Source organism: Triticum urartu, chromosome 6A (assembly GCF_056163025.1).
Source record: "Triticum urartu cultivar PI428250 chromosome 6A, HENAU_Tu73, whole genome shotgun sequence".
NCBI lineage: Eukaryota > Viridiplantae > Streptophyta > Magnoliopsida > Poales > Poaceae > Triticum > Triticum urartu.
This window is the reverse complement of record NC_141878.1, coordinates 227,742,760-227,886,938: the sequence shown is the minus strand read 5'-3', so window position 1 is coordinate 227,886,938 and position 144,179 is coordinate 227,742,760.

Here is a 144,179-nt window from a genome sequence, read left to right as displayed (position 1 = left end):
ACGGATTGCAATCAATACCAAGAACAATAAAATCTATGGGCACATAATTCCTATTTGCAAGAATCAGAACATCATTAATTCTTCCCATAGGCTTTTTCATAGTAGAATCTGGCAAGTGAAAATTGAAAGAACATGATACAATATCGGTACGACCAAGCACATCAAATAAAGATTTCGGAATTGTAGAAACTCTAGCACCCAAGTCACAAAAAGCAATCACTCATAATTTTTAATCTTGACTTTGTTAGTAGGTTCCCACTCATCATGCAATTTCCTAGGAATTGAAACTTCTAATTCCAACTTTTCTTCTAAAGTTTTCATCATAGCATCAACAATTTGTTCATAAGCATGGGGTCAATTTATCATGGATTGCAACAAAGAAATACTATCAATCAAAGAGCAACTATCATAATTAAAGTCTTTGTAATACAAAAGAGTGGGCACATCACTAGCTAAATTTTGACCTCTTCAAACCCACTTTTATCAATTTTCTCAACAATATTTTCACCCTCCGAAATAGCGGGACGCCTTCTAACTAAAGTTGACTCTTTGCCAGTCCCTTTTTCATAAACCTTAACTTTATTAAACAAGGAATCAATAGAAGGAACACCAATCACTTTAAGATCATCATTTTTATCCTCTAGTGAGATTGGTTTAGCGGCCATTTGATTTACTAGAGTAGCATGTGCATCGTATATTTTTCCTAGAAAACTTTTAGCAAAATCATACTTAGATTGGAGATTGCAAACTTCTCTACTAATATCATCAAGTTGTTTTGTTATAGCATTAAGCAAAATGGAGTGTTCCTTAAGTTCTTCGGTAAAATACCTATTATGCTCAAATTGTGTAGTCATATATTCCTTAGTACTTTTATCAATTTCAAGCAAAATATTGGGGTAAGGAACTTCATAATATTTTCTTTGAGGCATCACGACTACGCAAACAAGATTGCACTCAAAAACAGATCCGGCAAGAAAACGGTGAATGAAAAAGAGGGGCGAATAAAACGACAAATTTTTGTGAAGTGGGGGAGTGGGAAACGAGAGGCAAATGGAAAATAATGTAAATTGCGAGGAGATGAGATTTGTGATTAGGAACCTGGTATATGTTGAAGATCCTCCTGGCAAAGGTGCCAGAAATTCCTTTTGATGTCGCTTGAAGCTACGTCGGTATTTCCCCAAAGAGGAAGTGATGATGCAGCACAACGGCGGTAGATATTTTCCTCAGATATGAAACCAAGGTTATCGAACCAGTAGGAGAACCAAGCAACACAATGTAAACATGACCTGCACACAAATAACAAATACTCGCAATCCGACGTGTAAAAGAGGATGTCAACCCCTTTCGGGTAACGGCGCCAGAAATTGGCAAACATACGTGAGAGAGTTGTAAATATTGATAGATCGAACGCCAAATGAAATAAATAAGAATAAAATGCGGAAAGGCGTTTTTCTATTTTTGGTTTAATATATCTCAAAATAAAAGCAAAGGAAAAATAGATCGCAAAGGCAAATAATATGAGAAAGATACCCGGGGCGGTAGGTTTCACTAGTGGCTTCTCACGAGAAAAATAGCAAACAGTGGGTAAACAAATTACTATTGGGTAATTGATAGAACTTCAAATAATGATGACGATATCCAGGCAATGATCATTATATAGGCATCACATCCAAGATTAGTAACCGACTCTTGCCTGCATCTACTACTATTACCCCACACATCGACCACTATCCAACATGCATCTAGTGTATTAAGTTCATGGAGAAACAAAGTAATGCAATAAGAATGATGACATGATGTAGACAAGACCTATCTATTTAGAGATAGACCACATCATTTTATCCTTAGTAGCAATGATACATACGTGCCGGTTCCCTTTCTGTCACTGGGATCAACCACCGTAAGATCGAACCCACTACAAAGCACCTCTTCCCATTGCAAGATAAATAGATCAAGTGGGCCAAACAAAACCAAAATATCAGAGAAGAAATACGAGGCTATAAGCAATAATGCATATAAGAGATCAAAGAAACTCAAATAACTTCCATGGATATAAAAAGATAGATCTGAACATAAACTCAAAGTTCATTAGATCCCAACAAACACACTGCAAAAAGAGTTACATCATATGGATCTCCAGGAGACCATTATATTTAGAATCAAACGAGAGAGGGGAAGCCATGTAGCTACTAACTATGGACCCGAAGGTCTAAAAATAAGTACTCACGCATCATCGTAGAGGCACAAATGGAACTGGTAAACCCCTCCGTGATGGTGTCTAGATTTGATCTGGTGGTTCTGGACTCTACGGCGGCTGGAATTTATTTTCGTCGACTCCCCTAGGGTTTTTGGAATATTGGGGTATTTATAGAGCAAAGATGTGGTCCCGACGGCACCCGAGGTGGGCACAACCCACCAGGGCGCGCTTGGGCCTCCAGGCGCGCCTTGATGGGTTGTGCTCCCCTCGGAGCACCCACCCAGGCGCTGCCTTGGCCCATTAGGTGTCTTCTGGTCCATGAAAAATCCCCGTAAAGTTTCCTTTCATTTGGAATCCATTTGGTATTGATTTCCTGCAATGTAAAAAACAAGAAGAAAACAATAACTGACATTTGGCACTATGTCAATAGGTTAGTACCAAAAAATCATATAAAATGACTATAAAGTGATTATAAAACGTCCAAGATTGATAATATAACAACATGAAACAATCAGAAATTATAGATACGTTGGAGACGTATCAGCGGCCACCAAGAACCAAGGCGGCCCAGCGACTTGCAACTCCTTGCATAGAAGGAAGGGGAAAGTTTGCGAAAGTATATGCAGAGGTTTAGCCTGGTGCATAGGAACATTCCAGATGTCCACCCAGCAGCTGTAATTGCCGTGTTCCAGTCAAACGTGCCCAAGAGGAGGATACATTCCAAGATGAACATCTGGTTTCCCAAGATTGTGAATGATCTATACACCTTGGCGGATAAATGCACATGTACAGAGGAAGGGAGGCAACTCCCTGGGAAGAGGACGGCATCAGAGTTCATTCAGAGGATGACGACCATCGGTGCAACAAACCCTAGGTTTGTTGCCCAGACTATGCACAGGCACAGAAACAAGAATACAACACCAACCCAAGTCAAAGCACAAGGAAGCAAGAGAATCGAATAACCAATAAGCAGATCAAGAAGACTGGGTTCAAGCAGAGAAGCAAGACTCCCCCAGGAGAAAAACCTCCCTTGCCGGGCAGGCGAGCTCGGCAAGGACGGGGCCACCCTCGGAAGAAGACGTCCAAGACCACCCCCGAAAGTGGTGTAGCGCCAGTGTACTTCGTCAGCTCCTTGTTGTAGGGAGCTAGATCGAGGTACTCTGGTCTGCAAAAGTTGATCTTTGGCCTCATTATGGCCTGAAGGAAAGTGCGCCACTACTTCTAAGCCCATGAGATCACGGTTGTCACTCACTTCCCATTGCAAAGGATACTCCGAAATCCTGAGGGTACTGGCAGAATAGTGGAGTGGGCTTTGGAGTTATCCAGCTATGATTTGAAGTTTGAGAGCACGTCAACAATCCAGAGCAGGGCATTAACAGAGTTTATTGTAGAATGGACGCCAACCCTTGATGAGGAAGTGCTAGAGACAGCTATCCCCAGCAAGGACTCGCCCAAGAATGGATTATGTATTTCGATGGTGCCTTTTCCCAGCTAGGTGCAGGGGCTGGTGTGCTTCTTGTCGCCCCCTCCGGGGAGCACTTGAAGTACGTCGTACAAATGCATTTTGCTTAGGAAAAGGCAACCAACAATACAATAGTGTATGAAGGGCTCCCTGCCGGGCTAAGGATTGCAGCGGAATTGGGAATTAAGAAGCTGATCATTCGAGGAGATCCACATCTTGTGGTGAGACAAGTCAGCAAGGATTACGTCGATGAGTGAGGAGATTGGAGGAGAGCTTTGACGGATTGCAAACAGAGCACATACCCCGTGCGGAAAACAGCATAGCTGAACATCTGTCAAAGTGTGCGGTGTAGAAGCTTCCTGTGGAACCAGGGACTTTTGTTCTCCATCTTACTCAACCCTCCGTATACCCAGCAACAATGGCCCGGAAAAGGAGAAAGTTGGACACTGGTAAGCCTCTCCCAGTACAGCCATCTGCTCCCGGCAGAGACCCTACCGGAAACAAATCCTCGCAGCCTACCGGACCGCACCCTCTAGCCGGGCCCGTGGACCCTGCGAACGAGGCATGCACTCCCGCAATAGAGGAGGTGCCGCTAGTCCTCGTTGCCGAGCCCCAGGCTCCAACTTGGGCAAGGTACATTGTCCACTTCCTCCAAACTGGAGAGCTTCCTAGCGACCAAGATGAAGCTGAAAGAGTAGCCCGGAGGGCCAGAATGTACCAATTTTTCGATGAGACTCTGTAGAGAAGGAGGCCTAATAGTGTGAAATTGAAGCGCGTCTGCCGGGAAGAAGGAATGGAACTGCTAGCTGAGATACACAAAGGCATGTGCAGCTCTCACATTGGATAAAGGGCATTAGTTGGGAAAGCATTCCAGCAAGGATTCTATTGGCCCACAGCCCTCCAAGATGTGGTCGAGCTCGTCACCAAATGTGAAGCCTGCTAGTTCCATTCCAAGAAAATCCACCTGCCCGCCCAAGCTCTTCAGACAATCCCTCTATCATGGCCATTTTTGGTCCAGGGCTTGATATCCTTGGCCCCTTCCCCCGAGCAATCGGGGGCTTTGAATTCTTGTTCGTTGCTATCGACAAGTTTACAAAGTGGCCGGAAGTGAAAGCCGTGAGAATGGTGACTGCTCAGTCAGCTATCAAGTTCTTGAAAGAATTGGTGTGTTGTTTTGGAGTTCGGGCAAGGATAATTACCGACAACAACACCAAGTTCACGAGCCGCGCCTTCATGCAATATGTTCATGCCCTCGGATGCAAGATCTCATTTTCCTCTATGGCAAACCCCCGGAGCAATGGACAAGCTGAGAGGGCGAATGCTGAAGTGCTGCGGGGACTCAAGACATGAACATTTGATACGCTGCAGAAGCATGGTAGGTGGTGAATCAAGGAGCTGTAGGTAGTTCTCTGGTCCCTCAGAACGACACCAAACCGAGCTACCGGGCAGACTCCCTTCTCCCTGGTCTATGGGGTAGAAGCAATTATCCCCATGGAACACATTTATGGGTCTCTTCGAGTGCTTGCCTACAATGAAGTAGCGCAAGATCAGCATCGGCGTGACGACGCTGTGCTACTCGAGGAGAACCGTCTTCGGGCTGCTACGCATGTTGCACGCTATTAGCAAGCCCTGCGTCCCTATCACAGCCATAGGGTTCATGCTCGGTGTTTTGAGGAAGGAGACCTTGTCCATAGGCGCATTCAGTCCGCCAAGGGTACAAACAAGTTATCACCAAAGTGGGAAGGCCCTTACCGGGTAGTACGAGTCACCAGACCTAGCGTAGTCTGTCTGGAGATCAAAGATGGAACTCAGTTGCAAAACTCATGGAATATTGAGCATCTCCGCAACTTCTATCCATAAGGCGCGGATGTCGGGCTCTGCCTGGCAGCCACCCTTTTGTACATGCCTTGCCTCAACTGCATGTAACCCCTTGTAAAAAGCCAGGGCAACGACCCTTTGCAAGAGAAAATGAATGAAACGTTGTGGGGGCCCCCGACCAAGTTGCATGCCTGCATGAGCATTCCAAGAGCACTGCATATGCTTTTCATGAGCATATGCATATGCATATAGATAGGATCGCATCCTACATTTATGCTCATCTGCATAAAGATGCAGGTTCCTGCCGTGAACTTGGCTTTGACAAGGAGTTGAGGAGATGGCCCGGTACTGCGATCCCCGGCAAGCCAAACAGGTAAGTTCTACCTCCTGTACATTAATGTTATGTAAGCTATAACTTGTGCATGAAAAAACCTCGCCACTCTTTTGGGTGCTCCCATTCTTGACTTGAACGTTTCTTCAGTCAAAATGGTCGCAGTGGTCTCTGGTCAAAGGCAGCTGGCGGGGGGCTGGTCCCTTTGTATTTTTCCCAGTAGGCACGGTTCTCCGACAGACAAAAGGGTGCCGGGAGGATAAGCCTGCCCGGAAAAACTAGTGTATTTACATTACAGAGGCATCTCGCCTCTGCATGGACATTTACATGCATGAGTTCCCGGCAAGGTTCATCTTTTTAATTAACATGCGGAGTACAAGTACAAGCATTAGAGAACACAAACATGGACTTGAGGGATTACATTATTTGAACAAAAATTTGGCAAGCACCTACAAGTTTAAGATTGAAAAAATATGAGAGCCCCGCTATGCCTTTGCCCTAGTCCATCTCCCTCGGGGTATTATAGGGATGGACTAAGGAAGCAAGAGGCTGGCCCGACTTGGATTCGGCACCTCCCCAGGATCAAGATGACGTCATGCTATGGTTTAGAGGGAGTAACCAGAGGGCAGGAGGGACGGTGGCGCTGAAGGGAGCCCAGACGGGGGTAGCGGAGTCACCGGAAGACGCGAGCCGTCAGAACAGTCACCCCCGTTCTTGGCGCGTCATGGGTTTCCGCTACCTCCCTTACCGCTGTCGTTCGAGGAAATGATCGCGGTAGTCATGCCAGTCACCATGCTCTCCCAGGGACTCCCCAAAAAGAGCATGGTCGTCCCCAACGGCCCTGCTATCGGAAGCCTCCATGCGTCAAGAGGACATGAGTAGGAGCAAAGAGCTCTCCTACACAGCAAGAGAACGACGCCCAGGAGGAGTCGGGTTCGCCTTTGCTAAAGGCGGCTCTCTTCAGTGACTCCTCCCCAGTGCCGCAAAGGGAAGAAAAATGGGGAGCGGACGACTACCGTGCACCATACCCACTACAGACCTCGACGCGGTGTCGCTCGCATCCCCTCCCACTGAAGTCAAGGCTATGGGCGACCCGGCGGCGAGCACGCTGGAGTTGCCACCTCCGGCACTGTCGCCACGCCGCCCAAGTACCCCCTTCAAATCCGAGCAAAGCTCTAGAATGGAGCCCGGGGGCTGGCCCCAGTCTCTTCTCTTTAGCATAACCAACAATAAGCAGGAAGTAGAGGAGGGCGAGCACACGGATGGGTGACTCTGCCCTCCCTTCTCCCCTCCTTTTATAGGCAGGCCGAGGAGGGGATCCGCTCCCTCAATGGGCGACCACCATCCTCCTCCACCAATTCAAGAAGATCGGGCCCTCGCCTTGATGATCTCCTGTGCCACGCGCCTCCGTTACCTACCCCACGCGGTGCATGCCTCATATGTGGCTAAGGTTAAGGGCGTGGTGGGAAGAGTGAATTGGCAGTTTCCACCACGTGCGTTAAAGTCATTCATGGGCCATTACCAGGGCGGCCCCACCACTATTGGCCTGACAGACGAGCGGGGAAATTGGAAACTAGCTTGGCTCCAATATTAATCCAAGATTAATGAAGAAGCAAAGAAGACCTCAAGATACCAGCCTCTTCAGCACCTCCGCCTGTGCACTTATTAGGCCCTACCCCGACGACGCTCGGCAGCACATTCGGGGTAGGCCGGGGGCTTTTGTCGGTGAAACAAACCCTCGGTCTATTACCTATACTGTGCATAGGCGCGGGAACGCAAATATAGCACCAACCAAAGTTAGAGCACACGGAACCACGAGCATCGAAGAACCAATATGCAGATTGATACATCTCCAATGTATCTATATTTTTTGATTGTTCCATGATATTATATTATCCATCTAGGATGTTTTATATGCATTTATATGCTATTTTATATGATTTTTGGGACTAACCTATTAACCTAGAGCCTAGTGCCAGTTTCTATTTTTCCTTGTTTTTGACTTTTACAGAAAAGGAATACCAAATGGAGTCCAATTGACGTGTCAATTTTTGACATTTTTTTATGAACCAAAAGACGCCCCCAGAGTAAAAGAGTTGGGCCAAAAGAGTCCCAGTCCGTCCACGAGGGTGGGGGCGCACCCCCCCAGGCGCACCGCCCTATCTCGTGGACGAATCGGGGATCCCGCTGACTTCTTCCCGACGCCAAAAATTCCTATAAATACTAAAACCTGTAGAAAATAACCTAGATCTGGAGTTCCACTGCCGCAAGCCTCTGTAACCACCAAAAACCAATCGGGACCCTGTTCCGGCACCCTGCCGGAGGGGGATCCATCACCCTTGGCTATCTTCATCATCCCGACGCTCTCCATGATGAGGAGGGAGTAGTTCACCCTCGAGGCTGAGGGTATGTACCAGTAGCTATGTGTTTGATCTCTCTCTCTCTCCCGTGTTCTTGATTTGGCACGATCTTCATGTATCACGAGCTTTGTTATTATAGTTGGATCTTATGATGTTTCTCCCCCTCTATCACCTTGTGATGAATTGAGTTTTACCTTTGAAGTTATCTTATCAGATTTGAGAACACTTGATGTATGTCTTGCATGTTCTTATCTGTGGTGACAATGGGATATTCACGTGATATACTTGATGTATGTTTTGGTAATCAACTTGCGGGTTCCGTGACCTTGTGAACTTATGCATAGGGTTTGGCACACGTTTTCGTCTTGACTCTCCGGAAGAAACTTTGGGGCACTCTTTGAAGTTCTTTGTGCTGGTTGAATAGATGAATCTGAGATTGTGTGATGCATATCGTATAATCATACCCATGGATACTTGAGGTGACATTGGAGTATCTTGGTGACATTAGGGTTTTAGTTTATTTGTGTCTTAAGGTGTTATTCTAGTATGAACTCTAGGATAGATTGAACGGAAAGAATAGCTTCGTGTTATTTTACTACGAACTCTTGTATAGATCGATTAGAAAGGATAACTTTGAGGTGGTTTCGTACCCTACAATAATCTCTTCATTTGTTCTCCGCTATTAGTGACTTTGGAGTGACTCTTTGTTGCAAGTTGAGGGATTGTTATATGATCCAATTATGTTATTATTGTTGACAGAACTTGCACTAGTGAAAGTATAAACCCTAGGCCTTGTTTCAACGCATTGCAATACCATTTTCGCTCACTTTTACCACTTGCTACCTTGCTGTTTTTGTATTTTATATTACAAAAACCTATACCTACCATCCATATTGCACTTGTATCACCATCTCTTCACCGAACTAGTGCACGTATACAATTTACCATTGTATTGGGTGTGTTGGGGACACAAGAGACTGTTTGTTATTTGGTTGCAGGGTTGTTTGAGAGAGACCATCTTCATCCTATGCCTCCCATGGATTGATAAAACTTAGGTCATCCACTTGAGCGAAATTTGCTACTGTCCTACAAACCTCTGCACTTGGAGGCCCAACAACGTCTACAAGAAGAAGGTTGTGTAGTAGACATCAAGCTCTTTTCTGCCGCCGTTGCCAGGGAGGTTAGCGCTTGAACATATATCTTTAGATCTTGTAATCGAATCTTTTTTGTTTCTTGTTTTATCACTAGTTTAGTCTATAAAAGAAAACTACAAAAAATGGAATTAAAGTTATCTCATATGCTTCATCTTTTTAATGTTTTAATAAAAATATGGATTCCGATAATTGTGGAAAAGTGTTAGAAGAACAGTGCATTAAAATGTTTGGCACTAATTCCTTGAATGATGAGCATGATTGCAATGTTGTTATTACGAACTCTTTGAATATCCATAGCACTAATGATGACTGCACTAGTCATGATGAAAATGTCTCTTTTAAGCATGTCAATTTTTATGCCGTGCATAGAGTTTGCAAGTACACACCAAATAGGGAAGATAGAATTTGCAAGAGGCATAAGTATTTAGAAACTAAATGGTTGCAAGAAAGGTTAGATGTTTGTGCTGAAAATTTAATTTTTCCTAGCCACCCTTGTGAACTTTGCAATGAACGTGGTCATTTAAATATCCAATGCAAATTATTCGTGATCGAATCATGTCCAAAAATTGTGATGACTTGATTTCCCTTGCGCATCATAATGAACTTAGTTTGCTTGTGGGTTATGAAGAAATGAAGCGTATAACTAAGGATCTTCCAGAATTTGTCCTTGATAAAGTTCTTGATTTTGATCTAGAGGAAATTTATATGTATTTTGTGGTGAATTGAATTGAAAATACTTATATTGCCAATTACATAAAGACAAGAAAACAAATAGAAGATGAAGAGAATACTAATGAAAGGGAAGAGATTTCCCAAAATCCTCCTATTATTTCTTACGATGAATCAGGTAACGAGGAGGAGCCTTCTATTCAACCTATCTCATTAATAAAGAGTTCCAAAAATAGGATTAAACCCACACTTAATGTGAAGAAGACAAAAGAAAAGACAGAGAAGCAAAGGTAAAAAGGTAGCCCTCCCAAATGATGTTGCTCATATTACTTATTGTGATGATGACAATTTTTATACTATTGGTGCTATCCATACTATTTATGAAGAGAGTGATTATGCTTATGGTATGAAAAGGCCCAAGCTTGGGGATGCTATGTTTGATGAGAATGACATGTTTGAGAATGTATTTGCTGCAATTAATGTTTGCCCCAAGCTTGAGGATGCTATGTTTAATGAAGATGATATTTTCAGTCTCCCATGTTTTTATGAGCAAATTTATTATGATGATAACATGCCTCCTATTTATGATGATTATTGTGATGATACTTATGTTATAAAAAGTAGTGATGATTATATTTACAAAACTTGTCATGATTATGATTACCCTTTTCCTGAACGTTACTCTTTTAGTGTGGAAACAATTTATAGTATTCGAGTTTCTTATGATTCTCCCACTATTCCGAATAAGAAGAATTTTGCTTATGTGGAGAGTAGTAAATTTTCTATGCTTGGGGATCATGAAAATAATGCTTTATGTGATGGTTATATTGTTGAGTTCATTCATTATGCTACTAAAAATTATTATGAGGGAGGAATATATGCTCGTAGGAATTGCAATAATACCAAGCTTCCTCTCTATGTGCTTAAAATCTTGAAGTTATCCTTGTTTTACTTTCCTATGCAAGTTGATTCTTGTTCCCATGAATTGTTTGCTCACAAAGTCACTATGCATACAAAGTGGATTAGACTTAAATGTGCTAGAAATATTCTTCATGATGCTCTCTTTATGTTTCAATTCTTATCTTTTATGTGACCATCATTGGAATCATCATGCCTAGCTAGGGGCGTTAAACGATAGCGCTTGTTGGGAGGCAACCCAACTTTGTTTTTGTTTTTTACTTTTTGTTCCTTTTTAGTAATAAATAATTTATCTAGCCTCTATTATGATTGTGTTTTTATGTTTTAATTAGTGTTTGTGCAAAGTAAAGCCTTTAAGATCTTCTTGGGTAATAGTTGTTTGATTTTGCTCTAAAAAATAGAAAGTTTGCTCTCACGAAAATAATTATCATTTTTACCAGAAAGTGATAAAATACCCATTCCAATTGCAGTACATCAATATAGAAATTTTCCTGGTCGTCCTAATTTTTCAGAATTTTTGGAGTTACAGAAGTATTCGAAACCTCCAGATTGCTACAGACTGTTCTGTTTTTGACAGATTTTGTTTTCTATGTGTTGTTTGCATATTTTGATGAATCTATGAGAAGTATCGGAGGGTTTGAACCATAGATAAGTTGGAATACATTAGATATTACACCAATATGAATTTAGAATGAGTTCACAACGGTACCTAAGTGGTGATTTATTTTCTTATACTAACGGAGCTTACGAGTTTTCTGTTAAGTTTTGTGTTGCGAAGTTTTCAAGTTTTGGGTAAAGATTTGATGGACTACGGAATAAGGAGTGGAAAGAGCCTAATCTTGGGGATGCCCAAGGCACCCCAAGGTAATATTCAAGGACAACCAATATCCTAAGCTTGGGGATGCCCCGGATGGCGTCCCCTCTTTCGTCTTCGTTCATAGGTAACTTTACTTGGAGCTATATTTTTATTCACCACATGATATGTGTTTTGCTTGGAGCGTCATTTTATTTTATTTTGTTTTGCTTGCTGTTTGAATAATATCCCAAGATCTGAAATTCTTAAATGTTAGAGAGTCTTCACATAGTTGCATAATTATTCAAGAACTCTTTGATCTTCACTTATATCTTTTGGAGTAGTTTGTCGTTTGCTCTAGTGCTTCACTTATATCTTTTTAGAGCACTGAGGTGGTTTTATTTTATAGAAATTATTGATCTCTCATGCTTCACTTATATTATTTTTAGAGTCTTTTAGAACAGCATGGTAATTTGTTTTGGTTATGAAATTAGTCCTAATATGATAGGCATCCAACATGGGTATAATAAAAACTTTCATATAAAGTGCATTGAATACTATGAGAAGTTTGATACTTCATGATTGTTTTGAGATATGAAGATGGTGATATTAGAGTCATGCTAGTTGAGTAGTTTTGAATTTGAGAGATACTTGTGTTAAAGTTTGTGATTCCCGTAGCATGCACGTATGGTGAACCGTTATGTGATGAAGTTGGAGCATGATTTATTTTTTGATTGTCTTCCATACGAGTGGTGGTCGGGGACGAGCGATGGTCTTTTCCTACCTATCTATCCCCCTAGGAGCATGCATGTAGTACTTTCTTTCGATAACTAATAGATTTTTGCAATAAGTATGTGAGTTCTTTATGACTAATGTTGAGTCCATAGATTATATGCACTCTCACCCTTCCACCATTGCTAGCTTCTCTAGTACCGCACAACTTTTGCCGGTACCATAAACCCACCATTTACCTTCCTCAAAACAGCCACCATACCTACCTATTATGGCATTTCCATAGCCATTCCGAGATATATTGCCATGCAACTTTCCACCTTTCCATTTATTATGACATGCTACATCATTGTCATATTACTTCGCATGATCATGTAGTTGACATCATATTTATGGCAAAGCCACCATTCATAATATTTCATACATGTCACTCTTGATTCATTGCACATCCTGGTAGACCGCCAGAGGCATTCACATAGAGTCATCTTTTGTTCTAAGTATCGAGTTGTAATTCTTGAGTTGTAAGTAAATAAAAGTGTGATGATCATCATTATTAGAGCATTGTCCTAGTGAGGAAAGGATGATGGAGACTATAATTTCCCCACAAGTCAGGATGAGACTCTGGACGAAAAAAGGGGAGGCCATAAAAAAAGAGAAAAGGCCCGAATAAAAAAATGAGAGAAAAAGAGAGAAGGGGCAATGCTACTATCCTTTTTCCACACTTGTGCTTCAAAGTAGCACCATGATCTTCATGATAGAGAGTCTCTTATTTTGTCACTTTCTAATACTAGTGGGAATATTTCATTATAGAACTTGGCTTGTATATTCCAATGATTGGCTTCCTCAAACTGCCCTAGGTCTTCGTGAGCAAGCGAGTTGGATGCACACCCACTTAGTTTCTTTTTGAGCTTTCATACACTTATAGCTCTAGTGCATCCGTTGCATGGAAATCCCTACTCACTCACATTGATATCTATTGACGGGCATCTCCATAGCCAGTTGATATGCCTAGTTGATGTGAGAGTGTCTTCTCCTTTTTGTCTTCTCCAAAACCACCATTCTATTCCATCTATAGTGTTATGTCCATGGCTCACGCTCATGTATTGCCTGAAGATTGAAAATGTTTCAGAACATCAAAAGTATGAAACAATTGCTTGGCTTGTCATCGGGGTTGTGCATGATTTAAATATTTTGTGTGATGAAGATAGAGCATAGCCTGACTATATGATTTTGTAGGGATAGCTTTCTTTGGCCATGTTATTTTGAGAAGACATGATTACTTTGTTAGTATGCTTGAAGTATTATTACTTTTATGTCAATATTGAACTTTTGTCTTGAATCTTTCGGATCTGAATATTCATGCCACAATAAAGAGAATTACATTGAAAATTATGTTAGGTAGCATTCCACATCAAAAATTCTGTTTTTATCATTTACCTACTCGAGGACGAGCAGGAATTAAGCCTGTGGATGCTTGATAAGTCTCCAACGTTTCTATAATTTTTGATTGTTCCATGCTATTATATTATCCATCTAGGATGTTTTATATGCTATTTTATATGATTTTTGGCACTAACCTATTAACCTAGAGCCCAGTGCCAGTTTTTTTCCTTGTTTTTGAGTTTTACAGAAAAGGAATACCAAACAGAGTCCAATTGATGTGCCAATTTTTGATAAGTTTTTATGGACCAAAAGAAGCCCCCGGAGTAAAAGAGTTGGGCCAAAAGAGTCCCGGGCCATCGATGAGGGTGGGAGGCGCGCCCTACCCCCCGGGCACGCCGCCCTATCTCGTGGACGACTCGAGGATCCCCCTGACTTGTTCCCGATGCCAAAAATTCCTATAAATACTGAAACCTCCAGAAAATAACCTAGATCAGGAGTTCCACCTCTGCAAGCCTCTGTAGCCACCAAAAACAAATCGGGACCCTGTTCCGGCACCCTGCCGGAGGGGGGTCCATCACCGGTGGCCATCTTCATCATCCTGGCACTGTCCATGACGAGGAGGTAGTAGTTCATGCTCGAGGCTGAGGGTATGTACCAGTAGCTATGTGTTTGATCTCTCTCTCTCTCTCTCGTGTTCTTGATTTGGCACGATCTTGATGTATCACGAGCTTTGCTATTATAGTTGGATCTTATGATGTTTCTCCCCCTCTATCTCCTTGTGATGAATTGATTTTCCCCTTTGAAGTTATCTTATCGGACTGAGTCTTTAAGGATTTGAGAACACTTGATGTATGTCTTGCATGGGCTTATCTGTGGTGACAATGGGATATTCACGTGATATACTTGATGTATGTTTTGGTGAACAATTTGCGGGTTCTGTGACTTTGTGAACTTAGGCATAGGGGTTGGCACGCGTTTTCACCCTGACTCTCTGGTAGAAATTTGGGCCACTCTTTGAAGTTCTTTGTGCTGGTTGAATAGATGAATCTGAGATTGTGTGATGCATATCATATAATCATACCCATGGATACTTGAGGTGACATTGGAGTATCTTGGTGACATTAGGGTTTTAGTTTATTTGTGTCTTAAGGTGTTATTCTAGTATGAACTCTAGGATAGACTGAACGGAAAGAATAGCTTCGTGTTATATTACTACAAACTCTTGAATAGATCGATTAGAAAGGATAACTTTTAGGTGGTTTCGTACCCTACAATAATCTCTTCGTTTGTTCTCCGCTATTAGTGACTTTGGAGTGACTCTTTGTTGCATGTTGAGGGATGTTGTATGATCCAATTATGTTATTATTGTTGAGAGAACTTGCACTAGTGAAAGTATAAAACCTAGGCCTTGTTTCAACGCATTGCAATACCATTTTCACTCACTTTTACCACTTGCTACCTTGCTGTTTTTTCATTTTCAGATTACAAAAACCTATATCTTCCATCCATATTGCACTTGTATCACCATCTCTTCGCCAAACTAATGCACCTATACAATTTACCATTGTATTGGGTGTCTTGGGGACACAAGAGACTCTTTGTTATTTGGTTGGAGGGTTGTTTGAGAGAGACCATCTTCATCCTACGCCTCCCACGGATGGATAAACCTTAGGTCATCCACTTGAGGGAAATTTGCTACTGTCCTACAAACCTTTGCACTTGGAGGCTCAACAACGTCTACAAGAAGAAGGTTGTGTAGTAGACATCACACATCAAGAAGACAAAGTTCAAGCCAGAGAAGCAAGACTCCCCCAGGACAAAAACCTCCTTTGCCGGGCAGGCGAGCTCGGCAAGGACGAGGCCACCCCCGGAAGAAGACATCCAAGACATCCCGACAGGCCCTGCCGGGACTCGTGAAGGCAGAACCACCTCACCCAACCACTCTGCCACGACCCATGTCGTCAATAAGTGTGGTGTCAAGCCGCAAAGTGACTGAGTGGCAGCCATTCGCCACATGGAAGCCTCTTTCTACAGGAGATGCCTATAGATGACAATCGTCCTACGACGTGTCAAGAAAGCAAGCGTGGAGTTGGCGAGATAGCCCGGCAAGGCTTGCCGGGCACCCAGTGATGTGACATTAAGTGGTGCATTTAATGCGCCCTGTAAGCCTGCAGAGTTAGGTATGATAGCACTATTTGCTATCTTATCAGTGCATAATGACTACTTTGCCATTATGGTGGCCCCTTAATCTATAAACCCATAGAAACTGTAGAAAGGGTTAGAAGGTTGGATAACTCACACCCCCATACACACGTAGCCACTACCGCCCTTGCCGGGCAAGTGCACTACGTTCCACCACCGCTCTTCCACCATCATTCCACCAAAGCAGGAGTAGGGTTTTACGCCTCACGATGGCCCGAACCTGGGTAAATTGCCTATGTGATCTCTGCCTTGCCGCCCCATGCTGGTCTACTCTTTGTGCAACATGACGTCCCCCTGCCCAACCAGCAGGGGGCCCTCTGGTCTCATAGGTGGCCGTGGTGCCCCACGACAACGACGATGCCACTAACTCCAAGAGGAAGAATAGGAAGCGCAGCAAGAAGCGTAAAGAGAAGTTAGTACTCGCTGTTGAGGGATCTGGCACGCCTAGTTGAAAGTGCGTTATATCGACTAGAGGGGGGGTGAATAGGCGATTTTTATGAAAGTCTTCAAAACGTGAGAGTTATGAAGACAAACAGTGAAGATTATGCCTATTACTATGCAGCGGAAGTTAGATTACACTAGGCCAGCCAAGGTCATGTATTCAATAGAGTGAAAGCGCAATGACAAACAGCTTCAGTGTAATAAGGATCAGGTAGGAAGAAGTTATGAAGCCAAACAGATCATACATTCATGTTGTGAAGACAAAAGATAAAGCAAGCACGCAATGGCTTCACAATGAATAACTGTAAGTAAAAAGGAAGTGTAGATGAAACCAGTGACACGTCGAAGACAATGATTTGTTGGACCAGTTCCAGTTGCTGTGACAACTGTATGTCTGGTTGGAGCGGCTAGGTATTTAAACCGAAGGACACACAGTCCCGGACACCCAGTCAAGGACACTTAGTCCAAGACACCCAGTCCTCACCGTTTTCTCCTTGAGCTAAGGTCACACAGACCTCGCCCAATCACTCTGGTAAGTCTTCAAGGTAGACTCCCAAACCTTCACAGACTTCGTTCACCGGCAATCCACAATTTCTCTTGGATGCTCAGAACGCGACGCCTAACCGTCTGGAGGATGCACAGTCCTCAAGTGTAATAAGTCTTCAGATCACACAGACACGAAGACTTAAGTGATGCCCAATTTACTCTGGCTCTGGGTGGTTAGGGCTTTTCTCCCCACTAGGAATTTTTCTCTCAAAGGCTTCGAGGTGGGTTGCTCTTAAACGACAAAAGCCGTGCACTGAAATCTGAGCAGCCAACCGTTTATGGTTGTGGGGGGTGGACTATTTATAGCCACTTGGCAACCCGAGCTGATCTGTCCGAAATGACCCTGGGTCACTAAGGAACTGACACGTGTACCAACGGTCGAATTTTGAACTCACACGGCAACTTTACTTGGGCTACAAGTAAAGCTGACTTGTCTGACTCTAGACAAGATTTTCTCTCAAAGTCTTCGCTCGAAGACATAGGATTTGAATTAGGCATCACTTCAGTCATTCTGACTGGTTCTCTTGGACCCCACTTAACAGTACGGTGATTCCTATGACACAACATAAATGAAATAAAACTACGAAGGATCTAAGTCTTCTAGTTCCATAAGCTTCATAGGGAGTCTTCTCATGTCATTGTCTTCAATATGAATATCTTCATAAACCACCATTGTCTTCAATGTCTTCGTACATTTTTAGGGGTCATCTCTGGTAATAAAACCGAATCAACGAGGGACTTCTACCTGTGTTTTCCTGCAATTCTCACAAACACGTTAGTCCCTCAACTAGGTTTGTCGTCAATACTCCAAAACCAACTAGGGGTGGCACTAGATGCACTTACAATCTCCCCCTTTTTGGTGATTGATGACAAACTAGTTGAAGTTTTCAACGGGGAACATAATTTGTGAAATAGTAAAGGAATTTGTCTTCATAAGTTGCAAGGGCTCCCCCTAAAGATGTGCATATAAGTAATTTGCCTTTTGAATGCAAATGCACATGGCAGGTTGTACTTGTGGAGATCCACTTCAACTTATGATGACAATCCACTATGCATGTGAAAGTATATGAAGATAATGACATGCATAATGGAAAATGGACGTCTGCAGTAAGAGATGAGTGCGGAATTTATCGTCGCACATGCGGAATTTATCTTCGCATAACGGAGTGACAAACAGGTAGCAGACGGCCATCAAGGCTAAGTGTTACAACTCAAAGAAGCAAATGTAGCAAAAACGGGAGTTGTAAGCACGAAGCAAAATGTAGCAAAAATGGGAGTTGTAAGCACGAAGCAAAATGTAGCAAAATATAAAGGCACCCGCCCAAAGTGACCCGCTTGAAGATTATAAACATCATGCTTCTCCCCCTTTTGTCAGTGATGACCAAAAAGGTTTGAAGACATAGAGTTTTCTACGCATTCCCAGGCGCAGCAGGATCGGTGGAGTTGTTTGGTGGCGGTGCAGATGAGCTTGGTGCAGATTCGACGTGTGTTGAAGCAGGTGGAGATGATGTCGCGTCGTCGTCTTGTTCAATAATCCGGGCAGACACGGTGGCAGCAGAAGAAGAGAATTCTGACTCTTCAAGTGATGGTGTGCTTCGCATCACAACTCTTCTTGGAGGCGTGGAGTCAAATTGGAATCTCTGTCTGAAGCCATCCTCTTGCAGTTCAGCTTCATTGCTCATCATGGTGAGGCCTTTCCAAGTGCGGCGACAGGTCTCGTGTGCGACAAACGCATTCTTGGTTGCCAGATTTCTGATGCGATTGACGTCTTGCATGATGCTTCTCATCTGCCGTTTGAGCCAGTCGTGATGCCTATCTTGCTTTTGGTGAAGAGCCAGAAGAAGCTCTCGGTCATTGAGTGCTCGAGCGCGCTTCTTGGGTCTCTTGGCAGCTGTGCTGTCAGTGGCTTCAGTTGATGCAGGGGCACGTGTGGTGCCAGCCATTGGATACACTCGGGAGAGAGCTTCAACACCTTCAATATTTTGAGTGAAGCTCTGGTGTTCTGCATTTTGAAGACTTAATGGTTGCTTGCCAGGCTCTGGATATATTGCTTCAGCAGATGTGTCCACATCTGGCAAAAATATCCTATGGTTGCGGGCTGAGGGTTGATAGGAGATTGCAGAGTGAAGCTTGATCAGCCTCATAACCCAAGGAGCATAGAACTTTAATCCAAACAGTTCTGAGGCAGACGCTGCAAAGTGACGGATGAAGAGATCCTGTGCATTGAAGCATTTGCCATGAAGAATGCAGAAGATGAGAGTCTTCATTGCACCATCAATTGTTGCATATCGAGAGTGTCCCTTTACAGGCCATAGAGTCCGCCTTATGATGTGATATATTGTTCTGGGCAGGTACTCTAAGTCTTCAACGAAGAACCTAGTTGGATAGGGTGCATTAGGAGGCAGTGGCTTCATTATTGAGAGCATCTGACTCATATCTGGCTCAGGACGCTGAAATATGCTCTCAATTGCTTCAGCATGGAGTTGGCACCCTTCTTCAAAGAATTCGCCAGGAGTAGGAAGGCCGGTAAGCTCAGTTAGGTCGAAAGCATTGGCTTCATGATGGATATTGCCTGTCATCCACTCCAGAATCCATGTCTTCGGATCTCTGTTATAGCCTTTGATATGCAAAGTGGCATAGAACTGGAGCAGAAGCTCTTCGTTCCAGTGCTCTTCATCAGTGATAAATGACAGCAAACCCACTTGCTTGAAGCAATCCAGTGCTTCTTCCAGACCAGGCAGACCAGCAACAGCTTCAACCTCAAGGCGCTTGTGAGGAAAGATGCGGCCTTGGTTGTATAGGATGCATGAATAATAGCTGCGCTGTTGATGGCTCCAGAACCTATCTGATACAATCCGTTCCCTTGAATAAGGGTTCTTGGAGCGGTCGAAAAACGTGTTATCTACCCTGAAGCCGTTGATGTTGAAGGAACCAGGAGCTGATGCAGGACCTGGGAACCTTGGCAGTCATGGGATCGGTTTCTGGACCTGGGGTCTGTACGCAATATGATAGTTGAATTGTGGTCCGGCAGCAGACTCAGGCACAGAATGTTCAGGAGCAGTAGCTTCATTGTCTTCTGAAGCTATTGTTGGGTTGGGCTCCACATTTGCTTCGGCGTTGTTTGTGGCAGCCTCAACATTTGCAGACTCAGGCACGTTCTCCTGGAGAACTGCTTCTTGTTGGTGTGGGGGAGTTGGAGCTTGTGGTATCTCTGCATGCTCTTCGGCTGATGCAGCCGAAATGTCGTCAGCAGCCTGAGCCCTTGGCCCTTTGCGAAGCCTACGGAATGTAGGCGCCAGTGGAGTTGTAGTGGGTTGGGGCTCATCTTCCTCCTGTGGGCGATCTGCCCACGATGCATCTTGTGTGATTGGCGTCAATGGACGACCAATACTGATCAGTTCTCTTGTCTCAAGCTGAGGAAGGGCTGCATCACCTTGCACATTGTCTTGGAGACCAATGTCTTCAGCAGCGTTGGGTTCGTCTGCTGGAATGTCTTCAGCGTTGGGTTCATGCACAGTCAACTGACGATCTGCGTCAGGATAGCGGACGGAGAGGGGTTCAACTGTCAAGGGCTCTGTGGGAGCAGCCCGAGATTTCTTGGTCTTGCGCTTCTTGATGATGGGTTCAGAAGGAGAGGCTTCGGAGTGTTTTCTCTTCTTAGCTTCAGCCTCTGCAGTCCGTGTCTTCTTGAGCTGTGAGGCGGTTGATCGACTCTTTGGCTTCGAGCCAGTCGTTGCAGCGGGGAAGACAATCGGAGCAGTTTCTGACCTTGGCGCTTCAGGTTCAGACACAGCAGCCTTCTTTTTCTTCTTCGCGGCCATCCTGGGGTCAATGCCGGGACGCCCAAGTGCCTTGCGCTTCTCTACCTCACTGTAGGCCTGCACGCAGCGATCAGCCAAAGTCTTCATGCGCTCTCGCGAGCCTTGAGCTTTAGCACATGTCTTCAGAAAGTTCTCTTTCAGCTCGTGCAACATGATCTTGAAGTTTTTCACTTCTTGCACACTGAGCTTGGCCACGTGCTTCTTGAACTGAGCCTTTTCATAATCAATTTTCTGCTTCAGTTCTACAATTCGCTGGGCTATTGCAAGTTCTGAAGCAATTGCACCTTGAAAGGCAACGCTGAGGCCTATGGGCAGCTGCAGATCATCGAAGCTTATGTCTGGTGTGTCAAACCATTCATCAATGAAGCTGTGGATGACGGCGACATCAAACAGAGGCAGATTGTTGAAGATTTCAGCCTCCTCCTTGCTCTTGATGAGATGCTCAAGTGCGTCGTCTCCAAGATCTTCATCACTTGATAGATCAATGTTTTCCCAACGCAGAACGGCAGCAGCTGTGAGCTCTTTGCCTGTGTGTGGCTGAGGCTTCTTGGCTTCTTAGGGCTTGGAGACTCGTGATATGTCTTCAGACTGCACACTGGCTTCAGGAGGTGCAGTTGCCAATGGCTTCGCTCGTGAGATTTTGGGAGAAGCGGCTGGCTTTGAAGCTTTTGGAGCTTTTGGCTTCTTCTGCTTTGGCTTCGGAGCAGCAGGGGCGTCATCTGACTCAGTATCTGCTGGAGGGTCATTCACAGCAGTCCCTTGGACTAGGATGCGAGTGATGAGGCCTGCAAGATTTGCATATGGCCCGATGATATTGGGATCGGCGTCGCGTGTGCCATCTGCCCTTGGTGAGGAGGGACCAGGGTTGAAGTCAAGCCCAAATTTCTTCTTGTTTATCTTCGCTGACTGTTGTGCAAACTGAAAGTTGCGCTTGAAGAGATTATCATCGCGGCACCAGAGAAGTGATGACGGATGTGCTTCAGCTGGCTTTGGTCCTCTCACCATGCATGGATAGAAGCCTTGAGCAATGGCTTTGACTCTGGACCTGGGTACGAGATTTTTGTATAATACGTCTCCCCACGGTCTCTTGATGGCGCACTTCTCCGCATATTCCTGAGTGACGAAGCGGTAGTGGAACCATTGCTCTGCCCAATATCTTCGAATCCATTGGATTCGTATCTTGCGCTGACCATAGCTTTCTTCAGGATTAGTTTTGTACATCTCTGCCAATTCATCAGGCAGATCTTTGGACGTTTCACCACGTCGCTGTCTGCCTCCCTTCCTTGCTGCTGTTTCTGAAGCCATGAATAACTTGGAAGGCTTCAAGATGTTCAAAGGCTTCAAAGGCTTCCTTTTGCAAGAACTGGCTTCAGGAGAGTTGATGTGATGCTGCAAGTACTCTGCAAATGAATGCAGACTATGAGAACCAAAGGATTCTCCCACGGACATGTACCTATGACAGCATTAAGGTGCGAGGGAAGGGGAAGAGGTCATATGCATTCTCAGAAGATTTTGAAGATAAATCGGTTTAGAAGACATAGACCTCATTGTGCGAAGACATTCACCCATAGATAAGAAGTTGGTTCCAGATTTGTACGAACCCATAGATCAGTACAAGTGAGGAATCTAACTACCTTATGAAGCACAAGTGAATATACTAGGCATGTCATGAGATGTAGCGAGATAACTAACTGATGTGAAGAGAAACTCCTTATGGCAGAAAGTGACTGAACTATGGGATCAAAAGAGGCTGTAAAAAGAGGTTTTATTTACCACACTTGGAACTGCTAGACGAAGTGAGAGTTGAGGTCGAGCAGTTCGATCCTTCGTGCCCTAACTTGGCGATGGAAGACACCTACGACGACGGCGGAGAGAGCGATGTCCGCTGTCGGCGTGAAAACGGCGTCGGAGAGGTTGTGGCAGTGAAGCGCTTCGTTGCCGGCGTCGTCGAGTGCTAGCGGTGGCGCTAGGGTTCGTGCGAGGGTGGAAGAAGGAGATAATGACCGCAGTGAATCATATATTTATAGGGATAGAGGCGGCACTGCGCTATTACGCAGGTACCCCTGGCGGTTCGCATTTGAGGCACGCGTGGCCAGTTAGAGGAAGATTGGGATTTGTTCCACGTCCCACGCACGCCTAAATTGTCGGGCGGTCGTTCCTGCTTCTCCGGATCTTATGTGGAGGAATGAGCATTAAAAACGGACTTTTATGGTTGTCACTATGTCTTCAGCTGACAAGGACACAGTGAAGACATTTGTCAGTTTCAACAGAATGCATATGACTTGGAGAGATAGAGTTTGAGATAGAAAGCATAGAGAGGTTAGGGTCCGATCACATTCACTTAGTTCAAAAGATTCAACCAAGAAGACATAGCTATAAGTGAATGCTGTAGAGGACAGAACATCAGTACATATATATCCATATAATCAACGCAGTGAAGATAATCATGAAGACATATTGAGAATGAAGCCAAACCAAATGTGAAGACATTGAGAGGTAACGCCATGAGAGAAACAGTTCAAAATGGAACGTTTGGTGGTGGCGTTACCCACCGTATAGGAAGTATTAGACCCAGACACGGCGCACAATTATCGTGGCGCTCCGAAGTCAAATTCCACATTAATGTATTCACACTTAGAATGTATGTCTTCATTGTTTGAAGATATACGCTACTTCGTGTGTTGCACATCTAAGTCATCAATATGCATAAGTGTTAGGATGTGTGCCTGATCACAGGACATTTGAGGATTCCAAGATATTTAGCTCACACCGTAACTTGCAAAATCTCTTCTCATCCAAGGGCTTGGTGAAGATATCTGCCAATTGCTCTTCAGTGTTGACGTGTATGATATCAATGTCTTCCTTCACAACATGATCTCTGAGAAAGTGATGACGAATTTCAATGTGCTTTGTCTTCGAGTGCTGAACTGGGTTGTTGGCAATCTTGATGGCGCTTTCGTTGTCGCAGTAAAGTGGCACTTGCTTCAGATGAATGCCATAATCCTTGAGTGTTTGCTTCATCCACAGAAGCTGAGCGCAGCAAGATCCAGCAGCAATGTATTCAGATTCAGCAGTGGAGAGAGATACACAGTTCTGCTTCTTTGAAGACCAACATACAAGTGATCGTCCCAGAAAGTGACATGTGCCTGATGTAGACTTGCGATCAACTTTGTCACCAGCATAATCAGCATCCGAAAATCCAACCAAATCAAACTTTGAGCCCTTTGGATACCATAATCCTAGAGTTGGGGTGTGAGCCAAATATCGAAGAATTCACTTCACAGCTAAGTGATGCGACTCCTTTGGTGTCGCTTGAAATCGAGCACACATGCAAACACTAAGCATGATATCTGGCCTAGATGCACATAAATAAAGCAAAGACCCAATCATGGAGCGGTATACCTTTTGATCGAACTCTTTACCATTGTCGTCGGGACCCAGATGATGCTTGGCTGGCATTGGTGTTGTGAAGCCTTTGCAGTCTTGCATACCGAACTTCTTCAGGCACTCTTTAAGATATTTCTCTTGAGATATGAAGATGCCGTTGCGTTGTTGCCGTATTTGAAGACCGAGGAAGAACTTCAGCTCCCCCATCATGGACATCTGATATTTCTCTTGCATCATATATCCAAACTCTTCACTATACTTCTGATTGGTGCAGCCGAAGATAATGTCATCCACATATATTTGGCACACAAACAGTTCACCATCATATGTCTTCGTGAAAAGAGTGGGATCCAGGGAACCAGGTATGAAGCCTTTGCTTTTCAGAAAGTACTTGAGTGTATCATACCAGGCCCTAGGGGCTTGTTTGAGGCCATACAGTGCCTTGTTGAGCTTGTATACCATATCAGGATGTTTTGGATTTTCAAAGCCAGGTGGTTGTGCAACATACACTTCTTCTTCAATCTTGCCATTGAGAAAGGCACTTTTCACATCCATCTGATAGAGAAGTATGTTATGATGATTTGCATAGGCCAGCAGTATGCGTATGGCTTCAAGCCTAGCCACAGGAGCAAATGTTTCATCGAAGTCAATGCCCTCCACTTGAGTATATCCTTGAGCAACGAGACGAGCTTTGTTTCTGACAACTTGACCATGCTCATCTTGCTTGTTGCGGTATATCCATTTGGTGCCTATTATGTTGTGCTTCCGTGGATCAGGACGCTTAACCAGTTCCCATACATTATTCAGCTCAAACTGTTGAAGCTCTTCTTGCATAGCTTGAATCCATTCAGGTTCCATGAAGGCTTCTTCAACTTTCTTGGGTTCTGATATTGAGACGAATGCGAAATGCCCACAGAAGTTTGTTAGCTGAGTTGCCCTTCAACGAGTGAGTGGACCAGGTGCATTGATGTTGTCAAGTATTTTGTCAATTTGTACTTCATTTGCAACACGAGGGTGTGTAGGGCGAAGACTTTGCTCTTGCTGATCTATGTGGTCATTTGAAGGTATATCTTCAGGCTGAGCATTGTCTTCATGTGGATCAGGTGCTGAGATGATAAGTTCTTCTTCAGGATGAGCTTCAGAAGGTACAATCTCTCCATTTCCCATAAGCTTGATTGATTCATTAGCTGGAACTTCATCTAGCACATTTGGCAATTGCTCTCTTTGTGATCCATTGGTTTCATCAAATCGCACATCCACTGTTTCAATCACTTTGTAGTGGAAGAGATTGAAGACTCTGTAGGAGTGCGAATCCTTTCCATATCCAAGCATGAAGCCTTCATGTGCTTCGGAGCAGCAGGGGCGTCATCTGACTCAGTATCTGCTGGAGGGTCATTCACAGCAGTCCCTTGGACTAGGATGCGAGTGATGAGGCCTGCAAGATTGGCATACGGCCCGATGATATTGGGATCGGCGTTGCGTGTGCCATCTGCCCTTGGTGAGGAGGGACCAGGGTTGAAGTCAAGCCCAAATTTCTTCTTGTTTATCTTCGCTGACTGTTGTGCAAACTGAAAGTTGCGCTTGAAGAGATTATCATCGCGGCACCAGAGAAGTGATGACGGATGTGCCTCAGCTGGCTGTGGTCCTCTCACCATGCATGGATAGAAGCCTTGAGCAATGGCTTCGTCTCTGGACCTGGGTACGAGATTTTTGTATAATACATCTCCCCACGGTCTCTTGATGGCGCACTTCTCCGCATATTCCTGAGTGACGAAGCGGTAGTGGAACCATTGCTCTGCCCAATATCTTCGAATCCATTGGATTCGTGTCTTGCGCTGACCATAGCTTTCTTCAGGATCAGTTTTGTACATCTCTGCCAATTCATCAGGCAGATCTTTGGACGTTTCACCACGTCTCTGTCTGCCTCCCTTCCTTGCTGCTGTTTCTGAAGCCATGAATAACTTGGAAGGCTTCAAGATGTTCAAAGGCTTCAAAGGCTTCCTTTTGCAAGAACTGGCTTCAGGCGAGTTGATGTGATGCTGCAAGTACTCTGCAAATGAATGCAGACTATGAGAACCAAAGGATTCTCCCACGAACATGTACCTGTGACAGCATTAAGGTGCGAGGGAAGGGGAAGAGGTCATATGCATTCTCAGAAGATTTTGAAGATAAATCGGTTTAGAAGACATTGACCTCATTTTGCGAAGACATTCACTTATAGATAAGAAGTTGGTTCCAGATTTGTACGAACCCATAGATCAGTACAAGTGAGAAATCTAACTACTTTATGAAGCACAAGTGAATATACTAGGCATGTTATGAGATGCTGCGAGAGATTTAACTGGTGTGAAGAGAAACTTCTTATGGCAGAAAGTGACTGAACTGTAGGATCAAAAGAGGCTGTAAAAAGAGGTTTTATTTACCACACTTGGAACTGCTAGACGAAGTGAGAGTTGAGGCCGAGCAGTTCAATCCTCCGTGCCCTAACTTGGCAACGGAAGACACCTACGGCGACGGCAGAGAGAGCGATGTCCGCTGTCGGCGTGAAAACGGCGTCGGAGAGGTTGCGGCAGTGAAGCGCTTCGTCGCCGGCGTCGTCGAGTGCTAGCGGTGGCGCTAGGGTTCGTGCGAGGGTGGAAGAAGGAGATAATGACCGCAGTGAATCATGTATTTATAGGGATAGAGGCGGCACTGCGCTATTATGCAGGTACCCCTGGCGGTTCGCATTTGAGGCACGCGTGGCCAGTTAGAGGAAGATTGGGATTTGTTCCATGTCCCATGCACGCCTAAATTGTCGGGCGGTCGTTCCTTCTTCTCCGGATCTTATGTGGAGGAATGAGCATTAAAAACGGACTTTTATGGTTGTCACTATGTCTTCAGCTGACAAGGACACAGTGAAGACATTTGACAGTTTCAACAGAATGCATATGACTTGGAGAGATAGAGTTTGAGATAGAAAGCATAGAGAGGTTAGGGTCCGATCACATTCACTTAGTTCAAAAGATTCAACCAAGAAGACATAGCTATAAGTGAATGCTGTAGAGGACAGAACATCAGTACATATATATCCATATAATCAACGCAGTGAAGATAAACATGAAGACATATTGAGAATGAACCAAACCAATTGTGAAGACATTGAGAGGTAACGCCATGAGAGAAACACTCCAAAATGGAACGTTTGGTGGTGGCGTTACCCACCGTATAGGAAGTATTAGACCCAGACACGGCGCACAATTATCGTGGCGCTCCGAAGTCAAATTCCACATTAATGTATTCACACTTAGAATGTATGTCTTCATTGTTTGAAGATATACGCTACTTCGTGTGTTGCACATCTAAGTCATCAATATGCTTAAGTGTTAGGATGTGTGCCTGATCACAGGACATTTGAGGATTCCAAGATATTTAGCTCACACCGTAACTTGCAAAATCTCTTCTCATCCAAGGGCTTTGTGAAGATATCTGCCAATTGCTCTTCAGTGTTGACGTGTATGATATCAATGTCTTCCTTCACAACATGATCTCTGAGAAAGTGATGACGAATTTCAATGTGCTTTGTCTTTGAGTGCTGAATTGGGTTGTTGGCAATCTTGATGGCGCTTTCATTGTCGCAGTAAAGTGGCACTTGCTTCAGATGAATGCCATAATCCTTGAGTGTTTGCTTCATCCACAGAAGCTGAGCGCAGCAAGATCCAGCAGCAATGTATTCAGATTCAGCAGTGGAGAGTGATACACAGTTCTGCTTCTTTGAAGACCAACATACAAGTGATCGTCCCAGAAAGTGACATGTGCCTGATGTAGACTTGCGATCAACTTTGTCACCAGCATAATCAGCATCCGAAAATCCAACTAAATCAAACTCTGAGCCCTTTGGATACCATAATCCTAGAGTTGGGGTGTGAGCCAAATATCGAAGAATTCGCTTCACAGCTAAGTGATGCGACTCCTTTGGTGTCGCTTGAAATCGAGCACACATGCAAACACTAAGCATGATATCTGGCCTAGATGCACATAAATAAAGCAAAGACCCAATCATGGAGCGGTATACCTTTTGATCGAACTCTTTACCATTGTCGTCGGGACCCAGATGATGCTTGGCTGGCATTGGTGTTGTGAAGCCTTTGCAGTCTTGCATACCGAACTTCTTCAGGCACTCTTTAAGATATTTCTCTTGAGATATGAAGATGCCGTTGCGTTGTTGCCGTATTTGAAGACCGAGAAAGAACTTCAGCTCCCCCATCATGGACATCTGATATTGCACTTGCATCATGTATCCAGACTCTTCACTATACTTCTGATTGGTGCAGCCGAAGATAATGTCATCCACATATATTTGGCACACAAACAGTTCACCATCGTATGTCTTCGTGAAAAGAGTGGGTTCCAGGGAACTAGGTATGAATCCTTTGCTTTTCAGAAAGTACTTGAGTGTATCATACCAGGCCCTAGGGGCTTGTTTGAGGCCATACGGTGCCTTGTTGAGCTTGTATACCATATCAGGATGTTTTGGATTTTCAAAGCCAGGTGGTTGTGCAACATACACTTCTTCTTCAATCTTTCCATTGAGAAAGACACTTTTCACATCCATCTGATAGAGAAGTATGTTATGATGATTTGCATAGGCCAGCAGTATGCGTATGGCTTCAAGCCTGCCACAGGAGCAAATGTTTCATCGAAATCAATGCCCTCCACTTGAGTATATCCTTGAGCAACTAGACGAGCTTTGTTTCTGACAACTTGACCATGCTCATCTTGCTTGTTGCGGTATATCCATTTGGTGCCTATTATGTTGTGCTTCCGTGGATCAGGACGCTTAACCAGTTCCCATACATTATTCAGCTCAAACTGTTGAAGCTCTTCTTGCATAGCTTGAATCCATTCAGGTTCCATGAAGGCTTCTTCAACTTTCTTGGGTTCTGGTATTGAGACAAATGCGAAATGCCCACAGAAGTTTGTTAGCTGAGTTGCCCTTCAACGAGTGAGTGGACCAGGTGCATTGATGTTGTCAAGTATTTTGTCAATTTGTACTTCATTTGCAACACGAGGGTGTGTAGGGCGAAGACTTTGCTCTTGCTGATCTATGTGGTCATTTCAAGGTATATCTTCAGGCTGAGCATTGTCTTCATGTGGATCAGGTGCTGAGATGATAAGTTCTTCTTCAGGATGAGCTTCAGAAGGTACAATCTCTCCAGTTCCCATAAGCTTGATTGATTCATTAGCTGGAACTTCATCTAGCACATTTGGCAATTGCTCTCTTTGTGATCCATTGGTTTCATCAAACCGCACATCCACTGTTTCAACCACTTTGTAGTGGAAGAGATTGAAGACTCTGTAGGAGTGCGAATCCTTTCCATATCCAAGCATGAAGCCTTCATGTGCTTTTGGTGCAAACTTTGAGGTGTGGTGTGGGTCCTTGATCCAGCATTTTGCGCCAAATACTCTGAAGTAACTGACATTTGGCTTCTTGCTAGTTAGGAGTTCATAAGATGTCTTGTTCAGAAGCTTGTGAAGATAAACACGATTGATTGTATGGCATGCAGTATCAATGGCTTCAGTCCAGAATTTTCTTGGAGTCTTGTATTCATCTAGCATTGTTCTGGCCATCTCAATGAGTGTTCTGTTCTTGCGTTCAACGACGCCATTCTGCTGTGGCGTGTATGGAGCTGAGAATTCATGTGTGATCCCCAAGGTATCCAGATATGTATCAAGGCCAGTGTTCTTGAATTCAGTGCCATTGTCACTTCTGATGTGCTTTATCTTGGCGCCAAAATTGTTCATAGCTCGATTTGCGAAGCGTCTGAAGACATCCTGCACTTCAGTCTTGTAAAGGATTATGTGCACCCAAGTATATCTAGAATAATCATCAACAATTACGAAGCCATAGAGGCATGCAGAAGTAGTAAAAGTTGAGTAGTGAGTGGGACCGAAAAGATCCATGTGAAGCAGTTCGAAGGGTTGTGTAGTAGTCATGATTGTCTTCGAAGGATGTTTTGCCCTTGTCATCTTCCCTGCTTCACAGGCACCGCATAAATGATCTTTCTTGAACTTGACGCCTTCGATGCCTATGACATGCTTCTTCTTTGCAAGGGTGTAGAGGTTCCTCATGCCAGCATGCCCAAGCCTTCGATGCCAAAGCCAGCATTCTGAAGCTTTTGCAAGAAGACATACTGCAAGTTGTGGTCCTGCTGAGAAATCTACCACGTACAAATCATCTTTCCGATACCCTTCAAACACTAGAGATTTGTCAGATTCCATAAGCACCAGGCAGCGATATTTGCCAAACATTACAATCATATTCAAATCGCAAAGCATTGAGACAGACATTAAGTTGAAGCCAAGGGATTCAACAAGCATGACTTTATCCATGTGTTGATCCCTTGAGATTGCAACTCTACCTAGACCCAATACCTTACTTTTACCAGTGTCAGCAAATGTAATGTGGCTCTTGTCGGATGGACGTAAAGTTGAGTCCATGAGAAGGCTTCTTTTGCCAGTCATGTGATTTGTACACCCACTGTCAATAATCCATTCTGAAGACTTTGAAGTCACTGGTGTCGTACCCTACAGTGCAGTTAGGGGGATAGGCTTCACGAAGGGTATTGTGAAGCATAAACATTTGACGAACTAGTGGATTATGAAAACTTAAATCCAGATTAGGACTAATAGGGAGAGTAGCATGCGATTCAGGAACGAAGTACATAATGATGTCATTTGGGCATTTTATCTTGCGCCCTACAAGATTTTTAAGGTCCCCAGCAATAGCATCAGAAGATTTGGTTTTTCTGCTGGAGACCTTTCCCTGCAAAAGAGAGTTAAGCTTTCTTAACCACCCACATCTTCAAGGGTGGCTTAGAAGCAATAAGTCTAAGTGCAGCATCTGAGAATTTTGGCTTTGAAGCCTTAGCAAACAGTCTAGCAGGTGGACAATAATACTCATAAGAATAAGCAGAATAATTTTTGGTCATATGAACATGACGGTTCGAAGAACCGCTCTCATATTCGTATGCCTGAGTATGGTTTCCCTGCAAAACATTAGCGTTAGTGCGACTCAGGTGAGTCCTCTGTTCATATGAAGCCTTTGGACCGTATGAAGCCTTTGGTCTGAGGTTTGTCTTCTTCAAGTGAGGTGTCATGAAGACATTCACAGGAAGATTTTCTAGACACTTTCTCGGAACCCAGATCTTTTTCATAGGCAGTCCATTCCTGCAGTTAGTACCAATGTACCTGGCAAACACTTCACCATTCTGATTCTTAAACAGTTTATAGTTTGCATCAAAGGATTCATCAATGATAATAGGGTTAGCACAAGTGAAGCCAGATAAATTGGATGGATCTGCTGAAAGTTCCTTTGCAGCAACCCATGTAGTTTTGGGGTACTGCTCAGGTTTCCAGTAAGAGCCATCTGCATTGATTTTCCTCACAAATCCAACACCCTCTTTCCTAGGGTTACGATTCAGGATCTGCTTTTTGAGGACATCACATAATGTCTGATGCCCTTGAAGACTTTTGTACATCCCTATTTCAAGCAATGTCTTCAACCTAGCATTCTCATCAGCAATAGCAGTCGTATCCTCAGCAGAGGGGTTAGTTACCACATCAACATTTGAAGATATTCGAACAGCAGTAGCAGTGGAACATTCAGCAATAGAATTAGCATTATCGCGCTCAATGCATTTAAGACATGGTGGTTCAAATCCTTCCTGAGCGGGACTGATCTGTTCAGAGCAAAGTGACTCATTTTCCTTTTGAAGGTCTTCATGAGCCACCCTCAATTTCTCAAGTTCTTGCTTCCTTTGAAGATAATCATAGGCAAGCTTTTCATGAGTTGTTGAGAGAGTATCATGACGATCTTCAAGTTCCTGATACTTAACGTGAAGGTTTTTTATGTCTTCAATTAAGGATTCAGATCGAGTCATTTCAGCACCCAACAGATCATCGCTTCTGTCTAACAGTTTTTGAATATGTTCCATAGCTTTCTGTTGTTCAGTTGCAATTTTAGCAAGTGTTTTGTAGCTAGGTTTTGAATCACATTCAGAGTCATCGTCACTGGATGTTTCATAGCGAGTAGTGCGTGTGTTTACCTTGGCACCACGGGCCATGAAGCAGTAGGTAGGAGTGGAGTCGCTCTTGTTATTTGTGTCGGTGTCGGTGATGCAATCATTGTCTTCAGTGTTGAAGATGGACTTGGCGACGTATGCTGTAGCCAGACTCGCAATGCCAGAATCAGACTCCTCCTCAGACTCCACCTCTGCCTCCTCAGATGCGGACTCCTCCTCTGAATCCATCTCCTTTCCAACAAACGCACGTGCCTTGCCAGATGAGCTCTTCTTGTGTGATGAAGACTTTGATGAAGACTTGGAAGAAGACTTTGAGAATTTCTTCTTCTTCTTGTCGTCAGAATCATATTCCTTGCTCTTCTTCTTCCTTCTGTTCTCATTGTCCCACTGTGGACACTCAGAGATGAAGTGTCCAGTTTTCTTGCACTTGTGACATGTTTTCTTCTTGTAGTTATGAGCAGGAGCTTCATCATTCCTTGAGCTTGATCGTGAAGATTTCCTGAAGCCTTTCTTCTTAGTGAATTTTTGGAACTTCTTCACTAGCATTGCAAGTTCTCTTCCAATGTCTTCAGGATCATCAGAACTGCAGTCAGATTCTTCTTCAGATGAGGAGACAGCTTTTGCCTTCAAGGCACGAGTTCGCCCATAGTTTGGACCGTAGATATCTCTTTTCTCAGAAAGCTAAAACTCATGTGTGTTGAGCCTCTCAAGTATGTCAGACGGATCGAGTGTCTTGAAATCAGGACGTTCTTGAATCATCAGGGCCAGGATGTCAAACGAACTATCAGGTGATCTCAGCAGCGTCTTGACGATTTCATGTTTGGTGATCTCAGTGGCGCCGAGGGCTTGAAGCTCATTTGTGATGTCAGTGAGCCGGTCAAATGTGTGCTGGACATTCTCATTGTCATTTCGCTTGAAGCGGTTGAAGAGGTTGCGAAGAACACTGATTCTTTGATCTCTCTGGGTTGAGATGCCTTCATTGACCTTGGAGAGCCAGTCCCAGACTAGCTTTGATGTCTTCAAGGCACTCACACGGCCATACTGTCCTTTGGTCAGATGACCACAGATGATATTCTTGGCAGTAGAATCCAGTTGAATGAACTTCTTGACATCAGCAGCAGTGACACCTTCTCCAGCCTTGGGAACGCCGTTTTCGACGACATACCATAGGTCGACGTCAATGGCTTCAAGATGCATGCGCATCTTATTCTTCCAGTAGGGATATTCAGTTCCATCGAAGACGGGGCAAGCAGCGGAGACTTTGATTATCCCTGCAGTCGACATAGCTAAAACTCCAGGTGGTTAAACCGAATCACACAGAACAAGGGAGCACCTCGCTCTGATACCAATTGAAAGTGCATTATATCGACTAGAGGGGGGGTGAATAGGCGATTTTTATGAAAGTCTTCAAAACGTGAGAGTTATGAAGACAAACAGTGAAGATTATGCCTATTACTATGCAGCGGAAGTTAGATTACACTAGGCCAGCCAAGGTCATGTATTCAATAGAGTGAAAGCGCAATGACAAACAGCTTCAGTGTAATAAGGATCAGGTAGGAAGAAGTTATGAAGCCAAACAGATCATACATTCATGTTGTGAAGACAAAAGATAAAGCAAGCACGCAATGGCTTCACAATGAATAACTGTAAGTAAAAAGGAAGTGTAGATGAAACCAGTGACACGTCGAAGACAATGATTTGTTGGACCAGTTCCAGTTGCTGTGACAACTGTACGTCTGGTTGGAGCGGCTAGGTATTTAAACCGAAGGACACACAGTCCCGGACACCCAGTCAAGGACACTTAGTCCAAGACACCCAGTCCTCACCGTTTTCTCCTTGAGCTAAGGTCACACAGACCTCGCCCAATCACTCTGGTAAGTCTTTAAGGTAGAATCCCAAACCTTCACAGACTTCGTTCACCGGCAATCCACAATTTCTCTTGGATGCTCAGAACGCGACGCCTAACCGTCTGGAGGATGCACAGTCCTCAAGTGTAATAAGTCTTCAGATCACACAGACACGAAGACTTAAGTGATGCCCAATTTACTCTGGATCTGGGTGGTTAGGGCTTTTCTCCTCACTAGGAATTTTTCTCTCAAAGGCTTCGAGGTGGGTTGCTCTTAAACGACAAAAGTCGTGCACTGAAATCTGAGCAGCCAACCGTTTATGGTTGTGGGGGGTGGACTATTTATAGCCACTTGGCAACCCGAGCTGATCTGTCCGAAATGACCCTGGGTCACTAAGGAACTGACACGTGTACCAACGGTCGAATTTTGAACTCACACGGCAACTTTACTTGGGCTACAAGTAAAGCTGACTTGTCTGACTCTGGACAAGATTTTCTCTCAAAGTCTTCGCTCGAAGACATAGGATTTGAATTAGGCATCCCTTCAGTCATTCTGACTGGTTCTCTTGGACCCCACTTAACAGTACGGTGAGTCCTATGACACAACATAAATGAAATAAAACTACGAAGGATCTAAGTCTTCGAGTTCCATAAGCTTCATAGGGAGTCTTCTCATGTCATTGTCTTCAATATGAATATCTTCATAAACCACCATTGTCTTCAATGTCTTCGTACATTTTTAGGGGTCATCTCTGGTAATAAAACCGAATCAATGAGGGACTTCTACCTGTGTTTTCCTGCAATTCTCACAAACACGTTAGTCCCTCAACTAGGTTTGTCGTCAATACTCCAAAACCAACTAGGGGTGGCACTAGATGCACTTACACTAGTTCTGGCAAGAAAGCCAAGAACAAAGCCCCCGACAAGGAAGTTTCTGCATGCACTGATTGCTGGGAGGCTATGGCGGCCGAAAAAGCCGGGAAGACCGACGGGCCGTACCACAAGAACCAGCGGACCAAGGGCCATGATCTCCAAGAGTGTCATCAAGTTGAGAAACTTGTTAAAAAGCAAAAAGCTGAGTATGAGAAGCGTGACATGGAGAGAGACCAAGAAGGTGCTGGCGGGAAGGGTCGTGGTGGTAGAGGAGGTCGCCGCGGAAAAACCCCTCAGCAAAATGAGAAACCTGTTAGAGGTCATGGATAGAAAGAAGGCGATGATGAAAGTGATGAAGAGGAAACCAGTGAGCAAGAATTCCAGAAAGCAACTGAGGCCATGTGCATTGACGGAGTGTGATGCCCCGAGACCGATGCGCCAGGCGTCTTCCTGTTTTTCGCCGTCGTTGCTATGTCATTCCTTTGTGTGTTGCTTCTTTGCCATGTCATCATGTGCATTGCAACATCATGTTTTCAAAACTTGCATCCGTCCCGGCCTCCCTATTCCCTCCGTTGTCTGTTTTGAGCCCAGACAGACTTGCACATGCCCGCGGCACCTCCGAAATAGTATTTTATAAGTGGCCAAAAAATGTTCTCGGAATGGGTTGAAAGTTGGCATGCGGTCTTGTTATGTTGTAGGTAGGCCGCCTGCCAAGTTTCATCGCATTCGGAGTCCGTTTGATGCCCCAACGGATAACTATAGCGGCATTATAGTCGGGCAAACCGTCGGACGTTTTTGGTCTCGAAAGACTGCTGTCGGGCCACTCTCTCTCCTCTCTTCTCAGCCCTTTGGCTTCTGCACAGGCCACCTGCAACCCACCTACCCCTCCTCGCGTCCGGGGTCATCCAATCAAGATCTAATGGTCCGGAAACGGACTAGTTCCCCTAACCCTAGACCCCTACCCAGAGTCATTTGCAGCGCCACCTCGGTGAAACTTGAGGGATGGTTATAGTTGTACGGAGTGTTCATCCGGTGTTGCCTTGAGAACGAGATATGTGCAGCTCCTATCGGGATTGTCGGCACATCGGGCGGTCTTGCTGGTCTTGTTTTAGCATTGTCAACATGTCTTGTAACCGGGATTCCGAGACTGACCGGGTCTTCCCGGGAGAAGGAATATCCTTCGTTGACCGTGAGAGCTTGTGATGGGCTAAGTTGGGACACCCGTGCAGGGTATAAACTTTCGAGAGCCGCGCCCGTGGTTATGTGACAGATGGGAATTTGTTAATGTCCAGTTGTAGAGAACTTGACACTTACCTTAATTAAAATGCATCAATTGTGTGTGTAGCCGTGATGGTCTCTTTCCGGCAGAGTCTGGGAAGTGAACACGGTTTTGGGGTTATGTTTGTGCGTAAGTAGTTTCAGGATCACTTCTAGCTTCTCGACCGTTGCGTTCCTTCTCTTCTCGCTATTATTTCCGTATGTTACCCACCATATATGCTTAGTGCTTGCTGCAACTCCACCTCACTACCTTCCCCTACCCATAAGCTTAAATAGTCTTGATCTCGCGGGTGTGAGATTGCTGAGTCCTCGTGACTCACAGATACTTCCAAACAGTTGCAGGTGCCGATGATACCAGTGCAGGTGACGCAACCGAGCTCAAGTGGGAGCTCGAAGAAGATCTTGATCGTCGTTATGTGTCTTTTCCGGTTGATCAGTAGTGGAGCCCAGTTGGGACGATCGGGGATCTAGCATTTGGGAATGTCTTCTTTTATTTTGGTTCCGTAGTCGGACCTTGATTGTACTCTGGATGATGTATGTTTAACTTGTTATTTCTGTGAAGTGGCGATTGTAAGCCAACTCTTTATCCCTTTCTTATTGAGTACATGGGATTGTGTGAAGATTACCCCACTTGCGACTAAACCACCATGCGGTTATGCCTATAAGTCGTGCCTCGACACGTGGGAGATATAGCCGCACCGTGGGCGTTACACGGAGGCGCTTCTTTGCACTCCTCTCAGCACTAGCTCAAACAGTAGGCATGTAAAGTCAATGTCATAGAGCCAGCAGTAGATTCCTCGAAGCCACTCAAATGGTCCCGTGCTCCGATCATCTTTGATGAATAGGATCACCCTAACCGCACCACCGCTGTAGGGTGTTTGACGTTGTTAGTTTCACAAACAATCCGCAACCTCAAAAGTCACAAACATGCTAGTTGACGGCAGGGCAGGTTTGAATCTAATTTCCCCCAAGGTGATTAGCAAACTTCAAATATTAGATGAAGAGCTCAAGATTACTGGCACGTTTCAAGGAATCAACCCCGGTAGGAGTCGTCCTAATGGGAAGATTACGCTACTAGTTATGTTTGGTGGAGAACTAAACTACCGGTCCGAGAGGGTTGTGTTTGATGTGGTCGAGCTTCCCTTATTGTACAATGGGATTCTTGGTTGTCCAGCTCTGGCGAAATTCATGGCGGCATCCCACTATGCCTACAACACTCTGGAAATTCCAAGGCCAATGGGCGTCATTTCCATCATATTAGACAAGAAAGATACATAAGATGTATTGGGATGATGGTACTTCTGCTATGGATAATTCTTATGATGATGCTAGTACCTTGCTTGGTAATGATGATGTGCCACATGGTGAATTTCTTGATAAACAAATTGCTAGAGTAATACAACATGATGTTGTTGAATCTGATGATGAGCATGAAACTGAAACTCTGGAAACACCTACTACAACTAGCCTTCCTAGATGTGAATTGCCTAAGGTACCAGAAGGTTATGTTATGAATGAGGATATAACTAGAGATATTCATGCTTGTAGGGATAGAGATGATCTAGAGAAATTATTATGCAAGTATAAAGAAAAATCTATGAATGATAGAATGAAATATGATCCTAAGTTTGCTACTTCACCTATCTTTATTGATGATAAGGATTATCAATTCTCTGGCGACCTAGAGTAAATTACTTTGGTTGAATTTGATCCTTTCCATGGTAATGAAACTGAAACTGTTGTGGCACATCTTACTAAGTTGAATGACATAGCCACCCTTTTTACTCATGATGAGAAAACTCGCTATTAATTTATTCTCAAATTATTTCCGTTCTCATTAAAGGGTGATGCTAAAGCTTGGTACAATAATCTTGCTCCTGGTTGTGTGCGTAGTCCCCAGGATATGATTTATTAATTCTCTGAAAAATATTTCCCTGCTCATAACAAACAAGCTGCCTTGCAGGAAATATTTAACTTTGTTCAAATTAAAGAAGAGAGTCTCCCACAAGCTTGGGGGAGGCTTTGCCAATTACTTAACGCTTTGCCTGATCATCCTCTTAAGAAAAATGAAATACTTGATATCTTCTATAATGGACTAACCGATGCTTCTAGGTATTTCCTTTATAGTTGTGTTTTGAGGTAACGAACTATTGGTCAAGCTGAATAATTATGGAATAACATATTGAAAAATTATGATGATTGGAATCTTCATGAACAACCGGTTAAACCCACTCTGAAGAATAAGGGTATATTATATTTCAGTCCTGAAGATATGCAAGAGGCAAAGAAATCTTTGAAGGAAAAAGGTATTAAAGCTAAGGATGTTAAAAATTTACCTCCTATTGAAGAAATACATGGGCTTAACACACCACCACCTCCTAAGGTGGTAGAGGTAAATTCTCTTATGAAGTTCAATGATAATGATAATCCTCACAATATGCAACCTAGCCAATGCCTTTATGAGTTTGAAAACTATATTAGAAAACAAGATCACTTCAATGCAAATGTTATGAAACAACTGAAATACAATTCCGATATGATTGCTTGCTTGAGTGACTTGGTATTTAGAATCTCAAATGATGTTAGAGGTGTTGGAAAGCATGCTTCTATGGTTCAAACTCAGTTAGAACAAGTTGCTAAATCACAAAGAGAGTTGCTTGATGAAATGAATAATAATATACATGACTTTGCTGTTAGAGTTGCAACTAGAGGAAGTAAAATGACTCAGGAACCACTTTATCCCGAGGGACACCCAAATAGAATAGAACAGGACTCACAAAGGAATAACACCACTACACCTAGTCCTTCTAGAAAGAAAAAGAAGAAGAAAAATGATAGGACTTTGCATGCCTCTAGTGAACCTGAAGTAGAGAAACCTCCTGATAATGATAATGAAGCTTCTATCTCTGATGTTGAAACTCAGTCTCGTAATGAACATTCACCTAATGATAATGAAAAAAATAATGCTGATGTTCATGAAGACTCTGAACCAAATAATAAAGAACTAGACAATGATGTTGAGATAGAACCACCTGTTGATCTTGATAACCCACAACCTAAGAATAAAAGGTATGATAAAAATGACTTTGTGGCTAGAAAACACGGCAAGGCAAGAGAACCATGGGTTCAAAAACGTATGCCTTTTCCACCTAAGTCAACTAAAAAGAGAGATGATGAAGAATTTGAACGCTTTGCTGAAATGCTGAGGCCAGTCTTTTGCGTACTCGCTTGACTGATATCTTGAAAATGCCTCCTTGTGCAAAGAATATGAAAGACATCATGACTAATAGAAGAAAAATACCAGAAGCTAAAATCTCCACTATGCTTGCTAATTATACTTTTAAGTATGGAGTACCTAAAAACTTGGAGATTCGAGAATACCAACTATACCTTGCTCCATCAAAAAGAATTATCAGAAAACTGCCATACCTATTGGTATCAGTGAGGATGTGCTCGTTGTTGTTGCTAATGTTAGTATTTTGACTGACTTTGTTATACTTGAGATGCCCGAGGACGACAACATGTAGATTATCCTTGATAGACCCTTCTTTAATACTGCAGGGGCTGTTATTGATTGAAATAAAAGCAAAGTCACTTTTCATATCAATGGTAATGAGCATACGGTGCATTTTCCAAAGAAACAATTCCAAGTGAATGGTATTAATGTTATTGAAAAATCTCCGACAATCACTATTGGAGGTTTTCATATACCTTTACGTACTGTGAGAAAGAAATATGAAATGCTAATTGTTGGGGACATGCATATCCCCATTGAGGTAACTTAGTGATTTATGAAAATTCTTCGGTTTCATACTAATTGAACGTGGTTGTTAATAAGACTTGATCAACCTTATTAATGGATCATTTTTGAGTGGTATTAAGTGGATGAATTTAGTAAGCACTACCTTCTATCCCTACTTTTTGTTTTCTATTTTTATTAGTTAAATAAAATAAAATGCCATGTTTTGTCTGTTTTCCGATTTTCCCATGCAATAAAAAATGACCCAAAAATAAAATTTCTTAGAATGCCGTGAAAATTTAATATGATTTTTTGTGAATATTACTGAATTTCTGGTGCAAATAAATCAGAGGGAGGTGCACCAGGTGGGCACAACCCACCTGGGCATGCCCTGCTGGGTTGTGGCCCCCACTTGGCCCCCCTCACTTATCTGTTTAGACCACATCATCACCTACCTCCAGAAAAAAATTCCCCATAGCTCTCTCTCTGTCTCTAGTGTTCTTGCTCTCAAGCCCGCGGATTTCAATCTCTTTACTCGAAGCTCTGTTTTCGAAACTATTTTGGGGGATTATTGCTTGGTATGTAACTCCATCGTTTGTCCAGCTAGTTTTTGTTTTAGTGGTTTATATTTTGAATAATTAGCTACTCTTGGTTCTGCTCTTGACGAGCTTGCATGTTGAATTCTTAGAGTTCTAAGTAGTTTGAATGCTTTCTATGGCCTCTATGTATCCCTATGAGTAGTTGTTATCAATCTTATAAAGTTTTGTTGATAAATTTTTGGTGACACAAAATTTTTCAGAAAATTGTACGCAAACATGATGAACATATCTGGAAGGAGTTCTTCGAGGAGATCCTCGGGGGCATCTTCTAATGATAGCTCCGCTCGTCCGTCTTATATCAAACCAAGTGAAAATTCCATTCGAGATGCAACCACCAAAACATGCTTATGGCCTTGGGATGATTATATGATGCGTGTGGGCATTAAGGAGGATTTTGAGCAATATGTTGACAATGCCGGTCTCAGTCCCTACGTTTCAGATAAGTGAGAGAAATGCCACACTCTTACTGAATCATTTGTCAAAGGATTTAAATTCCATCCCCGTGAGTCTAGGGTGTCGTTTAAGCTTTTTGAAAATTCATTTACCATCTCACTAGAGAGTTTTGCTCAACACTCCAAACTCCCATTCTGGGGTTCGCTTGACGAACCACCAAGGGCTGAGTACCAAGCATTCTTAACTAGTGTTTGCTATGGTGAGACGAGGGGAGTGACTGAAGGTAGAATAAAGAGTATTAATTTTTCCAAAATTCAGTACTTTGCATTATTTAACAGGAAATGTATATTAGGCAAGCAAGACTGTAGCACGCTCTATGCTCCAGACTTGAGCCTCATACGCACCGCTCTCACCAGTGAAAGGAGTTATAATCTTGCAGCGATTGTAGCACGCAGACTACAACATAACGCTAAGAGTGGCTATTTCTATGGTGGAATATATGCCACGCGTTTAGCACGAGGGCTGGGTGTTTCACCTTTGCCATTTGACCCTATCCTACCCACGTAATATTTAGATTTTGACACCTTAAAAGATCCAAAGATCCTTAAAGGAAAGATTCATAACCTCACTTACAATCTATTGTTTAACCAAACATCTGTTGTGCACACCTATTTTCCTACGCCTGCTCTTTTTTACTATCACAACAAAGGAAGATATTTTGTTCTTAAGAGCGAGGCCCGAGCACACAACAGGAAGTGGAGGCAGCATAGCAGGCCGAGGTATCTGCATCAAGAGCCTGCATGAGCTACCACGCCAACTACTATCCAAGCTTCTGATTAATTACCAAGTCAGGCCAAAAGCCTAAGCTTGGGGGAGTACATGTTTCTCTCCAGCATTACAATCATGTCCATTTCATTCCAGTTGTCGGTGTTCATACTTTTCCATTGTATCATCCATGCTTAATCTTTTTTCTTGCTTTCTTCTTGTGTGTTTGAAAAACTTTAGAAAAACCAAAAAAATTGAGTTGTAGTTAATTTACTTTCTATGCATGCTTAGTTGTAAATTAAAAAGAAAACCCAAAAATATTTACTTGTTCTTCTTTTGCTTGTAGGGAGCTTTCCGTGTAAATAGTTTTTTTCATTTTTTCTTTTCCCTATTATTTGGTTGTTCAAGAAAACCAAAAACTCCAAAAATATTTCAGTGTGTTTCTCCGATTTTCTTTTCTTTTTATTCGAGTTGTACCAAGGAGAAGACCACGATGAAAATGTTGAGTGGCTCTCATATGAATAATTGTTGATCTAATGAAAAGCACATTTTACCTTGTCTTCTCCTATTTAATAAAATGTTTGCAGATTCTAGCTTAGTCGACTGTGTTAGAATACAAGTAGTATTAGGATTATGACTCCTATTCAGTTTGTAATAAGGCTAGGTCAGGTGCGTCTTAGCTCTTATATATACTTCTTATATCGGCACAGTATTGCATCAACAATTATTCAATACAATTCTACATGGTATCAGACTTTCGATCTTAGGGTATGGCTAACCCGCCAGCCCCGCCACCGCTGCCGTTGACCGACTACTTCGAACGGCGCTCCGCCATCATCGCCGCTAAAGTCGCCACGGCCATGGCCTCCTTTGCCTCTACCTCTACTCTAGCTCTACCTCCACCAATAACCCCCTCACCGACACCATATCCGATATTAGCCCCTACATCCCTGTAACCCTAGACCTTACTGCTCACAACTACTACCATTGGCGTCACCTCTTCGACGTCCACCTTGGGCGATGCAATCTCCGCTCTCACGTTGCCGACAACTCTCTTCCTCAAATTCATGATCCGCAATGGGTCAAAGATGATCTCGCCATTATTCAATGGATCTACATGCGAGTCTCCACAGAGATCTTCAATCTCACCCACTGTGACGGTGCCTCTGACGCCGATCTATGGTCGGCCCTTCGTCAGCTCTTCCAGGACAACGTCGACGCTCGCACCAACAATCTCCACACCGAGCTTCAGAATACGGTGCAAGTTGATTCACCAGTCAGCGTCTACTGCCAACGCCTCAAGGCGATCGCGGATGAACTCCGCAAACTTGGTGATTCGATCGACGATTGCCAGTTCATCAACGTCCTCCTCTTCGGCCTCAGCAAGAGGTTCGAGAAGCAGGCCTCCTTCATCCCTATGATGCATCCGCGCCCCTCCTTCATCGAGGTTCGCTCGATGCTCCAATGGGCCGATCGTGCCCTAACTACGATGGACTCCCATCCTCAGGTCTTCACTTATTCTCCTCGCCCACCTCTGTCGACGCCGCCACCACCACCTCAACAAACAACACCTCCTCAACCATCCGGCTGGCATCCAAGTCCCAACTACCGGGGCAAAAACCCTAGGCCGCCGCAGTTCCGCATGGCGCCCGCTCCTGCCCTGCCCCCGGCTCCACCAACTGCACCACCACCGCCCTCGGCTTCATCAACTGCACCACCACTGCTGCCCGGATGGTGCCCATATCCTGATCCATGGACACGGCTAGTCCAGGCGTGTTATATGCCCTGGTTCGCCCCTACGCCATATGGTGCCCCGCCTGCCTATACCGGTGGCTGGCAGCTCGGTGCTCGCCCTTACACCGGCGCGCCTGTCCTCGTGCTCAACAGCCGACGGCCACGTACCATGCTACTCCCTCCTATGCACCACCGATCTACTATACCAGCCTTATGCATCCTATGGCGCTCCATCGCCCCCCTACATGCAGCAGTACAATGATGGTGTCTCTCTCTCTTTACACTGATGCTGGCCCTACTGCCGACGTCACCACACCCGCAAGCTCCCATGACTACACCGGCCTCTACTTCGACTCCGAGCTAGGACCAAGCTGCTTTTCTACAAGCGATGAACAACTTTGATGCACAAGGGAACTCAGGTATGGATTGGATTTTCAATTCTGGCGCTTCTCGTCATATGTTTGCATCGCGTAATTTGCTTTCTTATTGCACACCTTCGTCTTTTCCCTCTATTACTCTAGGCGATGGATCTTCTATTCCTATTTACTGTGTCGGTCAGGCTCAAACACAATCCCCAATTAAGCCTTTGCTTCTTTGTGATGTTCTTTTAGCTCCTGCTCTTTTTAAAAATCTGATTTGTATTCGCCAAATCACCACTGATAATCATGTTTCTGTTGAGTTTGACCCCTTTGGTTTGTCTGTGGAGGACTACCCGACCAAAGCTGAGATCACTTGATTCAATAGCTCCGGTGATTTATATTCTCTCCATGGTGCTCCGGTCATTGCTCCTGCAACATCTATGGTGGCCTCTGTTGATCTGTGGCACCAACGTCTTGTTCATCCCAATAAAAATGTGTTATCCACACTTCTTAGTCAATTTTCAATACCTTGTAATATAGACTCTCATAATTCTTCTATGTATCAGTCATGTCAATTCGGGAAACATGTTCGCCTTCCCTTTAGTTCCTCTCAATCCTCTAGTACTTTTGCTTTTGAATTACTTCATTGTGATCTCTAGACATCACCATAGAAAGTGTATCTGGTTTTAAGTATTATCTCGTGATTCTTGATAATTTTATTCATTACGTTTGGACTTCTCCTTTACGCAACAAATCCGACGTTCATAATATATTCCTTAACTTTCAGCACTATGTCTCGGTCCACTTTTTCCTCCCTATAAGATTCATCCAATGTGATAATGGTCGTGAATTTGACAACTTTAAAAATCAAAATTTCTTTCTACAATATGGAATTCTCTCGCGCTTCTCCTTTCCTTATACATCCCCTCAAAACGGCAAAGCTGAGCGTTCTCTTCGTACTCTTAATGACATCATTCACACTCTGCTTGTTCAATCTTCTATGCCTCCGAAGTTCTGGGCTGAGGCCCTCCACACAGCCACATATTTACTCAATATTCGTCCATCCATAGTAAACCGACAAACTACTCCTTACTTCTCTTTATTGCTCTCTCATCCAAACTACTCTGATGTTCGCGTCTTTGGTTGTCTTTTTTTCCCAAACTCCTAACAAACTTTCCCCGCACTCTACCCCGTGCGTCCATCTAGGTTTTTCTGACGAGCACAAGGCTTATCGTTGTCTAGATCTTGTTAGTGGTCGTGTTCATGTGTCTCGTCATGTAACATTCATTGAAAACATTTTCCCCTTTTCTGAGCATCAACAATTAGATCCCAACTCACCCACACCGTCCACTAGTCCCTCTTGTCACAACCATCTTCCCTTCTTTCACCCACCGACCTATCTAGCAAAACCAGCTGAATGCTCTACCGCGGTAGTGGATCCTGCCGCGACCACTTCTGTCATCACCTCTGTTCTGGCAGAGGAAAACCCATTACACTCTGTCACGGCAGACCTCCTACCACCGCAGTCTTCACCGCCATCTCCCGCGTCCGCTTCCTCCGCTGAGTCGGATGCATCCACCACATCTTCCCCACCCCTCCTGCTCATGCTACTCCCGTTCCATCTCCGACTAACGATCATACCATGCACACACGTGCCAAGTCCGGGTTCCGTTTACATGCATAAGATCATCTCAATCTTCATGCATCTCTATCTCCTTCCTCTCTACCCAAATCTTACAAATCAGCTCTCCTAGATCCTAATTGGGCCACAACTATGAAAGATGAATATGATGCCATTTTGCAGAATAACATGTGGCAGTTAGTTCCTCGTCCTTCCAATACAAATATCATTTCGGGCAAATGGGTTTTTCGCCATGACTTTAATTCTGATGGGAGTCTTGCACATTATAAGGCTCAATGGGTATGTCATGGTTACTCTCAGCAACACGACATCGATTATGATGTCACTTTCTCTCCAATTGTCAAGCCCTACACTATTCGCACTGTCCTTAGCATCGTTGTCTCTTCTTCCTGGCCAATTCATCAACTAGATGTCATAAATTCTTTTCTTCATGGCTCTCTTCAAGAAATAGTCTATAGTCAACAACCTCTTGGCTTTGAACACTCATCCTATCCTAATCATGTTTGTCTTCTTCAAAATTCTCTTTATGGTCTTAAACAAGCACCACGTGCCTGGTTCCAATGCTTTTCTACTTACGCTCAAACCATCGGTTTTCCCCTTCCTGTTCTGACACTTCACTCTTCACCTTTCATCACAACAACAACACTGCTTACCTTCTTTTATATGTTGTCGGTGTACAAAAGTAGGGGCCTTTCTGTACCCCTTTACTTGTGCACGGGCAGTTGTAGCCACACCTGCAGCCACGCTTGGTGGGATATAGGAAGGAAAGGTACGAGACTACGAAGGCAGCAATCAAGCCAGAGGCATGAAGAGCGAAGGGGCAAGATGGGCCTCCCTCGGCAACACCCTTGCCGGGGAGGCCTACATAGCCCCGAGAAGAGCCTTGCCGGGGAAATTCGCCCCACACCAGCGAGGCCGCCTCCCTTGAGCCTGAGAGCTCTGAAACCATCGACAATGTCAAGGCCAAGACTCGGGGGCGCCCGCATGGTGGCATGCAGTGCTTGTGAGGACCAAAGGCCTGTGAGCCTAGATAAGAACTAGAAGACGAAGACCCCCTGGCAAAAATTCTTGCCGGGGACGGCCGAAGACCCCCGACAGGATCCTTGCCGGGGACTCCCGCGAGGCCACAGCAAAACCCTTGCTAGGGGCATCTACAGGGTCACGACTAGGCCCGTACCAACCAACGTTTCGCTACCCCACGGCCGTTCCGACACGGCAACTGGCCCGCCAACTAGGAAAGCGCCTACGTGGCAGCATGCAGCTTCTGGGCCAAATAGTCAAGTACCTGCGTGGTGGCATGCATATCTTTGTGAATACCTTGTCACCACACCAGCACAGGAGCCAGCCAGCCAGCCAACATGGCGCTACATGCCTCGTCAGCTTGGACGCGCGTCAAAGCAAGGCGAGGCGAGGACGGACGGGACGAGCTCTGTTGCCACCCCTGATATGGCAACATGGCACATAGGCAGAGCATTAAATGTGTTTGTCCAATGGTGTCACGCGATAAACTTGTACACTATAGATTCATTCCACCTCCTGTGTGCCACTGTGGCGACGCCTTTGAATTATAAAAGGAGGCCCGAGGCGTACTGTTGAAGGATTCATACTTTTTGACTGGGAATGCACCGCAGCTAGACCAATACTGGAAGAACACCAAATAAACACAAACAAGCAATACTAGGGTTTTATGCATCGCTTGCGGCCCGAACCTCGGTAAAAATCCCCTCGCGGTGATCGGTAGACCTGCTCTTTGCGCACCTCCACACCCCGCCAACCGTAGAAGGGGTCCTCGGGATCCCATAGGTGTCGTTTTCCCCATCATCTTTAGTGCGCCAGGTAGGGGGCGCTGAGGCTGTGAAAATATGGTCTAGAAGTTAGCGCAGTGACTCCTTCATCGCGATGGCTCCGAAGAAGAAGGCGGCCCCAGCCGTTGGCTCGTCTAGAGACGGTCGGTCCGCACCAGCGCGGACCAGCGATAGGGCAGACACTGGCGGCGAAGGAGGTCGAAATCATCTCCATTGCTCTGGTGCCATCAGCCCAGTGAGTGGTGTCGTCTGCAGCCGCAACAACCATCCGCGTGCCGACGAATAAGGTAAGTCACGCAAAACCTTGAGCAGTTTCTTTTTTATATATAGGGTTATTTTCCTTGAAAGATTTTGCTCCTTGTATGGAAAACCTTCATGCAAGGGAACGCTTCCGCTATTGGCAATGCCCTTGTTCTATTTCGAGTCAGCTAAACAGTTCAAGCAGCGACGCCGAGAACGGCAAGGTGGCTTGTGTCGGTGTCAAAACCGGCGGATCTCGGGTAGGGGGTCCCGAACTATGCGTCTAGGATCGATGGTAACAGGAGACGGGGGACACGATGTTTACCCAGGTTCGGGCCCTCTCTATGGAGGTAATACCCTTCGTCCTGCTTGATTGATCTTGATGAATATGAGTATTACAAGAGTTGATCTACCACGACATCGTAATGGTTAAACCCTAGAAGCCTAGCCTGTATGACTATGGTGATGAGTATATCATTTCCGGACTAACCCCTCTAGTTTATATAGACACTGGGGGGAATCTAGGGTTACATAGAGTGGGTTACATAAGAAGGAATCTTCATAGTCGGTCGCCAAGCTTTCCTTCCACGCCAAGGAGAATCCAATCTGGACACAGGTACAGTCTTCGGCCTTCATGTCTTCACAGCCCATCAGTTCGGCCCATGGATAACAGGCCAGACGCCCGAGGACCCCTTAGTCCAGGACTCCCTTAGTAGCCCCTAAACCTGGCTTCAATGACGAGGAGTCCGACGCGCAGATTGTCTTCGGCATTGCAAGGCGGGTTCCCTTCTATCCGAACTTCAAGATAGTCTTCATATGCGATGATAGTATCCAGACCTGTCACACACCATACATAACCATAGAGAGAATATATTTTTGCACGAATCTAATCTGCTGACAGCTTTTTACAATATGACATCATGTCTGTCCGGTCATAATTTCGAACCATTTTTCGTCTGCCGCTCCACGTTTCGAGACGCGGTTGCCATTGGCAGTTTTGTTGAAGTAGACGTGATTCTCATCAATACGGGCATGGGTGACCCAACCGTGCCATTTGCACAGCCCTTGGGAATAGGCGAGTTTAAGGAGAGTGGGGAGACGCTTGATATTCATGGCCTTTATAAGGGGATAAGGATTCCCTTTCTTCACCCACACCTCAGCTCCTCCTTAGTCCTTTCGTCCCTGAGCTCTAGCGCCCAAGCTTTTTTGCTTTTGCCTTGCTCGAGAAAGCACTCCAAATATGTCCGGATCCAAAGCTGGGGGTAATTGGATGGCCTCCTCCGTCAGAAAGAGCGATATCAAGGTGCTCCGGGAGGCCGGATATCTGGCTAAGGAGATCGCTCACCGATTCCCGGCCAAGGGACTGATCGTTCCTACTCCAGCGCCCCACCAGAGGGTTGTGTTTCTTACACATTTCGTCTGCGGTCTAGGCTTCCCTCTTCACCCCTTCGTCCGTGGACTGATGTTTTACTACGGGTTAGACTTCCATGACCTAGCCTCCAACTTCATCCTCAACATCACGGCATTCATTGTCGTGTGCGAGGCCTTTCTCCGCATCTCGCCTCATTTTGGCCTATGGCTGAAGACCTTCAATGTGAAGCCAAAGGTGGTGAGCGGCCAACAAGCAGAGTGCGGAGGCGCCATGCTGGGCAAGATGCCCAACGTTACCTGGCCCGAAGGCTCATTCGCAGAGACGGTGAAAGGGTGGCAATCGTGGTGGTTCTATATCACCGAGCCGCATGACGCCAACTGGGTGGCGGCCCCCGAATTCTGATCCGGAATCCCAATGCGGCTCACCTCCTAGCAAGAGAGGGGCCTAACCTGGGCTCCCTCGGACGAGCTGACTGGGCTCCAGACGTACGTCCAGAACATGATAGATAGGAAGATCAAGCTTGTCAACGTGGTCCAGGTCATGCTCATTCGGCGAGTCCTTCCGTGCCAACGCCGGACTTGCTATATATGGGAGTACGATCCGGCCAAGCACCAGATGCTACTAGATCTCTTCGGCACGAAGCACGAAGAAATCTGGAAAGTGCTCTTCAAGGCCGGCGAGACGCCACCACCCACGACCGAAGATCGCGGGCTTAGCTTAAAACGCCAGGCTAACCCAGTGAGTTCTTTTAATGTTTTCAAGGCGTAGCCTTTACTAGCATATTTTGAGAAAAATCCTAAGCTTTCCTACCCATGTTTTCTGTCCTGGATCAAGATAGCTGAGGGGATTAACTGCCCGGCTCCGCTGCCCGAAGACCAATAATTCCCATTACTGACGAAAATGCTTTTTCCAGCACCTTATGAGGTGACAGAGAAGACAGCCAAGAAGGCGGCCAAAGGGGCAAAGAAGGGCCCTTTCCAAAACGGCGCTACGGACGTGATGTCTGGAGAGGAGACTTCCCCTTTGTCCGTTGACGATGACAACGAAGAGGAAGAAGAAAGCGATTCCCCACCTGAAGTGGGGAGGAAGAAGAGAGCGGCCTCCACAAATTCGGAGGCGAAAGTGCCTAAGAGGGTTAGAGGCTCCCTCGCGGATAACTCCGCATGGGATGTTGATAGCAGTCCGGAGTGACCTCGCCGGACCAAGCCTCAGGCCGCCTCGTAAGTACCAGAATCCGAAAATGTCTGGCCTTCCCGGTTTGTAATATTGATATACCTTAAACCTTGTTATTGCAGTCCAACATGCGATGGCTCCCCGCGATCCTCGATAGAGGGGTCGCTAGGCTCAAAGGAGATGGCTAGCATGTCTCTGCCACCTGCTCAGTCCGTCTCTCCCAAGGGTGATGACGAGGTGGTGTCGCAAAAGACCTTCCCCGAGTGGGGGGGGGGGCTTCCGAAGATCATCGGGGTGGCGCCCTAGGATGATTTCTCAGTTGCCGGACACATGGGGAAAAAAGCCCCTATGGGGACTGGTGACAGCGGCCGAGTTCCCTTCGGACCTGAGCATGATACCATGCCGGAGATCTATGTGACTCCGGAGTCCAGCGAACGGCATGCCCCAAAAGGAGGGAATGTGCCTGTTCCGCCGGTGACCTCTATCCAACTAGAGGCACCGGATAACTTGCTGGAGGCGCTAAAAGGCGCCTCTATTGTGGATGAACATCGTGCCCTTATGGGCACGGTAATAGAGAAGGTCCAGTTCGTAAAAAACGGACTGACCAAAGCCTGCACTAGCCTTCTATCGGGCTTTGAGGTAAGTAATGCGTTTGTAGGAAGAATATCACAGTATAGACAGTAGCCCCTGATGCTCTGTTTGGTGTTCGAAAAAAAGCCAAACAGAGGATCGAGAAGAAATATCGCAGGAGTCTAACATACGTTGTCTGTGTGAATAAGCAGGTATCGTTGCAGGCTTCCACCGCTCATGCTACAGAGGTCTCCGGACTGAAGCGGAAACTGGAGCGGGCCGAGGAAGAGCTCGGCCTCAAAAGAAGCAGCTGCAGGATAGCCAAGGTATGTAGTTACCTACGGGTACCTTTTAAGAAAAAATGAATAGTCCGTCCAGACTGAGTTGTCATGAACTTTATTAGGGGCAACGACCGAGGTGGCAGCCCTCAAGAAGGCGTTGGCCGAGGCCGAGGACAAAGCGGTCAAGGAACGCGCCGTGCGCGAGAAGCACGAGGCCCAGGTTGGCGAGGCGCAGTAATAGCTCCAGGGCGCGATCGAGAGATTTGAGTCCTTGGAGCATGATTATATGGCACAAGAGTCCGAACTAGAGAAGGCCCGCCAGAGCACACAGGATGCACGAGCCGAAGCCCAGAACGTCCTCCAGGAAATTCAAGCGACCAAGGAGATTGCGGCGGGTAATTCTTTCACCCTGCAAGCAAGTATGTAGAAGAAACGTTCCTTGGACTTATCCAAATTTGGGTTTTCCAGGGGCGTTTACGGATCTACCACGCAGTATATCAGATGCTGCCGAGCATTATAGAGCCAAAGAAGGGATGTCTATGGATAAGCTATTCTGGTCCCAATATCCGGGACCCGAACATCCGTTGCCCTTCAGCGACCAGCTAAAGCAGTTGGTCGAGCTGCACAGGTCGGCAGAGCTAGCCATGAAGGATCTGATAGTCTGGCTGTGGCCTGTCGAGCCTATACCTAGCAGCTACTTCGAAATTGTTAAGCGGCTTGTAAGTGCTTGTCCGTGGCTCAAAGCCGTGAAGCGGTCGGTCTGTATTGAAGGTGCATGTATGGCATTTTCCCGCGTCAAGACGCATTGGGCAAAGCTGGATGCCAAAAAGCTGATGACCGAGGGGCCGCCAGAGGGCAAGGAGCATCGTTGACCCGAGCTATATTTTGATGGCGTCCTGGAGGGGTCCCGCCTTATGGTGGAGTAATGTTCAAAGAATTTTATATTCCCATGAGAACATTTGTATTATCCTGTCCTGTAATATGGAACAATGATGTTATGTATTGTAATGCTTGCGATTTACATTTTACCTCTTGTGCGGTCGTTTATGAAATCTGAGGGTGGACCAGTCGTCGGCTTTTGCCCCCACGTAGATAGTATGGGGGTGTTCGTGATAAATCTAAACACTCTTTACTCCATATTCTGGTCCTTAAAGGATGTGTTTAGCGCAACAAACAAGGCAATCAGACTATGCATCCTTTACCGCCCTCACTTAGCCATAGGAGTTTGACAGTTAAGAAAGTTGGCAAAGCCCCTGGTATTCGGAAGGCTGAACTAGGGGCGTTATCCACGCCTAATCGTAGGAACCGATTCTTTGCAAGAAGCGGAAAAAAACCTCTAACGATTTGGAACCTCTTCAATAGCTGACCAGCTCTCGCCGCATCATGACAGTCAATTTTCGGCTTTCTCTACTAAGGTGGTCGTCCGGAAGAACCGGGACACAATCGCAGTAGTTCTCCCTTTACTACCCTAGCCGATATAGCGGAACATAAGGTAGTAAGCACAGGAGCCGAGCAACCCAACTATTGACCAAAGACATGATTCGGAGCCAATGCATATAATGCTATAAGTTCGGGGTGCCGAACTATACTGGAAAAGTGTTTGGACTTTTATTGCCATAATCCTGGGTGTAATGAAGCCCCTGGCGCAGTAATGCGTACCATGGTGTACGTGTGCAATAAGTAATTTATACAAAGGTGAGGAAACATGAAAATTAAGTAATAAGCTGATGCCACCATTTATTCACCATTGTGATGTAATTAGTACGTCGAGGTGTACTTTGTGCAAGTAATGCGATAAGCAAGTAAAGCTATTTAACATGCCGCAACCAAGGGCGAGCTATGTGTGGGTATGTAAAACACGTATGGCAATCGTTTAATAGACACCACCTGGGGATTCCCATGTATTCCAGAGCTCCTTGCCTCCTTGGTGTGTTCTGCAAACGGGTCATCCGCATAGACCTCGAAAATAGAAAAAACCTGTAATAAAAAGAAAAAATAAAGGCGTGCGAATCCCAGGGTCGGTCAAGCCGTACTGTGGATCGCGAGCGAGTTATACCTCCATTAGTACTGATGGGGTTTTGAGTGCGTAGTTATGTATGCGCGGTACGGATGCCATTTCCTCATGGGGCTGGGACAGAGGCCGAATTTACTAATTCAGCTCTTGACGAACCGAGCTGCCCTGTTGCAGTGTAGTCTGGACCTTCTTAACAATGTCCAGGGGCTCGACGTCTAGATTATGGTGCCGCTTGAGAAGGCCGCTCTGTACTTCTGCCGCTAGGGTAGCGGTATGCTCCTCTGTACGGAGGGAACGTTCCGTGTTTCCATTTACTGTAATGATGCCACGTGGATCGGTCATCTTGAGCTTGAGATAAGCATAATGTGGCATCGCATTGAATCTAGCAAACGCGGTTCGTCTAAGAAGTGCGTGGTCGCTACTGCGGAAGGGGACGATATCAAAGTGAAGTGCGTTATATCGACTAGAGGGGGGTGAATAGGCGATTTTTATGAATTCTTCACTTAGGAGTTTGCAGGTGAGAAAATTCCTTAGCGAAGAATTGCTAGCAGCGGAATAAGTACTCAAAAGTAAATATAACAGAACACAAGCATAGTCATCATGATGAAATGAAGACAAGCACAAAGTACAGAAAGCATAAACGCAGGATAACACACGATGAAGACGAACAAACTGAAGAAATTGAACTGAGGAAATTGAGAAAGTCTTCAGTCAAAGTCTTCAAACACAGATACGAACAAGCACTCAACACAGTTGTGAGGAAATGAAAGAGTTGAGGAAATAGAACCAGTGAGCTTGGTGAAGACAATGATTTGGTAGACCAGTTCCAACTGCTGTCTCAGTTGTACATCTGGTTGGAGCGGCTAGGTATTTAAACCTGAGGACACATAGTCCGGGGCACATAGTCCTCACCGTATTCTCCTTCAGATAAGGTCACACAGACCTCGCCCAATCACTCATGGTAAGTCTTCAGGTGACTTCCGAACTTTCACAAACTTGGTCACTCGGTGATCCACAATTCCTCTTGGATGCTCTAGACCATGACGCCTAACCGTCTGGAAGAAGCACAGTCTTCAAAGCTAACAAGTGTCGGATCCACACATGATCAATCTCTTCAGTGATGCTCAATCACTTTGGGTTTTTAGGTGTTTGGGTTTGGGTTTTCCTCACTTGATGATTTTCGCTCGAAGTCCTCGGAGGATGGGATGCTCTCAAATGACAAGTGTGAGTTTCTCTCGGAGCAGCCAACCAGCTAGTGGTTGTAGGGGCCGGCTACTTATAGCCTAGGGATCAGCCCGACATGATAAGACATAAATGCCCTTCAATGATATGACCGTTAGGTCGGTAGATATTTTGGGACAGCTGGCACATAGCACATCAACGGTCGGAAATTTGAGTATCAAATTCCTCAGGGCTATCATGTTCCTCACTCTGTAGGCAATCCGCACTGGCGAATTCCTAACTCCTCAGTCAGGAAAAATTGCTCAGAGACCAGAAGAACTTCGTCTCTGTCACTGAAGAATATGAATGAACTGTATGAGATTTCCAATGGCTTAACTCGAAGGGATTGGTAGGTGTAGGATTTTGAGTTGAGCATCACATGGAAATTTTTCCTTAGTATTTCCTCGACCCCCTTTAACAGTACGGTGTTTCCTATGACTCAAGAAAGAGAAAATGAAACTACGAAAACAAAAGTCTTTAAGCTTCATGTTCCTCGAATGAATGCCAAGTCTTCAAAGGTCACACCAATTTCTTCACTTTCAAAGTCTTTAGAAAGTCTTCAGAAATTCAAAGTCTTCAATCAAAGAACTTCATTTTTAGGGGTCGACTTTTTCTGTAAATATCAAACTCCTCATAGACTTAAAGACTTGTGTACACTCATAAACACATTAGTCCCTTAACCTATAAGTCTTCAATACACCAAAATCACTAAGGGACACTATATGCACTTACAATCTCCCCCTTTTTGGTGATTGATGACAATATATGTTAAGTTTTCAACAGGGATAAACATATGAAGTGTAAATACTGATATTGAGAAATTTGATTGCAAGATATAGAAGAACTCCCCTGAAGATGTGCATAGTGAGGAATTTGCTTTTGAAGCATTGCACACTTTGAAGAATAGAATCATGGAGATCTCCCCCTATATCTTGTAATTCATACATGCATTTGACATATCATAATGAAGAATTTGAAATGCATGATGAAATATGGTGACTGATGTAATTCAGCATGCGTGCATTAACATATATGAGGAATAAGCATGCAGAAAAATGCATCAAGAGTATCAGAGCACCATCAGGTTTAAGTTTACAACTCGATCCAATAAAGTTTCAGAAGAATGAGAGTTGTAACTTAGCAAAAAACGCCCATATAGACAGACCCGCTTGAAGACTAACTCAAAATTATCCCCCTTTGTCATCGAATGACCAAAAGGATTGAAAATGAGGACTAACGCCCCTGAAGAATATCAAGTTGATGAAGGAGCGCCAGCAATGTTGGGTCGTTTGTTGTTGACGGGCCTGCCACAGTGTCGTCCAAGTCTTCATACCCATCGGTACCGCATGATGAAGAATATGAGCTGGACACCAAAGAAGGAACCTTGACCTTCTTTAATTTCTTCGGTGGAGGTGCAGACCAGTCAAAATCTTCCTTGAGACCCATTTTATTGAGATCTTCTTCACCATATAGATGTGGTAGAATAGCCCAGGTGCGACCGAAGACTTCATGGAGGTAGTAATGGTTTTTCTTCACTGCATTGTGTGTAGCAGTCATGTTGTGAAGAAATGAACCAAACTGACGCTTAACCCATTTATGGTTTCGATCCACCTTCTGGTGAAGACTAAGCAGAAGCTCACGGTCAGTAATCAAACGAGGAGCAGTTGCTTGAGGAGTAGGCTTGGGTGCATTGGCAGCAGAGTCATGTGTGGCAGAGTCATCATTGGTGGAATAAGATGCAGCTTTGCGAAACTGACCATCCAATGGACGAATGCCTTCATCAATGACAGTAGGAGCCTTGCCCTTTTCATCAGTTGAAGTAAAAGCCTGCTTTAGGACTTCAATCGGGGGTAGGTAGCTATGGTGATTCTGAAAATCAGCCTTGTAGTTGAGTGAAGACCTTGTCCTGAGGAATCTCATAATCCAAGGTGCATAAGGTTTCAGCTCAAACGGAGAAAGTGCAGCATTTGCCAGAGTCCTCATGAAGAAATCGTGATAATTGATAGGAATGCTTTGAATGATGTTGAATAGCAGATTCTTCATGATCCCAACTATTTTCTCATTAGATGAGTCGTTGCCTTTGATGGGACTCATTGTCCTCGTTAGAATGTGATAGACGGTTCTAGGCACATAGAGTAAATCCTTCATGAGGAATTTGTCCTCGGGGCTTGACCGGGCTTCAAAGGCTTCATTAACACTTGCATGTAATGAGTTGTGAGTTCTGGTTCATGATATAGGCAGAGAGCTCCTTCACTGGGTGGACTGATGGGTAGGGCGTGAAGCAATTCAGAGGCCGGTGCCATATAGTGAGTATTGGCGGTCATCCAGTCCAAGACCCAGGTGTTGACATCTTCAGGATCACCTGTGATATGCAATGTAGCGTAGAACTGAAGAATAAGCTCTTCATTCCAATCAACAATGTCAGAGCAAAAGTTGAGGAGGCCTACATCATGAAGAACACTAAGCACAGGAGAGAAGCAAGGTAATGATTCTATGTCCACATGAGGAATATGCTCATGGTAGAAGATTTTGTCTTTATTGAAAAGCAGTGAAGAATAGAAGTTGGCCTGGCTTGCAGTCCAGAAACGCTTCCTCCTTAGACGAGCAGAGTCATAAGGATTGTAGTCAGTGAAGAACATGTGCTCGCCGAAGAAATCATCATCCTTGAATTTCTGCTTCTTTGAGAATGGATCCTTTGGCTCGGGGTGAGGAGTGTCAGTCAATTGCATCACAACCTCCGGGTTCTCGATCTCGGGTTCCGCAGGCTGAGGAATTTCAGGTGCTGCTTTAGTGGCAGCCTGGGACTGCAATTCTTCATTTGCATTTTCATCAGCATTAGTGGCTGGAATTTCTTCATGGACAGACGGTGTGGCATGTGGTTCATCAGATCCCATGCGTACAGTAGTTACTGGGATTGAAGAATTTGTTGCAATGGTGTGAAGAGTTGGGGTGCTGACTTTCCCAAAATTCATCACTTAGCACGGGTGTGGCACAGCCAATGTCCACATCTTCAACTTCAATTTCTTCAACGCCGGCCTCTTCAACAGTAAAACTGAGGCATAGGCAAGGAGACAACTGGTGTTGAAGGGATTGTATCCACTTCAATTTCTTCATCCATCTACTCTGATGAAGCAGCAGAGGGATTCTCTTCATCGGATTCACTTGGAATCACATATTCTTCATCAAAAGGAACAAGGTCCTTTGATGGCATGGTTGAGATAGGAACAACATCAATGGGGTTTGCAAACGAGCTTGTCAATGGCTTCATCTTCTTTGGGGCTGAAGAATCTGATGCAGTTGATGCCTTCCTTTTTTTCACCGCTGCATGCTCTGCAGCCTTAGTTTTCTTCACATCTGATGCAGATGGAAGGATCAGAGTTGGTGTAGGCACAGGAGCAGAGGAATTGGGTTGAATTTCTTCAGGCGCAACTGATGCAGTTGCCCTGACTTCTTCATTTTCTTCAGGAGCACCACCAGTGGATGCCCTGGCAATTTCTTCAGCGGCTAGAATGCAGTCATCATCCCTGGAACTCACATTTTCTTTAGCAGCCTGATTGTCATCAGCGGTGCTGGCATTTTCTTCAGTCGGCTGAGCAGATGCTTCAGCCTGAGGAATTTCCTGTTGCGTTGGGGCTGCAACATTTGGGGTGAAGTTGTCAGCAAGTCTCACAAAACAAACCTTGGCTCCAAGCCAATCAGCGCGGTATGCGTCAAATTCATCACCGAGTTTCTTGATCTCAGATTGAATGGTGACAAGTTCTTCAGTTGTCATAGAGACAATGTGTTTCTTTAGATAGCGCTCCTTCTTATACTGCGCTTTCTTGATCTGCCTAGCCTTTTCAAACTTCCATTTCTCTTCCTGTATGAAGTGAGTCAACATATGACTTTGGCTAGGAGTCAGCTTGAAGTCAGGAACAGGAGTGTTGGGGTCCTTGTGCCAAACATCAATGTATTCGAGGATCAACTTTGGATCCAAAAGCAGAGGCACACTTGTGCCCTTGGCTCTAGTGGCCCTGACTTGCCTGTCTCTGATGATTTCTGCTAGTTCTTCATCATCAGCCTCATCATCATCAGAGGGCACATGGAAAAGCAACTCGTTTCTTGTGAGGACTTGGTCGAGGACCTCATCCAGCAGTGGTCTTCTTATTCAGAAGAGTGGGAGCAGCCGAGGAAGTTGGAGCAACTGAGGAACTTGCAGGGGCTCCTGAGGCAATAGATATGCCTGTGGTCCTTTTGCACGTGGCGAGATGCATAGGTGCTGAGGATTTGGTCAGAGCAGCAGAAGACTTTGGCAGAGGAGCTGAAGATTTTGTAGGAGTAGGAGCAGCGTGAGGAATCTGGCCGTGAGGGCATAGTTGAGGAACTTGGCTGTGAGGGCATTGCTGGTGAAGCATTGGGATTGTGAGCAGGATTCTTTGGCATGGCCTTCTTCGGCTTTACACAGGCCTCAACAGCAGCGGCGGCAGCAGAGTCTTCGTTGAATTTCCTCAATGCATCTTTTGCTTGTTTGGCCAACTTGGCCTGGCGCTTGGCCCATTCATCAGGATCATGCTCACCACACTTGAGGCTGGTGGGATCAGCTATTTGACCATGTGCCAACAGAGGTCTTGGGCATGGAGGATTTAGTGCAAATTTCTTCATATATTTGGGAGTAACATATCTGTACTCCCTCCACTCTTTTGCCCATCTCCTCTCTATCCTATGTATGTGCACCTTGCGCTGATTCTTGTCCTCCTTACCAAACTTGGCCTCATCAGGAGTGCAATAGTCTTTGTATGTGTCATCAGGGATCTCAAAGGCAGTGTTGACTTCAGACCTCTTTCCTCCTTTCTGTGGCTTCTTTCCATCAGCCATTTTCTTCAATTGAGGAATTTGAACAACTGAATTCTCTGAAGAAGTATGCAACTTTTCTTCAAGGAACGATGCAAATGAGTTAAGTTGATGAGAACCTAGTGATTCAGCAGCGGACATGAGTACCTATGAACAAATTATAGTTGCGAGGAATTTGGAGAGGTCATATGCGTTCTGAGAAGATTTTTCAAGAAGAACAAGTTTGAGGAATTTGACCACACGAGTCTTAAAGAATTTCACTAAGCGTTCTCAGTCTTATGTTCCAGAGATGTACAGATCAAAAATCCGCACAATTGAGGAATCTTGAAGAGAAATTATAGCTTAGAGAAATGAGTCAAGATCAGATGACATGTGAGGTGTTTAGTGTGTGAAGAATTTGAAGAATAAACACCTTTGAAGATTTTCTAGAAATCATTTGAATCAAAGAGGGTAGTAAAAGTAACTTTTAATTACCCTGGACGAAGAACACGACGAACTGGAATGTGGAGATGAGAAGTTCGTCAGTGCAGATCTTCCATGTCCTAACTTGGCGGAGGAAGACGGCTACGGCGGCGGCGGAGTGAAGATTTCCGCGGCCGGCGCGAGTACGACGGCGATGAGGTCGAGGCAGTGAAGCTTTTCCTCACCGGTGAAGATGAAGTAGCAGCGGCGCTAGGGTTTGAGAAGCTCGAGCTGGAGAGAGGTCAAGCAGAGTAAAGGAAGTGAGGAAGGGGAAGGGGGTATTTATAGCCACGGTGAAAAATTGTTCACCCAAAGAATTTGGACGAACGTGCCCCTGATCCTTCTCATTCGCTTGACATCTGTCACCCATGTACTGAGAACTGGAGATCTTGTGCGATCGTGGGTGAATAGATAAGTATATCGTGGGATGAGGAACGGTTTGAGCGGCGAAGCCGAAAATTTGGATAAGATAGGTTTTAAAGTTCCGTTCGCAATTTCTTCAGCTGACAAGGACACAGTGAAGATTTTGAACGAGTTTCAAATTGAACGCACATGAAGAATTTGTGAATAGATTGGGTTGAGTATAGCATTCAGGGGGAAGGGTCCGATCACATTCACTTAGCAGAAAAACCAACTTGAAGAAATAGCCATAAGTGAATGATGTAGAGGACATAAACTCATATATATATATATAGCCAATGAAGAAAAAATGACGAAAACAGTGAAGACAATGCAAAGTTGAAGAATTTGAACAACTGAGGAATTTCAAGACTGAGGAAAAACTCAAATTGAGGATTTTCAACTTTGGTGGTGGCGTGACACACCGTATAAGAATGATGATTTCAGACACCGCGTACAATTGTCGTAGGGTTCTGAGAATCAAATTCTTTGTTAATTTCTTCACACTTAGAGTGTTATTCTTCATTGATTGAAGAAAAACGTTTTCTTCATGTGTTGCACATCCAAGTCATCAATTTTTCATAAGTGTTATGATGAGTGTCCTTTTCAAAGAACATTCGAAGATTCTAAGATATTTAGCTCACACCGCAACTTGCTAAATCTCTTCTCATCCAAGGGCTTTGTGAAGATATCGGCTAGCTGTTCTTCAGTCTACACATGCTCAATAGAAATGTCACCCATCAACACATGATCATGAAGAAAATGATGATGAACGTGAATGTGCTTTGTCTTCGAGTGCTGAGCTGGGTTGTTAGCAATCTTGATGGCATTCTCATTGTCACATAAGAGAGGCACATTCTTCACGTTGACGCCGTAGTCCTTGAGAGTTTGCTTCATCCATAGCAATTGAGCACAGCAAGAACCAGCGGTAATGTACTCAGCTTCAGCAGTGGATAGTGATACGCAGTTTTGTTTGTTCGAGGACCAACAGACCAAAGATCATCCGACGAAATGACATGTACCAGATGTTGACTTGCGGTCCACAAGATCACCAGCATAGTCAGTGTCGGATTTCGGGTTCCGGCAGACCCTTGAGGTTCGACCACTGGGGTGCGTGCGGAGATTTCGCCTTCTACCTACTTGCACCCCTCCGCCTCGCTAAGATCTAAGCTATGGAAAGAACAGCACAAGAGACACAGGGTTTATACTAGTTCGGGCCACCGTTGTGGTGTAATACCCTACTCCAGTGTGTGGTGTGGTGGATTGCCTGTTGGGCTGATGATGATGAGCAATACAAGGAAGAATAGCCTCGTGAGGGTCTGTTCTTGGCTGGGGGGATGAACTGCTAGGAGGAGTTCAGTCACCCTTCTCTCTCTCTCTTCTCGATTCTCTCTCTGATTTCGATCCGATCTCCCATCTCTGATCCTCCTACCCTGGGGGTGGCTAGTCCTATTTATAGGCAAAGGCCCTAGGCCTCTTCCCAAATATTGAGCGGGAAGGGCACCAACAATTGGCCATTTTGAAGGGGAACATCTGGTACACTTATCCTGACTAAAGTTGGTCCTTGCCTGCCAAAGGCTCTGGTGGTGACGCTGGCCTGGGCTCCACAATGACTTCCTCCCTGCCGTTGGACTGGTCTTGGTCTCGTTGCACCGAAACGGGTGCCTTTGCTTGATGCTCTCGTCTGCGCTTGCTCCCTTTGCACCAAAGAGGAAAGGAGGACACTGTGCGGCTGGCGCCCGCCTGGCACCTTTGGTCGTCATGGCTTGTGTCACGGGCACCTCGTGAGGTACCCCGCCTTGATCTCTCCGCCTCCTCACGAGCCAGCCTGATGAGGCCGTGCCTGAGGAAGCTCTGTGTCGTCCGCCCCGCGAGGCTTGGCCCCGCGCGAGGGTCTTGGGTCTGTGTTGATGAAGATGGGCCGCGCTGGGCCCCCTTTTGAGCCACGCCGTGGGCCGCGGGCAGGCAAGTCTGGGGGACCCCCGTTCCAAGAACGCCGACAGTAGCCCCCGGGCCCAAGGCGCGTCCGGACTTGGCCGTGCAGTGGAGGCGAAAGGGCAAGAGCGAAGCGCCGTGGGCCCTAACAGCCTGCGGCCTTGGGCGACGAAGATCTGGCTGCGGTCCTCCAATCTCTAGTCGGGGGCGATGTGGCGAGGTTGGAGGGTGCTCCTACGCCCTTGTTCCTCCACGATGACTGGGAGCAGGTAGTGGAGCCCATGCCCGTCTTCAAGAGGGACGGGCCCGTGCCCATGGAAACTCCCGGGTAATCGGTGGACGTGTCCTCCGACGACTCCAGCAAAGAGGAGGAAGGAGGGGAGCGGGAAAAAGGGCCTGACTCTGAGGCGACTGACGGAGAGTCGAGGGCTCCCCTCCCCCGGAGCAGGTCCCGCGCTCTCCGCCTCTCTCCGAGCGATGACGGCAAGGATGATGACGAGCAGGGCGGCGGGAGCTTGCCCCCGAACCCGAAGAAGGACAGGACCGGGCTGATCTCCCGCGGGTCTGCCCCGGCCCCGAGGCGGACTGTAGACGCGCCTTCCGCTCCCGAGCTTCCCAAGGTTGACCCTTCCAGCCGGCTTTCAGGCTTCAAATTAGGCCGGAGGCTGCCTGAGCTCACTGGCGACGACCCGTAAGCGCTTGATTCTTGCCTTTATTTCTTGTTCTGCTGCTGAGGCTTGACGTCCACATCTTTTGGACAGGCTGGCGCCCGCAGCAAAGAAGCCGAAGGGAGCTCCTGAGGTTCCATCCGTGGCAGCGCCTCTACCCGCGAAGGAAGGTGACCACGACGCACGGGCTTCCCCTGCCCGGTCGTCCTCGCGAGGCCTGGCTGAGCCGGCTGGGGCGAGCTCAGCCCCCATGGCCCAATTGACTCCCGAGGTGCCTTTGCCTGCTGCCGCCACTACAGCCATTGGGGCGCAGCAGGCTCCGCCTCAGGATGTTGTGGTCGCACTGCCACCTTCTCCTCCTACTCCATCGACTGCTGTCTCTCTGACTCCTCCTGCCGTCCTGGATCGTGCTGCTGCTGAGCTGGACCAGCTGCAGCAGGATTTTCTTGGTGCCGACCCTCACTTGGTGGCTGGGCGCTTGGAGCTGGCTTCAGGATGGATTCGCTCCGACGCTTCGATTCGGGCGGCGCTGGTCCAGGCCTCGACGACTTGTGATGAGGAGAGGCAGGCCGTCCTTGAGGCGAAGGTTGCTCATGACGCAGCCCTGGGGGAGGTGGTCGACGTCCGTGGTCGCTGCAAGGCGCTGGAGGACGAGCTGCAAGGCCTGCGGGACCAGCTCGCGAAAGAGGCCCGCCTTCTCCAAGAGCAGGAAGAAGGCGTGAAGGCTCGCGAGGCGGCCGTCAAGGAGAGGGAGGTCAAGCTCAGGAGGCGCCGTGACCGCCTAGGCACGCTGGAGCAGGAGTTGGGGGCGAGGAAGGTCGAGCTGGACGACAAGGCCCAGGTTCTTGCCGAGGACCGCGTGGCCTTCGCGGAGATGGAGGCGAAGGCTCGCTCCTCGCTGAGGACGCTTTACGACAGCGGCCTGGAGAGCCCGCTGGCTGGCACCGAGGACGGCCCCGCCAAGCTGCTTCCCTTCCTAGTTCGCGCTCTTGAAGATGTCGCCCTTGGCCTTGGCCCCATGGCCGAGGCCGAAGCGCGTGTCCTGTCTTCTGCAGCGCTGACGCGGGTCCTCACCCACATCTACCTTCGCGATCCCGGCGTTGACCTCGACAGCCTACTGGAGCCAGTAAGCGGCGAGCGTGCCGCTGCCGCTACCGAGGCCGTGAAGGGTCGCGCGGAGGCTCTGTTGGGGAAGTTTCGGGCGTTCAGCACCAAGCCGAAGCAAGGCGCTACCGACCCCGCTGCTCCATGAGGCGAACCCACTCCGCGCTGCTCCACCGCCGACAAGTGACTCCGTTGTGGCTCCTGTCCTGCCTTTAATTCCTACACATGTATCATGCCTCGGGGAGGCGTTTAAACTTGCGTTTGGCATTGAGATAACAGTGTGGACTGTAATATTTGCTTTTGAATTCCTTGAAATTTATGCTTTTCCTTCCTACTTGCTTATGTTCTACGCCGGTAGAGCCCGGCCCCGCGCATACCTCAGCCGCCGTTAGCCCCGACCGGAAACCAGGACGGGACCAAGGAGTGAGGGGCTACGTGACAAGTTAGGCTCCTAAGTCGCGATGCTCAGGAGTCCCCCTTGGCGCACAAACAACAAGTAGGGAGGTGTGATGTGGGTGGATCTACCATTCTACGTCTGCAGAGCCCGGCCCCGCGCATACCTCAACCGCCGTTAGCCTTTCGGAACTAAGGAGTGAGGGGCTACATGACCAGTTAGGCTCCTGAGTCGCGATGCTCAGGAGTCCCCCTTGACGCTCAAACGGCCTTCGTACCTTGGCTCCGCTCGGGGAGAGACGCGCGACGAACCAGGCCCAGGGGGGCCTGGCTGGGTGGCGTGCGTCTGGGCGTGACCCAGGCGCAGCCCCCGTGCCCAGCGCCCTCGCGCGGCACTCCCGAGGGGAGGCATTACGATGAGGCTAGACACTGAGCTCTGGGCTCCCTAAGTTTGATGCGGCCCGGGGGCCGCCCTCAGTTGTTTATCACCAGCGCGGAGCATAGCGCTTCCGTATGTGTACGGGCATAGCCGCTCCTCGGCAGTGTCGTCAGCCAGCGCGGAGCATGGCGCTTCCACTGGTACGTGGGAGGTGGCTCCCCTCCGGGAGGAGCCCCCGGGGCGTGTACAGCCCCGCCTTGACATGTGGCTGGCACGGTAGGGCCTGGCGAGGTGTATCTGGGCACCCGTGAGCCAGCGCGGGACTCACGGGGCCCTACCTCTAGGCGGGTTGCGCCTGGCACTAGGCCTTATCTTGTGATGTGTCCCTGCAAATTTGGTTAGATGCAGGCACTCTACGTCCTCGGGTCCCGGCCCTCGAGCTGGTCTCAGCCGTCGCTGGTATGCCAGGTCGCGATGCTGTGGACAAAGCCAGAGGGTGAGGGCTGGAGAGCCAGTAAGAGCCCTGAGTCGCGATGCTTAGGTACCCCCCCCCTTTAACATGCAAGTGGTCGGCATGGAGAAGAAGAGGTGCCTTGGACAGGCATAAAATAATCAAGCATGATGGGTCGAACACATAGCCGGAAATAAACGCAAAAGGGATACATGCCGCTGGGTCTGGCCCGAGCGACTTGGGGGATGATGAAGCCCGAGGGGCGCCCCCAACAAGGTAAGCTAACAACATGAAATAAAAGGGATACATGCCGCAGGGACGGACCCATGCGGCCTGGGAATAATGCAGCCCTGGGGGCGCTCCCAGCTGGAAATGAAACTTGAAAGATGTCACCTGATGATGTTGAGGACGAAGGAGTGTTGGTGTAGCAGACTCGGTGGGCTGCGAAAGCCGATCCTCACGAGCCCCCAGGCCTAGGGGCCTCGGGAGGCTCCGGAGGCGCTGGTGGCTCCTCGCGGACCATCTCCATCTTCGCCAGGGCTGCGGAACGCCTGGTCTCTTGAGCCTCCATGATACCCCTCATGAGGCGCTGGTACGTGGCAGCCGCGTTCGGCAAGCCGTAAGGCATGCGCACGTAGCTGTGGGGCGGACCTTCGCAGCGCCCCACTCACGAGGGCCAGAGGCGCTCCAGAGAGGCGACTTGATTGAGCCCTGGTATGTCGATGCAGACGTGCAGCCCACCATCCTCGCCTGGATGGGGAGCCACAGCTGGTAGGCGGCGGCCGCCTTTCATGACTCTTGACCCCTGTAGCTCCTGAATGGCCTTGCTGACGAACTCCTGAGGGTCTGGCTCTCCTTACCTTACTCCTTCTTGAGGGAAACGTGCTTCGAAACATGCCTCCATGTGGTGCCCAAGCGCCTCCCTCGTGACCTTAGCCAGGTCGGTGGCCCTCCAGGGGAGAGCCCCCGAGCCCTGCCTGAGGAGGGCGTCGGGCGTGCTTTCCTATGCGATGGAAGGAGGTTCCCCCTGGGCAGGCGCGGGCCCTGAGGGGCCTGCCTCCTGAGGGGCCGGGCCGGATGATGTCTTCTTCTTCTTGGGGGCGGTCTCGGGAAGCCTCCTGCTTCCGCGATCCGGGTCTTCCAGTGATGCAGCCTGAAAGGCTCGTTCCAGGGAACACACCGCGTCCTTCTCTTCACAGGGCACCGTGATGACTCCGCCACTTCTTGGCATCTTGAGGACGTTGTAGCCGTGGTGAGTTACGGCCATGAACTTGGCCAGCGTTGGGTACCCAAGGATGGCGTTGTACGGCAGGCGAATGTGAGCGGCGTCGAAGTCGATGAGCTGGGTGCGGTAGTTGTCGCGTGCCCCGAAGGTGATAGGGAGGCGGACCTGCCCAATCGAGACCGTGGAGCCGTCGGTGACTCCGGAGAAAGGCTTGGTTGGCTGAAGCTGGTCGTAGGGCACTTGGAGATTGTTGAATGTTTCCACGGACAGGACGTTGAGCCCTGCCCTGCCATCGATGAGAGTCCTTGTGACCACCACGTTGCTGATGATTGGGGAACAAAGCATCGGGAGGACTCCGGTTGTGGCCGCACACTTGAGCTGATCTGCTGAGCTGAACGTGATGGCGCACGCCGACCACCTGAGAGGGCGCGTGGCTTCGAGCTTGGGGACGACTGCATTCACTTCGCGGGCGAACTGCTTGAAGATGCATTGAGAGGATGGGGCTTGAGCCCCGCCCAGTATGCAGGCGATCGCGCGCGGCTCCTGGAAGCCCCCAGCCCCCTCGTCCTGATGGCGGTCCTCGTTTCTCCTTGGCTACGGTGGCAGTGGAGGGAGGCCTGCGTTGCCTTGCGGGCGATCCTCGTGAGGCTGATCCTCCAGTCTCCCTCGCGAGGCGGGTCTTTCCAGCGATCCTCGTGAGGTCGATCGCGCCACCCTTGGCGCGGGCAGCGGTCTTCCCAGCGTCCTGCGTTCCTTCGTCCTCCTCGGCCGTAGCCCCGGTCGACGCGGTCGGGGCGACGGCCGATCCTTCCTTCTCGCACGGCTCGGAGATCTTGACATTCGTTGGTGTTGTGGGTGTGGAGGTCGTGGTACACACAGTACCGACTACCCTTGGAAGATTCGGGCTGATCTCTGCCCCGCTTGGTGTCTGGTTCTGCCGCGAGCACGGCAGCCCCCTTGCGCTTCACATCCTTGGCCTTGGGCTTCTTCTCTTCCGGGTCTGCGGCAGGCAGCTCGAGGAGGGAGAGACGCCCTTCCTCAGCCCTGGCGCACTTGGTTGCCAAGTTGAACAACTCCAAGGAAGTGCACAGGTCTTCATGCATCGCCAGCTCCTCCTTCATCTTGACATCACGCACGCCGTCGGAGAAGGCTGAGATGATGGCCTCCTCGGTCACCTTGGGAACCTTGAGGCGTGCGTTGTTGAAGCGCTGGATGTACTTCTGCAGGTTCTCTCCGGGTTGTTGCTTGATGCGACGCATGTTGCTCACGGCGGGTGGCCGGTCGCGAGTACCTTGGAAGTTGGCGATGAAGCGGGTGCGCATCTCGTCCCAGGAGGAGATCTTTCCTGGAGCCAGGTTCAGGAGCCAGGTGCGGGCCCCGTCCTTGAGTGCCATGGGAAACCAGTTCGCCATGACCTTCTCGTCTCCGTTGGCAGCTTCGATGCCCAGCTCATAGAGCTGGAGGAACTCCGCAGGGTCGGCCGTGCCGTCGTAACGAGGAGGCATGTCTGGCTCGAACTTGCCGGGCCACGCGACGCTGCGTAGCTCGGTGGTGAAGGCACGGCAGCCTGCTATGGCCACAGGAGGCCTTGGGTGACATAGAGCTTGGTCTTGCATGTCCCCACGCACTACAGCTGGGAGCAGCGCGGGGTCTTGACGTGCGGGAGCAGGAGCATGGTCGCGACGTGCTGGAGCAGGTCACGCCCGAGCAGCTTCTTGCGGGCGAGGGACTTCTTGGCAGCTCTGCTCTTGCCGCGCTGGCACCTGACGGAGCGGGTTCCGCCTAGGGGCCACACGCCTTGGAGCCATGGCGCCTTCTTGAGGAGGAGGCGGCTGGGGCACCCCCGGAGCTTCGTCGCCTGCGCAGGGCAGGGTGCGGTGCAGCGGAACGGACGGCACAGGAGAGCCCCCTGTGGCGCGGACGAGCTCGGCGATGCGGTCGAGCCATTCTTCGTAGACGTCGTCGACGGGACGGTAGCGCAGGAGCTCATTTGCCGCGATGAGCGCAGCTCGAGCCTCCATGGGTGCGCGGAGCGCGCGGGATGAAGAACCAGCTGGGGTGAGCGAGGGAGTAGCGGTGCGACCGTCTTGCCGCACGGACGAATGCTGAGACGACGCTTGCTGCTCGTCCCCCGCCAGGCCGGTGGCAGCGTTGACGGCAGGTGACGGGGAACGGCGAGGACGCCCGCCGACAGGAGCCGTCTGGGCGACGCGGGAAGCGAGAGCGGCCCGGCGCTCGGCGCGGGCCCGACGTGCGTCAGACATGGACGCGATGGTCGGAGGAGAACGGGGTGGTGGAAGACGAATTCCGGCGCACCCCTACCTGGCGCGCCAAATGTCGGATTTCGGGTTCCGGCAGACCCATGAGGTTCGAACACTGGGGTGCGCGTGGAGATTTCGCTTTCTACCTACCTGCACCCCTCCGCCTCGCTAAGATCTAAGCTATGGAAAGAACAACACAAGAGACACAGGGTTTATACTGGTTCGGGCCACCGTTGTGGTGTAATATCCTACTCCAGTGTGTGGTGTGGTGGATTGCCTCTTGGGCTGATGATGATGAGCAATACAAGGAAGAACAGCCTCGCGAGGGTCTGTTCTTGGCTGGGGGGATGAACTGCTAGGAGGAGTTCAGTCACCGTTCTCTCTCTCTCTTCTCGATTCTCTCTCTGATTTCAATCCGATCTCCCATCTCTGATCCTCCTACCCTGGGGGTGGCTAGTCCTATTTATAGGCAAAGGCCCTGGGCCTCTTCCCAAATATTGAGCGGGAAGGGTGCCAACAATTGGCCATTTTGAAGGGGAACATCTGGTACACTTATCCTGACTAAAGTTGGTCCTTGCCTACCAAACGCTCTGGTGGTGACGCTGGCCTGGGCTCCACAATGACTTCCTCCCTGCCGTTGGACTGGTCTTGGTCTCGTTGCACCGAAACAGGTGCCTTTGCTTGATGCTCTCGCCTGCGCTTGCTCCCTTTGCACCAAAGAGGAAAGGAGGACACTGCGCGGGTGGCGCCCACCTGGCGCCTTTGGTCGTCATGGCTTGCGTCGTGGGCACCTCGTGAGGTACCCCGCCTTGATCTCTCCGCCTCCTCGCGAGCCAGCCTGATGAGGCCATGCCTGAGGAAGCTCCGTGTCGTCCGCCCCATGAGGGTCTTGGGTCTGTGTTGATGAAGATGGGCCGCGCTGGGCCCCCTTTTGAGCCACGCCGCGTGCCGCAGGCAGGCAAGTCTGGGGACCCCCGTTCCCAGAACGCCGACAGTCAAAGTCAGAATATCCAATGAGATCAAAAGCCGAGCCCTTGGGGTACCATAATCCAAGTGTTGGTGTGTGAGCTAGATATCGAAGAATATGCTTCACAGCCTTATGATGTGATTCCTTTGGTGTAGCTTGAAATCGGGCACACATGCAAACACTAAGCATAATATCTAGCCTAGATGCACATAAGTACAATAAAGAACCAATCATGGAGCGGTATACCTTTTGATCGAAGTCAATACCATTTTCATCAGTGCATAGATGGCCATTTGTGGGCATACGGATTTTGACGCCTTTGCATTCTTGCATGCCGAATTTCCTCAGTACATCCTTGAGGTATTTCTCCTGAGATATGAATATACCATTGCGTTGTTGACGAATTTGAAGACCTAAGAAGAATTTCAATTCTCCCGTCATAGACATTTGATATTCTTCACTCATCATATAGGCAAATTCATCACTATAACATAGGTCAGTACAACCAAAGATAATATCATCAACATATATTTGGCACACAAACAATTCACTATCATAAGATTTAGTGAAAAGAGTAGGGTCGAGTGAACCGGGTTTGAGGCCTTTCTTTATGAGGAATTCCTTCAAAGTATCATACCACGCCCGAGGGGCCTGCTTGAGGCCATAGAGGGCCTTATTGAATCTGAAGACTTTGTCAGGATGCTTTGGATCTTCGAAACCTAGGGGTTGAGCAACATATACTTCTTCCTCAAGCTTACCATTGAGGAATGCACTTTTCACATCCATTTGATATATAGTGATGTCATGATGGTTAGTATAAGCAAGTAATATGAGAATAGCCTCAAGTCTAGCAACAGGTGCAAAAGTTTCATCGAAATCAATTCCTTCAACCTGTGTGTAGCCTTGAGCTACAAGCTGTGCCTTATTCCTTACCACAAGGCCATTTTCATCTTGCTTGTTGTGATAGATCCACTTTGTGCCAATGATATTGTGCTTGCGAGGATCTGGACGTTTGACCAGTTCCCAGACGTTGTTGAGCTCAAACTGATGTAATTCTTCTTGCATTGCCTGAATCCACTCAGGCTCCAGAAATTCTTCATCCACCTTAGTGGGCTCTGTGATAGGGACAAAACCATAGTGCCCACAAAAGTTAGATAAATGTGAAGCTTTTGAGCGTGTGAGATGACCTGGTGCTTCAATGTCATCGATGATCTTTTCAACTTGCACTTCTTTTGCAACGGGAAGATGAGCTGGTTGTCGTCGAGGAATTTGATCAGCATTTTCTTCAGCACCATTTTCTTCAGTATTTTCTTCAGGTGCATTAGCTCGACGTTCTTCATGCTCTGGAATGAATTCTTCAGCAAATTCTTCGGTAGGAATGACATCCTCAGTAGCCTTGAACTTGATAGTTTCCTCAGGTGCTGGTTCATCTATTACAGAAGGTAGGTGCTCTCTTTGCGAGCCATTAGTTTCATCAAACCGCACATCTGCAGTTTCAACAACCTTGTGAAGAATGTTGTCGAAGACTTTGTAGGTGTGCGCGTCCTTTCCATAACCAAGCATGAAACCTTCATGTGTTTTCGGTGCAAATTTTGAGTTGTGTTGAGGATCTCTAATCCAACATTTAGCACCGAAGGCTTTGAAATAACTTACATTGGGTTTCTTGTCAGTGAGGAGTTCATAGGTAGTCTTCTTGAAGAATTTGTGAAGATATACTTTGTTGATGATGTGGCACGCAGTATCAATTGCCTCAATCCAGAAATGACAAGGCGTCTTGTACTCATCAAGCATAGTGTGAGCCATCTCAACAAGAGTCCTATTCTTGCGCTCCACAACGCCATTCTGCTGAGGAGTATAAGGAGCAAATAACTCATGAGTAATACCAAGTTCATCAAGATAGTCATCAAGACCAGAATTCTTGAACTCAGTTCCATTGTCACTTCTCATGTGCTTGATCTTCACACCAAAGTTGGTTGAAGCCCTCGAGGAAAATCGTTTGAAGACTTCCTGCACTTCATGTTTCTAAGTAACAATGTATACCCATGTGTATCTGCTATGTCTTGAGCTTGCGTTGGTTTTCCCCGAAGAGGAAGGGATGATGCAGCAGAGTAGCGTAAGTATTTCCCTCAGTTTTTGAGAACCAAGGTATCAATCCAGTAGGAACCCACGCTCAAGTCCCTCGTACCTGCACAAAGCGATAGCTACCCGCAACCAACGCGATTAGGGGTTGTCAAGCCCTTCACGGTCACTTACGAGAGTGAGATCTGATAGATAAAATATTTTTGGTATTTTTGATATAAAGATGCAAAGTAAAAAGTAAAAGCAAAGTAAATAGCAAAACAACATAAAAGTGATGGAGATTGATATGATGAGAATAGACCCGGGGGCCATAGGTTTCACTAGTGGCTTCTCTTGAGAGCATAAGTTTTCTACGGTGGGTGAACAAATTACTGTTGAGCAATTGACAAAATTGAGCATAGTTATGAGAATATCTAGGCATGATCATGTATATAGGCATCACGTCCGTGACAAGTAGATCGAAACGATTCTGCATCTACTACTATTACTCCACTCATCGACCGCTATCCAGCATGCATCTAGAGTATTAAGTTAAAAACAGAGTAACGCTTTAAGCAAGATGACATGATGTAGAGAGATAAATTCATGCTATATGAAATAAACCCCATATTTTTATCCTCGATGGCAACGATACAATACGTGTCTTGATGCCCCTTCTGTCACTGGGAAAGAACACCGCAAGATCGAACCCAAAGCTAAGCACTTCTCCCATGGCAAGAACTACCAATCTAGTTGGCCAAACCAAACGGATAATTCGAAGAGACTTGCAAAGATAACCAATCATACATAGAAGAATTCAGAGAAGATTCAAATATTGTTCATAGATAGACTTGATCATAAACCCACAATTCATCGGTCTCAACAAACACACCGCAAAAGAAGAAGATTACATCGAATAGATCTCCACAAGAGAGGGGGAGAACATTGTATTTAGATCCAAAAAGAGAGAAGAAGCCATCTAGCTGCTAACTATGGACCCGAAGGTCTGAGGTAAACTACTCACACTTCATCGGAGGGGCTATGATGATGTAGATGCCCTCCGTGATGACGGCCCTCTCCGGCAGAGCTCCGGAACAGGCCCCAAGATGGGATCTCGTGGATACAGAAAGTTGCAGCGGTGGAATTAGGTTTTTGGCTCCTGTTGTGATCGTTTTGGGGTACGTGGGTATATATAGGAGGAACGAGTACGCCGGTGGAGCACCGAGGGGCCCACGAGGCAGGGGGCGCGCCCCCCACCCTCGTGACCGCCTCTTTGACTCCTTGGAGTAGGGTCCAAGTCTCTTGGATCACGTTCGGTGAGAAAATCACGTTCCCGAAGGTTTTATTCCATTTGGACTCCATTTGATATTTTTTTTCTCCGAAATACTGAAATAGGCAAAAAACAACAATTCTGGGCTGGGCCTCCGGTTAATAGGTTAGTCCCAAAATTAATATAAAAGTGGAAAATAAAGCCCAATATAGTCCAAAACATTATATAATATAGCATGGAGCAATCAAAAATTATAGATACGTTGGAGACGTATCAGGCATCCCCACGCTTAATTCCTGCTCGTCCTCGAGTAGGTAAATGATAAAAAGAGAATTTTTGATGCGGAGTGCTACTTGGCATAATTTCAATGCAAAATTTCTTAATTGTGGTATGAATATTCAGATTCAAAAGATTCAAGACAAAAGTTTATATTGACATAAAAATAATAATACTTCAAGCATACTAATAAAGTAATTATGTCTTCTCAAAATAACATGGCCAAAGAAAGTTATCCCTACAAAATCATATAGTCTGTCTATGCTCTATCTTCACCACACAAAGTATTTAAATCATGCACAACCCCGATGACAAGCCAAGCAATTGTTTCATACTCTAACTTTTCAAAACTTTTTCAATCTTCACGCAATACATGAGCGTGAGCCATGGACATAGCACTATGTGGAATAGAAGGGTGGTTGTGGAGAAGACAAAAAGAGGGGAAGATAGTCTCACATCAACTAGGCGTTTCAATGGGCTATGGAGATGCCCATCAATAGATATCAATGTGAGTGAGTAGGGATTGCCATGCAACAGATGCACTAGAGCTGTAAGTATATGAAAGCTCATCAAAAGAAACTAAGTGGGTGTGCATCCAACTCGCTTGCTCACGAAGACCTAGGGCAATTTGAGGAAGCCCATCATTGGAATATACAAGCCAAGTTCTATAATGAAAAATTCCCACTAGTATATGAAAGTGACATAACGAGAGACTCTCTATCATGAAGATCATGGTGCTACTTTGAAGCACAAGTGTGGTAAAAAGATAGTAACATTGTCCCTTCTCTCTTTTTTTGTTTGGGCCTTTTCTCTATTTTTTATGGCCTCTTTTTTTCGTCCGGAGTCTCATCCCGACTTATGGGGGAATCATAGTCTCCATCATCCTTTCCTCACTTGGGACAATGCTCTAGAAAATGATGATCATCACACTTTTATTTTTCTTACAACTCAATAATTACAACTCGATACTTACAACAAATATGACTCTATATGAATGCCTCCGACGGTGTACCGGGATATGCAATGAATCAAGAGTGACATGTATGAAAGAATTATGAATGGTGGCTTTGCCACAAATACGATGTCAACTATATGATCATGCTAGCTATATGACAATGATGGAGTGTGTCATAATAAACGGAACGGTGGAAAGTTGCATGGCCATATATCTCGGACTAGCTATGGAAATGCCATGATAGGTAGGTATGGTGGCTGTTTTGAGGAAGGTATATGGTGGGTGTATGATACCGGCGAAAGGTGCGTGTATTAGAGAGGCTAGCAATGGTGGAAGGATGGGAAAAAGTGTATATAATCCATGGACTCAACATTAGTCATAAAGAACTCATATACTTATTGCAAAAATCTAGAAGTTATCAAAGCAAAGTATTACGCGCTTGCTCCTAGGGGGATAGATTGGTAGGAAAAGACCATCGCTCGTCCCCGACCGCCACTCATAAGGAAGACAATCAATAAATAAATTATGCTCCGACTTCATCACATAACGGTTCATCATACGTGCATGCTATGGGAATCACAAACTTTAACACAAGTATTCTTTAAATTCACAACTACTAAACTAGCATAACTCTAATATTATCACCTCCATATCTCGAAACAATTATCGTGCTTCAATCTTCTCTTAGTATTCAACGCACTCATAAGAAAATTTCACATATCTTGAACACCAAGCATATTTATATTAAGAAAATTACCATGCTATTAAGACTCTCAAAATAATTTAAGTGAAGCATGAGAGATCAATAGTTTCTTTAAAAAAAACCACCACCGTGCTCTAAAAGATCTAAGTGAAGCACATAGAGCAAAATTATAACGCTCAAAAGATATAAGTGAAGCACGTAGAGAAAAACTACATAGCTCAAAAGATTTAAGTGAAGCACATAGAGTATTCTATCAAATTTCAATTCAAGCATGGATCTCTAAAAAGGTGTGTATAGAAAGGATGATTGTATCATACTAACAAACAAAGACACAAATAATACAAGATGCTCCAAGCAAAACACATGAATAAAAATATAGCTCCAAGTCAATTACCGATGGAAGTGGACGAAAGAGGGGATGCCTTCCGGGGCATCCCCAAGCTTTGACTTTTTGGTGTCCTTGGATTATCTTGGGGGTGCCATGGGCATCCCCAAGCTTAGGTTCTTGCCACTCCTTGTTCCATAATCCATCAAAAGAACTCACCCAAAACTTGAAAACTTCACAACACAAAACTCAAAATAGAAAACTCGTGAGCTCCGTTAGCGAAAGAAAACAAATGACCACTTCAAGGTACTGTAATTAACTCATTCTTTATTTGTATTGGTGTTAGACCTACTGTATTCCAACTTCTCTATGGATTATAAACTATTTTACTAGCCATAGATTCATCAAAATAAGCAAACAACACACGAAAAACAGAATATGTCAAAAACAGAACAGTCTGTAGTAATCTGTAGCTAGCGCAAAATCTGGAACCCCAAAAATTCTAAAATAAATTTCTGGACGTGAGGAATTTATCTACTAATCATCTGAAAAAAGAATTAACTAAATAGTACTATTCAAATAAAAATGACAGCAGTTCTCGTGAGCGCTAAAGTTTCTGTTTTTTACAGCAAGTTCAATAAGACTTTCCCCAAGTCTTCCCACCGGTTCTACTTGGCACAAACACTAACTAAACACAAAAAACACAACCAAAATAGAGGCTAAATAATTTATTTATTAAATAGTATCAAGGATAAATATTGGGTTGTCTCCCAACAAGCTCTTTTCTTTAAAGCCTTATAGCTAGGCATTGATAATTTTAATGATGCTCACATGAAAGACAAGAATTGAAGCACAAAAGGAGCATCATAAAGCATGTGACAAACACATCTAAGTATAACATACTTCCTATGCATAGGCATCTTATAGGCAAACAAATTATCAAGGCAAGCAAAAACTAGCATATGCAAGGAAGAGGAAAGAAACAATAGCAATCTCAGCATAACGAGAGGTAATTTAGTAACATGAAAATTTCTAGAAACATATTTTCCTCTCTCATAGTAATTACATGTAGGATCATAAGCAAATTCAACAATATAGATATCACATAAAATATTCTCAACATGATCCACATGCATGCAAGGTTGGCACTTTTCCAAAATAGTGGGATTAACATTAACTAAAGTCATGACCTTCCCAAACGCACTTTTATCAAAAACTTCATAAGATTGAACATTCTCTAAATATGCGGGATCTAAAGTTGACATTCTTCCAAACCCACTTTCAATATTATTGCAAATATTATAATCAATCTCATATTCATCATGGGGTTTAAATAAATTTTCAAGATCAAAAGAAGAATCACCCCAATCATAATCATTGCAACAAGTAGTAGACATAGAAAAACTAGCATCCCCAAGCTTAGGGTTTTGCATCTTATTATCACAATTGACATCAAGAGAATTTATAATAAAATCATTGCAATCATGCTTTTTATTCAAAGATCTATCATGAGTCACTTCATCATGATTTTCAGATTTACGGACTTCAGTCAAAAGCTTATAAAGATAATCTAGTGCATCCAAATCACTAGGAATTGGTTCATCATAATTGGATCTCTTAAAAAGATTGGTAAGCGGATGAGGATCCATAGATATTAGCTTCTCTGTTTAGTAATAAATAAACGCTATTCCAACCATATGAGCAAAAAAAAAAGCAAGCGGGCAAAAGAGGCAAACAGAGAGGGAGGATAGAGAGAGGGCGAATAAAACGGCAAGGGTGAATTGGGGGGAGAGGAAAACGAGAGGCAAATGGCAAATAATGTAATGCGAGAGATAGGGATTGTGATGGGTACTTGGTATATTGACTTTTTGCGTAGACTCCCCGGCAACGGCGCAGGAAATCCTTCTTGCTACGTCTTGAGCTTGCGTTGGTTTTCCCCGAAGAGGAAGGGATGATGCAGCAGAGTAGCGTAAGTATTTCCCTCGGTTTTTGAGAACCAAGGTATCAATCCAGTAGGAGCCCACGCTCAAGTCCCTCGTACCTGCACAAAGCGATAGCTACCCGCAACCAACGCGATTAGGGGTTGTCAAGCCCTTCACGGTCACTTACGAGAGTGAGATCTGATCATGTATATAGGCATCACGTCCGTGACAAGTAGATCGAAACGATTCTGCATCTACTACTATTACTCCACTCATCGACTGCTATCCAGCATGCATCTAGAGTATTAAGTTAAAAACAGAGTAACGCTTTAAGAAAGATGACATGATGTAGAGAGATAAATTCATGCTATGTGAAATAAACCCCATATTGTTATCCTCGATGGCAACGATACAATACGTGTCTTGATGCCCCTTCTGTCACTGGGAAAGAACACCGCAAGATCGAACCCAAAGCTAAGCACTTCTCGCATGGCAAGAACTACCAATCTAGTTGGCCAAACCAAACGGATAATTCGAAGAGACTTGCAAAGATAACCAATCATACATAAAAGAATTCAGAGAAGATTCAAATATTGTTCATAGATAGACTTGATCATAAACCCACAATTCATCGGTCTCAACAAACACACCGCAAAATAAGAAGATTACATCGAATAGATCTCCACAAGAGAGGGGGAGAACATTGTATTTAGATCCAAAAAGAGAGAAGAAGCCATCTAGCTGCTAACTATGGACCCGAAGGTCTGAGGTAAACTACTCACACTTCATCGGAGGGGCTATGATGATGTAGATGCCCTCCGTGATGACGGCCCTCTCCGGCGGAGCTCCGGAACAGGCCCCAAGATGGGATCTCGTGGATACAGAAAGTTGCAGCGGTGGAATTAGGTTTTTGGCTCCTGTTGTGATTGTTTTGGGGTACGTGGGTATATATAGGAGGAACGAGTACGCCGGTGGAGCACCGAGGGGCCCACGAGGCAGGGGGCGCGCCCCCTACGCTCGTGACCGCCTCTTTGACTCCTTGGAGTAGGGTCCAAGTCTCCTGGATCACGTTCGGTGTGAAAATCACGTTCCCGAAGGTTTTATTCCGTTTGGACTCTGTTTGATATTCTATTTCTTCGAAATACTGAAATAGGCAAAAAACAGCAATTCTGGGCTGGGCCTCCGGTTAATAGGTTAGTCCCAAAAATAATATAAAAGTGGAAAATAAAGCCCAATATAGTCCAAAACAGTAGATAATATAGCATGGAGCAATCAAAAATTATAGATACGTTGGAGACGTATCAGTATCGAGAGTAATCATCAACAATAACAAAGCCATAGAGAGATGCATCATTTGTGACTGCTGAGTAATTATTAGGACCAAAGAGGTCCATGTGAAGCAATTGAAATGGTCGAGTGGTGGTCATGATAGTCTTCGCTGGATGCTTGGCCTTGGTCATCTTCCCAGCTTCACAGGCTCCGCATAAGTGATCCTTGATGAATTTGACATTCTCAATGCCAATGACATGCTTCTTCTTCGCAAGCGTGTGCAAATTCCTCATGCCTGCATGACCAAGTCATCGATGCCAGAGCCAACCTTCTGAAGCTTTTGCATGTAGGCACAAGGCTGGTTGTGGTCCTGTAGAGAAATGAACAATATACAAGTCTCCTCTCCTAAAGCCTTCGAAGACTTTGGAATTGTCAGCTTCCATGATCACAACACAATGATACTTGCCAAAGACAACTACCATATCAAGATCGCAAAGCATTGAGATAGACATGAGGTTGTATCCTAAGGACTCGACAAGCATGACTTTGTCCATGTGTCAATCCTTTCAGATCGCAACCTTACCTAGACCCAATACCTGACTTTTGCGTTTGTCAGCAAAGATGATATGCTTCAGATGCGATGGTGATAAGGGAGCATCCATCAATAGATTCTTGTCGCCAGTCATGTGATTTGTACATCCACTATCGAGGACCCACTCAGTGGCTTTGGGTTGATCATCCTGCAGATGAATTAGTGCAACTTACGAACTCATATACTTCATCAGTGAAGAATATGACATCAATTCATCAGATCAATTTAATCAAGTAACAGAACAGATAAAGCAGTATGAGGATGTGAGAAATTAAAGTTCATTTCTTCATGATTAGCCTGCGTCCTTTTAGGCACACTCAGGTCTCTAGCAAATTCTTCAGACAATTATGTACGTCTGGAGACCTGACCCTGTAGAAGAGATTAGTTCTTTTTCTTCACCACCCACATCTGAAGAGGTGGCAAAGAGTTCATCACTCTGCAAGCTCCAGACGAGAAAGGGGGCATAGAAGGCAGTCCATTTCGTTTCACATAAGAGGAGTTAGGATAAGCATATGAATAAGCAGAGAAATTCTTCGAGGACTTATGAACATAATGATTACAAGAATAGTGCTCATATTCATAGCCCTTGGCTCTTCCCTGTGAAACAGAGTTGTTAGCACGATGATATTCATATGGGGACTTTGATCCTTTTGAGGAATTTGGTCCATATGAAGAATTTGATCTGGGGTTCCTATTCTTCACAGGTGGTGTCCTGAGGACATTCACCTGAAGACTTTCAAGGCACTTTTCGGGAACCCAGATTTTCTTCATAGGAGGACCGTTCCTACAATTTGTGCCAACATATCTAGCAAATACTTCACCATTCTGATTTTTGAACAGTTTATAGTTGGAGTCAAATGACTCATCATCAGAACGAGGAGATTCACATGCAAAGCCAGATAAGTTAGATGGATCAACTAGAGGTCCCTTTGCAGCAACCCATGAGGTTTTGGGGTACTGCTCAGGCTTCCAATATGTACCATCAGCATTGAGTTTCCTCTCGAAGGCAATACCCTCTTTCCTAGGGTTCCTGTTGAGGATCTTCTGTTTAAGCACATCACAAAGAGTCTGATGCCCTTTGAGGCTTTTGTACATGCCTGTTATGTACAATTCCTTCAGCCCTGCATCGTTAGTGATACTAGCAATGTCCTCAGATGAGGAATTAGTGATAGCAGAGGCAGGTGAAGAATTTGAAACATTAGCAGCATTTGAACATTCATGTGAAGAATTAGCAGATTCACGTTTAATGCACTTCAAGCATGGAGGAACAAATTCTTCCTGAGAAGCGCTGATTTGTTGAGCAAGTAATGAATCACGCTCCTTCTGAAGATCTTCATAACTCACTCTTAGCTTTTCAAGATCTTGCTTTCTTGTAAGAAATTCATTTGAAAGCTTCTCATGATCAGATAAGAGAGTGTTATGATGACCTTGAAGGTTGTCAAACCTAGACTGAAGTCTCTGAAGATTTTTAGTCAAGGTTTTAGTGTGATCCGTTTCTTCACCCAACATATCATCACTTTGTCTAGCATGTTTTGAACCTTTTCAAAAGCCTTTTGTTGTTCTACAACAATCTTAGCAAGTTTGGAGTAGCTGAGTTTGAGGTTTTCATTAGATTAATTCTCACTTGATTCAGAGGAGGGGTATTTGAGTACCTTGGCACCTTTTGCCATGAAGCAATAGGTGGGATCATAGTAATCATTGTTTCCATCAGCCTTGTTGGTGAAGCCATTTTCTTCAGAGTTGAAGATGGACTTGCTGATGAAAGCAGTAGCGAGAGCCAGGCTCGCCACACCAGACTCAGACTCCTCAGATGCCTCCTCTTCCTCATGTTCCTCAGATTCAGCCTCAGAGTCCATTTCCTTGCCAATGAACGCCCGAGCCTTCTTGGAGCTGCTCTTCTTGTAAGATGAAGACTTTGATGATGAAGATTTTGAGGATTTCTTCTTTTTCTTCGCATCATCAGGATTGTATTTCTTCTTCTTTGATTCCTTTTCCCACTGAGGAAAATCTTGAATGTAGTGTCCAGGTTTCTTGCATTTGTGACAAAGCCTCTTCTTGTAGTCACTAGATGAGGAATCATTGCTCCTTGAGGATTTTCCAAAGCGACCACATCTTGAGAACTTCTGGAATTTCTTCACGAGCAGTGCTAGCTCATGGCTTAGTTCTTCAGGATCACCAAGGCTACTACCAGAATCTTCATCTTCAGATTGAGACACTGCCTTGGCCTTCAGGGCACGTGATCTGTCGTAGCATGAACCATAGAGATCTCTCTTCTAAGCAAGCTGGAACTCATGAGTATTTAGCCTCTCGAGGATATCAGCGGGATCAAGTGACTTGTAATCAGCACGTTCTTGTATCATGAGTGCCAGAGTATCAAATGAGGAATCAAGCGATCTCAACAATTCTTCAACACCTCATGGTCGGTGATGTCAGTGGCACCAAGTGCTTGAAGCTCATTTGAGATGTTAGTGAGGCGATCGAAGGTTTTCTGAACATTTTCATTGTCGAGTCTTTTGAAGCGTGAGTGAGTCCTGGATTAGGGGGTCTCCGGACAGCCGGACTATATCCTTTGGCCGGACTGATGTACTGTGAAGATACAAGATTGAAGAGTTCGTCCCGTGTCTGGATGGGACTTTCCTTGGCATGGAAGGCAAGCTTGCCAATACAGATATGTAGATCTCCTCCCTTGTAACTGACTCTGTGTAACCCTAGCCCCCTCCGGTGTCTATATAAACCGGAGGGTTTAGTCCGTAGGACAATATACAATCATACCATAGGCTAGCTTCTAGGGTTTAGCCTCTACGATCTCATGGTAGATCAACTCTTGTAATACTCATATCATCAAGATCAATCAAGCAGGACGTAGGGTTTTACCTCCATCGAGAGGGCCCGAACCTGGGTAAACATCATGTCTCCTGCCTCCTGTTACCATCCGCCTTAGACGCACAGTTCGGGACCCCCTACTCGAGATCCGCCGGTTTTGACACCGACATTGGTGCTTTCATTGAGAGTTCCACTTTGTCGTCACCGTAAGGCTCGATGACCCCTTCGATCATCGGTAACGATGCGTTCCGGGGTGATGTTTTCCTCCCTGGATAGATCTTCGTATTCAGCGGCTTCGCACTGCGCGCCAATTCGCTTGGCTACCTGGAGCAGATCGAGAGCTACGCCCCTGGCCATCAGGTCAGGTTCGGAAACTTAAACTACGTTGCCGAAATACGCAGAGACTTGATCTTCGATGGATTCGAGCCCATGTCAGGTGCGCCGCACAATCACGATTAGCATGACCTAACTCTGTCGTTGGATAATGTTTGGGACATCGCATGTGCAACTACTCCGGCCTTCAATCTGGAGCGAATTGCGCCATCCGAGGACGGAGGGATAGACCCCGCCATGGAGGCCGCACTCTCAGTGGCGATGGAGCCGGATACTAACTTCACCCCTTACAAGAGCCGTGTCGCCGAACCACTGGATTCGTCTCTGGCCACGGACTCCGAGCCGCCTGCATCCGTGCCTATCGAATCCGACTAGGCGCCGATCATGGAGTTCACCTCAGCGGATATCTTTCAGCACTCGACTTTCGGCGATGTGCTAAATTCATTAAGGTCTCTCTCCTTGTCAGCAGAACCTTGGCCGAACTATGTCCGGCTAGAATGGGATGCGGACGACGAAGAAATTCACTGCCCACCCACCACCCACTTAGTAGCCACTGTCAACGATTTAACTGACGTCCTCGACTTCGACTCCGAAGACATCGACGGTATGTATGCCGATGCAGGCGACGAACAGGAACCACCGCCCACAGGGCGCTGGACCGCCACCTCATCATATGATATATACATGGTGGACACCCCCAAAGAAAGCAATGGTGACGAGACAGTGGAGGATGACTCCTCCAAGAAGCAACCCACACTACAAAAAAAGACACATCCTTGACATTTTGGGCCGAATGAAATTTTTTTCTGTCATACATATGACACTTCTATGACGATAATTGTGACAAAACCCGGTATCATCATAGATGTGGTGGGCTCCTACTTCTATGACAAAAAATCATGACAGAAAATGGGCTTTTCATCCTGGGCGGGCCGGAGACGCAGCTGCATGACATTCTTTGGGCCGTCCATGACGAAAAAAACCGTTGTAGAAGCGAGGGCGAGGAAAATTTCGGGGAGTTCCCGGTTACGATGGGAGGTCGGGGGCCGAGCGATGCGAGTTTCTCTCGTACACGTACGCGCGTGTGTGCGAGTTGTTGGCTCTAATTGAACCCAAGCGAGGCATTCGGCTCTAACTGAACCCGAGCGATTGCACTGTAGGCTACGCATTACTGAACCCGAGCAATCGATCGATGGCTGTTAACTGAACCCGATCGAGCGATTCCTTCGCTACTGCTGCTAACTAAAGCCGATCGATTGGATGAACAGTGAGCATTGTGGGGGGCGGGGGTTGGATGAACAGTGAGCGGTGGCGTTGCCTCTAGATGAACAGGACCCCATGGTGTGGAGGGCTGGATGAACAGTAGATGGTGGAGGGGTGGGTTAACAGTAGCCGATGGAGTAGCGCGCGGAGGAGGCTGGATGAACAGGATCCCGTGGAGGCTGGAGGAGGTCGACGGTGGAGATGAACAGTATCCCGTGGAGTCCCATTTTGTGGTACGCCACACCCCTCTCGATGAACAGGACCCCCGTTTCGACCGTAGGAGGTCCGTTTCGTCCGTTTTGCGGTACTCCACACCCCTCCCGATCAACAGGACCCCTGTTTCGACCGTAGGAGGTCTGTTTCATCCGTTTTGTGGTACACCACACCCCTCCCGATCAACAGGACCCCCGTTTCGATCGTAGGAGGTCCGTTTCCTCCGTTTTGCGGTACGCCACACCCCTCCCAATCAACAGGACCCCCGTTTCGACCGTAGGAGGTTTGTTTCCTCCGTTTTGTGGTACGCCACACTCCTCCTGATCAACAGGACTCCCGTTTTGACCGTAGGAGGTCCGTTTCCTCCGTTTTGCAGTTCGCCACACCCCTCCCCATGAACACGACGCATTCCGTTACCTCCCCATGAACACGACGCATTCCGTTGCCTCCCCATGAACACGACGATGACGATGTTTCTCCATTCCGACCCAGCCATGTACACGAGCCCTCGCCGTACGTATGCGCGAGTAGGCATTCGAGACCCTGCCCGTATGTATGTACGTGGCCGTATTTTCTTTCTTGCACCCTTGCCGATGTACGTACGTGTACATGCTACGTGCGCGCCTCCACTACGATATGTACACGCCTCTACTACGACACATGCGCGCCTCTACATCGACCAGTATATATGTACGTACACGTTCGCAACCAGAAAGGCAATGCTACGTACGCTTCGACCAGGTGGGTCCCGACTATCAGGCACTTCCTTGCCTACGAAGATGTAGCTGGTGGGTCCCAACAGTCAGGGGGGTGAATCGTTTTGGTTTTTTTGCCCGGACGCACTTTCTTGCATGCGAAGATGTAGCTGGTGGGTCCCAGCAGTCAGGGGGCAAATCTTTTTTTGCCCGGACACACTTCCTTGCATGCGCAGGTGTAGCTGGTGGGTCCCAGCAGTCAAGGGGGAAACTTTTTTTTGTGAAATATGGTGGCCCGTCCGGCGTGTCCCTGGTGTCAGGTGGAGGAATCATTATTTTCCGCATAATAAGGAGACACTTCCTTGCAGCCGCCATGGACCCAACTGTCAGCCTCTCCACATACAGTCCATGTCCGATGGAAGTCGTTCCTTGACCATGTTGACCACGCCACGCCGAGAGCACCGTGCCTAGGAAGGGAACGACGCAGAGCCGGTGAAGACGCGGCAGTGAATGCCCACACGGTGAGGAGTATGAGGGTTCACTTGTTTGGCTGTGGTGTGAGGCTGCCATCGCCGCAGGGCCTGGCTAGCGGTGGGAATAGTAGGGGCGGTGAGGCCTCCGCGGCAGCACAGCCGGCCACGGGAGGCAGGAGCAGGCGGCACGACCGGCGCTGCTTTGGGCGGCTGGAGCAAGAAGAACAGAGGTTGAAGAAGCACTAAGGCCGTTGGATGGACATCGTACGGTCACTGGAGCTAGAATCGTTCATATTGACTAAGTTGACAAAGCCCTCCGTCCCCGTCAACTTAGTAGGCCCACAAGTCAGCCTCCCACCAAGGTGGGTCCCAGCTAGCAGGGGCAGTATTCATTTTTTTGTGCGTAATAAGGAGCCACTTCCGATGGGTCCGAGCTGACAGTGGGGGGAACGTTTTTTCGCGAAATACGGTGGCCCGTCCGGTGGGTCCCAGCAGTCGGGGGGGAAACGTTTTTTCGGGAAATAAGGTGGCCCGTCCGATGGGTCCCCGCTGGCAGGTGGAGGAATAATTATTTTGCGCATAATAAGGAGGCACTTCCTTGCGGCCGCCGTGGACCCAGCTATCAGCCTCTCCACGTACGGTACTCTTCCGATGGAAGTCGGTCATTGACCATGTTGACCACGCCGCGCCGAGAGCACCAGGGCGGTGGACGACGGAGAGGCCTAGGAAGGGGACGACGCAGAGCCAGGGAAGACGCAGCAGTGGAAGCCTGCGCGGAGAGGAGTACGAGGGTTCACTGGTTCGGCTGCGGTGTGAGGCTGCCGTCGCCGCAGAATAACAGGGGGTGTGGGTGAGTGGAGGATGGCCTGGCTAGCGGTGGGAGTAGTATGGGGGCGGTGAGGCCTCCGCGGCAGCACAGCCGGCCACGGGAGGCAGGAGCAGGTGGCACGACCAGCGCTGCTTTGGGTGGCTGGACCAAGAAGACCATAGGTTGAAGAAGCATTACGGCCGTTGGATGGACATCGTACGGTCACTGAAGCTCGAATCGTTTATATTGACTAAGTTGACAAAGCCCTTGGTACGCTCCAACTTAGTAGGCCCACAGGTCAGCCTCCGAAATAGTGCACCCCAGATGTCAGGGGGAGGAATCATTTTTTGGGCGGCCGAAGCTAAGAATATCCGAGATTGAAGAAGAAGCACGACATCCGTTGGATAGACATCCAACGGCCACTGCTGCTAGAACCGTGTGTTGACTATAATAAGTTGACAAAGCCTTGCATATGCGTCAACTTATTTTTTTAGGGGACGTGTCACTTAGTAGGCCCACAAGTGTGTGGCAGAGAACTTATAGCCCATTTGCGTTTTGTAAGAATGTACAACCCATTTTTGAATTCTAATGGAATTTACAACAGCCCATTTACAGTTTGTTGAAAGTATAGCCCATTTTCTAGCTAGGACAATGATTAATAATTTCAACCAACAGTTGAAGACATAATTCAATAAAATTTCCCACATTTGGATGGGCTCCGAAATATTTTTATCCTGAAATTTCTAGTCATATTAAATATAAATTTGTGTTACGTAAAAATCGAACGAAACATTGCGCGCGCAACAATGAAAATTTAAGATTTTCAAAATCCATAAATAATATTTTATAAACTAATTTCGTGTTCGGTGCATTTTTTATAGTTACTGCCCAGTTTTTATAATTACATCCCATTTATTATTTTTTAAAGCCCATTTTCCTGTTAAGCCTAATGCATCCCTCCTAGGAAAGATTTGCAGCCTAGCGGGGCGGAGAATAACAAGTTGACCTTGCCTAGGTATTCCTCAAAAAGACGTATAGCTGGGCTAGCCATTTTCATTTTGAAAAAAATAGTATCCGGGCTGGATATCTGGACTGGGCTGGATACCTTGACAGCCCGCCCAGTTAATAGCCTGCTCTCCTCTGAACAACAAAGAAATCATTGCCAAGAAAAACTCTGCAGTGCTCACGCCTCAAAAACACAAATACTGCTCGAGCTGCTTGGTCCCAGCTGTCGTCTGCACCTTGTGCAATTCTCTCGTTTATATTGACTACATAGGTTCACAATGGTGTCGAACCGTGATGTCAGGAAATGAGGAGAAAGCAAAATAAATATAGTTGTACATAATAAGGAGGTACTTGCGTACGTACGGCTATGGTCCTAGTGGGTCCCTAGTGTCATCCAGTCAAATAAAGTCATCTCCTGAATCCTCATGTTCATTGACAATGTTAACAATGCTCGGCGCCACGGCGAGCGCAACGACTAGAAGGACAACAGAGAGGGCCTCGCGGGCCCTATGGATGGTCTGATACAGCGCCCGCTGCTCATTCAGGAAGCCAGGATCATCAGACACCTATGAGCACCTTCGAGAAACTGAGACGGCATGAAATGGTAAGGCCGCGCTTGGGAGCTCTGGTTCATTTCAAACCTGTATTAACATACAAGTGTAATTTACTCATCATTGGAAACAACACGTAAAATACAGGCGTAATGAAACCGAGGGCCTGAGGTCTGTAAGTAAAACCGGCGGGTTACGCGTGTAATTTGAGAGACCAATGTATATTTTACGAGCACTGCTATATGGACGACATTACCAGACGATACATGCATGACGTGCGTATCATGCCATCCATGGGCAAGGCTGAAACAACAGCTAACGGCTGGATTAGCAATCGTCCGAGTGTCGTTCAACGTTTTTATCGTGTGTGAAGTACTTCCAATATTTTACTAGTCGAAATCGACCAACCAAGCGCCTTCGCCTGAGACCATATGCTTTAATTTACAAGAGATTTTCGTTGGAAAATGATGATCCAATCACGGCCTAATATCATGAGTTGGTTGGAATATCATATGGTTTCACATCTAACCTACCCGACTTGTCGTATAGGCTATGAATGAAACATCAGACGATGAACTTCTTAAGCACGGAAGCAACAGAAGAGGATGATCTTCTTAACAAGCAAATCACTAGCATTAGATCGACATGCAAAACAATACGAAGCATTATTATCAGGAGGCACGGTGAACAACTCATGATGCCACATGCCACAACATTCCAAGCTCAACTTTGCAATCAAACACAAGGCCTGTCATTACATAGACAATATTCAGAACAAACTCTTAACACAGGAATATCTTAGCAGAGTAACTATTTACTTCTAAACTGAACACAGGAATAGGAAAAAACACTCGACGCTGCTCACAGCAAGGGCGTCCCACTCAAAATATCAAATGCATGTCTTCTGGCTAACATCAATGAGCAAATTTTCACAAGGTTTTCCAATTCCAATATATTAAACTAACGTCTTCTTGCTAACATCAATGATAAAACTTTGACAAGCTTTCCCCATTCAAAATATGTAATGCCTATGATCGTGGAGTCCTGTCGTAGCTTCTTGTACTTGTTTGGGCACTTTTTGCCCAGGGCACTCCACGTGTTGTTAAATTGGCAATCGTCTCTGCAGACTAGTCATGTCACCAGTGTCTAATAATACTCTTCAAAGCTTCTCGTTCATTCCTTCTGTAATGTAGCGCAAACAGTGACTGCTTCTTTCTGCAAAGTGGAACGACCAACTGGACCCAGTAATGCAGCAGTTTGCCTTACACATTGGCTCCTTTTGTGCAGTTCAACCAAAATCGAAGTCGGAATAAAACCGAGCTTTAATTTTGATATCCCTGTAAGCAACAAGAGGTATAAGGGAAACAATTACTGAGAAATAACGGTTGATGACTTGTACTCCCAGAAGAAAAGCATCTACCGATCTACTTTATCTTAATGGGAAACAAAGTAGGAGGGTAGCAATTCTCCATCAGTGTGATTCATTCATATTGACTGAGACATTATCTTAACAATGCCTTGTTTCAACATGTATAAAGAAAGAGAAAGTAGAAAAGTACCATTCCTAAAATAATGCAACTGACTCATTTTAACACAGACATTATCTTAACAATACCTTGGTTAAACATGTAGAAAGAACTACAAAGCAGGATAGTACCATTCCTAACAAGTGTCGTAGTTTTGAACTAAGATTCAGTAGTTAATTAATTCTGAGAGTGGCATTGCTTAATTTTACCAGCGGCATTAGATTAACGAAAAGCATAAACAGTTCCAGGGGAGAGTGGGTGCAACAACAGTATGTGCTTCCATCTACTTATAAAGGGGGTGATGCAGAGTTTGTGTAACAAAGCAACAAGCATCATGTCTGGGTTGGTCCCATTTTTGTTCACTACTTAATGGGAAAAGACAGCAATACAATAGCTTCAATTCAACATTTATTTAAAACAGTACCAATACAAGTAGCACAACATCTCAAAGCACACTGCACAATCATGTGGATGAAGGCTTGTACTGACCTTTCATGAGACGGGCAAGATAAAATATGAATCTGCCAACACGAATAGGAAATCTAATCTTGTTTTGTGCAGTTGCACTGAAATCAAGCAAAGTGTTTCGTGTAGCAAAGCAAAATGTCGCAATAGCAACAAGTTGAATTGATATCCCTGTTTAAACAGAGGTAAAAAGGAATCAATTACTGGCTAATAAAGGAGGATGAAACATGTGGCCACAAAATTGGTAATCCCGCCAATCCCTAACAAGTGTTGCAGTTTTGAAATAAGATTCAGTAGTTAATTCTGAGAGTGGCATCAATTACTGGCTTATAAAAGGGGTGATGCTGAATTTGTTGTAACAAAGCAGCAAGCATCATGTCTGGGTTGGTCCCATTTTTGTTCACTACTTAATGGGAAAAGACAGCAATACAATAGCTTTTTTGCAGTTCCACATCATGTGGTTGAGATCAAGATTTGAAACAACTCGCCACGAAGACTGGAAACAACTCTCCATCTCCTTTTGTGCAGTTCCACCAAAATTAAGCAAAGTCACCGGTGTGATATTCAAGTTGAACTGCACAAAACACTCTTAAAACATAAGTGTTTCGAGTAGCGAAGAAAAATGTCGCAATAGCAACAAGTTGAATCGATACCCCTGTTTTAACAGAGGCAAAAAAGGAAACAATTACTTGCCGATAAAGGAGGATGAAAAAAACGGTGACAGAAAGAAGCATCTAACTTATCTTGGATGGAAAACAAAGTAGGATAGTAGCATTTCTAAAACGATTGCATTGATTCATATTAACAGAGACATTCTCTTCAAACAACATTCATTAAAAAATGTAATTTACTTTTAATAGTGGCATTGATTCAATTTTCCGGCAGCATTCTTAGATTAACAACACCAAAATAGTTGTATGGGACATGCCAGCACCATGTGCATCCACATGTATAAATGGGTGATGCAGAGTATGTAGCCAAGCAGCATATATGCGTTGGTCCCATATTTGTTCTCTTTGAACCTTCTTCCTATGTAAGGGCAGCAAATCTATCCTGCACAAACTACCCGACCCCCCCAGTTTCTTTCCCTTTTCAACAAAGAGATCGGTTCCTTACATATGTGTGTACTGGGTTACCCCGTTTTTCCCTTTTCGACCTACAAAGCGGCTGGATAGCCAGTCTATACTACTTTCCGCCCCTCCTTTCCTCACTGAACTACGTCCTAGATTATTGCTCCAGCCCACCACAACCCTCTTTCATCTTTGAACCAAGACCTAGATTCGACTACAGATCGAAAAAGATCCACATGCAGCTAGAACAACGACGGTTTCAAAGAAACTTATACCTTAGGGTCGTCGGGATGTGGCAAGGCGTGCGGCGGGAGGCCAGATCTGCCCACACTACGTACGACAGCGAGGAAGAAGGGGTCGGTGGCCCTCCCGCACAGGCGCTGGGTGAAAGAGAACAGCACAGCCGGAAGTGGATTGCCTCCCTCGCCAAAGGCGATAGAGTGAACGCTGCACCTCCTCCCCTTCCCGGTGCGACGGGATACGGACGCCTCCTTCACCAGCTATGAGGGGGGAGAGAGAGACAAGAGGCCAACACAGTATTGTTTATATCTGGTGAAGAGAGGGTGAGAGACTGTGAATATAGCAAACCTGAACCCTCTTCATCACCTGCGCGTGCTTCCCTCCCGAAACGGTCAGTGCCGCATTCATGCCCGACCAGAGCGGACGCGACCTCTCACTGGCGCCGGCATTGAAGCGGTGTGCCGGCCGAGAGAGTGTCGCCCGCGCCACTTCTAGGTGCACGCGGCTGCTCGACGTTCAAAGGTCGCAATAGCCAGCTACAAGATGCATGTAAAAAGTGTTTGGGAGTCCGTGCTACAGCTAGTTGTCCTCCCCCAACTCGTCAATCTCTTCCAGTAGTGCTAGTACTCCATGGCGCGATCCATCGACAAGCAGGCGGGAAAGTTATCGTATACTCGGTTTGCGGTGAGTGGCATGCCGAGCGACCATGTGGGGTCGAGCCATGGAGGAGTTTGAGACACGAACACGACATACGTGATTTAAATGTTGGTTTTGCTCGATGGCGTGATCCAACGAAATGAAACGTTGGTTTCTCTCCGTTTCCATTTTTACTCTGGAAAAACGAAAACTTTCCACTCCATTTTCATTCCTATTCCAAGGTTGCCCCGTTACATCATTCCATCAAATACAGAGGAAAACAAACATGCATGCTGATGCATCTCAATGATTCACAGATCATAGCCAATATTTATTTCACAACTAAAGAAAAAAGTTATGAGAGCGTGTACGAAAGAAAAACTACTGATGGGGTCACTGCGACTTAAACCCTAAACCCTAAACATGATTTAATTTCCTGGCCAGTTAGAACCTGTCGAAGGAAAGACGGCTGGCACCCTCGGATCAGACGATGCTTTTGTGCAGTTCCACTAAAATCGACCTGAGCATCCCTGATGGCAAAGATATTGAAGAAGTGTGATTAGAATAATAGTACTAGCACTAGTTCATGAGACATAAACTCATCACAAGTAGAAGCCGGTAGAAGTAGAGAAAGATTGACTTGGAGATGGAGCTACGGCAGTGGAGCAAGCCGGCTCCAAAAGGAAGATGTACTACCTGGGACGTCGGGCCATAGCTAGAAGGGTGGTTGGGATGCGGCATCGGCCCATACTGCGGTGACCCCTGATTGGGACGCATCGATTGTGGGTTTTCTCCCTCGCCGATGTCGACCACGTCTATGCAGAACATTGTTCCCTTCCCCCAGCTGCGGGATCAGGCCCGCCGTTCTATGCTTGTGAAGAGAGCAACCTAAGCAAGCAGGCTTGTAGCTTAGGCTCCTGCTAGTGTATATATAGTGGTTTTCTTTTTCTCTCCATATCAACCATTTTATATTGCGTACGTGTCATTCAAGAGTGAAATGATGGTTGCTTCTTCTGACTAACTTACTGTGTGATTTGACTACTCCTTAGTGGCCCCTACACGTACTCCCCCTACGTGTATGCAACAGTCACACGTACACATGGACGCAAAAACGTGCGTGACGCCCTAATGCATGCATGTCCGAGCACACGACGGAACACACACGGTCATGCTCAAGTGCTCAACCTACACGTGCATGCACACACATACTCAGTCAGGGTGAGCTAGTGACCGTATAAACACCGGAAAATATATATATTGAGCGCAATGAGCGTATTATGAAGTCCACTGACCGTATTTTTCCAAATATACAGTGACAGATAGTGTATTTATCTCATTTGAAATTAAGCCATATTAATGGGAGAGGAGGCAGTATGGACTAGCATTACTTTGTTGTGTCCCGTCAACTTGCCGAACGAGGTGAATGTTACAGGACGGGAGAAGCTTGCGCGCAGTGGCTCGGATGACAAGGAGAAACTTTTGACTAATGCAAGCTCTCCCTCGCTCAGGCGGTGAACGTGCAACAGTTAATTCGGTGTCAGATTGCCAGAAGCATACAGTATACTACTAGTGCTATTATTGTTCGACTTCCCGAATAGGCGAACAGCCAAGCGCAAAGTTTACTAGTACTACTACTATAGTCTATAAAGGTACGTACTATACTAGTACTAGGAACCGGATGGAGGAGCATCTGCACTCTTATTATAATTTTAAAATGTGATAAAGCAATCTTCAACACATTTGGTTCTCTTCGAGGGTTCTCGCATGTGATAATGGAAGTTGATTGCATGGAACACTCGCCACAATTCTCGCTTAATTCTGGCTCATATCCTGTTACAAATAGTAGCGCTCGATAATATTTCCTCTTTTTTTGTTATTCAGCATGTAAACAGGTCAGCAAACCTTGCGGCGCATCTTCATGCGAACCGTGCTTGCTGCACTTTGAATGTGGCCGAGAGCTGGCTTGATGAAACACCTCGCTTCCTACTTCTTTTTTTGCGGGGTACCTCGCTTCCTAGTGACCAGTGTCTTGGCTGATCGTCCTAAGAATGCTTATATATGAATAAAGCTCTCTCATTTACCTGCAAAAAAGATTAAGCCATATTAACCGGAAAGGAGGGAGTATGGACTAGAACTACTTTTTGGTGTGTCCCGTCAACTCGCAGAACGAGGAGAAGCTTGCAGGACAAGGTGAAGCTCGCTTACGCCTTTTGACTAATGCGACCTACCCTCGGTGGACATGCATCAGTCCATTCGGTGTCAGATTGTCAGAGGCATACACTGTAGTACCCCAACATGCGGAGTACCATCATTGTTCGACTTCACAAAGAGGCGAAGAGCCAAGCGTAGTAGTACGAGTAGTACTACTACTAGAACCGCATGGTGGAGCGTCTGTACTCTTATTTTTTTATCTCTGATAAAGTACACGTTTATTTCGGAGAAGGGCGGAAACCGGCAGCCCAACATGTAATGAATGATATTGATCAACCAACCGTGCTCGAATATATCTTGGCCTCTGTGCGAGGCCGTCTGTGTGTTCTCGCTCCTCATCTCTCTCAAGGAACGGCGGGTTGGCTCTTTGCCGTCAATTGAGATCGGTTTGCTCACACTCCTGTCCCACATGTCAGTGATATGCCCAGAGGAGGTGCGTTGACCGACTGGCCATACGCATACTTGGTTTTGCACCTTCATACTACTCCTCCCTCCGTCACAGTTTACAGGGCGCACTTCATTATGATGCATTTCTCTCAATGCATTTCCACCACCAGAGAGACTTTAGACGCGTTTGATTTAATGCTCAATTAATTAGGGCGTGGTAACCGCAATCAAGTCCACAATTTTCTCTCCATGTACTGTACTACTATGGAGTGGAGTAAGTGCATGCATGTGTGTACCCGGGGTGGAAGCACTGCATGCATGTGTGTATGCATTATTCCCTCTAGTAATAGACGCCGTGGTATAACTACCAATGCTATTTTTTAGGCCGATCTCTAGTCGCCTTGGTCCCACAATTATTTTCTTTTTTCTGAAGCGCGCTGTATAAACAGTGACGGATGGAGTAGTATGAGCGGATTCAAAGAAGAGTGTATTGATGGTTGCTTCTTCAGAGCAACTTACAGTGGGAAAGGTGGGGCTTATGATTTGACTTCTCATTACTCACTATTAATGCGGCGCAACGACCGGGCTGAGTCTCCCATGTGGTTGTGCACTACCCCCTCGGTTCTTAAATATACTCCAGAGTATTTGTCTTTCTAGAGATTTCAACGAGTGACTACTCAAATATTTGTCTTTTTAGAGTTTTCAAATGGACTGGCACATACGGATGTATATAGACATATTTTAGAGAGTAGTTTCACTCATTTTGCTCCGTATGTAGTCACTTGTTGAAATCTCTAGAAAGACGAATAGAATATTTAGGTACGGAGGGAGTACACATACGAAGCAAAATGAGTGAATCTACACTCTAAAATATGCCCGTTTGAAATTTGTAAAAAAGACAAATATTTAGGAACGAAGGAGTATAATTTTGTGCATGGAACATGGACACGGATGATGAAGAGTGTCAGGACCCCGATTCCAAGTCACATCGGTCTAGCCGGTAACACCTCATATCACTTTGCGGCCTCACGCACGGTATTCCCACGGGTGTCGCCTTACCATGGCCCGGGACCGTTTGTGCCTTTTGGCTCACGTATATGATAGTGTCGCTAGCATCCATATGACAGAGAACCCGGGCCGACATGACTAGTCGTGAACCCAAAGTGGCACTAACTTACGGGGACAGGCATACATGAATCAACATCGAGCATGTCGGTCAGCAGCGTGTGAATTCAAGCTGTAGCAACTGGGCTAACAGGACTCCGGGAACCCGGGCTGTAGCAGGCTAGCAGGACTATGGATGCCACCACGTGACATTTCCCCGAAGGGACAGACACAGGAATGAAGTGAATCACATGCCGGCCAGTTAAGTGTTCCGGAGCAGTAGTGCTGGGCTAGCAGGACTCCGGTGAACCGGGCTATAGCGGACTACTATGGCTCATGGAAGCACAAGACTACATTTCCCCATTAGAGAGGCTACCAAGGATAAACAACTAGGTTGTCGGATCCCACACATACCAAGCATTTCAATCATACACACAATATGCTCAATATGTGCAATACAACATGGTATCAGAACAAGACTCTACGACTCAGAGTATTTATTCATTAGGCTCCGAAGAGCCAGATAATACAAACATGGGTCTCATGACCCAATATTCAGAGCATACAAGTCAAGGCACATGCGGAAGCTTAACATGTCTGAGTACAGACATCTACAAATGAAACAGGCTGAGAAGCCTGACTATCTACAAGACCCTCCCAAGGGTACAAGATCGTAGCTAAGGTAACGAGCTAAACGTCGAAGGCCATGCGGAACTACTAGTGAGACTGAACTCTCACTGCAAAACATAAATTAAGCAAACGTGAGTACAAATGTACCCAGCAAGACTTACATGAGAACTAACTACATATGCATTGGTATCATCAAAGGGGTGGTGGAGTTTAACTGCAGCAAGCCAGCTTTGACTCGATGGCTATCCTGAACTACGACTGCAAATAACTCTTTGAGGTGGCGCACACGAGTCCACATATTCCCCATACCAATACACCACTATGGATCCGCTCCCGTCTCCCTACGAGAATGCCATCCATAGCACTCACGCTTATCTTGCGCATTTTAGAGTATCCACTTTCACTTGTCTATGAACTATGCAAGGGGTCCAAGTTTCCATATCCGAGGAATCCGGCTATTCGAATAGATAATGATAACCCCGCAGGGGTGTACTTCTTCACACACGCTCTCGCCACTTACCACCATGTATAGGTCGTGTATCTCGGCAACCTTCAAGCGGAAGCCTGGTGAGGGAGTCGGCCACGACCTGACTAATTGCACAAGTCTCTCGTCCAGGTTTATCGCCTATTCGGGTTCCATCTGCAAGGAGATCCGGCCGAGGTGTCGCTCACGGCCCCAAACGATGTGTGCAGGGTTCCCAAGCCCACCATCCAGGTGCCACTTGGTACACCCTGCTGCTGTGCCTAGTCTATCCCAAGCCCACCTGTACCGGGTGCCACTTGGTAGACTAGTAACACTACCTACAAACACCAGAAACTAGTTGCAACTCCTGGACAAAGATCGAGTTGATTAATAAGCCGAGAGGGGCCGAGTTACCGGAACAATGTGTGGTAGTAACTGTTCATGGATCACAAACACAGAACCTAGTTCCTGGGAACGGCTGCAATGAGACAACCCACCATGTACTCCTACATGGCCTCTCACCGCTACCTTTACCAAATCATGTTCACACACTTAGCTCTCAACGGTAGGACATGTTCACCACGTTCCGATTAATTCCCGATGAATCAGACCCGACTTAACTCTAAGCAGTAGCAGGCATGACAACAAACATGAATGAGTAGGCACATCAGGGCTCAAACAATTCCTACTCATGCTAGTGGGTTTCATCTTTTTACTATGCCAATGACAGGTCATGCAGAGGAAAGGGGTTCAACTACCGCATCATGTAACAGTTGAATCGTTGTTGTCCTAATGCAGTAAAAGAGAGAAGCATCGAGAGAATAGGATTGTATCAGAATGAACAAGGGGGTTTTGCTTTCCTGGCACTTCTGAAGATATATAGCTCTTCATCGCTGTCACCGAACTCATCGTCGGGATACGCCTACAGAGAAGGGACAAGCACCGGCAATAGAGAAGAACACAATCAATGCAAATGCGACAATATGATGCATGATCATGGCATGTATATGTGATGTTGTTTGTGCTAATGCAAACAACAACAAGTTCAATGGAGCTCATTTGAATCAAGGATTCAAATGCAACTCCAAACTTAAGCATTTTAAATGCCCTTTATGTGTTTTCATCCATACAACAGGTTTAGATTGGTTTTCCATGCATGAAACTAGTACAGATGGATAGATTGAATTTTTCTGATAATTTTTCATATATATTTTATTTCATTATGAGCTACGGTTGAATTTCCATGATTTTTAGAAGTTTGGGGTATTTTCATGAAATTTATAAATCATTTCTGATTTATTTTAATTCCAGAAAACTTTACTGCATCAGCACTTCATCATCATGGCATCAGCAGGTCAACAGGGCACGGTCTAGGTCAAACCTGACCTGTGCGGCCCGCACGTCAGTGTAACAGGGCAGGAACAGAGGCTGACTTGTGGGGCCAGGTCAACAGCCACGTCAGCACGGTCAAAGCTGACGCGTGGGTCCCACAAGGTTATAACTAATCTAAGCAGAAATAAAGCCGGGGTTAATTAGGGCGTGGGGCCCATTTTTCAGTGAGCATGGGGGGTTAATTAGGGGGTGATTAGCCCCTAACAGTGGTTGTCACCGGCGTCTAATCACCGGCGAGCACACAGATGCGGCGAAGTCGCCCTTCCGGCCAACTCCGGCGATGGATGGATGCGTGGCTGGGTTCTACGGGAAGCTGCGGCACGTTCGACGGTGGTCTCGGGAAGGCCTGAGGTAGACGGTAGCGACAACGACGACATCAACAACGGCGGCCGGGGCTCGGGTGTGCTTGGAGTCGAGGCTACGACGTGCTAACGGACGACCCGAAGCGCTTGAGAGACTCTACGGTGTGCGGCGAGCTTGCTGGAGATGCTGGGGTGACCAAATGGTCGCCGGAGCAACACCAGCGACAAGCTCTTGCGGCGGTGGGTTTCGGTCATCGGCGAAGCAGCAGCTACGGCGTGCAAATGAGAAAACGGAGAGGGGGAGGAGGAGCAGCAGCTCACAGCAGTTGCAGCAGGTGTCGAAGCGGACTCGGGGAAACTCAGAAGGCGGCGAATCGACGGCGATGATCTCCGGTGGCCGACGAAGGAAACGGCAGCGGTGGTGGCGTTGCAGCGCATCCGGGGCCTCGTGGCTCGTCGAGGGGGTCAGGGATGTTGAGACGGAGCTCGCAGGCACGGCGAGGGGTCGTGGGGGAGGCGGTGGCTGCGGCAACGACGAGCGGTAGTGACGGCTCCGCTCGGCTTCGGAAGAGAGAGTGAGAGCAGAGGAGAGGAGGGCCATGGGGAAGAGTGAGAGGGGTCAGGGGGTTGCATGGCATGTTCAGGGCATCGGGGGAGTGAAGCAGGCAGGGTGGAGGTGGCCTGCGCGTGGCCAGCAGGCGGCGAGCACACGCCCCTGTCCATCTGTCCAAGGAGGAAAACGACAGGGGGCAGCGGTGGTGGGTTGGGCCGCCAGCTACAGTACTGGGCCTGTTGGTGGGCGCCAGGTAAGCTTCTGCCAGGTAAGTCCCTCTCTCTCTCTTTTTTATTTTTGTTTTCTATTTTCTGCTGTTTGTTTTGATTTGATCTAAATACCAAATCAATTTGAAACTTCATGGAAATAATTGTGTGAGCTAAGTGGTCTTATCCAAAGCCACACAACAATTTTCAGAATTATTGAACATATATTTCTTATATAATAAATATATATCCAATTCAAATAGTTATTGAATTAATTTGAAATGCCCAAAATAAATATTTCTGAGACTCCAAAAATATTCGTTTGAATTTTACCTCTTGCCAATATTTTTACAGAATAACAAGAACATTTCCTTGGACTCATTCGAAAAGATCTTTAATGCTGATTATTTCTGAAGTGACTTATGAGGTTTTCAACTAACCTCAATTCAACTTTCAGAATTTAGACATGATGCATGGATGCTCTCTTATGCAACTATTGCAAACAATTCTAGGGCTGTGACAACTCACCCCCACTAAACAAGAATCTCGTCCCGAGATTCAAGACGTGAAGTAAAAAGACAGAGGGGACACAAAGCCGACATGATCTTCGTGATCCAATTGCCCTTCTCGGAGATGTTGATTCATTGCTCCAATTGATCTTGACGTCTTTGCTTTCAAGATCTTCATCGAACATGATGATGACAGAAAGAGACTCTATCGAAATCGATCTTCTGGAAGATCGAACAGCTCACGATCAACTTATGGGGTGAGATGTAGGAACATCTCTCGAGCTGAGACACAAAACACATATCGAGAGGGGAGGAAAGAAACAAATGACGAGGTTTCAATTTGGCAGGATACAAATCCACACTTGACTAAGATGGAGCATGAATTTCAAAGTAGCAAGGTGATAATTGCCATGATTTCGTAACGTGATACCTTAAGGAAGGTGACTCATAGAATTATCCCCTTAGGTGGCTAAAAGCATTACTTTTGATACAAAGATCATTGAAGCTCTTTATACCAGCCTAAGGCAATCACAATCGATCATTTGAAGGAGTCAGAAGAAGATGGCATACTCACACTAGAATGGATGATGTGGACTACCTTGTTGAAGACAATGCAATGAGTGATTTTTGCTTATCCTTGGAGATGGATGGACCCATGGTAAGCCCACTTTGAAGATAATCCTGAGTAGTAATTACCGAGAGGGCAACCCATGGTAGGATTGGCACAATGGGGTGCAAGCTGGAAACAAAATGCAAATGGTGGGAATGTTCCAACCATCATATCTACCTGAGATTCAGATCTGGTTAGAAATAGAATATTTCAGATAACATGTCTGAAAAGGAAAGGTTGCAACACAAATTGACGAGACGATGTTGCAAGATTCTCGGGAAACGAACTACGATAGTGAGCTCCAAAACATGAGCTGGTTCTGCTACATACCTGTGAACACGCTGTCCAAGACAAGCATGACCACATAGTAGTCTTATAATAAAAGACTACCGAGTCCAGGTGGGGAACCATCATCGAGGATATTGAAGTCCTTATATAAGCCCCGGGTCTTAAGAAGGAGCTTCTTTTCCTTGAACAAATCAATCAGTGGCTTGGGGTACTAGGAGATGCACATGGAATGGAGGTAGCGAGCTTGTCAAACCATAGCATACTTCGCACTTGTATGACTGACTTGGGATGATTCTAGAGGAAGCAACATTGACTTTCTCGAATTCACGGCGGCAACTTGCATCAAATGCACATGTATTTGAGGAAGTCACTTCTTTCATCCGAACATATGCTTCATGAACGGGACATGAAGATAATGCTTATAGAAGTTTCCAATACTACTTAGATGTTCGACATGAATCATGGACAAGATAAGAATGTTGTCGATGGGCTCAACAATAGTTCATCCAGGTTCCCATGAAGATGGAATTCCATGACTATGTGAACAAGGTGATGGCATTGGTCAGACCAAAGGATGTAATAGTTTATGCCCGAGGAATCAACCTCGAGTAAGACAACATTACAAACATCGTTTGTTCTGATTTGATTTGAGGATAGCCCACACCCAAATCAAAGTTTGGACAAGACAATAGATCCAACAACTGATCACGAGGACCAATCGATGAAGATATCATCTTTCTTCAACACACACAGACACACAAAAGATATCCCTTAACACGAACTAAGTCAGACAAGCTTTTATCTTCCAACTCTCCAAGTTGTTGTTTAGCTTAACCAACTAGCTCAGGGTATCAAACACAACTTCTTGGGAAAGAGTGGTTTATTGGTAAACCAACTTGATCACAAACTCACCATATCGGTCAGGGAATGACCTGGTGATACTTCCGTGAAGATATCCGGAAAATCATGAACCACCGATATGACTCTAAGCTCGAGAACAATCTTGCTTTTCAGGGAAGGACGATATGATCGAAAAAGTGAGGGATTGACACAATCCCAACTCATGGATCGAAGAGTGCTTCAGAAATAAGGACAAGGTAGCACGATCAATCCTAGTATAGTGATTTGATAACCAACACGCTAAGAATGATATTAATGTCCATTAACTACCAGGCAAGACGATTGCTAGGAGTATTGATTTCACACATCATGGTTCACTTGTCGGCATTCCGGTTGCGACAACACGGAACCGGGGAATGAAAAATGATTGCAAGAAGTATCACTGCATCAAGAATTCATGAGAGATGGTGCAATTCTCATGACAATCCTGACAGAAAGGGGGTAATACTCCGGGGTAGAACAGAGCAAAAACTGGATTGGCATTTTGATCTGCGAAAATATAACTACTTTGACCAGTCCAAGAAATGGATGAGGTGCTGGAGTTTCTTTCTCCTAGACAATCCGGAATAGAATGGCTTAACGGACCACAAGAATAATAGGCATCGATAACACGAATGCACAATTAGTCCTAACTATCAATTGATAGACAAAGGTCAGAATACAACTAAAGAGAGACAACTCAAAGGAACATATGTTTTTCTGAGTTGTGGATGCATAGATTAGTATGTCGAGCGAAGCTCAGCATTTCTTTCGGGTAACCCATGCGGAAGGGTAGGATTGGCAGAGTCACAACATGAATGGAGTACTCCTCAAGAGCACCCTGGTTGTAATATTTTGGTTCAAAGGAACTTCTGCCATGATGGTTCATGGTATTGGAAGAATGAGATACCACGGACCTCAAAGGCTATCACAAAGGTTACTAATGTCCTAAAGGTACGAGCAACACTATCAACACTAGGTAAGTAGAGCGAATCTTCGGTCATGAACCCAGGAGTAGAATACCTACTACTAAATGGCATCACTGGATGCTTCCGAGAATGGTGGCTAGAATCATGACACTGGGGATACGAAAGCATTGCTAAATTACTAAGTGGTTCTCGAGGACACCTGGGGTCATAATACTAACTCCAACATACACGTCAAGGCAACGGAGTACCTCAACACACCGATTAGTGTGCTTAATCTGGCCCAAAAATACAACGGGAACATGGAGGAAAGATTTGCAAGTGCATCAGACTATTTAGAAACCTGGGATGACTCGGACAGCATAACGGCTGTAAATGCTCAAAATGATTTGAGACATCCTGCCAAAATGGTGGCATAACCACTCAACATCACAATATCAAGGTTCTGAGGCCAGCTATGAACATATGGAAGTAGTAGGAACTGAACTGAGGCTTGAACTCAACAATCCTAGGCAACTACAGTTTAGTAACACGTCATCCTGAGAGATAGAAGAGAAGCCTAGTTCTTAACCCCCGTAGAAAAGAAGAGGTTGACTCAGAGCAGAAGGCATAAGATAAAGGAGTAAAAAGAGCCTTATGTTCCCATCCACAATCAATTCCCTTATATAACTAAAGCATTTCTAGACACGACTTCGACCAGCTTGGCTTGGTAATCCTACAGGCAGTCAGGCTCTAATACCAAAGCTGTCAGGACCTCGATTCCAAGTCACATCGATCTAGCCGGTAACACCTCATATCACTTTCGGCCTCACGCACGGTATTCCCACGGGTGTCGCATTACCACGGCCCGGGACCGTTTGCGCCTTTTGGCTCACGTATATGATAGTGTCGCTAGCATCCATATGACAGAGAACCCGGGCCGACATGACTAGTCGTGAACCCAAAGTGGCACTAACTTACGGGGACAAGCATACATGAATCAACACCGAGCATGTCGGTCAACAGCGTGTGAATCTGGGCTGTAGCAACTGGGCTAACAGGACTCTGGGAACCCGGGCTGTAGCAGGCTAGCAGGACTCCGGATGCCACCGCGTGACATTTCCCCGAAGGGACAGACACAGGAACGAAGTGAATCACATGCCGGCCAGTCAAGTGTTCCGGAGCAGTAGTGCTGGGTTGCAGGACTCCGGTGAACCGGGCTGTAGCAGACTACTATGGCTCATGGAAGCACAAGACTACATTTCCCCATAAGAGAGGCTACCAAGGATAAACAACTAGGTTGTCGGATCCCACACATACCAAGCATATCAATCATACACACAATATGCTCAATATGTGCAATACAACATGGCATCACAACAAGACTGTACGACTCAGAGTATATATTCATTAGGCTCCAAAGAGCCAGATAATACAAACATGGGTCTCATGACCCAACATTCAGAGCATACATGTCAAGGAACATGCGGAAGCTTAACATGTCTGAGTACAGACATCTACAATTGAAAAAGGCTGAGAAGACTGACTATCTACAAGACCCTCCCAAGGGTACAAGATCGTAGCTGAGGTAACGAGCTAAACGTCGAAGTCCATGCGGAACTACTAGTGAGACTGAACTCTCTCTGCAAAACATAAATTAAGAAAACGTGAGTACAAATGTACCCAACAGGTCTTACATCAGAACTAACTACATATGCATCGGTATCATCAAAGGGGTGGTGGAGTTTAACTACAGCAAGCCAGCTTTGACTCGGTGGCTATCCTGAAATACGACTGCAAATAACTCTTTGAGGTGGTGCAGACGAGTCCACATATTCACCATACCAATACACCACTATGGATCTGCTCCCGTCTCCCTACGAGAATGCCATCCATAGAACTCACGCTTATCTTGCGCATTTTAGAGTATCCACTTTCACTTGTCTATGAACTATGCAAGGGGTCCAAGTTTCCATATCCGAGGAATCCGGCTATTCGAATAGATAATGATAACCCTACAGGGGTGTACTTCTTCACACACGCTCTCGCCACTTACCACCATGTACACGTCATATATCTCGGCAACCTTCAAGCAGAAGCCTGGTGAGGGAGTCAGCTACGACCTGACTAATCGCACAAGTCTCTCGTCCAGGTTTATCGCCTATTCGTGTTCCATCTGCAAGGAGATCCGGTCGGGGTGTTGCTCACGGCCCCAAATGATGTGTGCATGGTTCGCAAGCCCACCATCTGGGTGCCACTTGGTACACCGTGCCACTGTGCCTAGTCTGTCCCAAGCCCACCCGTAACGGGTGCCACTTGGTAGACTAGTAACACTACCTACAAACACCAGAAACTAGTTGCAACTCTTGGACAGAGATCGAGTTGATTAATAAGCCGAGAGGGGCCGAGTTACCGGAACCCAATGTATGGTAGTAACTGTTCATGGATCACAAACACAGAACTCAGTTCCTGGGAACGGCTGCAATGAGACAACCCACCATGTACTCCTACATGGCCTCTCACCGCTACCTTTACCAAATCGTGTTCACACACTTAGCTCTCAACAGTAGGACATGTTCACCACGTTCCAATTCATTCCCGATGAATCAGACCCGACTCAACTCTAAGTAGTAGCAGGCATGACAACGAGCTTGAATGAGTAGGCACACCAGGGCTCAAACAATTCCTACTCATGCTAGTGGGTTTCATCTACTTACTGTGGCAATGACAGGTCATGCAGAGGAAAGGGGTTCAACTACCGCATCATGTAACAATTGAATCGTTGTTGTCCTAATGCAGTAAAAGAGAGCAGCAGCAAGAGAATAGGATTGTATCGGAATGAACAAGGGGGTTTTGTTTGCCGGGCACTTTTGAAGATATTATAGCTCTTAATCGGTGTCATCAAACTCATCGTCGGGATACGCCTACCGAGATGGGACAAGCACCGGCAATAGAGAAGAACACAACCAATGCAAATGCGACAATATGATGCATGATCATGGCATGTATATGTGATGTTGTTTGTGCTAATGCAAACAGCAACAAGTTCAATGGAGCTCGTTTGAATCAAGGATTCAAATGCAACTCCAAACATAAGCATTTTAAATGCCATTTATGTGTTTTCATCTATACAGCAGGTTTAGGTTGGTTTTTCATGCATGAAACTAGTACAGATGGATAGATTGAATTGTTCTAGTAATTTTTCATATATAATTTATTTCATTTTGAGTTACGGTTGAATTTCTATGATTTTTAGAAGTTTGGGGTATTTTTCTGAAATTTATAAATCATTTCTGATTTATTTTAATTCCAGAAAACTTTAGTGCGTCAGCACAGCGTCATCATGACATTAGCAGGTCAACAGGGCGTGGTCCTGGTCAAAGCTGACCTGTGGGGCCCGCACGTCAGTGTAACAGGGCAAGAATAGAGGCTAACTTGTGGGGCCAGGTCAACAGCCACGTCAGCACGGTCAAAGCTGACGCATGGGTCCTGCAGGGTTATAAATAATCTAAGCAGAAATAAAGCTTGGGTTAATTAGGGCGTGGGGCCCATTTGTCAGTGAGCAAGGGGGGTTAATTAGGGGGTGATTAGCCCCTAACAGTGGTTGTCACCGGCGGCTAATCGCCGGCGAGCACACAAACGCGGCGAAGTCGCCCTTCCGGCCAACTCCGGCAATGGATGGATGCGTGGCTGGGTTCTACGGGAAGCTAGCATCGCGGCGCGTCCGATGGTGGTCTCGGGAAGGCCCGAGGTGGACGGTAGCGACGACGACGACATCAATAGCGGTGGCCGGGGCTCGGTCGTGCTTGGAGTCGAGGCTACGGCGTGCTAACGGACGACCTGAAGCGCTTGAGAGGCTCTATGATGTACAGCGAGCTTGCTGTATATGCTGGGGTGACCAAATGGTCGCCGGAGCAACGCCGGCGACAAGCTCTTGCGGCGGTGGGTTTCGGTCATCGGCGAAGCGGCAGCTACGACGTGCAAACGAGAAAACAGAGAGGGGGGAGGAGCAGCAGCTCACAGCGGTTGCAGCAGGCGTCGAAGCGGACTCGGGGAAGCTCGGAAGGCGGCGAGTCGATAGCGACGATCTCCGGTGGCCGACGAAGGAAACAGCAGCGGTTGCGGCATTGCAGCGCATCCGGGGCCTCGTGGCTCGTCGAGGGGGTCGGGGATGTCAAGACGGAGCTCGCAGGCACGGCGAGGGGTCGTGGGGGAGGCGGTGGCCGCGACAACGATGAGCGGCAGTGACGGCTCCGCTCGGCTTCGGAAGAGAGAGCGAGAGCAGAGGAGAGGAGGGCCATGGGGAAGAGTGAGAGGGGTCAGGGGGTTGCGTGGTATGTTCAGGGCGTCGGGGGAGTGAAGCAGGCAGGGTGGAGGTGGCCTGCGCGTGGCCAGCAGGCGGCGAGCACACGCCCCTGTCCATCTGTCCAAGGAGGAAGATGACAGGGGGCAGCGGTGGTGGGTTGGGCCGCCAGCTACGCTACTGGGCCTGTTGGTGGGCGCCAGGTAAGCTTCTACCACGTAAGTCCCTCTCTCTTCTTTTATTTTTGTTTTCTATTTTCTGCTGTTTGTTTTGATTTGATCTAAATACCAAATCAATTTGAAACTTCATGGAAATAATTGTGTGAGCTAAGTGGTCTTATCCAAAGCCACACAACAATTTTCAGAATTATTGAACATATATTTCTTATATAATAAATATATATCCAATTCAAATAGTTATTGAATTAATTTCCAATGCCCAAAATAAATATTTCTGAGACTCCAAAAATGTTGGTTTGGATTTTACCGCTTGCCAATATTTTTACAGAATACCAGGAACATTTCCTTGGACTCATTTGAAAAGATTTTTAATGCTGATTATTTCTAAAGTGACTTCTAAGGTTTTCAACTAACCTCAATTCAACTTTCAGAATTTAGACATGATGCATGGATGCTCTCTTATGCAACTATTACAAACAATTCTAGGGCTGTGACAAAGAGGCTTCTGGCAATGCTATCAAGCTTCCATCATTTGTTTACATAATTGACGTACTATACAAATAATTTTCCAACGACATGAAATTGTACAATGGTGTGAGCTTTCAGCTTTTGTTTCGCGTGTCTTGCCATCGATGCTCTTTCGGAAACAATAAAAAACTAACTTCCTTGCTAATGTATGTCAATTATTAGCAGATCAGAGCTAATAATTACATCACAACTGAAGACAGAATTGTGAGAAGGTGTTAAATTAAAATTGATCCATGCTTTCATTGGCAACAACGTCCCCCCAGCTCTGCCTAAATCAACAAGGCATGTTGGGAAAGAAGTAGCTGTCTGGAGCATGCAACATTCCGATCATTTTGTGCAGTTCCACTAAAATAGAGCTGAGCGTCCCTGTTCCAAAGATATTAAGTGTGATTACGATAATAGAGGACTGCTGATGAAACAATAAACACATAAATAGAAGCCGGTCATCTTTGCAGTCTCTCTTAAGACTAACTAGTTGGAGAAGATTAGGCTCGGAGTTGGATGAGGAGGATAGAGCAAAACCAATCTCCCTTTGTGCGGTCGCACTAAAATGTAGAGACGTTGCCCGTGTGACATTTTAGTACAACTGCACAAAACACTCTTAAGAAAAAAGTGATTTGTGCAGTCCACCAAAAGGTCGCAATAGCAACGAGGTGAAATGGATAGCCCTGTTTGCAAAAAAGAGGTAGAAATGAAACAATTACTGGCCAATAACAGTTGATGACACATGCGACAACAAAAAAGAAGCATATTCCTTGTCCTAAGGGAAGATAACAACACGGTTGTGTTTGTCTGAAACGGTGTGAGGACGAGAATGCAATATGGAAAGTACGCTGGACGAGCTACGTTTTGGGCAAAGAACTATGGAAGAACCACATGCAGCAATGTGGGAAGACGGGCAATGGAGTAAGGCCGGAGGGGATACCTGGAGGTCGTCGGGATGTAACTAGGTGAGCAGCGGCGGGCGGAATCTGCGAGCAGGTGGCGTAGGCCCTGCCACGCTGGAGCTTGGTCAGAGAGAACGACGTGTACTGCAGATCGGGACGTGCTGCCTCGGCGCCGTCGAATGGAGAAACGATGCACTTCCTCCATTTCCCCCGGTGGACGGGATGCGGCCGGATCAGTGCCAACGGTGAGAGAGAGAGAGTCCACCGCACTCCCTTTCCCCCGGCGGACGGGATGCGGCCGGATCAGTGACCAATGGTGAGAGAGAGAGAGAGAGAGGCCACCGCAGCCTTGTGTGTGATACTCTGAAGAGCGACAAACCAGGCAGGCAGGCTCCATTGTATATAGTGAGTGGATTACCTTTTTCTCCATAAAAATCGTTTTATATTCTGTGTACGTGCCATTGAGCGCTATAACTTTATTTAAAAATAACGCGGCAACTCGTCAAGTCGAACTTTGTTTCGTGCACGCGTGGTACATGACCTCCCTAGGTAAACAACCGTTACAGGCGTTCAAATTAGCACATGGGCTGCCATTTCGTAAAGAAATGAGCTCCATCGTGTACCGGCGCGGGTGTGGCTGGGCACGAAGCGTGAGTACGTGCACGGTGCACCTATTTCCTTCTTGTGTACGTACACCACCTACGTGGGGTTGTGTGAGTGAGATATAAACCTAGAGAGATATAGTGTGTGGGTTCTTGAGAGTTGTGTTTTAGGGGGGGGGTCAATCAAAAAATGTAACATATGTAATGTGTGTGAAATAGAGTCCTGGATATAACATATATATAGAGGGGGCGATCCACGAGAAGAGAGTGGAGGTATCATCGGCTTGAGGTGTCCATAGAATCAAAGAGAGGGATGATGTGTGTGTGTGCGCACGCGATCGATAAAGAGTGCCATCGAATTTGTGTGTGCCCACGTCAAAGATATAGAGTGGCTGGCCTACTGGAATGTGAGATGGGACATGTGCAGTTTGTCTCTGTGGCATGGATACCTACCTGCAGCGCTCGACTATCGGTGTGTGGTGGGGGAAGAGGGAGGCCCAATTAACTATAGAGGTACAACGGCTAGTATATGTGTGGAGGAGGAGAGAGGCCTACCTCATGTATTAAGGAGATCGATCTGCCTCATGTATTAAGGGAGATCGATCGACATCCATGCATATGTGCAGGAGAGGAATAAGGTTGGGAGAGAGACAGAGCTAGAGTGTTGGAGGGGGTGGTAGTGGAGTTGCTTCTAACAAATGGTGGGATAGGCTTGCTAGACAAACGGAGGGCACACCCACAATATCAATAAGAGAGGAGATGGCTGCTTGTTGTCTGTGCACGTGCGTGTGAGAGACGGGTCAGGAGGCATGCACAAATGATGAGGGGGGACGATGTGGCTGTGGTAAGCAGATGTAACTACATAGGAAGATCAATCGCCCTTTGTTAGAGAAAGGAGAGACATAACTTGTGAGGTACGTCGATCGATGGGGGGGTAGTTAAAGTCGATCTAGGTATATGTTGGGATATCGATCGGTATACATGCATGTGTGTGTCAGAACCAAATGAGGCACGAAGAGAAGGATAGAGAGAGAGGGATGCATGTAGGAGGTGGTATGAGAGGCATACTATATCGAGGGGGGAGGAGTGTGTGAGTATGAGAACGATGAAGAGAGTGGTGGGAGTGAGGCATGGACGGTGACAAGAGAAGAGGGGAAGCTTGTGTTTGTGCTAGGCACACCTGGCTAGAGAGGCATATCAATCGATGTGTGCCGTAAAGAAGGAGCTGGGGGGCCTACACATACCATGGGTGAATGACCTAAAGTGAAAAGACGAATTTGCGCGATGGAGCTAGAGAATGCTGAGGGAGGGTGAGAGGGATGCGGGCGTCTGCATGCACAAGAGAAAGTTAGCGCTAGCTACAAAGATAAGAGGGTTGTGTGGGTGTAAAAGATGAATAGAGATCATATATACTTTATTATAAAAAGCGAATTCGGATATTTGAAGAATTTATCCTAGTGTTTCAAACTGATGCATGTGTGAATATATATAACGGTGATACACATGGTGTGTTTATGAACATGTTATACTACATTTAATATATTTTATCCCTACTCTTATAAAAACGGAGTTGTTGATGATGGTGTGCCTGCCATCCTGCATTATAGGCCGTCCGATTTATATCTGGTGGATAGCAAGGAAACTATGATGGTTGAAGTTGGCAACAATCATGATTGTAGATTCTTATTGAAGTAGAGAAACGAAATCAAATTTAGTTCAAATTGCAGCGGTAGTGTAGACATTGGGAATGCACTAAAATGTTGGTATGAGTAGGTTACATGCATTATACAGCAAGCGAAACAATTTAATCGGACATAACATGGATTCATACTCCCTCCTTCCATCTATATAGGGCGTAATGAGATTTTTCAGACCTCCTTTGACTATTGACAAGATTAATAGTACATGACATGCACAATGTGAAAATTATATCATTGAAAGAACCTTTCACAGACGAATTTAACAGTGTGCTTTGTGTAAGTTGCATGTCATATATCATTCCTCTAATATTTGGTCAAAGTTAGCATCGAAAAACGCATTAGGCCCTATATAGATGGAAGGAGGGAGTAGCTTTGAATAGCATTTGTATAGTAAAATGGGGCAAGACTCTCTCTTTGTGTTGTGTTAATAGTTTTATTTTTTTCGTTTTCTTTTTGGTTGAGGGAAGTGCGAAATGATTTGGTACGTACAAGTACAATATTACTACATGTTAGGCTTGTCCCTAAAAAATCAACCCGCGTCTTGTTATATCTCGAAAATTCAGATATCGTGCTCCCAAAATTGGCGCCTTCACAACCTGCGCCATGCTATCCCGAAATTACAACGCGCGCGAAAACTCCCTCCAGCTGCCAAATCCCGACACACAAAACCCCCCTTCTAACCCTGAGCTGAAAGGGCCGCTAGTTCAAATCGGTGGGGGGGGGGTACTTTTGTAACACACACTACATTTTGGACAAGTGCATCTCTAAGTCATGCTTCACCCCCTCCCATCGCCCCCCTTTCACCATTCGAAATCCCAAGCCGCCATAACCTCTCCGCTCCAGCCGTGAAACACCACCCCCCTCCGTCCGCAACGTCACCGCTGCCCAGTCGGAGCCTCTTCCCCAACGACGTCGTCCACCGCAACAGCTCGACGTCCCTCGTCCACCTCCCCGGATGAGGATCCGTCGTCCATCTCGCCGTCCCGCCGGTTCAGCCGCCCCGTCCTCCACCTCCAAGGAGCTGCTCCGACGATCGCCTCGTCTATCGCGGCTGCTCCATCCCCACAGCGCCGCCTTAACCTCTTCCACTAGAACCGCAACATCCTCACCGACTCCTCGAACGAAGCCGAGGCCTACTCGGCGCCACCAAAGAGGTTGTACACTCATCGCATCGCACCTTCTCCTTAACTCGACCTCCCGGGGCCGACGGTGCTCCATCCCGCACCCCCATGGAGCGGCTACCTTGAAGCCGGTGCCGCGGGCGACATCTCCACGACGGCTCTTCCCCAGTGCGAGGCCCCTTCAGTGGCGGCGTCCATACCAGCCGGATCTGCTGCTGCTACTCTGGCTCTCGCTCGCTCGTGCTACTGCTGCTGCTGCTGCTGCTCCGGCTCTCGCTCGATCACTCGCTCGCCCAGCAGCTGCTGCTGCTCTCCCCCTTGCTCGTGCTGCTGCTCTGCTCCGATTAACCCACAGTTCAGTCGACTGAATCAACTTTTGGGTTAGTCGATTTTCAGGGGTTGGGGGGGCTCGCCGGAGTTAAGGAAGAACCACCCAAAGCGGGGACGGGGGCTCAGCAGAGAGGTACCCCACTATCTATCTTAGGGTTCAGGGTGGGGGCGGGGGGGCCTAGAGGGCTGGCCGGGGCGGTGGTGGCGAGTTATTTCAGGGCGGCGAGGCGGCGCTGGGGCCGGCAGTTCGGCCAGTGGTGGATGGCGGCTCAGGGGGGTGCAGGTTGAAGATGAACTGCAGGCCCTCCCTAAACTACATGTCAAGTGACTCTCTTTTACCATTGCATTCAGTTTCGACAGTAGCATTCAGATTCCATAGTAAAGTTCAGTTTCGACAGTTAAGTTCAGAGTAACAGTTTTTACCTCATCTGTTGTAGTCAGGTGGTTTTTGGTGATGTTAATTTTACATCCATTTTAGATCATCTATTGGAGATGCTATTAGAATCCCACTTGAGATTGATGATGTCTGTCTTGTGCTGCTTCAGCCCTGACGTCTTACGGCTCACCGGAGCTGCTCCAACGACAGAAGGATCCATCACAACAGAGCAGTGCCCTAGACGCCGTCTAAAGATTCCTCAGATCTTCCTCCACACCTTCGACAGCCACCTCTACCTCAACTGCTTCTGCGACCAACCCAATGATGCTGAGGTCGACACGGCTACATCAAAGAGGTTGTACACTTGTTGCATCACTTATTACTATACATTCACGTCGATCCATTAGGGCTATTTTGGTTCAACGGAAAAACGTCGATCCACTGGTTGTTACCATCACTCTAAATATATGCATGCTCGCCTTACATAATCTCACCATATTTTTTTCTTATGCATGTTAGATATTGTACACAGTCATGCGGAACATGTAGAGAGAAAGAGAAGAGTTTTGCGCGGCAATACAATGTCATGCAGACATCGCTCCATGGTGGGTTCAATGCCAAACCCTCCCCACCCCTCTCCAGATTGTAATCCAGAGGGATATCTGTTCTGAGGCGGATTCAGACGCCGATGACCACTCCTATTTACCCCCCAAGGTGTTTGCTCTACCTTGGCATGATGATGTTAGTCATATCATGCATATGTTGCCTTGAAGTGCCTACTTTTGACATCATATATGTCATCTGCTTAGTTTAGACATGTTCTGTAATGCCCCCTGTTTAGTTTCTATATCATATATGGGAATTATGTAGTCTCATGTCTTTTAGCCAGCCATAATATATGTGAAATGTGCAATGCCATCCTGTTTAACGAGGCATCATATATTTGAATGATATCTTGCCCATCCTTTTCTTCATTACATTTCCATTTGTCGACAATGTTTGTACATTAAACTACTCTTCCTGTGAATCGGCCATTTGGGTAGGAGATGGAAAAATATGGAGTGAAAACAAGGCCTTCAGAGCAGACAGTGCTACCTGTCGAAGCAGATCTCTTGCTGGGTCCCGATAGCTCCTCAGAGATGGATTCAGAGACAGATGACCAGTCCTATTCCCCCACTGAGGTGTATGCTCTAACTTGGCACGGTTATACTGCTCATATCATGCATACGGTGTCTTGCATTGCATAGTTTAGACATCATATACATAATATTCAACACCATGTTCTTAGTTCAGACATCATATCGAATGCCATCTGTTTAGCATATAAATCACATATGTGAATTAAATGATGTGATCCTGATTACATAGATAACATGTAGGTGAATTATGTCATGCGATCCTGTTTAGTTATTCATCATATCCTTGAATTATGTTATGCTATGCTATCCAGTTTTGATAGACATCATATATGTGAAATTATGTCATGCTATCCGTTTTTGTTAAACAATATACATGTCAACTATTTCATGCCCTCTTTTTTCCACACTATCTATTGCATGTGTCTCTCATACAATGTATGTACATTCAACTATGTTTCCTGTTTATCAGCCATTTGAATTGGGGTGGGTGATGCCAGTATCTAGAGGACTAAAAACACGGTCTTCAAATAAAACAGTGCTACCTCTTGGTGGAGATAGCACCTCGGTTGTACATGCACAAGAACCAGCCCTACCACACATAACCCAAACTCTTGCAGATTGTACCCCTACTGCGATGGACAGAGAACCAGCTTCACCCAATCTTACTCCAACCCCAGCCGATAGTAACCCAGTTCCTGTTGATATAGCACCATCTCCACCACAGATCTCCCAAACAAGAGCAGTTAGTAAGGCAGCTCCAGTGCCCAAAGGGCCAATACTATCATGGCGAACCCCAACTCCACCAGTTAGTACGCCTATTCCTGTGGAGGAAGCACAACCATCTAGTCGTAGTTTAGCATCTATCGCATTTGATGTTGTTAAATCGTATGTGTGTATCTTCCCATCTTGGAAATATTATACTGAAGATGAAGGAAAATGCCAGTTGCAGGTGTTTGTCCAGGAGTTATGTCTAAGTAATGTTATTCATGGCAATTACTTTGCTTCGCCCCATACATCCTACCTCCATGATGGTTATAATACAACAAATTTTCCCATTTTTCTCTATAGAGAAGGACCGATTTGGAAACTCAGGATGAGGTAACCTGTGCTAATACCTCTGCTATCTTCAAGAATGCTTGGTGGCAGTATCGGAATTACCTGAAGAAAATGTACTTCACCGGCAAAGAAACTCATCAAATTCCCTTATGTTCTCCTAAGGCACATTTACTGGATAATGACTGGGAACGCCTTGTTCTGTACTGGTCCCGAACCAAGAATGTGGTAAGGTCTATGAGCTCATTTTCTATTTTTAAGTATTACATTCTTGTGTCTTACTGAACTCTGTTCATGTAGAACAAGTGCCTAAACCTGAAGAACAACTGCTCTAATTTAAGATTCCATTGCTATCATAGTTCAAGAAAGCGCTAGGCGTTAATTGTGAATTCTGCCACCGCCTTGCGCTTTACTGACCAAAGCGCATGCTTATGTGCAGTTATGCACAGATTATGTGTAGTTATGCGCAATGCATTTTGCCAACGCCTAGAGCCTAGGCGCGCTTAAGCGCTCGCTTAGGCGCGCCTTTTTTAACTATGATTGCTTTGCTCTTGTACCACTGTACTTACTCATACAAACTTATTTTTAAATTGAAGGATCCAATCGAAACTCCAATGGCACAGAAGGTATGTTCACGCATGTTTCTTTAACAAGTTTGCTCTTATCAATAGCTCTGCTGATTTCAATTTCAATTGTGTATACGGTTGACTTTCATAACATGCACATTACTAGCATCACAACAGAGCCAATAGTGTTGTTGTACATGTAGACCCATGGTACCCATCTGAAATCTTGTTGTGCTGTGTAGTTTCCCACGCTTTGTATTCTTTCATTGCTGCTTTGTCTTGAACTGATATGATTTGAACCGTGTCTCTATTTTGATTTGGCAAGACAATGCAGTGACCATAGGACATAGATATATGTTTGTTTAATGCTTTTATTATGTACTAGTACTTGGCAATAGAGGACTTGGTCGTTTAATCCTATCCAGCTTACTAATGAACTGGTTCACCGAAATGAGTTTCATATACTAGTACATGCTAAACTTGTTATGTGTCTGCTTGTTTCTTCTTTTAGAATGCTGACAGAATATTGGGGAAGAGTGCCTTATTAAGCAATGGTAAAGGAAGTAATGCAGATAAGGTTCAGGATAGTGACACATCCTTGTTGGTCTCTAACAAAGCTGATAAAACAGCTAAGGAAGACTACCTTGAAGACAACGAGACAACCCCAAAGTCTTGTCTTGGTTTAGTGTTCGAGTTACTGGCCACTACCGCTTGCACAAGCTATTCAATCTCACTGTCTGAATCAGTTCGGTTTCTTGAGTCTCAACTACAAGCTGAAAGACATCGATCAGTTGTGCTGCGACAAGAAGCGGAAGGACTGCGGAAGTCCCTGGAGCATTCAGATGCATACTTTCTGGTGCAACAGCAAGCGTTGGAGGATTTTAGCGCCAAACAGGACAAAGCTAATCAGCTTGCTAAGCTTATTGCCAGCATGGTGGATGCCCAAGATAACGTTTCTTGAGCTCTTCTGAAGTTGTTTCAGTTATGCTCTTGTTTTGCTGCCGCATTTATTTGCACTGGTGGCCAGTTTTGACGGCCAATGTATGTAATGTGCTGCTTTGTTCCCTATATTTGCACTGGTGGCGAACTTTGATGCCCAGTGGATGTAATATGTGTAATAGAGGTAATAGGCTAGTGTTAATTGTTTGCTTATTTATTTCCTTATTGTCATGTTTAGTTGTTTGCTTCTAGTCACTGCAGTTCTTTTTCTGTTTTTTTCTAGTGGCCACAATAGCCTATTTTTGGTAACTAGGCCAAAATAATCATGGCAACACAAACTGTTGTAACCATGGGCGCCCTGCAGGCCGTATGATCCATGGGCCTTCGTCCGGCCGTAGGATCCATCGGCCTTCTATACGGGCCTTAGGGTCCATGGGCCTTCTACGGGTCGTATGATCCATGGGCCTTCTACGGGCCATACTATCCATGGGCCTCATTCGGGCTGTAGGATCCATGGGCCTTCTACAGGGCGTATCATCATTTCACCAATTATGGGTCATACTATTCGGGGACCATAACGGGCCGTTAATAGGCCATATTTGATAACTCTATGAAAACAGCCGAACGGGTTTTTTTGACATGAAAACGGCCCAACGTATTAACAGTCCGCAAATGGGCCGACTGTAACGACGGGCTGAATTTGACACACAAGCAGAAAATGACAGTAACGGGCCGTATGTAACCAAATGATGCAAATGAGCCCAAGAATCAATGGGCCCTGAGAAGGCCGAAAGATAACTGAGGGAACCCTGGATTAGGGGGTCTCCGGACAGCCGGACTATTGGACTATGAAGATACAAGATTGAAGACTTCGTCTCGTGTCCGGATGGGACTTTACTTGGCGTGGAAGGCAAGCTAGGCAATACGGATATGTATATCTCCTCGTTTGTAATCGACCTTATGTAACCCTAGCCCCCTCCGGTGTCTATATAAACCGAAGGGTTTTAGTCTGTAGGACAAGATACAATCATACCATAGGCTAGCTTCTAGGGTTTAGCCTCTCTGATCTCGTGGTAGATCAACTCTTGTAATACTCATATCATCAAGAACAATCAAGCAGGACGTAGGGTATTACCTTCATCAAGAGGGCCCGGACCTGGGTAAACATCGTGTCCCCTGCCTCCTGTTACCATCCGCCTTAGACGCACAGTTCGGGACCCCCTACCCGAGATCCATCGGTTTTGACACTGACATTGGTGCTTTCATTGAGAGTTCCACTGTGTCGTCACCATAAAGCTTGATGGCTCCTTCGATCATCGCTAGTGATGCGGTCCAGGGTGAGGCTTTCCTCCCCGGACAGATCTTCATATTCGGCGGCTTTGCACTGCGGGCCAATTCGCTTGGCCATCTGGAGCAGATTGAGAGCTACGCCCCTGGCCATCAGGTCAGATTTGGAAACTTGAACTACACGGTCGACATCCGCGGAGGCTTGATCTTCGACGGATTCGAGCCCATGTCAGACGCCCCGTATAGTCTTGACGAGCATGACGTAACTCTGCCGTCGGACAGTGTTCGGGAGATCGCATCCACAACTGCTCCGTCCATCAATCCAGAACAAGTTGTGCCATCCGAGAGCGGAGGGATGGACCCCGCCATGGAAGCCGCAATCTCAGTGGCGATAGAGCCGGATACTGACTTCACCCCTTACGAGAGCCGTGTCACCGAACCACTGGATTCATCTCCGGCCACGGACTCCCAGCCGCTCATATCCATACCCATCGAGTCCGACTGGGCGCCGATCATGGAGTTCACCTCAGCAGACATCTTTCAGCACTCACCCTTCGGGAATGTGCTCAATTAATTAAGGCCTCTCTTCCTATCAGGAGAACCTTGGCCGAACTATGTCCGACTAGAATGGGATGCGGACGACGAAGAAATTCGCCGCCCACCCACCACCCACTTAGTAGCCACTGTCGACGACTTAACCGACATGCTCGACTTCCGCTCCAAAGACTTCGACGGTATGGACGACGAAGCCGGAGAAGAACAGGATCCACCCCCCTCGGGGCACTGGACCGCCACCTCATCATATGATATCTACATGGTGGACACCCCCAAAGAAGCCAATGGCGACAAGACAGCGGAGGATGACCCCCCCAAGAAGCAACCCTAGCGCCAACGTCAGCGGCGCCGCTCTAAGTCCCGCCAAAGTAAGAGCAGTGATACCGGCACAGGAGATAATAACACTCCGGATAGCGCCGAAGACAACAACAATCCCCTCCAGCACGGTGTATAGCTAGAGGACGAACAAGCTAGCCCTCCAGAGCAGGGAGCAGATGGAGAACCGGAGGAGGACAATTACATGCCTCTCTCCGAAGACGAGGTGAGCCTCGGCGACGACGAGTTTATCGTGCCTGAGGACCCCGTTGACCAAGAGCGCTTCAAGCTCCGGCTTATGGCCATGGCAAATAGCCTAAAGAAGAAACAGCAACAGCTTCAAGCTGACCAAGACCTGCTAGTAGACAAATGGACCGAAGTCCTTGCGGCCAAGGAGCATGAACTCGAGCGCCTGTCCAAGAGTTACCCAAAATGCAGGTTGCTACCTCACTTCGAGGAGGAAGCATTGAAACCTCATTCACCAGTGTACGATGTGGCTGACTGGCCACTATGCGGCCGAGCTAGAGAGGCGTTTCAGCATAAAGTTCAGACCGCACCCCGTCGCCACTCAGTCAAAAATACTAAGGCCTGGGGCAACACAGAGGACCTGCGAGACATCTTGGACAGTAAGGCAAAACTCGCAAGGTAAATATACGGGACATGCGCACGTGCGCCCACACGGGACGATGATCGTCGCGTCGGATACACCAAGAGTAAATCCGGCCGAGCCGAATACAGCAGACAAGACTCATACGAACTACGACGGGATATAGCCCGGCACAGAGGCGCCGCACACCCGCTATGGTTCACTGATGAAGTTATGACTCATGAATTCCCGAAGGGTTTCAAACCCGTAAATATCGAATCATACGATAGCACAACAGATCCCGCTGTATGGATTGAGGATTTCCTCCTTCACATCCACATGGCTCGCGGTGATGATCTACATGCCATCAAGTACCTCCCACTAAAACTCAAAGGACCAGCTCGGTATTGGCTGAATAGCTTGCCAGCAGATTCCATTGGCAGTTGGGAGGATTTGGAGGATGCATTTCTTGACAACTTCCAGGGCACGTATTGCGGCCACCGAATGCTGATGACTTGAGCCACATAACCCAGCAGCCAAGGGAATCGGCCAGACAATTCTGGACACGGTTCCTGACTAAGAAAAATCAAATTGTAGATTGTCCGGATGCAGAAGCCCTAGAGGCATTCAATCATAACATCCGTGACGAGTGGCTCGACCGCCACCTCGGCCAAGAGAATCCGAAATCTTTGGCAGCCCTCACAACACTCATGACCCGCTTTTGCGCGGGCAAGGACAGCTGGTTGGCTCGCAGCAACAACACATCAAGGAATCCGGATACCTCGGATACCAAAGACGTTAACGGTAGGCAGCGTCGTAATAGACCAAAGTGCGGCAATAACGGCGATAACACCGAAGATACGACAGTCAATGCCGGATTCAGAGGCTCTAGATCCGATCAGTGGAAAAAGCCATTCAAGAGAAATACTCCGGCTCCGTCCAGTCTGGATCACATATTGGATCGCTCGTGTCAAATCCACGGCACCCCCGACAAGCCAGCCAATCACACCAATAGAGAATGCTGGGTGTTCAAGCAAGCCGGCAAGTTAAATGCCGAGAATAAGGACAAGGGGCTGCATAGCGACGATGAGGAAGAGCACCGGCCGCCGAACACAGGAGGACAGAAGGGGTGTCCCCCTCAAGTGAAGACGGTGAACATGATATATGCAACCTACATTCCCAAGAGGGAGCGGAAGCGTGCACTAAGGGACGTCTATGCGATGGAGCCCGTCGCCCCAAAGTTCAACCCATGGTCTGCTTGTCCGATCACCTTCGATCGCAGGGACCATCCCACTAGCATCCGTCATGGCGGATCCGCCGCACTGGTCCTAGACCCCATCATTGACGGATTTCACCTCACTCGAGTCCTTATGGACGGCGGCAGCAGCCTAAACCTATTTTATCAAGATACAGTGCGAAAAATGGGAATCGATCCCTCGAGGATAAAACCCAGCAAAACCACCTTTAAAGGTGTCATCCCAGGTGTAGAGGCCCATTGTACAGGCTCAATCACACTGGAAGTGGTCTTCGGATCACCAGATAACTTCCGAAGCGAAGAGTTAATCTTCGACATCGTCCCGTTTCGCAGTGGCTATGATGCAAAATTCAATGCAGTGCCGCATTACGCATACCTCAAGCTCAAGATGCCAGGACATCGCGGGGTCATAATAGTAAATGGAAATACAGAATGCTCGCTCCGTACGGAAGAGCACAGTGCGGCCCTTGCGGCAGAGGCACAAAGCAGCCTATTCAGGCAGACTACTCATTCGGCGTTACAGCCCCCGAACACCTTCAAGCGAGTCCGGAACAATCTGAAACAGGATCGCCCGGTGCGATCAGCGCTCACCTAGCAATACAGTCCCAGTCCCAGTGCAGCGACGAAATTCATACCGCGCGTACATAACTACGCATTGAAAATACCATGGACATAGGCGGGGGCACAATCAGGACACGCCTCGCATTGTGGCTTAACCACACCAGGGGTTGTATACCTTTGACATTCATTTTCTCTTTCAGGGCCTAACCCTTCGGAAGCCCTTTCCGGCAGTCTGATTGTCGGACACGTTCCGGAAGCAACAACCAAGGCGGCAAGAAGCTATGATAAACACGGGAACCGCCAGGTGGTCTCTAGTAATACTTGATATACCCGCTTTTCACTATTTATGCATAGCTTGCCTTGGGATAGGACATTTCGAATTGTCCTACTTTATGCTTATTGCACTACCTGTACCAGTACGCTTTGACGTATTATTCAAATAACAATGCATATTATTAATCTGTGATTGCATTATTTATGTTTTTCTCTTTCTCTTATATGTCCATCTACGACATTCCGCACTTGCACGCTCGGGTACGGTCAGTACGCCAGGGGCTCTTGTTTACCCCGTAATACGGCGCAAGTAGTCCGAACACTTTCAACAGTGCGGCACCCTGAACTTATAGCATTATATGCATCAGCTCCGAATCATGTCTTGGGTCAAATGTTGGGTTGCCTGGCTCCCATGCTTTGGTACCTTACGTTCCGGTATATCAGCTAAGGTAGCGGTGCGAGAACTACTGCGATTGTGTCCCGGTTCTTCCGAACGAGCACCTCAGTAGAGAAAGCCAAAAACTGACTGTCATGATAAGGCAAGAGACTGGTCGTTGTTCGAGAGGTCTCAAGTCCTTAAAGACTTTTTCCGCTTCGGGCGAGGAGTTGGCCTAGTCCGGCTTAGGCGTGTATAGTGCCCCAAATTCGGCCCTCCGAATACCAGGGGCCTCGCCAAAAATTTAAAATCATAGACTTCTATGGCTAAGTGAGAGTGATAAAGCATTATAGTCCGATTGCCTGGTTCATTGCGCTGAGCACCTCCCTTGAAGGACCCAAAATTGGGATAAAGAGTGTTAAGATTTACCCCGAACACGCCAGTACTAGTTACATGGGGGCAGAAGCTGACGACTAGCCAACTCTCAGATTTTATAAACGGTCGCACAGAAGGTAATATTTTAAATTAAGAAAGCATCGCATGGCGCAAAAGAACTCGTTTCATATTACAGGATCACATGGGCTTGTTCATTCAAAAATTACATCCTTGGCACACTCATCTGCCACCAAGCGGGAACCCTTTAGGACGCTCTCATCGTAATTCTCGGGGCAGCGATGCTCCTTGCCCTCCGGCGGCCCCTCCTTCACAAGCTTCACGGCGTCCAACTTCACCCAGTGCACCTTCGCCTGGGCAAAAGCTCTGCGTGCACCTTCGATGCAGACGAATCGCTTGATGACTTCAAGCCGTGGGTAGGCTTCAACCAGCCGCCTCACCAGACCAAAGTAGCTACCGGACAGGGGCTCGCCAGGCCACATCCGGACTATAAGGCCCCTCATGGCCTGTTCGTCCGCCTTGTGAAGTTCGACCAACTACTTCAGCTGGTTGCTCAAGGACACGGGGTGTTCGGTCCCAGTATACTGAGACCAGAACAACTTCTCCGTTGAGCTCCCCTCCTCAGCCCGGTAAAACTCCGCGGCATCTAGCACACTGCGGGGAAGATCTACAAACTCTCCTGGAGAGCTCCGAACTCGGGTAAGAAAAAGGAAAGTCTCCTTCACATGCTTGCTTTGCATATTGAATGCCTTACCCGCAGCTATCTTCTTCACCGCATCAATCTCCTAGAGGGCCTTGTGGGCTTTGGCCTGCTCCGGACGCTTTCAAGCGCCTGCGCAAGCTCGGACTCTCGCTTCTTGGAGTCAAGCTCCAAGGACTCGTGCTTTTTGGCGAGAGCCTCGAGCTCTTGCTGCACCTCGCCCACTTGGGCTTCTTGTTTCTCCCGTTCAATGCGTTCTTTGGCCGCTTTGTCTTCGGTCGCGGACAACGCCTTCCTCAGGGTCTCCACCTTGGTCGTGGCCCCTGACAAGTTCATGATGATCCTATTACTTTACACCGAACTTCTTTTTAACTATATAAACTGGGGTATATCTTACCTCTGCTCTCTTCGAGCTGCCCCTTGGTAAGGCCGAGCTCGTCCTCGGACCGCTTCAGGGCCTACTTCAGCGCAGAGACCTCCGCATTACGTGCGTCGGCGGCCAGCAGGGAAGCCTGCACATACACATAGACATACTCTAATTAGACTCCTAAGTTATCCTTTGATACTCTATTCGGCTTTTCTTCGCGAACGCCAAACAGAGCATCAGGGGCTACTATCTATGCGGTAATATTTTTATATTTTTAATGCTTACCTCAAAGCCTGTTAGGGGGCTGGCGCAAGCTTTGGTCAGTCCGTTTTTGGCGGACTGAACCTTCTTGACCACCGCACTCATGATAGTGCGGTGTTCTTCATCGATGGAAGCGCTGTGAAGCGCCTCCAGCAAGTTGTCCAGTGCCTCTGGTTGGACAGAGGACACCGACACGGATGGTTGGCCCCCCTTAATGGGGGACCGCCTGCCGGAGTCCGGAACCATTGAAGGTTCCGGCACAGTGTCCTGCTGGGGCCCGAACTCGAAGCCCGTAGGAGCCTCGCTCCCTTGGTACCCAGGATCCGGGAGGTCGCCATGAGGCGCCCCCAGGATCGCCTCCCCTTGGGTCGATGCCTTTTGAGACACCACCTCGGAGTTGTCCGTCGGGCGAGGGGTGGTAGCCATCGGAGGAGAACTGCTGTTCATATCCGACGAGCCCAAAGCGCCGCTCGACGAGGGTACGTCGAGACGAGCGCGGACCGGACTACATAATCAAGGTCGGCATGAGTAAAGGCAGTACAATAAAACATACCATGAAGTACTATGGTGTCCAGACACTTACGACTTCGCCAGGGGCTTGTCCCTGGGTAGCCACTCGTCACCGCTGTCGGCGGCCGTCATGGCACAGTCTGGAGGGAGGGTCTTTCCCTTCTTGGACCCTTCGGCCTCCCCGGATGGGTCGGCCTTCCTTTTCTTGTCTCCCCCTGCTGGGGGGAGAACTTTTCTCCTCCTCCTCGTTTCCGTGGGAGGAGTGCGCGTCGGACTCATCGGATGATGAGTCCAATAGAACCTTGCGCCGGAGACCCTTTCAGGTCCCCGCGGCCTTCTTCTTGGCCGTCTTTTCTGGCACCTCATAAGGTGCCGGAGTCAGCATCTTCGTTAGAAGAGCGTTTGCAGGATCTTCGGGCAGGGGGGCTGGGCAATCAAGCTGCTCCGCTGTCTTTATTCAGTCCTGTTAATGACATGAAAGCTTAGATCTAGCACATAACTAAACCAGGGCACATAAATACCCTGAGAGATATAAAAGCCTACCGGATGGGCGTGGCGCTTTGCGCTGAGTCCACGGTCCTCGGTGAGGGAGGGAGGCATCTCGGCGCCCTTGAACAGCACCCTCCAGGCGTCCTCGTGCGTCATGTCATAGAGCTCTCACAGCGTCTGGTTCTGGGCTGAGTCGAACTCCCACAAAACAAATGCCCGTTGTTGGCACGGAAGGATCCGGCAGAAGAGCATAACCTGGACCACGTTGACGAGCTTGATTTTCTTGTTCGTCGTGTTCTGGATGCGGGTTTGGAGTCCGGTTAGCTCTACCGAAGAACCCTAGGACAGGCCCTTCTTTTTCCAAGAGGTGAGCCGCGTGGGGATTCCGGATCGAAATTTGGGGGCCGCCACCCAGTTGGAGTCGCGCGGCTCGGTGATGTAGAACCACCCCGGTTGCACCCCTTTAGGGTATCCACGTAGGTACCCTCGAGCCAGGTGACATTAGGCATCTTGCCCACCATGGCGCCTCCGCATTCTGCTTGATGGCCTCCCACCACCTTCGGTTTGACATTGAAGGTTTTCAGCCACAAGCCGAAGTGGGGTCTGATGCGGAGGAAGGCCTCGCACACGATGATAAACACTGAGATGTTGAGGATGATGTTGGGGGCCAGACCATGAAAATCCAGCCCGTAGTAGAACATGAGCCCGCAGACAAATGGGTGGAGCCGAAATCCCAGTCTGCAGACGAAATGGGTAAGAAAAACTACCCTCCCATGGGGTTCGGGCGTTGGGACGATCCACCCCGCATTCGGCAGCCGGTGCGCGATATTCGCAGGTAGGTATCCGGCCTCCCGTAACTTTTTGATGTTTTCCTCTGTGACAGAGGAAACCATCCACTTGCCTCCTACTCCAGACATGCTTGGAGTGGCTTGAGAAGAAGAATACGAGCTTGGGCACTAGAGCTCGAGTGTGCTGGAATGGCTAAGCGAGAAGGAAGAAGGCGTGGGTGAAAAAAGTAAATCTTTGTCCCTTTATAAGGGCGGAGGAGGCAATGAGTCTCCCCACTTGCCTGGCAAAACCTCTTATTCCCCAGGCGCCGTAATTGATGGCGCAGTTGGGTTACACACGTCCGTATTGATGAGAATCCCATGATAAGGGGAACACGATCTCTGATTTGACAAGATGTATTAAGAAAACCGCCTCGCGATATGTGCGGAGCTTGTTGAGAAAAGCGGTTCGAATAATAACCGGGCCATGAAGTGATGTCATACTATCGAAACGTGTCAGCAGATTAGATTTGTGGAAATATTATTCTCTCTATGGTGGTATGTGGAACTTATTTTGCAGGGTCGGACACTATACTTGTATTCAAACTCTTATGTGGTGTATCTGGAGGAGGAACCCGCCTTGCAATGCCAAAGACAACACTATGCGTCGGACTCATCGTCATTGAAGCCTGGTTCAGGGGCTATTAAGGGAGTCCTGGATTAGGGGTTCTCCGGACTGCCGGACTATATCCTTTGGCCGGACTGTTGGACTATGAAGATACAAGATTGAAGACTTCGTCTCGTGTCCTGATGGGACTTTACTTGGCGTGGAAGGCAAGCTAGGCAATACGGATATGTATATCTCCTCATTTGTAACCGACCTTATGTAACCCTAGCCCCTCCGGTGTCTATATAAACCGGAGGGTTTTAGTCCGTAGTACAAGATACAATCATACCATATGCTAGATTCTAGGGTTTAGCCTCTCTGATCTCGTGGTAGATCAACTCTTGTAATACTCATATCATCAAGAACAATCAAGCAGGACGTAGGGTATTACGTCCATCAAGAGGGCCCGAACCTGGGTAAACATCGTGTCCCCTGCCTCCTATTACCATCCGCCTTAGACGCACAGTTCGGGACCCCATACCCGAGATCCGCCGGTTTTGACACCGACAATAACTTCGGCTGGAAACGACCCAATGGAATAACGGGCCGTTAATGGGTATAAAGTGATACACTATTCATTACGGTCCAGTTTCACCATGGGTCGTTAATGGGCCAAGAGTTACAAAGGTCCTCATATGGGCCGAAAGAATTCATGGGCCACACATGGGCCGGAAGTTAAAATAGGCTGAATCATATTGCACGGCCCAGATGACGCTACTGGGCCTAATTTAGATAGGGTGTAACGGGCCCTGGGTTAGCGGGCTGTAAATGGGCTATATGCGAACAGGCCGTTAACAGGCTTTCCGTGGGCCGGCCCGCCACCTTTTGACATAGTCAAACGGGCCGGCCTTTTCACAGGAATGGGCCTCTGTTGGGCCATGCCATGTGTCGCCGTATCATAGGCGCCTTCGGTCCAATGAGCGGATGACATCTGTCCCAACGGTGAGCCAACACGTGTTTCCTCCAGCCAATGATGATTTTACACGTGGAAAATCCCCATTGGTCAGGGCTGTTAACGGGTTATCGGATCCAAAACCAGACCTGATAGCTTAACGGTGTTCCATTACGGTGGATTCCATGTGTCGGTCACCCTTGACGAAAGCACTTCTGTGACGCGCGATTTATCATCATGGAAGTGGACACTTCCGTGATGATAATTTTGGTAATGTCATGGAACACTTCTACGACACCACATGTATGACTATCTTGATTCTGTCATAAAATCGTCATGGATGTACGTGCATGACAAAAAATACGACCTACTGTGACAAACACGTATCATCACGGAAGTTTATTTTTTGTAGTACCAAGCGCCGACGTTAGTGGCGCCCCTCTAAGTCCCTCCACAGCAAAAGTAGTGATACTGGCACAAGAGACAATAACACTCCGGATAGTGCCGAAGACAACCACAATCCCCTCCAGCACGATGTAGAGCAGGAGGGTGAACAAGCTAGCCCTCCAGAGCAGGCAGCAGATGGAGAATCGGAGGAGGACAATTACATGCCTCTCTCCAAAGACGAGGCGAGCCTCGGCGATGAAGAATTTATCGTGCCTGAGGATCCCGTCGAGCAGGAGCGCTTCAAGCGCCGGCTTATGGCCACGGCAAATAGCCTGAAGAAAAAGCAACAACAGCTTCAAGCTGATCAAGACTTGCTAGAAGACAGATGGACCGAAGTCCTTGCGGCCGAGGAATACGAACTCGAGCACCCCTCCAAGAGTTACCAAAAGCGCAGGTTGCTACCTCACCTCAAGGAGGAAGCATCGAAACCTACATCACCAGTGTACGATGAGGCTGACCGGCCACCTTGTGGCCAAGCCAGAGAGGTGTTTCAGCCTGAAGTTCAGCCTCCACCCCGCCGCCACTCAAAAAAAAATACCAAGGCCCGGGCCAACACACGGGACCTACGAGATGAATTGGAAAACAAGGCAAAACATGCAAGATCGATCTACGGATCACGGAGGCGCACACCAATACGCGACGATGATCGTCACCCCAGATACACTAAAAGCAAATCCGACTGAGTCGGACACGGCAGACAGGACTCGTATGAACCGCGTCGTGATTTAGCCTGGCACAGAGGCGCCGCACACCCCTTATCCTTCACTGATGAAGTAATGGATCACGAATTCCCAGAAGGGTTTAAACCCGTAAACATCGAATCATACGATGGTACTACAGACCCCGCGGTATGGATAGAAGACTTCTTCCTCCACATTCACATGTCCTGCGGGGTTGACCTACATGCCATCAAGTATCTCCCGCTCGAACTCAAAGGGCCGGCTTGGCATTGGCTCAACAGCTTGCCGGCAAACTCCATCGGAAGTTGGGAGAACCTGGCAGAGGCATTCCTGGACAACTTCTAGGGCACTTATGTTCGACCGCCGGACACTGACAATTTAAGTCATATAACTTAGCAGCCAGGGGAATCGGCTAGGAAATTCTGGACACGGTTCCTAACCAAGAAGAACCAAATTGTCGACTGTCCGGATGCAGAGGCCTTAGCAGCATTTAAGCATAATATCCATGACGACTGGCTCGCCCGGCACCTCGGCCAAGAAAAGCCAAAATCCATGGCACCCCTCACGACACTTATGACCCGCTTTTATGCGGGCGAAGACAGCTGGTTGGATCATAGTACCAATACAGCAAGCAAACCTAGCATATCGGAAGCCAGGGATAGCAATGACAAACCACGACGCAACAAACACAAGCGCCGCAAATATGGTGAAAACGCCAAAAATACGGCATTTAATGCTGGGTTCAGGGGCTCAAAGTCCGGTTAGCGGAAAGGTCCACCCAAAAATACAAATCTGGGTCCATCCAGTCTGGACCACATACTCGCTCGCCAATGCCAAATTCATGGCACCCCAGAAACGCCAGCCACCCATACCAACAAAGAATGCTAGGTCTTCAAACAAGTCGGCAAGGCAAGCGCCAAAAACGAAGAGGGGTCTCAAAGCGACGATAGCAACTAAGACCCCAGATCGCCGAACACAGGAGGGCAAAAGAAATCCCCCCCCCCCCATATTCAATCGGTGAATGTGGTAAATACCTCCCAATTTGCCAACTTGGACCAAATATGCACCCCTAGGGACGGCGGCTCAACGGAACCAGTTGTCCCACAATATAAGCTAGGGTCGGTCACCTTCAGCCGCACGGATCGTCCGGTTACCGCTAATCAGGGCAATCCGGCCGCATTAATCCTCGACCCAATCATAGACGGGTTCCACCTCACTCGAGTCCTTATAGACGGAGGTAGCAGTTTAAATATGCTTACCAGGACATAGTGCGCAAGATGGGCATCGATCATTCAGTGATCAAGCCCACTAAAGCCACTTATAGAGGCATTATACCAGGTATGGAGGTTAGCTGTACAGGCTCCATTGCCCTCGAGGTAATCTTCGGATCACCAGAAAATTATCGTATCGAAGAGTTAATCTTTGAAATCGCCCATTTCCGCAGTGACTATCAAGCACTGCTCGGGCGAACCGCGTTTGCTTGATTCAACGCGGTGCCACATTATGCCTACCGTAAGCTCAGAATGCCCGGTCCATGCAGCGTCATCACGGTTCATGGCAAGGCCGAACCTTCCTTCGGCACCAACAAATACATCACTTCCTTAGCAGTAGAAAAAACGAGCAGTACCTTGCAGCCGAACCTCGAGTCGACGCCCAGGCTCCCGGACACCGTCAAGGGGCTCTGAATTACTTCACGGAAGGATACCCTGGCTCGTCCATAGCTCAACTAAACACTCCGGCGAAGGCCATGACAGGCCGAACTCCGCGGTTGAACCGCCCTCCGGCACGAAAACATTTCTTATATTCCCTTCGCAGGTTCACCTTTGCACTGACCAGGATGGACTCTACAGAGGCAACTTGAACGCGTCAGGGGATCCCTAGACATTCCCCGTAGCGAATGTCCGGCTATAATATGGATCCACACTCAACCTCTTCCCCCTAGTCATAGCAGGTTCTGCTATCAAAACTCCTTTTTTACCACATTACTTGTACCCATACGCATAGGCGTATTATTCAAATACAACATGTGGATTTATATGACGTTTACCTGCTGATTATTTCTTATCGAAATCATTTTGTCAAATGGCATCCGTACACAGCGATATGCCTTAAATATGCCAGGGGCTTCGTTTTCCCCGTAACACGGCAATAAAAGTCCGAACACCTTCATGGAAGTTCGGCACCCCGAACTTATAGCATTATATGCATCAGCTCCGAATCATGTCTTGGATCAATAGTTGGGTTTGCCCGGCTCCCACGTTTTGGTACCTTACGTTCCGCTATATCAGCTAAGGTAGCACTGGGAGAACTACTGCAATTGAGTCCCCGTTCTTCCGGATGACCACCTCAGTAGAGAAAACCGAAAACTGACTGTCATGATACGGCGCGAGCTGGTCAGCTGTTCGAGCAGTCAAAAAATCTCTAAAGATTTCTCCCGCATAATGCCATAACCAATGCAGCGTGCGATGGATCGGCTCTTTCTCCGATCAGGCGCTCATAGAGCCCCTAGTACGGTCTTCCAAACACAAGGAGCTGTGCCGACCATACTAAAGCTCCGATGGCTAAGTGAGAGTGATAAAGCCCTATAGTCCGATTGCCTGGTTCGTTGTGCTGAGCACCTCCTTCGAAGGACCCAAAACTGGGATAAAGATTGCTCAGGTTTATCCTGAACACACCCGTACTTCTTACGTGGGGGCAGAAGCCGACGACTGGCCAACTCTCAGTCTTAATATAAAAACGGCCGCACAGGAGGGTAAACTTTTATATAACAGGCGACATATAAACGACCTTGTTCGAACATTACAAAGGACAACATGATCGGCATTCATGGAAATATAATGTCCTTGGTGCATAGCTTCGCTGCAAGGTAGATTCCTTTCAGGACACTTTTATAATATAATTCAGGCTTGCGGTGCTAGTGCCGCTCTGGCGGTCCCTCGGTCACAATTTTTTCGGCATCCATCTTCCCCCAGTGCACCTTCGCAAGGGCGAAGGCCATTCACGCTCCTTCTATACAGACCGACCGCTTGATGACGCCAAGTCGAGGGAAAGCACTTACGAGCCGCCTCACGAGCCTGAAGTAGCTACATGGAATTGGCTTGGCAGGCCATAGTCAGATAACCATATCTTTCATGGCTAGTTCCGCCGCCTTATGCAGTTCAATCAGCTATTTCATTTGATCGGCAAAAGGCACCGAATAATCCGGCGCCAAATACTGCGACCAAAAGAGCTTATCGGCAGTCTTCCTCCCTTCGGCTCGATAGAAGTGAGCGGCATCTGATATGCTGTGAGGTAGCTCGGCAAATACACCTGAGAAGACCGGATTCACAATCATAAACATAGTTTTCCCTTCAAATACCTGCTTTACATGGGAAAAGCCTTACTCGCCGCGATCTTCCTCGCCTCTTGGATCCCCTGCAGGGCACTTTGGGTTTCCCCCGGGCATCGCTCGTGGCTTGACGTGCCTTGGTGAGTTCGGACTCTTTCTCCGTTAAACTCCGCTCCAAGGTCTCGCATTTACTTACGGCCTCTTGCAGCTCCTGCTCAGCTTTAATACGAAGAGTCCGCTCCGTGGCCGCCTTTTCCTCGGCCTCGGCGATGGCTCTTTTGAGGGACTCGACTTCGGTCATAACTCCTAGAAGAAATTATGCGGCTTAATTCATAATGAACATTTATTTCACAATAAATGCGCGCAATGCTTGTGCATACCTTGTTTATCCCTCAACTGCATTTTCAATTGGCCAATTTCTTCTATGGCCAGCTCCAGACTTTGATTCAGTCCGGAGATCTCCGCAGTACGAGAGGCAGCGGCCGCTACAGGTATTTGCTTGAAACAGAAGAGAAATCAATATCATTCAGTAAGTCTTCATGTGATCATCAATCCGATCACCTGTCCGGTTCCTTCTTTCACCGAACAGTGTATCAGGGGCTACTATCTATACTATGACACTCTTCGACAACTTATAAAACATACCTCAAAGCCTCTTATAAGGCTGATACAGGCTTCGTTCAGTCCACTCTCAGTAGACTGAATCTTCTCAATCACCGCACCCATAAGGGAACGGTGTTCATCAATGATGGAGGCGTCTCGTAACGCCACCAGCAAAGCATCCGACACCTCTGGATGGCAGAGGTCGCCCGCGGAATAGGCACGCCCCCTCCAGCCGAGGGAGGCTACCTTCTTGATTTTGGAGCCATATAGGCCCCTGGAATCGCATCCGGTGGGGAGCCGAACTTAGGATCGCCTGCGTTGTCAGACCCATGTGAATCCTTTCCCCCATGTGTCCGGCCCCTGCGGTTTGACCTCCAGGCGCCGCCTTCACGGTTTCTCACTTTCCTCCTTGTCCGGGGTCCTCCTGGGACGAAATCTTGGTGTTATGCACCTGGTTGGAGGAAGGAGCCTTTGGGGGCGTCCCGCTCTCCATAGCATTTGAGCTCAGCAGGTCCTCTGATGAGGATTGTTGGGTACGGGACCTCACCGGACTACCAAAAAATATGGCTTAAGGTTAAAATACTAAGCCACGATGAGTCCGGACGCTTATACGTACTTGGATTTTATATACTTACGAGTTCACCAGGGGCTGGGCCCTAGGATCCCATGCTGGGTCGCTGTCAGCAGCGGCAGTTGACTCCTACGGAAGAGAAGCTTTTCCCCTTTTGGGTAGTTCGGCCTCCAAGGGTGCGGAGGCCATCATCTTCCTCCTTCCCCTTGCAGGGGATTCATCTTCCTCCTCCTCTTTGTCCTCTTCGGAGGTAGAACGAGCATCAGAGCCTTCGGGTATTGTATCCGAAGTGCCGTGACGACGAAGGCCGCCCGGGTATTTTTGGCCTCCTTTTCGGCCGTCTTCTTCGGCACCTTGTAGAGCCGGGTCTTCGGGCAACGGGGCCGGACAATGGATCCGCTCCGCCTTCTTCGTCCAGCTCTAGGGGAGTTGAATAAACATGCGTTAAGCGCTTCCTTTGGGTCATGCGGATAGAAAAGTTTGATAAACTCACCGAACTTGTAGGGCGGGATAGTTGGTACCCGCGGTCTTCGGCAGAGCCGGCCATGATTTGTTGGACTTGAAAAGCACCTTCCAAATGTTCTCGTGCGAGGAGTCGAAGAACCTTCGCAAAGTTTGGTGCCTGGCCGGATAGAAATCCAATAGATTACAAGTCCGGTGTTGGCAAGGCAGTATCCGGCGGACTAACATCACCTGAACTACGTTGACAAGTTCAATGTTCTTATCTCCCATATGTTTAACGCGCGTCTGGAGCACCGACAGTTTGTCGGATGAGGACCTGTCCAGGCCTTTCTTGACCCAGGATGTAAGCCAAAGAGGGGCACCGGATCGAAACTCAGGAGAGGCGGCCCGTTCCTTGTAGCACGGCTCGGTGATGTAAAACCACTGCTGTTGCCACTCCTTGACAGAATCATTAAAGGTTCCCGTTGGCCACACGACGTTGGGCATCCTGCTCACCATAGCGCCCCCACACTCGGCGTGCTCGCCGCCGCCGCCCCCCCCCCAACCTTGGGCTTCACATTAAAAACCTTCAGCCATAAACCAAAGTGCGGCGAAATACGGAGAAAAGCCTCGCACACGATAATGAATGTCGATATGTTGAGGAAGGAATTAGGGGACAGATCGTGAAGATCGATCCTGTAATAGTACATGATGCCATGGACGAACGGGTGGAGGGGAAACCCAAGCCCGCGGACAAAGTGAGGAAGGAATACAACCCTCTCGTGGGGTTCCGGAGTAGGGACGATATGTCCTGCCGTTGGGAGACGGTGGATGATTTTCTTGACCAGATACCCGGCCTGCCAAAGCTTTTTGATATCCTTCTCTCGGACGGTAGAGGCCATCCATTTGCCTCCTGCTCCGGATTCGGACACCTTTGGAAGACCTTTTGTGGGTAGAGAAGGTGAACGCTCGGGCGCTGGAGCCTATGCAGAATGGAATGAATCGGGAAGGAGGCATGGGTGAAAAGAGTGAATCCTAGTCCCTTTATAAGGGCGGAAGAGGCGATGCGCCTCCCCACTCACCTGGTAAAACCTTTTATTGCCCAAGCACCGTAATTGATGGCGCGGTTGGGTTACCTGCATCCATATTGATGGGAATCCCATGATCAAGGGACACGATCTCTGCTTCGACAGGACATGCCAAGGAAACCACCTCGCGATGTGCGCAGTAGCTGGTTGATAAAAATGGTTCGAATAATGATCGGGCCGTGACGTGATGTCATGCTATCAAACGTGTCAGCAGATTAGATTTGTGGAAACATTATTCTCTCTACGGTGTTATGTGGAACTTGTTTTGCAGAGCCGGACACTATCCTTGTGTTCAAAATCTTCTATGGAGTATTCGGAGGAGGAACCCGCCTTGCAATGCCAAAGACAAATCTGCACGTCGGACTCATCGTCATTGAAGCTTGGTTCAGGGGCTACTGAGGGAGTCCTGGATTAGGGGGTCTCTGGACAGCCAAACTATATCCTTTGGCCGGACTGATGGACTGTGAAGATACAAGATTGAAGACTTCGTCCTGTGTCCGGATGGGACTTTCCTTGGCGTGTGTCGTGGAATTGTCACGGCAGACGTCCTTAGTGTCAGGACTTGGTCGCGAGGCCAATGCATCTATGTGTTAGCTTGAAAGGGGTTGAGCGGGATGAGAGACGCGATGTTTTACCCAGGTTCGGCCCCTCACGGTGGAGGTAAAAGCCTACATCCTGCTTCATTGATATTGATGATGATGATCACGGTTACAAGAGTGCTCTATCTTGAGAGCTATTGTCTAAACCTAACTTGTCCAACTTGTGGAACTTGTGAATCTTGTCCCTCTTGGGGTGCCTTGCCCCTCCTTATATATGTTGAAGGGGCGGGTTACAAGTGGAGTCCAACTCGGACTTCAACTTAAACTATTTTGACTTCCCTTCCTGGGCTTCTTAGCGTCTGCCAGTTTTAACATTGGTCTACCGGTTTAACATTGTTCTGCTGGTTTAACATTGTCTGCCGGTTTAACATTGTCTGCCGGTTTAACACCAGCCGGTTTACCGTCTGTCTTAGCCATCTGTCTTGACTCTCTGTCTTAACTCTCCACCGGTTTACCATCCGCCGGTTTACCAAGTCCCAGCCGGTTTAACATTCCAGCCGGGTCATACCGCGGGGTATATCCCCGACATTAGCCCCCAGTTTAATTTGGATTTATCCATGTTAAACTGATCCTGAGCATCTTTAAATCCTTGTCATTTCCTTCTAGAAAATTCCGAGTTAATAGACCAGCTTCATAATCAATTTGCTGACATTGGTTTGTCATAGATAAATATTGTGAAGAATAACTCCTTTGACATCAGCTCCCAATGCTTAACAAAAATATTGGCCTTTGAAATACTCATCTGATCTCTTATATGCCTATCACTTGTATCCCCCAAGTGCCGGGTTGTCATGCTTGCAGCAACCTGGGACTTGAAATTGCCTTATTCTTTATAAAAACTTCAAACAGTGTAGCCCCCAAGGGCCGGGTTATTATGCAATAATGAGCAGGGACTTTGTAAATATGATCATGTAAACTTGAGCATCAATTTGTAGCCCCCAAGGTCCGGCTCAGTAAGATAATATTGAGATGGGACTTTATATATACTTCATCGCGAATAACATTATATGATGTAATCCCCATCATGGGGCTTGAACCCACGTCCACAAGGTTAAGAGCTTTGTGCTTTACCAACTGAGCAGTGGACCCTTCAATATAATGGATTAAAAGCTTTGTACCTTGAATGGTTGACAGGAGCAATTGGTAGCCCCCAAGGGCCGGCTCATTACGATGCGATGAGTCGGGTCTTTAATAAGTGAGCAAACAATGACTTTGCATTAGCCCTCAAGTGTCATGGTGCATGCTTGCAGCGACACGAGACTTGTGTATTTGATGTAATCCCAACCTGAATAATGTAGCCCCCAAGTGTCGGGTCGTAAGCCTGCAGCGACTCGGGACTATTCCTCAATTATAGAATAAATCATATCCATTGATAATATGATAGTCATTGCGCTAAAGCGACTTTGAAAATCTCAATCATAATATTGGTTATTGATAACCATAAAAATCCAGCCATGTTGGCTATTTGAATATTTGAATAATATAATCCAATGATTTATGAGCGCATGATTCCAATGGCGCAATCCAAATATATAATGGTGACTTATAGTCAAAAGCCAGGCCGGGTCAATAAACACCGGATTATAAATGATTATGCACTAACAACTTGTAGTTGAAAGTCGAGCCGGGTTAAAGAACACCGGGTTAATTTGATGACTGCTAGTCATGCAGGGTCGAGAGACGCCGGTTCAACATAAAATTTATCAAAAGAGAAAAAAATCTTGACAAAGGCAAATAAAACTGTGTAGTGGAGGCTTTTCAAGGGCTGCCAGGCCCAAATTCGAGGCTTTTCATGGGCTGCCAGGCCGCTGAGTTAAACCATTTGACAAAGCCTTTTAAGATGGGCCTCCAACTGACCAATCGTCATTTTAACTTTGACAAGTTCAGTGTCTCAATGAGAGTAATTGTCAAACATTCGGCGGGTCATGCCAGGATTACCTGGATAGGAGTGGCTTACTTGATGAAGGCAGGTTAACCCAGGGTTTTAGGTGAATACACCAGGCTTCCAAGCCGTGGGTCGATACCCGGTTACAAGGGTCCTTTCAAACTCTTTGGTATTTGACACAAAGAGCCCCCAAGTAACTTTGTGAGCTGTGCTCAATGGGTGCCTATGTTTGAGCTGTGCATCACAACAAGACTCTCTTTGGCCCCTCGGGTGTGAAGCTCCCAAGCTGTATTGTGGCATGATAACCGGTTTATTGGATAATTGGAACTCCGCTTTATAAGCAGAAGCCCCATGTGATATACTTCTGAGCTGTGCTCGTCGGGTGCCTATGTTTTAGTTGTGCTGTGCAACAAACTCTCTTTGGCCCCTTATGATAATATTGGCTTGATAGCCGCGTCAAGAGGGCAGTAATGCTATGTTCTCTTTGGTGAATGCACCTATGTTTGAACAGGAAGCCCCCAAGTGATCATAGAAAGATGAGCCTATAAGGCAGGATACCCATGTTTGAACCGCGCATCAGGGCAGCAGGTCCTCTTCGGCAACCTTTAACTTTTTGCAAGAGATAAATTCTTCTTGAACCGGGATTTTAAACTAGATATTGAGAGCTTCAAAGCTTTATGGGAGACATCTTTCCCTTGAACCGGATTTTAAACTGAAATCCTCATTTTCAGCTGGAAATTTTCTGACGGCCTTGAGCCGGATGTTTGAACCAGATTTGAGTGCTCCAAAACTTTGCGGGAGAGAGGTGTCTCTTGAACCGGATCTTGAACCGATAATTTTCTGATGGCCTTTAAATTTTCATCAATATGGCGGTGTCCTCCAGAACCGGGTTATCATTGCCTCCAATGACCCAGAGTTCCCGAGTCATGTTATTGTAGCCCCCGAGTCATAAGGCGACTTGAGGAGTTGGCTTGAGATTCTTCATAATTAACCGTGATCTAGACCGGTTTGAATCTTGCATGGGACAATTTGCAAACCGGAGTAATTTCTCTTTTATAGAAAGCAATATATATATATAAAATATGTGGGATGGATTTCACCTGATGCGTCAGGTCAACAATTATCGCCACAGAGTTGATGATTACCATGGCGAAACTGAAATCAATCACGGGCGAGTCGGCCGCGAGTGCTGACAGATCTGTCGGCTGCGGCGTTTTAAACCGATGTGGATGGGAGAGTCGACCGCAGCGTTGTAAACCGGTGTGGCCGCGAGAAACAAACACGATGTTGTAAGCCGGTGCGGTTGCGAGAGATGGCCACGGCGTTGTAAACCGGTGCGGTCGCGGGAGACGACCACGGCGTTGTAAACCGGTGCGGGAGTTCGTCGAGTAACGACGACCACCTGTGCCAAAAGATGTTGGCGTGCCTCCATCTCCGCGGTATAATACCACTTTTTGTCATAAATAATTGCCCTGCATAAACAATATTGCAGACCAATGCAAGATAAACTTGTTCTTTGACAAAAACAACATGTGCTAATAAAATATATAGGAAGGATAGCACCTGGGTTTTTTTGTTGGACGGACGAGTTGGCCGCAGCGTTGTAAACGGTGCGCACGGGAGGATCAATCACAAGCACAGTAAGCCGTGCGGACGGCGAGTCAATCGCGGGCACATTCCCCGCTAATTGATGTAAGCCGGATTGCGGGGGACGGCGGCCTGCACGCGCATGCCTGTCGAGCAGCGTGGCATGGACGAATCCTAGTGCATGTACTCCGTATCCGCAATATAATGGCATAAAAAATTATCCTGTGTAAAAATATTACAGGGCAAAATAATTGTTCTTTAACAAAAAACAATAAGTGCTAATAAAATAAATTTAGATAGATTTCACCTGATTTGTCCCGGATGACAGATGATCTGTTCAACGCCACAGAAACGGCTCAGGGCCGACGACTCAACATAACCCCGGCGGTTTAACATAGCAGAGGCGGTTCAACACTGATAAATATCTGGTATTTCTGTCAAAAAAACGCGGACACTGATTCTTGGTGCACATCCTGATGATTTTTCCAATGTACGTGGTACTAATGGTCCTCATGTAGTACCCTCGTGAGGAGTATTATTAGTGGGGGACCTTGGATTTGCTTCTTCACATGAGCTAGTAGCACATGACTATGCTTGATTAACCCGGCTATCATTGATACTTTTTTCATTAGATTCCCCTGTGTGGTTGTACTTAACAGAAGTTGTATTGATCTGGGATTGCTTTGTTTGGTACATGGAGCGACGGTAGTAGTAAGAGGAGTGCCTGGCTACCATATAAGGAAAAAGGGGATTTGTGGACTTGCAGCTTTTGACAGCATGCTACCGCCCCACATGGCCTTCCTTGCAATTGTTGTCTGAGCACGTGTGGCTGTACAGCGCAGTTCTTGTCGCTGCCACAACCACATATTCGCAGGTAGCAGCAACCTGTTGATGTACGACTGTAGGCGAAAAAATTTCCTGGGACTTGATCCGGCAGTTTTGGCGAGCTAGCGGCGCGTCATGGCGCGACTGGAGCAAGCCCAATGGCAGAGTTAGACCGCAGCAGCTGGTGACCTGCGGCCGACTTGAAAGCACAGATCGAAACGGAGATGTGTCCTTCCCGTAGTAACGTTCCCTGATGGATCCAAACAGGGTTGACAAAGAAAAAATCTGATTCGGTCTCAGATGGCGTGAAACAGTGCTTTTGCTTATATTCTTTGACCTGATCGCCCGACGGAGACTTGGCCTTACGCCTGTTGGCGACTTGCATCCATCCGACCCGGTGAATACTTTCCAAACCAAAAAATCTTCACCTTTCGAGATCCTCTTTGATGATCTTGCCAAACGAACCGACGAACATCATCAATAAAAAATCTCTAGTGAACTTTAACGTTGATGCAGATTCTTCCAAGAAACCGGTCTTTTCCTCATCCAGATGCAAACTTCTCAAACCCTAGATAAAATCCCTCCAAGAACTCAACACCACCGTGCGCGAGCCCCATGGTGGGCGCCAACTGTCGTGGAATTGTCACGGCAGATGTCCTTTGTGTCAGGACTTAGTCACGAGGCCAACGCATCTATGTGGTAGCTTGAGAGGGGTAGAGCGGGACGAGAGACGCGATGTTTTACCCAGGTTCGGCCCAAAGCCTACATCCTGCTTCATTGATATTGATGATGATAATCACGGTTACAAGAATGCTCTATCTTGAGAGCTATTGTCTAAACCTAACTTGTCCAACTTGTGAAACTTGTGAATCTTGTCCCTCTTGGCGTGCCCTGCCCCTCCTTATATATGTTGAAGGGGCGGGTTACATGTGGAGTCCAACTCGGACTTTAACTTACACTATTTGACTTCCCTTCCTGGGGTTCTTAACGTCTGCCGGTTTTAACATTGGTCTGCCGGTTTAACATTGTTCTGCCGGTTTAACATTGTCTGCCGGTTTAACATTGTCTGCCGGTTTAACACCAGCCGGTTTACCGTCTGTCTTAGCCATCTATCTTGACTCTCTATCTTAACTCTCCACCGGTTTACCATCCTCCGGTTTACCAAGTCCCAGCCATTCTAACATTCCAGCCGGGTCATACCGCGGGGTATATCCCCGACAAAAACATTACATCCGCCCTCATGAATTCATTATCCACACCGATCATGAAACACTTAGATATCTTAAGGGTCAAACTAAGTTGAACAAGCCTCATGCTAAGTGGAGTGAGTTTATTGAGTCATTTCCTTATGTCATCAAGTATATTAAAGGTAAGGAAAATGTTGTGGAGGATGCACTTTCCCGTATATGCATGCTTGTCACTCAACATGAATTGAATGTCATTGGTTTTGAGCATATCAAAGATTTATATGAGCATGATGTGACTTTTGCTACTCCTTATGCTAAGTGCGTGACGCATACTTCTTGGGAACGATACTATATCAAAGATGGTTATCTTATGAGAGCTAACAAACTATGCATTCCCGAGTCTTCTCTTCGTTTGTTGCTTTTGCAAGAGGCTCACGGAGGTGGACTCATGGGGAACTTTTTGTCGGGGATATACCCCGCGAAGTAAACCAGCCGGAAGTATAACCCGGCTGACTTGGCGGTTTACTTGAGACCCGGTTTACACTTGGTGATTCACTGGCGACCCACCCTGACCTGGCGGTTTACAAGAAACCCGCCGGAACATTATGAAACACTGGTGAGCCGGCGGACGGGTCAGATGAATGACAAGGCCCAGAAGGCCGGTTTGTGTTAATGGTGGGCCGGTTTAAGAAGAAAGGCATGAGGAATATTTACCTTACAAGGAGTTAATACCCGGACTTGTATTCGGTTTGTATTAGAAGGTAGACTAGTCCTAATCCTAATAGGACTCCACATGTAACCTGCCCCTTCAACATATATAAGGAGGGGTAGGGCACCCCAAGAGGGACAAGATTCACAAGTTCCACAAGTTGGACAAGTTAGGTTTAGACAATAGCTCTCAAGATAGAGCACTCTTGTAACCATGATCATCATCAATATCAATGAAGCAGGATGTAGGCTTTTACCTCCACCGTGAGGGGCCGAACCTGGGTAAAACATCGCGTCTCTCGTCCCGCTCAACCCCTCTCAAGCTACCACATAGATGCGTTGGCTGCGCGACTAAGTCCTGACACTAAGGACATCTGCCGTGACAATTCCACGACAGTTGGCGCCCACCATGGGGCCTGCGCACGGTAGTGTTAAGTTCTTGGAGGGATTTCTTCCAGGGATCGAGAGCTTCGCAATTTTTCGAATGAAAGGAAGCCGGTTAAAAAAATCTGCATCATCAATGAACAATCAAGCAGCGTGTGCTAGATTTGGGGCGAGACTTAGGGTTGCATGTCCTTACGCCGCCGCAGGTCGCTAGGTTAACAGAGGTTTTTCGCTGCGGATTCGATCCAGACTGCTGCTCGTATCTGGGGCAGCGGCCGTGACACCTATTCCAAACAGGAATCCAAGACGACATATCCGAGATGGACACAAGACCAGGCTGACTGTTCCTTTTTGTATATAGGCTTCAAATCATGTAGTGTAATCGCATTCTGCCTGTGCCTAGAGTGGCCGTGGGTCCTGACAAAGACCTCTGCGCCTTCTGTCCCTAGTACAGCCTTGTGGTGGCAAATTGATCAAAGATGCCACCTACGCCGGCTTATTCACTGACAGAAGCACGACCTCCAAAGCTCAGAATCACATGAGAGACAAAAATACTACTTGGCCAAACAGGATTAGAAGACACAGAGGGTTACATGAGTACTAATTGAGGGCCTCGTGCCGCCGTTCAGCCATGCACTGTTTCAGAAGTGGCTGGCTTCACCTTCGTCTCTGCTTTGGCCTGGACGGCCTCGAGCCGTCGTGGCTCCTGCTGAATCGCCACTCCCGAGTCGGCCTACCACCTCTGCCGCACCGTAAGCTGCCGGTCTCATCGAGTTACTTCCGCTGCCGTGCGCAGCCGGTCTCTGCCTCAACTGCAGCCTCAAAACCGCGCGACCCGGCCTTGACCACCGTCAGCAAGCCGCTGCTCCGGCATGTTTCTGCGACCGTGTTTTTCGTGAGCTGTCATGTTCACTGTTCATCTCGCCGTGTCGCTTCCAAGACACAGCACGCTGAGCCGCCCATTGCTATGTCAAAAGGTCAGGCCTACGCAAGTCACCCCATCAGCCGCTATTGTCGAAACCCCCTCGCTTCGTTGCTCACTTCCACCTAAGGGACGCCTGCACAAGGCTCTGCCTCGTTCTTCCACTGCTGCGGCCCTCGGAGGCGGCCTCAGAGGCGCCTTCACCTCGTCAGATTCATTTTTTGCGGAGCTATAGAATGAGTAGCTATGGAGTATGGAAAAGCAGTGGTCTGCTGGGATATAAAAATACACAAATACGGTGGGAGTACTTCAACTTGTATGGGACAGTCGCTGTTGACTATTACAACCATGCTTTTGCGCTAGAACTGGCGTGGAGCTCGAAGCCAGACCGGCTAGTGCGCATACATGAGATTCAAAAAGAAAAGGGATAAGAGCACAGACGGCCAGCGAACAAATTGATAGTCCAAATACCAAGAACACAGCCTGGGGTGTCTCAACTCACATTTCAAAGTTGCACATCATCATACAAGAATCGGGGCACAAATCCCATTGATCATAGCTCCTACAAACAATCTATGAGAGATTAAGATCAACGGAAATTAAACTTACGTCAGTATGGGCCATCTTTTTTATCTGACTATGTCCAGCATCAGTCTGCGTTCATCCAACAAATCACTAGGTGCTTTCTATGTATCTTATCAGCATATATTAAATTGTTTGAGAACAATTACTCTGGTCTCTGGTATTTTTTTGCAGGACCATTATTCATTACAAAGGTGTTGCAAAGGGGCATGCGCCAATATTATTTTTTGCAATGACGCTTGTCCATGCCATGCTGCTGGACGGATACGTGAGCAAGTCGCCGCCCCCGTTACATCAACACATGTGACTGACTTGTCGTTCGTGCCCACGGCCGACTCACCCACGTCCGTGCCGTTTCCAACGCCACGACCGACTCTCTTGTCCGTGCCGGCTTACAACACCGCGGCCAACTCTCTTGTCCGCGCCGGCTTATAACGCCGCAGCCGACTCTCCCGTCCGCGCCGGCTTACAACTCCGCGGCCGACTCATCTGTCTGCCTCCGCGGGCGGCTCAACTGTGATTGATTTCAGCTTCATCGTGGTAATCATCAACTCCGTGGTGGATAACTACTGGCATGACGTATCAGGTGAAATCCATCCAGCATATTTTTTATATTATATATTGCTTTCTTTAAAGGAGCAATTACTCCGGTTTGCATGTTGTCCCATGCAGGATTCAAACCGGTCTATATCACGGTTAATTATTAAGAATCTCAAGCCAACTCCTCAAGTCGCCTTGAGACTCGGGGGCTATGATGCCATGGCTCAGTAAATATTGCCAGTTTAAAGGCTGTCAGAAAATTGTCGGTTCAAAATAAAGATTCCGGTTTAAAATCCGTATCAAGAGACATCTCTCTCCCGCAAAGCTTTGAAGCTCTCAATATCCGGTTCAAAATCCCGGTTCAAGAAGAATTTATCCCTTGCAAAAAGTTAAAGGTTGCCCAAGAGGACCTGTTGCCATGACGTGCGGTTCAAACATGGGTGTTCTGCCTTATGGGCTCATCTTCATATGATTACTTGGGGGCTTCCTGTTCAAACATAGGTGTATTCACCAAAGAAAACATGGCGTTACTACCCTCTTGATGCGGCTATCAAGACAATATTATCATCAGGGGCCAAAGAGAGTTTGTTGCACACCACAACTCAAACATAGGCACCCGGCGAGCACAGCTCAGAAATATATCACATGGGGGCTTCTACTTGCAAAGCGGAGTCCTGTCCATTAATCCGGCTATCACACGACAACAAAGCTTGGGAGCTTCACACCCAAGGGGCCAAAGAGAGTCTTGTTGCTACGCACAACTCAAACATAGGCACCCATTGAGCACATCTCACAAAGTTACTTGGGGGCTCTTTGTGTAAAGTAATAAAGAGTTTGAAAGGACCCTTGTAATTTGGTATCGACCCACGGCTTGGAAGCCTGGTGTATTCACCAAAAACCCCGGGTTAACCTGCCTTCCTCAAGTAAGCCACTCCTATCCAGGTAATCCTGGCATGACCCGGCGAATGTTTGACAAGTTACTCTTATACAGACCCTGCACTTGTCAAAGTTAAAACGACGATTGGTTAGTTGGAGGCCCATCTTAAAAGGCTTTGTCAAATGGTTTAACTCAGCGGCCTGGCAGCCCATGAAAAGCCTCGAGTTTGGGCCTGGCAGCCCTTGAAAAGCCTCGACTACAAGTTTTTTCATTTGCTTTTTGTCAAAGTTTCTTCTCCTTTGATAAGGTTTTAAGGTAAACTGGCGTCCATTGACCGGGCCAGACTATAAGTCATTTCATCAGTCCGGTGTTTCTTAACCCGGCACAAGCTTTCAACTATCAGTTGTTAGTACAAACTCAATTATAAACCGGAGTTTTCTTAGCCTGGTCTGGCGTTGACTATAAGTTGCCAGGATGATTATCCGGTGTTTATTACAACCCGACACGGTTTTATTACAAACCGGCAAAATATGACGGGAGTTATCATACTCAAGATTTGGGTTATCACCCTTACTAAAAAAAGATGGTAAACCAACGATGTGATTCAATGTCACAGGTATGATCTATTTCATATTTGATTATTCTTAAGTGCAGCCTTGGTTATAAACCCGGGTTATATGTTGGGCATTATGACCTGTCCGACGGTAAACCGCCAGGACACTTTAAACTTGTTGTATGCAGAAACAGGTTTGTTAAACCGGCCTGGCTTTGGACTATAAGTCGCCAGTATATATATTTGGATTGCGCCATTGGAATCATGCGCTTATAAATAATTGGGTTATATTATTCAAATAGCCAAACTTGGCTGAATTTTCATTATGATATTGAATGACTAAGGTTTTCATACCGGATTATATTATCTTGAATAGCCAACATGGCTGGATTTTTATGGTTATTAATAACAGGTATTATTAAGTTTTCAAAGTCGCTTTAGCGCAATGGCTATTATTTTATCAAAGGATATGATTTATTCTACAATGAAAGGAATAGTCCCGAGTCGTTGCAGGCTTACAACCCGGCACTTGGGGGCTACATTATTCAAATTGAGATTACATGCAGGTCTCATGTCGCTGCAAGCATGCACCATGACACTTGGGGGCTAATGCAAAGTCATTTTTACTAGTCTTATTGAAGACCTGACTCATCATATTATAATGAGCCGACCCTTGGGGGCTACCAATTGCTCCTGTCAATAATTCAAGGTACACAAGTTTTCGTCCATAATATTGAAGGATCCATTGCTCAGTTGGTAAAGCACAAAGCTCTTAACCTTGTGGACGTGGGTTCAAGCCCTGCGATGGAAGCTACATTATAATATGTTATTTTCATTGAATTATATACCAAGTCCCGGTTCAGTATTATCTTACTAAGCCGACCCTTGGGGGCTACATGAAAGTGCGTTATATCGACTAGAGGGGGGGTGAATAGGCGATTTTTATGAAAGTCTTCAAAACGTGGGAGTTATGAAGACAAATAGTGAAGACTTTGCCTATTACTATGCAGCGGAAGTTAGATTACACTAGGCAAGCCATGGTCAAGTATTCAATAGAGTGAAAGCACAAAGACAAACAGCTGCAGTGTAATAAGGATCAGGTAGGAAGAAGTTATGAAGCCAAACAGATCATACATTCACGTTGTGAAGACAAAAGATAGAGCAAGCATGCAATGGCTTCACAATGAGTATCCGCTCATATGGACCCACTTGAAGACTATCAACTCATATGCT